The 133,546-nt window shown below is 34.7% G+C and overlaps 16 protein-coding genes, 1 non-coding gene and 1 pseudogene across 27 annotated transcripts; 11 read left to right on the top strand and 7 right to left on the bottom strand.

Moving 5' to 3' along the window:
- Nucleotides 1–12,257: 12,257 nt before the first annotated feature.
- LOC104886546 (hypothetical protein) lies at nt 12,258–13,507 on the bottom strand. Its single transcript, XM_010670996.4, has 2 exons — nt 13,027–13,507; nt 12,258–12,361 (listed from the first exon to the last, which is right to left on the bottom strand). The coding sequence occupies exon 1, from the start codon at nt 13,240–13,242 to the stop codon at nt 13,039–13,041; it is 204 nt and encodes a 67-aa protein (XP_010669298.1). The 5' UTR covers nt 13,243–13,507; the 3' UTR covers nt 12,258–12,361; nt 13,027–13,038.
- On the top strand, nt 12,774–12,847 carry TRNAV-AAC (transfer RNA valine (anticodon AAC)). Its single transcript has one exon. It is a non-coding gene; the product is annotated as a tRNA-Val (tRNA).
- A 90-nt stretch (nt 13,508–13,597) lies between the features above and the next one.
- On the top strand, nt 13,598–14,926 carry LOC125494990 (uncharacterized). The gene is made up of 2 exons (XM_048639076.2): nt 13,598–13,816; nt 14,437–14,926. The coding sequence occupies exons 1-2, from the start codon at nt 13,751–13,753 to the stop codon at nt 14,782–14,784; spliced, it is 414 nt and encodes a 137-aa protein (XP_048495033.1). The 5' UTR covers nt 13,598–13,750; the 3' UTR covers nt 14,785–14,926.
- A 531-nt stretch (nt 14,927–15,457) lies between these two features.
- LOC130589363 (protein FAR1-RELATED SEQUENCE 5-like) lies at nt 15,458–17,269 on the top strand. Its single transcript, XM_048639075.2, has 2 exons — nt 15,458–15,745; nt 16,998–17,269. The coding sequence occupies exons 1-2, from the start codon at nt 15,460–15,462 to the stop codon at nt 17,252–17,254; spliced, it is 543 nt and encodes a 180-aa protein (XP_048495032.2). The 5' UTR covers nt 15,458–15,459; the 3' UTR covers nt 17,255–17,269.
- Nucleotides 17,270–20,020: 2,751 nt separating this feature from the next.
- Nucleotides 20,021–20,681, bottom strand: LOC104886545 (uncharacterized). The gene is made up of 4 exons (XM_057392988.1): nt 20,627–20,681; nt 20,473–20,546; nt 20,345–20,404; nt 20,021–20,251 (listed from the first exon to the last, which is right to left on the bottom strand). The coding sequence occupies exons 1-4, from the start codon at nt 20,679–20,681 to the stop codon at nt 20,021–20,023; spliced, it is 420 nt and encodes a 139-aa protein (XP_057248971.1).
- A 10,942-nt stretch (nt 20,682–31,623) lies between these two features.
- On the top strand, nt 31,624–32,494 carry LOC125494989 (pathogenesis-related protein PRB1-2-like). Its single transcript, XM_048639069.2, has one exon. It carries the CDS (start codon nt 31,670–31,672, stop codon nt 32,195–32,197), a length of 528 nt encoding a protein of 175 aa, XP_048495026.1. The 5' UTR covers nt 31,624–31,669; the 3' UTR covers nt 32,198–32,494.
- Nucleotides 32,495–32,709: 215 nt separating this feature from the next.
- On the bottom strand, nt 32,710–36,430 carry LOC104886544 (uncharacterized). 2 transcript variants are annotated; one of them, XM_010670993.4, is made up of 2 exons: nt 36,292–36,430; nt 32,710–33,182 (listed from the first exon to the last, which is right to left on the bottom strand). In XM_010670993.4, the coding sequence occupies exon 2, from the start codon at nt 33,147–33,149 to the stop codon at nt 32,973–32,975; it is 177 nt and encodes a 58-aa protein (XP_010669295.1). In that variant the 5' UTR covers nt 33,150–33,182; nt 36,292–36,430; the 3' UTR covers nt 32,710–32,972. The 2 variants fall into 2 exon arrangements, with proteins under 2 accessions (XP_010669295.1, XP_010669297.1); XM_010670995.4 differs by having other exon boundaries at nt 36,300–36,430.
- On the top strand, nt 33,281–34,831 carry LOC104886644 (uncharacterized). Its single transcript, XM_010671114.1, has 2 exons — nt 33,281–33,311; nt 34,311–34,831. The coding sequence occupies exons 1-2, from the start codon at nt 33,281–33,283 to the stop codon at nt 34,829–34,831; spliced, it is 552 nt and encodes a 183-aa protein (XP_010669416.1).
- Nucleotides 36,431–37,562: 1,132 nt separating the features above from the next.
- Nucleotides 37,563–45,082, top strand: LOC130590379 (uncharacterized). 2 transcript variants are annotated; one of them, XM_057392621.1, is made up of 5 exons: nt 37,563–38,099; nt 40,095–40,202; nt 40,288–40,431; nt 43,093–43,981; nt 44,576–45,082. In XM_057392621.1, the coding sequence occupies exons 4-5, from the start codon at nt 43,154–43,156 to the stop codon at nt 44,945–44,947; spliced, it is 1,200 nt and encodes a 399-aa protein (XP_057248604.1). In that variant the 5' UTR covers nt 37,563–38,099; nt 40,095–40,202; nt 40,288–40,431; nt 43,093–43,153; the 3' UTR covers nt 44,948–45,082. The 2 variants fall into 2 exon arrangements, with proteins under 2 accessions (XP_057248604.1, XP_057248603.1); XM_057392620.1 differs by lacking the exons at nt 37,563–38,099; nt 40,095–40,202 and having other exon boundaries at nt 40,209–40,431.
- Nucleotides 45,083–45,191: 109 nt separating this feature from the next.
- On the top strand, nt 45,192–47,906 carry LOC130590513 (uncharacterized). The gene is made up of 5 exons (XM_057392987.1): nt 45,192–45,559; nt 45,844–45,984; nt 46,834–47,225; nt 47,581–47,723; nt 47,780–47,906. Exons 1-5 carry the CDS (start codon nt 45,280–45,282, stop codon nt 47,904–47,906), a joined length of 1,083 nt encoding a protein of 360 aa, XP_057248970.1. The 5' UTR covers nt 45,192–45,279.
- Nucleotides 47,907–48,982: 1,076 nt separating this feature from the next.
- LOC130590620 (uncharacterized) lies at nt 48,983–50,107 on the top strand. Its single transcript, XM_057393101.1, has 3 exons — nt 48,983–49,222; nt 49,436–49,582; nt 49,679–50,107. The coding sequence occupies exons 2-3, from the start codon at nt 49,529–49,531 to the stop codon at nt 49,970–49,972; spliced, it is 348 nt and encodes a 115-aa protein (XP_057249084.1). The 5' UTR covers nt 48,983–49,222; nt 49,436–49,528; the 3' UTR covers nt 49,973–50,107.
- Nucleotides 50,108–51,504: 1,397 nt separating this feature from the next.
- LOC130590378 (protein FAR1-RELATED SEQUENCE 5-like) lies at nt 51,505–56,443 on the bottom strand. 3 transcript variants are annotated; one of them, XM_057392618.1, is made up of 3 exons: nt 55,743–56,443; nt 52,353–53,153; nt 51,505–51,994 (listed from the first exon to the last, which is right to left on the bottom strand). In XM_057392618.1, the coding sequence occupies exons 2-3, from the start codon at nt 52,990–52,992 to the stop codon at nt 51,627–51,629; spliced, it is 1,008 nt and encodes a 335-aa protein (XP_057248601.1). In that variant the 5' UTR covers nt 52,993–53,153; nt 55,743–56,443; the 3' UTR covers nt 51,505–51,626. The 3 variants fall into 3 exon arrangements, with proteins under 3 accessions (XP_057248601.1, XP_057248600.1, XP_057248602.1); XM_057392617.1 differs by lacking the exon at nt 55,743–56,443 and adding an exon at nt 53,941–54,725; XM_057392619.1 differs by lacking the exon at nt 55,743–56,443 and adding an exon at nt 53,941–54,725 and having other exon boundaries at nt 51,511–51,991.
- A 1,146-nt stretch (nt 56,444–57,589) lies between these two features.
- On the top strand, nt 57,590–61,011 carry LOC104886543 (pentatricopeptide repeat-containing protein At1g01970). Its single transcript, XM_010670992.4, has 3 exons — nt 57,590–58,113; nt 59,602–60,473; nt 60,553–61,011. The coding sequence occupies exons 1-2, from the start codon at nt 57,670–57,672 to the stop codon at nt 60,391–60,393; spliced, it is 1,236 nt and encodes a 411-aa protein (XP_010669294.1). The 5' UTR covers nt 57,590–57,669; the 3' UTR covers nt 60,394–60,473; nt 60,553–61,011.
- Nucleotides 61,012–62,490: 1,479 nt separating this feature from the next.
- On the bottom strand, nt 62,491–64,092 carry LOC104886643 (uncharacterized; annotated as a pseudogene).
- A 476-nt stretch (nt 64,093–64,568) lies between these two features.
- LOC104886642 (uncharacterized) lies at nt 64,569–67,338 on the bottom strand. The gene is made up of 2 exons (XM_010671112.1): nt 67,254–67,338; nt 64,569–65,251 (listed from the first exon to the last, which is right to left on the bottom strand). Exons 1-2 carry the CDS (start codon nt 67,336–67,338, stop codon nt 64,569–64,571), a joined length of 768 nt encoding a protein of 255 aa, XP_010669414.1.
- Nucleotides 67,339–67,590: 252 nt separating this feature from the next.
- LOC104886542 (pentatricopeptide repeat-containing protein At5g10690) lies at nt 67,591–78,119 on the top strand. Of its 2 annotated transcripts, none has more exons than XM_010670991.4 (12): nt 67,591–67,954; nt 68,107–68,289; nt 68,980–69,112; nt 71,078–71,175; nt 71,405–71,566; nt 71,666–71,734; nt 71,937–72,072; nt 75,104–75,336; nt 75,473–75,550; nt 76,138–76,206; nt 76,691–76,867; nt 77,544–77,698. In XM_010670991.4, exons 1-12 carry the CDS (start codon nt 67,745–67,747, stop codon nt 77,547–77,549), a joined length of 1,554 nt encoding a protein of 517 aa, XP_010669293.1. In that variant the 5' UTR covers nt 67,591–67,744; the 3' UTR covers nt 77,550–77,698. The 2 variants fall into 2 exon arrangements, with proteins under 2 accessions (XP_010669293.1, XP_010669292.1); XM_010670990.4 differs by lacking the exon at nt 77,544–77,698 and adding an exon at nt 77,722–78,119 and having other exon boundaries at nt 67,595–67,954.
- A 5,426-nt stretch (nt 78,120–83,545) lies between these two features.
- On the bottom strand, nt 83,546–88,656 carry LOC104886540 (hypothetical protein). Its single transcript, XM_010670989.4, has 2 exons — nt 88,460–88,656; nt 83,546–85,131 (listed from the first exon to the last, which is right to left on the bottom strand). The coding sequence occupies exon 2, from the start codon at nt 85,093–85,095 to the stop codon at nt 83,824–83,826; it is 1,272 nt and encodes a 423-aa protein (XP_010669291.1). The 5' UTR covers nt 85,096–85,131; nt 88,460–88,656; the 3' UTR covers nt 83,546–83,823.
- A 14,272-nt stretch (nt 88,657–102,928) lies between these two features.
- Nucleotides 102,929–109,498, top strand: LOC104886539 (probable E3 ubiquitin-protein ligase RHG1A). Of its 6 annotated transcripts, XR_007271312.2 has the most exons (7): nt 103,244–103,696; nt 105,668–106,882; nt 106,971–107,021; nt 107,111–107,209; nt 107,413–107,559; nt 108,744–108,894; nt 109,070–109,210. XR_007271312.2 is itself a non-coding variant. In XM_010670988.4 (6 exons), exons 2-6 carry the CDS (start codon nt 105,692–105,694, stop codon nt 109,220–109,222), a joined length of 1,641 nt encoding a protein of 546 aa, XP_010669290.1. In that variant the 5' UTR covers nt 102,929–103,232; nt 105,668–105,691; the 3' UTR covers nt 109,223–109,498. The 6 variants fall into 6 exon arrangements, 5 of the variants coding, with proteins under 5 accessions (XP_010669290.1, XP_048495024.1, XP_048495025.1 ...); XM_010670988.4 differs by lacking the exons at nt 103,244–103,696; nt 108,744–108,894 and adding an exon at nt 102,929–103,232 and having other exon boundaries at nt 109,070–109,498; XM_048639067.1 differs by lacking the exon at nt 109,070–109,210 and having other exon boundaries at nt 108,744–108,895.
- Nucleotides 109,499–133,546: the final 24,048 nt, after the last annotated feature.

Here is a 133,546-nt window from a genome sequence, read left to right as displayed (position 1 = left end):
TTTGGAAAATTCCAAATGAGATATTTAAGTAATACTATAAAAGAACTATTAATGAATAAATGAGGAAAATTAATATAGAATATAAGAAAATTTGTGAGAAACAATATTTTAAATACATGTTTTGTGAGAGACAACCATTAAAAAGAAACTGACAAAAAAATATCTTCATCTTTTCTTTGCAAAAAATAACCTTGACCAAGTATTTTCGGTGAGTCATTAAAATGAAACATGTGCAAGAGACTTGACCTGCATTTCTTATGTTTTAACCTTATATTCCTCTATTTTAAGGCATTGACCAAACATTTTTCGATGTTGACTCCATCAGTTATGTTGGAATAACGGAGAGAAATGAGGCTAAAATATAAGAGATGCGGGTCATGTACCTTAAACATGTTTAGTTTCAATGTGTCAGCACCGAAAAATATTTGGTAAATGCCGAAAAATGGCTAAGGTCTTCTTTTGCCAGTCTTTTTTTAAAAGGTTGTTTATCGCAAAAACTTGTATTTTAAATGTTGTTTCTAACAAATTTTCCTAATATTTATCTATATCTATATATACCTTTTATAGAGACTTTTTACCCATCTTGATGGACAAATATCTTTTAAGTAGTAGAATTCAAGATGATAATCTTTCTATCTTTAAAACTTAATGTGAGAATTCCCAACTCTTAAATTAGGACAGTTAGGAACGAAACTAAATTCTTTGATAGAGCTTTTATTCATCTATCAAAATGCCTCAAATTGATCCCATATTTTCACACTTCTCAAAACCCTCCTCGACTTTCTCGTTAATTGTTCTCGATAAGTTCCTTTTATAGGGTAATGTTATATGTAGCCCTAAGGGCTACATATAAGCATTAAATACATGTCTTAAAATAGAAACAATTTATGAATTTATGACAAAATTTCACATCATTTGAAGTAATAAATGCTTGATTCAAATTTTTATTTCTATTTTAAGCTTCTTATACATAGCCCTAAGGGCTATATATATCATCTTCCTATCTCTAAGACTTAATGTAAGAATGTCCAATTTTTAGGACAATTAGCTAGGAACCAAACTCAACTCTTTATTCATCTATCAAAATGCCTCAAATTGATTCTATAATTTTCGCACTTCTCAAAAACCCTCCTCTACTTTCTCTTTAATTTTTCTCAATAAGTTAGTTCCTTTTATGAATATAATTTATTTATAAATTATAATTGTTAGAAATCAAACAAAAGCTCATGAAAACGTAACTATCTCATACTTTTCCCAAAAAAAGGACACGAAAGAAAAGAGAAAATAGATGGAATGAAGCATGATTGATGTGGTCCAACATACATTATTGATTATTGTTGATGAATGTTGATATGGTTATAAATTGGCGATGTGAACATAAAAATGGAGAAGCACCACCTGTCCCAAATACTGGGAACTCCTCAACTGTTGATCGCATATTCGACCTTTGATCCCGTGATTCTAAACCTCTTGCTTTTATAAGGTCACCCAATTTTGGACTTTTTTTTTGGTTGATAGAAAAAGTAAAAAAAGAGAGTCATCATCCAGTCATCCACCCTTCTTTTTGGGTTTTGTTCATTATTATCTTATCCCCAACGCTGTCACTTCAGCATCTAACTCGATCTGAACAGCTGAACTGATACGAAACTAGCGACTCTTAATTAAAAAACGAGTATTTTGGTATGGAAATTCTATATTGCACAAAGACGGATACAGGAACGGGTTTGGATTTGGGTACAGGGACGGAAAATGACAAGATTTTGAAATTTTAAGAATGGTTAAGCGTACCCATAGATGATACGTATCGTATCTGGGCACGAGTACATGTACGAGTACGTCACCTAAAAGAAGTACTCGTGCTACATAACGGGCAATACTTCGGTTCACTTTCAATTGTCAAACATATTATTATTCACAAATTTCATGCTCCTCTAAAAGGTGTAATTAAGGTCAACTTTGATGCGGTCTTTGGCGAGGATGGGTGGGTGGGCTTGGGTGTGGTTGCAAGGAACGAGGTGGGTCAAGTCTTATGGTTCGTGTGTAGGAGAGTTCGAACTTGGTGGCTAGTTGAAGTAGCGGAAGGGAAATCTTTGTGGCTTGCGGTGAAATTGGCACGAGCACATAACCATCCTATACTAGGTCATTTTTTAGATGGATTGCAAAAGTTGCTTGTTCCACACCTTATGAAAGGAGCCATCTATTTTTCCGATCTTGACTCAATCCTTGGAGATGTTCTATCTTTGTGTAGAGATCTTAATGTTATTAAATGGTCTCATATGTATGTGTAGGGATGGTAATAGTATGGCCCATCACCTCGCGAGACTAGTGCCTTTGGCATTGAGCAAATGGGAAAATCACGTTCCCTCTAAAATAGCTCTGTATATACTTATGGATAATTTGTCCCTTCCTTAATGCCTTTCTTGGCTCTTTACCCCTCAAAAAAAAAAATCACAGCTTTCATAATTGATTTTATTAGCTTTTCGTTATTTTTGTCTAGTAGAAATTGCAAAATGGACTAAAAAAACTTCCAAGGAATAATTCGGGATAAAAATTACAATTTCAATGGAATTGAGAGTAAGATAATGTTATTACCTTGATAAAAAAATGTTAGAGATCAAAAGGCTAGTTTATGTCTTGATAGTTACATATACTTATAAGACTTTAGTATTTTACTTAAAAACACTTTGAAATTGTATTCGATTGGTGGTTAAACTTTCACATTTCATTTCAAAGCTCATGTGTTCGATCTCAAGTAACTAGAAATTCAGTATGACTGACACATACATTGGAGATTGTCTTGTGGCATCGTTCCATTTATAGGAGCATCTTTTAATATATTTGTATATATAAAGCATCTGCGACATATTTCTCAGTCATTCAAAAGTCCTGTTGTATTCAACTTATTTTTGCTTATCTGAACTTATTATACGTTATTTTGTGATAGTATTGTATTTTATTTCAACTTATTTTTGCTTAACTGAATTTATGAGACCTCATTGGTCCTTATCAGACCTTATTTGAACTTATCTATTTTTTTTTGTATAAATGACTGAAAATAAGGTGAATAATATAGGCCCTAAGTCTTGTTATCAGTTCATGGGTATAAGCTATTAATCTATGGACATAAAACTATCAATTTCTAGATTTAAACTGATATATGTTTCGCTTAAACTGATAAATGTTATGGGTTAAATTGATAGAATTCTGGGTTAAGCTGATATAATATGGGTTTAAACTGATAGATGTATCACTTAAATTGATAGATTTTAGACTTAAAGTAATAAAAGTGTCAGTCAAGTCTAGATTGAGACTATATAAAAAAAACTTTTGACTAATTGATAATGATAATAATTAATAATATTAATGATAATGATAATAATAACGGTTTTTTCACCAGGTACCCTGTGGTTTTTCAAAATTCATGGGGTACCCCTAATTTTTTTTAATGCACCAGATACCCTTACTATTTCAATAAAATTCACGAAATGCCCTTAATGATTAATGGTGTAAAGTTTTCGTTAGTCATTAACGCTAATTAACCCTATAATCCTAATTAACTCTCTAACCTTAACCCTTAGCCCTAATCATAACACCTTAACACCTTCACACCTAACCCCAACCTTAACCAGCCAACCACCACCTTCCTCCACCCTTCCCCCACGCACGTCGAATTCCCTGCCCCCTCCCCACCCCCACCACCGTCGACTTCCCCCCTCCCCACCCCCACCCGTTGACTCCCCCCACCCACCCCACCCCCGTCAAATTCCCCTTCCCCACCCCCACCCCCACCCCCACCCCCATCGATGTTGTTCTTAATATCTTTCTCCTCCTTCGCCATTGATATCTTTGATTTCGAAAATGACAGGGGTTCGACGGCATAGTGATGGCGGTCTGATGCGGGGGGAGTGTGAGAGGAGGTGAGGCACAGTGGTGGCCGTCTGGTGCGGCGTGTGAGAGGAGGTGAAGTGGTGGACGAGTAGGGGTGAGGTTTTGAGGAGGGCTTCTGCTGGGGGTGGGGGTGGGTTGGGGAAATCAACAGGGGAGGAGGGCTGCAGGGGGTGAGGGAGGGAGGGGAGGTGGTGGTGGGTAAGTGGTGGTGATGGGGTTAGGGGTTTGAAGTTATGGGGTTAGGGTAGGGTTTGAAGTTATGGGGTTAGGGTAGGGTTAGAGGTTAGGGTTTAGTTAGTTAATTAGGTTTAATTAGGGTTAGAGGCAGGGGCGGATCTAGGATTCCAGACCATGGGTAGCGTAACTTTACATTACTAGAAACTCAAAAAAACTAACAAAGTTCACAAATTCCCAATTTCCTAATTTCCCAATTTCAACAACATATGATATATCACTCCCAAATTTCCGCAAATTCAACAATATGTAAAATATCACTCTCAAATTCCAAAAATTCAAATATTCAATAACAATCTTACTTATTCTTCCAACTCAACAAATTCAAATATCCAAATTCACAACTATAATAGAAATTTCACCCCAACTAAACAATAAAAAAATGACATCAATCAATCAAAACTTAACTAACAAACTAAAAATTTTAACCCAACTAACAATCATACTTCACAACAATCACAATTCACAACTAACAATGAAAATTCATCCCAAAATTCAAAATTCCAACAGTTGCAAATCTTCTATAGTTGGGCAATTAGGCAAATGAGTTACCTGAACAGTGTCGGCGAACGCTTACTTGAAGGCTGAAGCCACTGCCTGTCGGAGTATGTCGCTACTGTCTAACACTCGAATACTCGGCCGATTTACAGAAACTGACATTAGAGAGGAAAGAGAAAGAAAGTTAATCCTAAACCCTAAGAAAATTAAGGAATCACAAAATTTCAAAAACTCACCATTTTCTGATTTCTATGAGACTCCGACGTGGCAACGATCGACGACGGCGACGACTGAGAGGAGGCGACAAGGAGACGACTGAGAGGCGAGAGGAGGTGACGAGTGGCAACCGACGACTGATAGAAGGCGACGAGTCGACGATTGAGATGAGGCGAGTCAGGCGACGAGTGAGACTAGAGATCTGAGTTTGTTTGAGAGTTGAGAGAATGAAATTAACAATGAAACGACACCACTGGTTAGAGGGGTTAATTAACCCTAATGACTAACAGAAACTTGAAACCGTTAGTCATTAAGGGCATTTTGTACATTTTACCCCCAAAGTAAGGGTACCTGGTGCATTAAAAAAAAGTAAGGGTACCCCACGAATTTTAAAAAACTACAGGGGTACCTGGTGAAAAAACCCTAGTAATAATAATATTAATACTAATACTAATAATATGCATAATAATATTCTTATAAATTGAGTAATATTAATAATAACAAGTAGAATAATAATGATATGAAGTAATAATATTATTAATATAATTCCTCTAAAATTGCTATTCGCAATTCAATATATACAAACTCAATAGCATGTTCCACGCCTATTATTGTAGAATAGTAACGGTAGCATGCATGACTCCTAATTCTAAGCAACAGAGTATTGACTTGCCTAATTTACAAAATACAAAACTATATTTACATATATTTGGCAAACATCTTAATAATAAAAAATAATAATCATAATAATAAAAATATAAGTAAGAATAAAATAATAATAATAATAATAATAATAATAATAATAATAATAATAATAATAATAATAAAAATCAATAAGTTGTAGTCTGAACTGAACTGGATTGAAATGAATAAGTCTAAACTGAACTGATTTGAATTGAACTGAACTGAACTGATCTGTACTAAAATGAATTTCCATTTATTTAGTCCAAAAAAAACAGAGCCAAAGAGTTGTAATTTCGATCAAAATTTAATCCCTAAAAAGTATAAAAGTTGTTTTTTAGTTTTTTTAGTACGAGAAAGAGAAATTCTCATAAGAAAGTCGTACTTACTAGAAACTCTTGATAACTTATTGTTAGAGTATTTTAGAAGACCCCAACACCCGCATTTTGGTAATTTTAGAGGTTGGAGTTATCAACTTAAAGTCAAATTGATACAAATTTAGAGTAAAATTAGTATCAAATAAGGGTCTATTTACCAACTTATTGTTGGAAATGAGACGCCATACAAAACTCTACCTAGCTAGTGGTCGAGGGTTAGCTAGGTAAGTTAATTCTTTCACTTTGTGAGAAATATAGTTTGAAAGTGACATTTCTTGTATCTATGTCAACAAAGCAGCTCTACAAGCAATTTTTCAGTTTCTAAAAACGTACACTTTTCATGTATTTTTATATGATGAACTAAATAAACACTTACCTTTTAGAGTTTTATTATAACTCTAGAAGATAATATATGAGCCATTGATTTTTTATTCAATGGTTCATATATTAATTTTCCAAAGCTCTCCCTATTTTTTCTTATTAAAATCTATCCCATTTATTTCCTCCTACCAATTCAACAATATGAGCTTTAATTTTAAAATATATGGTTCAGATACAATTCTATTTTGTAAAATTTTATTAAAACTGGAGCATTTGAATTCAACCAAACTATATGTCATGGACAAAGTATTACTATGTCAAATATTACATGTATTAAGAAAAGATGGAAATGCTTCCAAAAAATGATGGAAATATTTTTCTTACCAGGTAATGCTTTTTAAGCAGGTAAATTAATTTGCATTTAGATAATTAGAAAATTATAATTCCCACTTCCATCAAAAAAAAAAAAGTCGCAAAACCTATAAATACTTGGAGTTAAGTACACAGGAGGGTACTGAACTTTGAGCAAAGTTTCAGTTAAGGTACTAAACTTTCAAAAGTTCCAGTTAGGGTACTCAAAATGGATGTCTGTTAACTTAAGGTACTGAACTTTGGTTTGTACCGTTAACATCCCCAAAAATAAAAGAAAAATGTGACATGGCATTCATTAAAAAGAAAAAGCTGACATGACATTAATTATACAAATTCCAAACTCTTTTCTCTCTCCTCTGATTCCTCACCCTCTTTTCTCTCTCCTCTAATTCCTCAACCTCTTTTTACTTTTTACTTTTTGCTACTCAAACTTTAGTTTTTACAAGATCTTGATGTCTATGGGTTCAATGTATACCATAAAAATCGCCTCATAAGGGTATGCTTACTGCTGTCAATTTTTTTTTAGTTTGTCTTTAAATTGATAGGGTATGCGGCTTTTTTTGCAGTCTTGTTACACATTATGGTTGTAAGCTTACATTGACCTTATTCCATCAGGCATTTGCACCTTAGCTTGCTTTTTATCTTAAATCATTGCTTCACTTAATAAATTTTTCATATTACATTTTTTGACATATTAGCTTAATATTACCCCTCTCTTCAAAACACTAATATAATATTATTAGCTACATTTCTTATTCCTTGAACATGTATGCATAACTGTTTATAATAATTATCTTGGAATGGAGGTAATAACGTATATAGTAAGATTCACGTCAAGGTTAAGCTTTTAAACTCTCTTGATGCATTCATAATTTCCTGCTCTCTACTGAAGTTTGTTGTTAGTACCTCTTATACTATATCTAAGCAAACCTTGTAGTCCTTTTGCAGACCTCAGTGTTTCTAATCCATTTTTTCTATATCTATGTATGACTTCCAAGAAGCTGTTCATCTTTATGTATACTATCTGATCCCAAAATTGGAGCTGCTTGTTCATGTCTATTTATGTAATAACTTGATGTAGAATGTATATGATTAACAAATATGCCCTTAGAGTTCAATTTTCACTTGGTTCTTTTTTTCGTGTTCTATTTTATGTATAAAGTCAACCACATACATATTACTAACTCATTGTTGTTTTCTTATTCTAATTGATCTATGGTTGCAGCCTTCCTGGAAGGTCTCACGTGATGGTAGTTCTGTGGGGAATGGAGTTGTTGGTATAAGACTTATTTCCTTGTTGCTGGACATGTGGACATGAGGAGATTGATGGTGAGAATTAAGGTTAAACTAAAGTTTGAGTAGCAAAAAGTAAAAAGTAAAAAGAGGTTGAGGAATTAGAGGAGAGAGAAAAGAGGGTGAAGAATCAGAGGAAAGAGGAAAGAGAAAAGAGTTTGGAATTTGTATAATTAATGTCATGTCAGCTTTTTCTTTTTAATGAATGCCATGTCACATTTTTCTTTTATTTTTGGGGATGTTAACGGTACAAACCAAAGTTCAGTACCTTAAGTTAACAGACATCCATTTTGAGTACCCTAACTGGAACTTTTGAAAGTTTAGTACCTTAACTGAAACTTTTCTCAAAGTTCAGTACCCTCCTGTGTACTTAACTCTAAATACTTGTCTACCAAATCATACGGCTCAAAAGGATAGGAGTTAGCTCAAGTGGGTAGAGCGCTCCTCCTTGGCCCTGAGGTTAAGGGTTCGATCCTTAACCAATATGTTGGTGTTTCCTACAGGCTAGTAGCCTTGTCGGGGTTAGGGCCTGTTCTCCCCAGCTTATTTCAGTTCAATTCAGTTCAGCTGTTTTATGTCGAAGAGAACAGGCCCTTAGTCCTTATAATGACTTAATTTCCTAATATAAAATATACGGCTCAATTACAATATCGGACTTGCTGTCCTAAATCCTAATCATGGACTTCTATCAGATTTCATCAATTTCGCGAAAAACTTTGTGTACTTATTATGAAATTTGATTATATATATTTCGTTCATTATTTCCAATTTTTCGATTTAGGGGTTTAACACTCAAATTCAACGATCGAATTGGAATTTCTAACATTGGTTTGAAATGTTAGTTAAACTAATTGCTAACTTATGAATGCAACAGAACTTAGATTTTGTACTTTTATAGGAGAGTGAAAAAATTCACTAGTGCAAATACTCTTTTTTTTTTTTTGGGGGGGGGGGGATTTTTCTTTGTTTGCGTGCAATTTTCTTTTATTTATTTAACGTGTTTTTAGGGGTTGTTGTTTTAGGGTTTAGATTTATTAAATGTGTACATTACAGTTCGATGATGATTGATGAGAAAGCCTTGGTAACCAACTGTTTGAGTCCAAAAAAGACTCAAACACTCAAAAAGTTACACATTGGTACCATTATAACCTGGTATTGGTATCACATTGTTATCAGGATTGGTACCAAGCAACCTTACTTTGGTATCAAAATTTTCGGACAATGGTACCAATTTAACCTAGCATTGGTACTAAACAACACGCGTGTGAAATTTCCAAGGCTTAAAATGACCAAAATGCCCCTGTTTGAGTCTCCTAAGAGACTCAAACGGTTGGTTGCCTAGACAATCTCTGATTGATGACAATGAGCTTCAAACTTCAAAGAAAGGCAAAAACGTAAGAAAAGGTTATTTTGAACTTTTTCTTCAGTGTGTTTTTTCTGCTTATTCTCGTCTTCTTTTTGTGTATTGTTGTCAAGGTACTAAATTCGCGGTTTTTTGTATATAAATTAAATATACAATCTTAGGATCCGTAAGATCAATCGTGGATCCAAGACAATAATAGAAAGTTTGGTGTAGTATTCAATTGAGTAGTTGTGAGCAGTGTTACCTAATTCGCTATCTAATTCGCTTTTTGAATTCGCCAATTCGCCCAAAATAAGCCAAAAATGAACCAAAACGATCATAATTCACTTTTTTCAATTCGCGATTTGCGGGGGAATTAGGTAACATTGGTTGTGAGGCAAGAGATAAATTGCTGAGGAAGGAGAAAGTGCTAGCAGAAATGAAATCGGAAGCTCCCGAATTCTTATGTAATGAACCCCGGCTTTGATTAGCTCTTAGTTTGACAATGCAATGTCATCTCTTTATAATGTAACATCTCATGAAAGACAATTTTTACGGCGTTTATTAATTATTATAGTTTTTCCTCTCAAATTTTGAGGATGTTTACTAATGTAACAATAATATTTTTATGTATTCAATGTACTATTGAAAGAAGTTGGTCGTTCAAAGCCCATAGATGTCGTATATAATAGTATCTGATTAGTGTTATTGTTCTCCCCAACTTATTTTCGATTCAGTTTAATTCAATTCAGTTTAGTTCAATCCAGTTCAGTTCAGTTTAGCTCTAATTATCATTTCTATTAGTTATAGTTTAATTCAGTTCGATTCAATTCAGTTCAGTTCATTTGTTTTATGCCGAAAAGAACAAGCCCTAGAAACTCCTTTTGGTGAGAAGAAAGACGCTCTCACCTATAATGGCAAAGCAGTATAACCCAAGCGTGGTAGAGAAATTGTGACTTGTTAACTTCTGGTGTAATCACTAGCTTCTCCTGCGGAGTGTGTACTAAAAAGTATTGCTCTCTTAGGTGGTATGCTTGGTTGGAGCAATTTGGACCTTTTGTGGCTAATAATATGTGTGACAAACTAGTGTTTGCTATTGTGAGTTATCTTTTCATCATTTTGAGCAGTGTAATCAATTTTGCACATGTGCCTCTTTTTCCATTTAGGATGTAATTTTTATGTGTTTGCTTCTTTTGTGTTATTTGCAGGTTTCACCACCTCCAATTATGAGTTCTCTTCATCTAGGGAATGCACTCGCCTACTCATTACAGGCTCAGATTGTAGTCCTTTCTTCCGAAATAATGAGGCAGTGAAGGAACCATTGATGACTTCGGTTAGAAAGATCGATTGCAATGATCTTTTGCAATATTAATATATGCCTTTTTTTTTTTGCAGGACATAATTGTTTGATGGCAGAGAATGTCTGGGAAAAATACTTTATGTGTCCTGGGAGGCTGGGCTGACCATGCAGGGATAGCAACACAGGTACATGGTGTTGAGTACCTCTAAAGTATGATGCACTAATATGTTGCCTTGCAATGTGTTTCTTTGGATTTAATTAGCATAGATGAACATGATGCGCATAAGTCATCCTGTGTCTTAACACAAAGCTGTCATTCAGGTTGTGGTAGAGAGAAATTATGAGACAAAAGGGGTTTGACTACTCAAATCTCCCCGAATCATGACTTTACTATAACAGTGGATGCCTCTTTTTGCACAGCTAACCTTCATGCAGGTATGGGAGCCATATTTAGAAGCAAATCAGGCGAATGGGTGGAAAGGTTATGTGGGAATTTGGTATACAATGATGCCAATCTTGTAGAGATCCTTGCCGTACATGAAACACTGTTGTGGATAAAAGCAAAACAATGGGCAAAGTACCTTATCCTTTCGGACTCACTGATAGTTGTGGACTGTATAGATGGAAGCACAAGGATCAAAGATCGTTATAATAATTATACTACCGTGAGCACGGAGTTGCTGCAGAGGGAGGGGCACATTCAGCTAGAAATAGTTTCCCATCCATCCTTTTTGTCATAGGCAGCTACCTATTACATGTGATCCCATGCTTGCTGGTGAGAATCTCTATCCAGAGTCGTATTTTATTATGCCAAGAAACCCTTAGAACTCTTCTACCTTCAAGTGTTGTAATGTCTAAATTGTTTTGCTCTTTCAAATCACTCCGGACCATGATTTTCATGATTTTGTGGAGGGGCAACATCATAAACTTGATTCTATCAACATCATGGCACTTGATGGAAAATTAAATAATGGAGGGGGCATGCAGTTTGCAGGAATAGCACGCTACAGAGCTCTTGTGACAGTAATAGAAGCTTTAAAAGAAAGGGTAAGATCACTGGTTTTTGTTGTCCTAGCAGCAGCCTTTCTGCATGAAAAAGGTGGAGTTTTTCATCTCGTGCTCATTTCTCATCTCGTGCTCATTCTTACTGTTACAGAAGGCAGCATGAGTATATAATCATGCTTGTCTAATAGGGTCAAATTTCATAACGAATATGAAAGTTTTTTGGTCTACTAGGGATGGTTTCTTTTAGTTGATTAAGTTATTCAGAGCCATATGCTTGTTCTATGAATGTGTTCATTTCAGCAAGAATTTTCCACAAGCTTTATGTTTCCCTGCAATTTAACTGTTTCGAGTGGTGTATGTAATTATGTCTTGGCAGTGTTGCCATGTCAATTGTATATGAATTCAAACACTTTAGAGCCTATAAGTTCTGTGATTTCTCCAGTTGGAATATGTAGCACACATTACAAAAAGCTGGTTAGAAATGAAGCAAATGTCTGTCTTGGCTTACGCTTGATGCATTAGTGTACAATTTTTACTGTAAGGTCATCAGGGGGAGCAATGTAAATTCTTTTAGCTGTTACATACTGGTTTCAAATGGTAAAAGAAGTCCTTCACTAACATAACATTTGATACTGTATATCATGTGACAGATAGGCATAAATTTCATGACAGTCGGATGATATGCACGACTGATGCATCTCAATGCAACTTTGGCGGGGACATAGCGTACCTGCTGGCTGCTGCACGGTATGTGACTATAGAGGGAGATAAAGCAGATCAGTTTGAATGTTTGATACATAATGACGATCGCTGCGACGCTGCCTCGCTGGCTGTCTGTTGGAGTAAAATTAAATGTAACTTTATACTATCAAGATAAGATTATAGATTATTTTCTATTATCAATAGAATATTTAATGTCAATTCTTATTACCTATGCAAATCTAACTAAAACTAATTAAATTCTTAATATGCGTAAAAGTGGTTTACATGCCTTATAATTTAAAATGGAGGGAGTAAATTTTTCTGGATAGTACATATTTTTCAAACAATTCACTTAAGTATGAGTCGAGCAAACGCTAGAAATATGATTGACAACTAACACCAGGTAGAAATTTAAGAACACAAAGCAGTACAGAATTTGATCAAATTTCGATAAAAAGTATGTCTGAGACCCAAATATGGGAGTTGAAAATGCCAACGCTGGCAAACATGTTATTTCTTAGATAAGGTTTTAAATAACAAGAAAGGTGTCGTGGTGTAGTTGGTTATCACGTCAGTCTAACACACTGAAGGTCTCCGGTTCGAACCCGGGCGACGCCATTTATTTTGCCTTTTTTTTATTTTTTGCTCGTCTACCTCGGGGAAAATGGATAGAGAAAAGGCACAATTTTCTCTTTCGAATCATGAAACCATAATCTGATAATAGTATAATAAAACAAGAAACTATGATATTTACATGTTTTTGTACAAACAAGACATGATTATTGATTAGCACTCACATGGAGAAAGATTCAATACTGAAGAACCAGAGGACGATTACAAAAGGAGCAAGAAAACTTGCGTTTGGTGCGAAAATAAAAAGGAACATAACATAAACGCCATGTTTTCTCAACATCCATAACCTGAACTTGAGCACCGCAGTAGGGGCATGCACCACCTGCCGTGTATCGGCCGATCACCTTCTCGTCTTCATCCACCACAAACACTAAACACATGACGGTAGTCGGTATATGATGATCGTTGAAGATAACAAGTATTTAGTTTTATGTGTTGACTTTGTTCTTTCGGGGTGATGGTAAAATATGATAGTATATATTGGTTGGGATTGTAGAGGAGAATATGTATATGTGTTTGTGTAAAGATGATGGACTTGGTGATGGGGTGAAAAGAATCTGGAAGGTTGGAAGACGAGTCTAGAAAGTTCACCGTTTACGTTGAATTGGAACTTTCTTGGTAAGGATGCTATTCTTTTTCGTGTTGTAATCGTGTAGGTATGAGGAAGCCTTACGACGAGAAAGTATCCTTGCATAACAGCTATGGGCAAACAGTTGCCCATAATCGGGGTAAATTCGATATTAGAGGGAAAAGTAAGGGTAAAACAGTAATAGGTGGGAAAACAGAAACTAACTAAAGAGAGAGGAAAGATATAAGGAGAGAGATAAAAGGAACTTGTCAGCGCCAAAACAGAGGGAAGAAAATAGGTGAAATATAGCCGTTTGGAAGATGGAAGAAGATGAAGCTGGAGCTGGAGCAAGTGTTGATGGAAAGATGATCTCCATTGAGCAAGAGGTATTGTGGCTTAAATTTTTGTAATTATGTGTTAATTAGTTTGTTTTACATGATTAAGAATGATGAATGAAATTGAATTTAGGTTATATTACAATTGTTCTGAAAATTTAGGAAAAAGTGTAAATTTATTATATGACTAGTAATGGGAGAATATCCGTTTGTTTTACATGTAATAGTAGAAGAATTTGCGTTAGTTGTATAAAATAATGAATGTTTGAAGATGAGATGAATGTTGTGAAGATGAGATGAGAAAAATAGAATTAATTTTATGAAATAAAGCAATTTGTTGTTTTTGATGTTGTTGTATGAAAAATGAAGGAAGTAGAATCTGGGTATTTGGTTTGAAATTGTGTATCATGAAATGGTGTATTATAATTGAAGGATGTAGAATTTGGTTATTTGTTATGACATTGTGTATCATGAAATGGTGTATTATAATTGAAGCATGTAGAATTTGGTTTTTTGGTATGAAATTGTGTAGCATGAATTGGTGTATTATAATTGAAGGTTCAAGAATCTGGTTAGTTGGTATGAGATTGTGTATCATGAATTGGTGTATTATAATTGAAGGATGGGTGGATGTAAGTTTGTCGTATTGTTTGTTTATGATTAACATGTAGGATGTTGATTTAGTTGAAATAAATGGAGACATGTATGTGGGAGATGTTCTTGTGGAAGGCATAGATGAAGTGCAAGGCAACGAGATTGTTGCTTTAACTCATACTGGGAAGGTGAGTGGGTGCAAAATAGGGGCAAATGAGGTTGTTCCTGCACCGTTTGTGGGCATGGTATTCCCTAACTTGGAAGCGGTGGATAGTTTTTATAAAAATATGGGAAGCAGGAAGGATTTGGGGTTGTGCGTTCGGGTGGGGCATATAGAAGAAAAGCAGGTTGTGAAGAAAGGAAGAGGCGTAATACAACATGGACTTGTGAATGTTATGGTAGGCCGGCTAGGAGGAAACGGGTAAACGGGCGTAGGGTGGTGACAGATTCTGTGATTGATGATGATTTAGATACGAAGAAGTCAAAGAAATGTGATTGTACTGCCATGATGTATGCTACTTGTAATGAGAAGGGGAGTGGGAAGTTAAGAAAGTTATAAATGAACATAAAAACCACGAGCCAACGCCGTCAAAGTCTCGATACATTAGTATGTATAGGAAAAGGAGTTGTATAATCATGTTAGAAGGAAACTTTTTAACGATTATAACTCGGGGTTGGAGATACCACAAATTCACGGATGCCTTGCTAGGGAGAGGAACGGGGTAGAGGATTGGGTAGTAACTGAACGTGATTTGCGCAATGAAGTGAGTAAGGTGAAACGGTTGAAACTTAAAGAAGGTGATGCGAATGCTATGCTAAAGTATTTCAACAAAATGAGTTCTGACAATCAAAATTTTTTTTAGTATGCATAGATTGGATGACGATATGACATTAAAGATATTCTATGGGTTGATGCTCGAAGTAGAGTAGCATATGAAGAGTTTGGAGATGTGGTTTGTTTTGATGCAACGTATTTGACTAACGAGTATGAGTTGCCATTTGCTAACTTTGTAGGGGTTAATCATCATGGCAGAGTATTTTACTAGGTTGTGCATTAATTTCTCACGAGAATACGGAGACTTATGATGGGTTTTCTCTACATGGCTAAGTTGCATGGTGGTAAAAGTCCAATGGGCATTCTTACAGATCAAGATGCGGCAATGCGGAAGGCATTGCTTACATCTATGCCCGAAGCTCGACATCGATGGTGTTTGTGGCACATAACTGAAAAGTTTTGCTCAAAGCTAGGCATGTTTGAGAAATATCAAGATATTAAGGATGATCTTCTTTATGCCATATATGATAGCTTAGATCCTTCTGAATTTGAGGAGAATTGGAACAATGTAATTGCAAAGTATGATCTTGTTGACAATGGTTGGCTTGGAGGTAAGATTTATGTAGTTATTAAATTGTTATTAAATTAGGTGTAGTGTTGAAATTAACGGTGTTTAAATACTATGATATACTATGATAAGGTGAGATTAATAGCACCAATTTCTTGCTGTCAAATAGACTTGCTGTGTTATATTAAACTTTGAATCTTGAACTGGACTTCATATATGTTATTTATAAATTATGAATACTATGTTGCAAACTTTGAATCTTGAACTGGACTTCATATATGTTATTTATACTTCCTCCGTTCCATAATAAGTGAAACATAGGGATTGGGCACAAGATTTAATAAACATCACTTTCAAAAGCCAAAAAGTCATAAAATACCCTTTTCTTTATCAAAAGGAGGAGAGAGAAAAGTAAACCACACAAGTTTGTGATGGGTATTCTTGTCATTTTATAACTTTCTTTTTTCCATTTAAGGTATGTTTCACTTATTTTGAAACATTCTAAAATAGTAAGTGTTTCACTTATTATGGAACGGAGGAAGTATATTATGAAAACTATGTTGCAAACTTTGAATCTTGAACTGGACTTCATATATGTTATTTATAAATTATGAATACTATGTTGCAAACTTTGAATCTTGAACTGGACTTCATATATGTTATTTATATATTATGAAAACTATGTTGCAAACTTTGAATCTTGAACTGGACCTCATATATGTTATTTTTATATTATGAAAACTATGTTGCAAACTTTCAATCTTGAACTGGACTTCATATATGTTATTTATATATTATGAATACTATGTTGCAATCTTTGAATCTTGAACTGGACTTCATATATGTTATTTATATATTATGAATACTATGTTGCAAACTTTCAATCTTGAACTGGACTTCATATATGTTTATTATTTAGAAAACTATGTTGCAATTTGAATCTTGAACTGACCTCATATATGTTATTTTTATATTATGAATACTATGTTGCAAACTTTCAATCTTGAACTGACTTCATATATGTTATTTATATATTATGAAAACTATGTTGCAATCTTTGAATCTTGAACTGGACCTCATATATGTTATTTTTATATTATGGAAACTATGTTGCAAACTTTCAATCTTGAACTGGACCTCATATACGTTATTTTTATATTATGAAAACTATGTTGCAAACTTTCAATCTTGAACTGGACCTCATATATGTTATTTATATATTATGAAAACTATGTTGCAAACTTTCAATCTTGAACTGGACCTCATATATGTTATTTTTATATTATATATTACAGGTTTATATCGGGAAAGAGAAATGTGGGTTCCTGCATACATGAGACACATGTTTTGGGCGGGAATGAAGACTACACAAAGAGTAGAGAGTATAAACAGCTTCTTTGACGGGTATGTGAACAAACACACTCGGTTGTATGAGTTTGCGGAGAGGTATTGTGAAGCAATGGAGGTTCGCGCAAATGACGACTTCTTCCCTGAAACCATCAAACCATCAAATACACATCAATGTTACTATAAATACCTGTGTACTACTTGATAAAATAGAGAAACTTACGCATTGGCGTCCGGTTTTTCATCATAAATAAACTTCATTAGCTTTGACTTGAAGTTTGGATACTCTCAAGGTATAAGTTGAACATTAAATTCCTTATCACGTATCCTTGCACTGGCTCTTGTAACCCGCTTCCTCCTACTCTTCTTCACTTTCGATGATCCTTTTGTTCGCGACAAGCTTCCTAAGCTTCCTGATATGGTTTCCAAGTTTCCCGCCGCAGAGCTTTCAGGACCTAAATTGTCTCCAACAACAGGGGGATCGAAGCAAATCCCCACTCATACCTCGATGTACTAGGTCCACCATCACAATCACCATCATCACTCAAAATTTTATCCGTTGACTCACCAACTTTATCACCCTACTTAAAGACGAACTTGCTGCTGCACTTCCTACACCACTGCCACCACTGCCTTCCCTTCCTCCTCCCATACCACCACTGCCTCCACTGCCATCTTGCCTTCCTCCACTGCCTTCACTTCCTCCACTGCCTTCACTTCCTCCTCCCATACCACCACTAACTCCCACACCACCAACACTGCCTTCCTCCCCTCCCAGACCACCATTTTCTCCCACACCACCACTGCCACCCACACCCACTGCCTCCCACACCTCCCACACCACCACTGCCACCCACACCACCACTGCCTCCCACACCTCCCATACCACCACTGCCTCCCACACCACCACTGCCTCCCACACCACCACTGCCTCCCACATCTCCCATACCACTGCCTCCCACACCTCCCATACCACTTTCACTTCCTCCACCACATTCATCTTCAACTTCAACACCTTCACATACAACATGATATAGTTGCTCAACATTTCATAAACACGCATAATAAACACGCATAACATATATGAGGTCCAGTTCAAGATTAAAAGTTTGCAACCTAGTATTCATAATATATAAATAACATATATTAGGTCCAGTTCAAGATTGAAAGTTTGCAACATAGTTTTCATAATATAAAAATAACATATATGAGGTCCAGTTCAAGATTGAAAGTTTGCAACATAGTTTTCATAATATAAAAATAACATATACGAGGTCCAGTTCAAGATTGAAAGTTTGCAACATAGTTTTCATAATATATAAATAACATATATGAGGTCCAGTTCAAGATTCAAAGATTGCAACATAGTTTTCATAATATATAAATAACATATATGAAGTCCAGTTCAAGATTGAAAGTTTGCAACATATATTCATAATATATAAATAACATATATGAAGTCCAGTTCAAGATTCAAAGATTGCAACAAGTTTTCATAATATATAATACATATAGAAGTCCAGTTCAGATTCAAATAAAAAGACATAGTATTCATAATTTATAAATAACATATATGAAGTCCAGTTCAAGATTCAAATAAAAAGACATAGTATTCATAATTTATAAATAACATATATGAAGTCCAGTTCAAGATTCAAATAAAAAGACATAGTATTCATAATTTATAAATAACATATATGAAGTCCAGTTCAAGATTCAAAGTTTGCAACCTAGTTTTCATAATATATAAATAACATATATGAAGTCAAGTTCAAGATTAAAATAAAAAATTATGTTATTGTTATTCATAAAACCTCGACATTCTTCAACACGTTTCTTCTGCATTTTGCGCTGATAAGGGTTAAGCTTGTCCCTTGGCCCTCTTCGGCGATTACGACTTGGGCCGTGATCAGAATCCGAATCCAAATTATCATCAAATGCATTACGATTACGGTGCAATGGATTAATTTCCAATCCCATTCCACTCAACACAAGAGCAGCAATCTGGTCATCATTATTGCAAACTTTTAATGTACAACTTACAAATTTAAAGTTTAAAATGCTCAACAGTAACAATAAGTTACTACCTCGTAAGACATGCATTGAGGTCTCATCGTGTCTCTCGCAACTAACAGATGTTTCTCACCGTACGCCAAGTCAATGCACTAATGACAAGATATAAGTTAGGATATTTTATACTAATATGTAACATACAACAAACCATAATTCATACCCCAATATTCCCATAATCTCCCTTCCCACTTTGTCGATCAGCTTCTTTCGCTTCAGTCACATCTTTCGCAGACCACGCTTTTAACCTCGGAAATAATCCCCAACACACAGGAGGACGATGCAATCGATCAGAGTACATAATCTATATCAATTTTGCAAGACAATAAAATATTCTATCATCATCTACAAACATACATATCCAAATATAACAAATACACAAATATAATAAATACACAATTATAATATATCACTAACCGCAAGAAAATACGTGCAACCTCCACAACCTTTCGCATACCCTTCCCTGTAAAACTTTTCTGCAAAGTGACGCGCATGTACTAATAACTTATCCAATACAAGCGACGCCCAATCATATTTGTGAGCATCCACGGCCAATGTTGATGCAACCACTAAGTCACTCTCTAACCTTCTACATGTTGTTGGGCACAAAAAATCACACAAAGCAAGCATCAAGAATGCAGTCTTGAATTCAACTTCATCCTCCGAATGACTTATCCCCTCAACCTTCTCAATTACCTTTACCATAGGAATACCAACTGAGGAACCATACTTCTGCTGTATTTCTAGTACTGCCCTCTTAACATTTTCATTTCGTGCTACAAGTGGAACTCTTTTCGGTCCATGAGGTATACCTAATACCCAATGCACCTGTCGCTTATCCATAGGGTACTCTATCCCCCCGGGAACATTATCACATTCCTACAAGTGTCTACCAATGTCATCAACCAATAGCAAAAATTCCGTGGTAATCTCTTCCCCTCAAATAAAGTAATCCCTCAAAACCCATGTCTCTAACCCATTGCCTTTTCATCTCACAAAAACCACCAATAATTTTACCTAAGGTCTCAACCCTACAGTTTACATTTGCTTGCGCCCCTTTACACTTAGCTAGTTGTGTTTTCAGCACTTCACCGCGCGACTTCACTTCACCGCCTACAGATTTTTCTATACCCTGCAAACCCAATTTATAACACTTTATATCACTTTTGCATCATATTAACAAGCTATGTTATACCAACAAAACATCGCAAATATTTTAACTCACTCTGAATATCTCTGGACTCAATACAAGTTTTTTATCTACCACTTTTTTACGCTTTCCACCCTGCATACATACATGTTTTTAATATCATTACAACCTTCATGATTTCTTCTATTCATATTTTTTATTACCTGCTTCCCAACTCCATCGTCCCTTAAGCTCTTACGCTTCTTCTTCGATTTATATTTCCTACACCTTCCTGCTGCTGTCAAATTTTCAGAGTTATGTCTCAAAATTTCACCAAAATCAACAAATCACCATTTATCAATTACATTACCTCCAAACATTCAGCTTCTGAAACATACTCCCTATCACTCGACCTTCCACCACTCTTCCTCATTATCCCACATTACAATTATACAATTATATCCTAAACATGATAACATTAAACGAAACCCTAAATTTCCTACAATTCACAACATTCACAACACAAACAATTGCAACCCAAAAACATATCAAATAATTGCAACACAAACCATTCAAGTATTTAAAGAAACGAAAAACAGATCAAAACATGATCAAAGTGCTGTCAAAAACACAAACGAAGGTTTCTGATGATTTTTGATGAATTTTCGAATACATCATCTACACACATTTGAATCATCTACATTTTTCGTACAAATAACAAAATATTTAAACAAATTTAAGCTGAAAAACAAACAAAAACATCACAGAAATTTCTACAACCAACTACCACTACCAATTTCTAATCATATCAACAATTTACCCTAAAATATTCAAATTACATATATATAAACCTTCAACGAAAACAGAAATTACCTCAATTGCAACTTTTCTTCTTCAACCTTGAATCAATGTAAGTCAATTCGCAATTTCGAAATTCCTCCACGTTTTTGACAGCACTTTCTACACCATCGCTTTGTTGATGATAGAAGATTTGAACACTTCACTTCTTATTTCATGATTTCGCATGTAAATTTTGGTTCTTTTTTGGTTTTTTTTTCTTTCGGACTTTCTTTCGCACTCTCAAACTCTTTTTTTCTCTGTTTTCCGTTTTTTTTTTTTGAAACCCACCCAAAAACTAATAAATTCAGGTTGTTCTTTTTAGGGGGGGACTGTAGCATGGGAAATTACTAAATTGCCCCGGTTATGGGCAACTGCTACCCAATAGCTGTTATGGGTATATCAGCTCTCGCCTTACGACGTACCAAAAAAACAGGTAGTAATATATTAATGTAGGTAGAGATTAGGGTTAACTTGAGTGGTGAATTTCTCATCTTTATTAGTAAAATTTAAGATTTAATTCTTACTTCGTGTAATTTGCTTGAAATATAAATGTAGGGGTATTGAGGGGTGTTAGACTTGTAATGGACGTTCGAATGGGGCCTTGTGTAGAGGTAACCCGAAGAATTCTTATTATCTATTTAAAAAGTACTAAAGTACAAGTACGTAATTAATTATGTAACGTATTGAAAAGTGTATAATTAGTGTTAATAGCATGTTTGGATCACTTTTATCCATGACATGTAGTATTATGAGAATAGATCATAAACCATGACTAGGAAAATTGGATCACACTCATTGACAAAAATTGTCATGCGAGTGGATGAGTGCAGGCTGCAGCATTTCATGACAAACCCTCAAATGGATCTTGGGATGACAAATGTATAACTAAGGTTTTGTTCTTTTGGATTTAGTTAATTTAGTTTAATTTCTCGTAGTTCAGTTCATTTCAGAGTTTAGACAGCAGTACAGTACAATTTCTCACACTTCAATTTCAGTTTCTCCAAGTCCCAAAGAACGGGGCCTCGGAAGTAATGAGAATGGTTTCCACTAGCAAACTTTTACTATATTATTGTATTTTGGAAAAAAAAAACTAATTTTTTTATATCTCTCGTCTCTAAGGCTCTGAATCGGTTCAGCAATGAAAAAGATAAGTATAGCAAATTATATCAAGTTCTAGAAAAACGAGTTGACGTTAAGCAAAGTTAATAAAAATATAAGTTAGGTTTAACAACAAAAAAATCAACAATTATCCAGTCTAGTTTATCAAAATATAACTTTTTTTTTTTAAGGAAACGACCAATATATTAGTCATGTGCTAAAACATACGAAAGTACATAAGGGGAAATCTCCAAATTCCCAGACCTGCTCTACTCCAAAAGGGACTAACTTGGCAAGATGGTGTTTGACAAGATTCCCACTTATCTTGACATGAGACCAGACTATGAAATTGAAATGACAACTAAAAGACAAAATATCCTCCAAAACATGATCAAAATCAGAATAAAAAACTACTTCTCTAGATAAACGGTTGACAAGCACTTGACTATAAGATTCGAGAATGATATTATCATAACCATGGGTATTGGCAAGTTTAATGATATGACAAGCAGGAGGGCTTTGCTTTCGGCAACTTTCGGAGGCCACCATGCCCGAATGCGCCGAGTTGCCGCAAAGAGAACATCTCCATGCACATCCCTTGCTACAGCACCCAAACCAATCCAATCTTCAGTTATCAAAGAAGCATCCAGATTAATTTTCACCAAACCCACAGGGGGTGCTTCCTAACTATTCGCACTCCTTGGATGACGAGGCACATGGAGCGCCCGGACTTGCGTTGTGTACGTATCATGCTCGTGGGCTAGACGTGTGACTCGAGTAAGAATCACCGCATTTAGCGATGATTTATCCTCGAAAACTTTGTAGTTTCGCTCCATCCATATACTCCAAGCAAGAATCGTTGCTCTTTGTCTTAGCTTCACATCACATTGCTTCCACGCCACCAGCAAATCGCACCAACTTTCCCCCACGTGTTCCACCAACCCCTTGTAACCACTCTACTCCTCGTTTCATCTGAAGCGCCACACCAAAGGCAAGTATCAGCATCAAGCATTGTAAGTGCAAGTGACACTCAAGAGGGGGGGTGAATTGAGTGTTTGTCCGAATGTTGTAAATTTTTCGATTATAGTAAGAACAGTAAAGGAACAGTTCTCTAGCAGCGGAAATAAAAGCAATGAATAAACAACACAAGGATTTAACGAGGTTCGACTTCTAATAAGTCTACGTCCTCCACTCACTCACTCTTTTATTAACCAACTCAGAATAACAAAAGAATTACACTCAATCACTTATGCACCTATGCACAAGATGATTCCCCAACTTCCACCTATGGAAGTCCGACCCAACCACCAACTATGATGGTTCAAATGAAGTTGATCCCCGATCATCTTCCCCAGCAAACTAAACTCACAATTTGCTCACTTACAACAAGTTTTCTCTCAAGAACAAACAGCCTTACACGCTTAGAATGAGAGTAGTTTAAGATCTATGTGGTATTAGGGTTTGTGCTAGATTTGAGAGCTTGAGAGAGAGAATGCTTTTGCTTAGAGTATACTGAAAATATGCGTGCAAAAGCTCCCCACTGTTTGTGTGCTAGCAGAACTCCTTAAATAAGTCTTTGGTAAGTAAATGTTACATGATATTATGAGAGTATATTTTCCTCGGAAGTATGGAAATTATTCCAAGGAAAATATACTCATTGATTTTATTTGATATCAAATAAAATCAGTATAATATCATATAACACACTTACCATACTTAAAAAATCTTGCTCACACAACAAACCATGCATCTGTGTATTTTGAAAATTAATTTTGCGCGGAAAGAAAACTTTCCTACAATACGAATGCATGAAATAAACCCTAGAGAACTGGTTCAGATATGTTCCCAGGCTGTTCCAATCAACCAAGTTTACTTGTAGCTGTGTATGACAAGTAACCGAGGTTTCTTGTCATCCACAACTAACTCATCTCTCTAGTTTCAAACCTTTATAGTGCATCATTCAACACCTTTATACCACTTACATTGCATCTAAGACCTAAATGCTACAACATGATCTTGGTCTTCATGCAATTCTTCAAGACTTGGCTTTACAAGCTTCGTCTTTCTATCCATTGAACTCGTACTTTGGCACCTACACATGTAAACAGAAACATGCATGCAATATAATAGTTCAATGTGGTTTGTCATCACTCAAAACTCAAAACAGGGATCTCAACAAGCATGTCACGATGTTTAAGGAGAGCTCGAGTAGGAAGTGTGTTCGAGCATAACCGCCACCAAAAGTGCTTAATCTTTGGAGAAGTTTCCATACCCCATATCTCCATCCACGCCATATAAACACATCAATATCTCCCCCCTAACCAAGCATATAGGCAGTTTTGGTGGAATAGAGGCCATCCTTATACTCTGCCCATGTAAGAGATTCATTGGGGCCTCTCAAACTTAAGGGAATATATAACTTATCATAATCTTTATCTTACTTTTTGGAATTTCTCTCTTACTTTTTGATACTTTTTTTTTTCAAATAGGCAACATTTCCTTTAGGAAAAACAGATTGAAACACCCTTATGGAAAAACCAGGAAGATTAGTTGCAATATGCGTGCCACTAATCTTTGTAATGTCATGGATTGACAAAACTAATAACTCATTCTCATTGGTTATTTTTGATGGGATAGGGTTATAGCCTTTACTTTTTGCAATTCAGTTAAGTTGTATGGTTGTGATGAAAGAAGTAATAAATGCTTTGATGTTTTTAATAAAAACCTTACATATGCCACAGTTTGCATTCATGCCAAATAATTTATACTGAAAATCAGTCATTAATTTTGTCCATATTCATGTTCCCTCCTTAATTCCCGTGAAAAAAGAAGTAAGCACTATATTATGGAACGACGGAAGAAGTATAATACAATCATGAATTTTTGAAGTGCCTTTTATGATAATTAATAAAAAGGCATATTATATAATAAAACTATCAAATAATTAGGAAGCAACAGATCAAATACAAACTTTTATTGATTAAGTTTTTTTTTGACATCGAGAAAAACATGCATTGATTAAATAACAAAGTACAACCTATTACTAATACAACCACACATAAAATAAAGGAAAACCTAAATGAGCTTTATGTAAAACCGATAAAGAGTCGCCTATTAAGCGAGCCACTGGTCGATGAATGTGATGTTGGAGTCAAAGCTCTGATGACTAAGGGATGTGGTAGGCAAAGCAAATGACGTTCACGATTCGGACAACGAACAACCAAAGGCAAGATTCGCGTCTCGCCGCATGAGCAATCCCAATGAAATCCTGACTGGTGGAATTCTTGGCTCATGATATATGGAAGAGTAGAGAGAGAGAGGGAGAGAGAGATAGAGAGAGAGAGATAGAGAGAGAGATAGAGAGAGAAAGAGAGATAGAGAGAGGGGAGGGAGAGGGAGGGAGAGAGAGAGGGAGGGAGAGGGAGAAAAAGAAAGGGAAAGAGAGAGAGGGAGAAGGAGAGAGAGTAGAGAGAGAGATAGAGTATTTCAAGTTTCTCCGAAAAGTAGGAGAGACAGAGTGTGCTGAAATCCACCAAATTAAATTGGGATGTCACCTGCAGATCTAAATTTTTCAAGGCAAAGACCATTAAGATTAGTACCTAATAAATCATTTTTATATATAATTTTTAGGCACATTTAGGTAGCATTACTAGAGCATATTAGTTAATATAGTTGCATTTTAGGTGTCATTAGCATAAATTTATATCCGTGCATGCTTCTCTTAGTTCTTATAATCATATTAAGTGAAGTAGCTTCCATGAGGATAATGGCATATCTTTCGAGAGTGAATTTGAGTTGAAAACGAAGAAATGCATTAGTTCCGAAGTGATAAAAACCGACACATGTTCACTATTTTGATCATAACTTGAGTTATACAGATCGGATTGTAGTGATTCAAGTTGAGTTTGAAACTAGACTTGAATATATTCGCAACTATAGGTCACACCCCTATAAAAGATTCATAGAACTCGAGATACGGCCTTCGAAAGTTGACCTTGCAAATCTTCCAGCAAACCAGCGCCCAACGGGTTGCTTCTTCTCTCGCGACTGCATTGCTGCCTAGCCCGCTGGTCTGCCAGCGCCCAATGGTCGAGCCACGACTCGCCTAAGTGCTGAACACGAGCTCGTGGTCGTCATCGTCGCTACTATCGTTCAATCATCGAACTTCTTTTCTTAGTTTATTTTCTTATTTTATTTTCTTTCACTATTTTTAGAGATTAGTTTAGAGGAAAATATAAAAAGGGAAGATTTATTTTATTTCTCTAATTTTCTCTCGTGCTTTTATTCCTAGAAAACTCTAGTATTCCGTTTACTCTTCATCTCTTTCCTTGTAACTCTAGTTTTTGCTTCTCTTCCATCAATTCAAGTTATGGAGATATTTTTCCATTGTTTTCTTATTTATTATTTGCTATTATCTTTCTCTTGCTTTGTTATTGTTTTCTTTATTTCTCAATCATGAATTCTAGGCTAATTATTAAATTTCTTTAATTATTTCAATTATGAGTGAGTAGTCTATTTTCTAGTGCAAAGTGAGGAAAGCCATATTAATATCATGATATTTATTCTTTCAAATTATTTGATTCATAAATTAGGATTTTGAGTAATTCCAATTGATAAGTTTAAATAATTTGATTCTTGTAATTGGCCAATATCAAGAGTTAATTAATTTGCTAATAGAAATTAGTTTTAAAAGATAATATTTTTAGAGGTTTTATTACAACAATTCTGAATATGTTAGCAATCGTACTTCATAGGTTGAATTGAAAGTGTTAATACCCAACCGAAGGATTAACCATTTCTTAATTACTCACCGTCTAGTTTATTTGTTATTGAATCACTTTGTATTCTTTGATTGGTATAAGCATGGTGGATCGAATATATGCCCTAGACTTTTAATTTATTGATTAGACCATAATCTTGTTATTATTAGTTTAATTCCTTCAATCCCAAATACGTGACTTTGTTTAATTTTTTCAAACTTGAAAGTTGAATTAAAATAACCATCTCCCTGGGGAATCGACTCTACTTATCCTAGGATATTGTTAGAATGTTTGCTAGGATTTATCTTTGACAGGCGTACAACAACCCATCAGTGCCAATCTAATTATAGAGCTAAACATGGTAAGCTCTCGAACATACCTCCGATTTACGAAACCAGAAAATACAAAATCCAACCATGAATAATGAACATCGCCTCGACCATACACACACTTCTTATCCATTTGATGCACCCATTCCTTCAACAAACATTTCAAAGAAACTACAAATTTTACTACTACAACCTTACACCACCACCCCCTCATCTAACTGGCAAACCTTTTTTAAAAGCCAGAACCAACAACGAACTACGTCCTTAACAACTCGGATGAACCAACTTACACCAATTATTGGATGACTAATCACACATATTGAGAAAAAAAAAACTACCAAACTTATAACTAACATAGCTAGGGGGGAAGGGAAAGGGGAAACGGAATCCCAATGAATGGGGGAATGGAAAGAGATACCCTGGAAACATAACCAACTAACAACAGGGGGATGGGGATTTGACCGAAGACTCGAACAGAGAGTGGGGATAGGATGCAACTGAACAAAACGAACATGGGAGGGGAAAGGGGAGGGGAAGCCCAACAAACTAACGAAACTAGGGGAAGGGGAGGGGAAGAATAAAAACAGGGGAGGAGAGGCCCGAAGAAAGAACAGGGAAGTGGAAAGGGGTACTTGACTGACACGACTGGGGAGGGGGGAGGTGGAAGACTCAAAAGTGCGATGACATGAGGCTTTGTAAGCGACGACTCACCGGAGACCTGCGAACAAAAAGACCATCTAAAACTACAACAATAAAAAAACCAGCGATATGGGCTAGGGACAGCGTGAGGAGCCCGAGGAGGCTCACGCGGCAGTCGAACCCTCTAGGGTAAGAGATTGCAGCAGGGTCTTGTTAGGGTTTGAGAGCAGAGGAAAGTATTAGAAAGAGAGAGAAAGTGAGTATCAGGTCTAATGATTAAGTTTTAACTCGTGTATTATACAACTTCGAAAACTAATTCATAAAATTAATGTAAAGTAATTATAAAAAAAAAATGGATACTTCCATCGTTCTCTTTTGTTCTTTTCATTTGGGATATTGATACGATTCACTAGAGATGACAATGGGTAGGATCTGGACAGGGTCCTCTAGGATCCAGATCCGTTTTTTAAGGCAAAGATCCATATCCTACCCGGATCCGCTGGGTAATAAGAATGAGAATCCAGATCCAGATCCAGATCCGTATGGATCCTACGGATCCGGGTCCTAAATGGATCCAAAACGGATCCTTGCTTATTGTCTTCAAACTATCCTAATTTTCACAATAATTAAAGATTTTAAACAATAAAGTCATCTAATATAAACCAAAAAATACATTTTATTTTTGAAAAATAACCATTGTAACTACCTACAACTATTCAATTATCAAAATGTAGATTAGTTATCAACCCAATTTTCGAACTTAACTATCCAGTGAATTCGCACATTAATTGGAACAAATCCAAAATTTAAGCGAAAATCCGTTTTACATGTAATAACTAATTTTATCAAAATATAATATTAAATTATAATAATATTATAAAAACGGGTAAACGGATCTGGATCTGGGTAATTATTTAGGACCCGGTCCAGATCCATATTTTTCAAGGAGGATCCAGATCCTACCCGGATCCATAGGGTCCAAAATTTGAGGATCCAGATCCGTCAAAAATGGATCTGGATCCACGGATCCGGGTAGGGTCCATTACCCACTGCTATTTCTACGATTCACAATCAAAGTCTTCTAAAATTTTCTCAATAGTCAAAACATAAGAAAGCATATAGTCATGTAGGATCTTGTTTATTCTATCTCAATTAGTACTTCATTAATATTAAATCGTTATATTTTCTACTAATATACTCCCTCCGTCCCATAATATAGTGCTTACTTCTCATTTTTCACGGGAATTAAGGAAAATGGAATGAGTGATAGGATTTCCAATAAAATATATTTAATAAAGTGCTTTTTTAATACTTTTGTATAATACTTTTGTATTGAAACTAGTTATTTATTTTCTTTTTCCTTTAAATAAAATCAAAAGGCAATAAATGTTCCTTAGAATGGTGTAAAGCAATAAATGGGGTCACATGTTTTGAGAGAAAAGTAGGGGTATTTTGGAAAGTTTGTGTAGAAATTAAGGATAATTTAGTCCAAATAAATTGACAAAAAAGACATTTTGGGACACCAAAAAAAGAAGTTCATTGACAAACGCGTAAATCAAAGTATAAGTTAGGCACAAAGGCTCTATAAACTGTATCAAATATCAAAGAGCAAACACCATGTTGAGGTTTAAAGAAATTTGATGCTCCATCATCTTACAGCCAAATAAGAGGCATTAACATTTTTTTATTGCTATAGCTATAGCTATGTTCTACTTGCTCTATTTCATACTACCTATACTCGTCGCAATTATACCACACTTTACAACAAAAATTTCTATAGAGTTTGTCTGTCCATTAGAATTTTGAACCACTGTCATTTGTCATCTCTGATTTTACAAGTGTATTTAGACCCAACTAACTCTTGCCATAGATCAGAAACAACACTACACAACTCATATAAATTGTCCGCTTGCTACCTCAAATTATAGTTACTACCTACTACTACATGATTACGCACAGGAATCTAGAGTTTTGTTCCTTTAAAAAAACAATTAAAATATACTTTTTTCATACTTAAGATAATTGTCCTATGTAGGAGTAGCATTCTGGACAATTTATAAATAATTGTCATCTTACCTTAAATGAAGATTTTACTTGGGGCCCCAATCTACCATGTGACGTGAGTCTCTCCCTTGATTATCTTTTTCTCACACTTTATCTTCAATGTGAATCTCTCTTTCAATTACTCCATCCGTTTCATTTTAATCTACGCACTTACACTTTTTACGTATGTCAATGCAAAACTTTGAAGATATATATCTTTAATTTTATATTTATAAAAATTATAAACAGTACATATTAATAAAATACATGTTATGATTAATCTCACAAGATCCCACATGATTATATTTTCATCTGCGTATAAATCACAAATAATGGTCAAAGTAAAATTTGTGAATAGTGTAAAATATCAAAATGTAACAATTAAAATCAAAGAGATGGAGTATATCTCTTTTTTTTCATCTTATTCACTATTTGTTTGAATAACATATACTTATACACATACTCTTAATATGCATGCCCAGATGTAATAGGAATATAAATTAAGAAATGAGAGAATAAGATTCAAATGTAATTCCTAATAAACTATATTGATAATTTGAATAAACCAAATGGAAAGGAAAATCACGCTAGAAACTTGATTCAAAAATAACATAGAGCTATATAGCTATACGAAACAAATATACATAAGTACCTAGTTCAATTATATGACTTCCTATCTTCCACATGGGAGATCAAGATTCAAATCTTGGTAGAAGTAAATTTCAATGTTAGGGGGAGGAGTTGGGACTTGTTGGACCTCTTGGTGAGTGATCCTGTGCGAGGGCAAACTAGAGGAAATTCTTCTAATCATGAAATTCCGAAAGAAAGCCCAAAACAAGAAGTACCTAGTTCAAATGAATATAAAGTTTGTTTGAGTTAAATCATCATCTCATAGAAGGTAAAAGCTCATAACCACCCAACTTATGTGGTTAAGACTTTAAAGAAGAGAGAGGAAATGGTATGGGTCACATATTAAGTAGATTTATGAAATTGTCTCCTACATGTTTATTGGTAAATTCTTCTCCTTTTAACCTCATTAAGCAAACCAATTACAATAACTCATTGTAAGATGTTAAAAGTACAAATTATAAGAAACCACACAGAAAAATTATCTCATCTTATGTAAATTGTTCTAATTTTGCAACATTTTGTCTAAAACAGTTTGAGCAGAGTAGTTGTAGTCATGTTAGTGAAACTTGTACCGACAGGCATTGCAGATTATGAGCCAAAGAGAAACTCCATGCACATGATCACATGCCTAAGAATTCAGTACTGACCTCATAATTCATAACCTCATAAATAACTTCACCAACAAATTAAGTCATGCCAAATAAAGACGATTTAAATGCTATGAAACAACAATTTCATCTACCAATTTGTCTACTTGTACTGACAAAGATGTCAAAAATCAGTTATGGAAGTTAAGAAGGAGCAACCTTTTTTCAAACATGTTACTTATTTCCCTTATTCTCCGCTCCCTAACATGGAAGAATGCCACATTCACTTTACTTCTTTACAAACCTTTACAACTTGCTTCACAATTATTTGAAACCTAAAAAAAAAAAGAACATTTTTTCTTTTCTTCAAATTTTTTTATAAAAAAAACACTATATAAACCAAAATCTGAAAGTCTTTTGCATTCATCAATATACACACACCAAACCACCAAAAAAAAAAGGGAGAAAAACACATTCTTTTCTCAATTCTCACAAATGGAGATTAAACCCATAATTACTTTCTTGTTCTTGGGAACAGTTGTTTTACTTACATTCCCTAGAACATGTCTAGCTTCAGATAACAGAAGATTTCTTTCAACTCCCAAGAATATAGTTAACAAATACTTGAAACCCCACAATAAAATTAGAGCAAAACTAGGCTTGCCACCACTCAAATGGAGTGAGCAGCTAGCTAACTACGCACGGTGGTGGGCACACCAACGGCAGGGTGACTGTGCAATGATACATTCGGGTTCTGATTACGGTGAGAACCTCTTCTGGGGAAGCACCGGGAGGCAGTGGGGCCCGGCAGACGCGGTGGCATTTTGGGTTAATGAAAAGAGTTTCTACAACTACTATACTAACTCTTGTGCTCAGGGAAGAGAATGCTTGCATTACACACAGATCATTTGGAAGCATAGCAAGAAAGTGGGATGTGCAAAAGTTACTTGCAGAAATGGGTATACGTTTATTGGTTGTAATTATGATCCTCATGGAAATATCCTTGGACAAAAGCCTTTCTGAAGTATCTACTGTAACCTGGCCTGTAGCAAAAATTACTGAACTTCTGAATCTGTACTGTGTAAGACCCCAAGATAGATGGTAATTTCAAGCAAAGATGTAAAGTTTTGGCTCAACTTTTGCAAGTTTTTAACAAAGAACAAGTATATAAGAGTAAGACCCTCTTTTGGGTTTGATAAAACCTCTAGGATAAAATGGTAATTATATATATTTATTTTAGTACATGTAAGAGTTCCCTTTTCGAAAATTTCAAAAGAGTGGCTATTTGGCTAAATTTTAGTTAGCGAAAATTTTCTCCAACGTTTTTACTTTTGGTGGGGATATCTTGGTAACTCTACTTCTTGTGCAATTTACACCACTCCTATCTCTAGTTTGAGCGAATTCAAATTTAGCCAAATAGTGTTTTCGTTTCAAAATGCATGTAAAAATACCCTTTATTGATTGTGAGTTCTCTCTTCTTATCAAATGAAATCTTTTATTATCCACTATCTATTCTCTCCAATCCTCACCACAAAGGCTCCTTAATATTTGTGTCTTTCCTCTTGTATAATCGTGTTATGTTTTCAGAAATCTAGAATTTATTTTTCAATTGAACTTACATACCCGATATTATATTGAAATGTGGTTCAATTACAACTACTACAAATAAAAACTAAATATCACCTGGGAACTCATAGTCCAAGCATCATTCTCTATGTTATTGGTGAAGCCAACCTACTAAGAAATTATGCGAAGCATCAACCTTGAGCAATGAAGCATGAAATAGCAGAATGCAAGCCTATTTCATCTTGGCCTCAGTAAATAGAACATGGCGATTAACTCGAGGGTCGAACTTACGGAACTCAAGCTTCTCTGTAATCTTTTTAGGGTTCTTCTTAGTAACATAGAAAAATCCAGTACCAGCAGAAGACACCAGTCTGATAAATATTGCACCACCCTTTTTCGCTCTTCCCATTCTTCAATTCAAAGACAAAATAGAGGAGCAGACCTGCAAATGAAAGGACTTTCAGAATGAACTTAATGGTAACAGATATCTGGTCCTAGCAACAAAGATAAAAGTTAAACCATAGGAACAAAGAGAAAACAATGGCACAAACCGGCGTTAAGCTCGAGCTAGGCAATTAATGCACATAAATATTAAGTTGAACATAGCAAAACAGCTATAGAAACACAATCACCTTCACAATCTCACTCTGTCCAGAATTGGTAATATACTATTCTAAAATGTAAGGAAAAAATCGTCACCTTTGCATAAAAAGTAATGTGATTGGATTTCTTTACATGCTCTTACTTAAAGAAAATTAATTGGATGGGTAACACAACTATTAGAGAAGGATATTATTGTAACATGTCATGTGTTTAATTACCAGAGGTTAGGACAATGCGACAATTGATTCTAGATGGAGGGAGTAAGTGTTATCATTAAGTCCCATGAACACTAAACAACATCCAAGTTGCATAAACAAACCTCATAGCATCTAGTTACTTGACAGATACAGAACATGAATCAACATTAGTAGACGTTTTTGCCAAGAATATTGGATTTCGACCCTTTTTTCGGGTTTAATGAGACCAAAAAAAATTCCATTGCTGATAGTAGCAAAAAACTACAAGGTAGCATAAACCCATCAAAACAAACCCCTTCAAGATGACAGTCCCCTCAGAAAAAAGACCACCAGTAACTTCCAACAATTGATATTCTCTCTCGAAACTTCTACCCCCATAGTTCGCCCCACCGAAAGTTGGGGCGTTTAGGTCGCCGGCGACTGATTCTCCCCTTTGGTCGCCAGTGAGCATTCAATTTCGGTGATCTCCAGCGTAAATTGGTGCGTATAGTGTTTGGTGGTGCGGTTTTTTGCATCAGCCACAGGGTGAGTGTTACACGCTCATCGGCGGCAATTGGTCGGTGTAAAGAGTCAGCTTAGGCGCCTATCTACTGAATTTGTTTTCCTTTTATCATAGTGCCGATCTCAGGTGTGTTCTTCCCAAATCTTTTTTTTAAAAAATAAAAAAAATTGTTGGGGGTGAAAGTCATCCTAATTATTGGTAGTGAAGAATAAGGATTGTAACTTAGGATCAGATGATAATGAGGTCCTGAATTATGTTTCTACATTAGATAGTCCCAAGACTTCATTGGATCTAGTTACGTCATGGAGGGAAGAAGGAAATTCGCTTTTCAGTCATGGGGATGTTGATGATGCTTTAGAGTATTATGGTTTTGTTGGTGTGATGCTTAGTCTAATTGTCTTGGAGGAGGAAGTTGCTACAAGTTTTTGCAAATTAGCTTTTTGCATCTTGCTGAATTTAGCTGCTTGGAGCCTGAAGAAAAATGAATTTGATCAAGTTGGACTTCTTTGCTATGTTGTTTTAAGCTTTGACCCGTGCAATGTGAAAGCTTTGTTTAGAAGAGCTAAAGCATCAATGGGAAAAGGAAGGTGTGATTTAGCTTATTGGGATTTGCCGCAAGCCTCTAAGATTGACTCATCAAACAAAGAAACTGCTAAGAAATTAAATGAAGTTCGGAGTTCATTTATTAAGCAGAAGGATCATCCAATTGGATTAGGGTTGGAACCATTGCCACCAAGGAAAAAGATGAAGGAACAATATCAGGAAGAAGGAGAACGTTCTCCTAAGTGAAAGAAGGAGATAATAATGAGATCCTAAACTTGTTGCACGAAAGCATGGATAAGGACCAAGTCGTATGTGAAGAGAAAGATGTTAAAATGGAATGTGTAAATGAGAGTGTGAGTGATTACAAAATCGAAAATCCAAATCAGGCGGATCCTAAATATCGGTATGTTAACCGAAGAAGGCCAAAGGCTCCTCATTACAATTGTCTAAAAACATTACTCAATTGCTAAGGGAAGGGAGATCATTGCAATTGTATAATCCAAAAGCAGGGTCATATATGGTAGTTCAAGTTTCTCAACTATCAAAAGAAGGCACTAATGGGAAAACCACAATGCAAGACGATCAATTGCAACAACATTTTTCTGGTTCGGTGAACGAGCATAGTCGCCCTAACAAAGGGGATGAAGTCGTTAATCCCACCTTAGTCCACCATGAAAGTGAAGATCTCTTGATGAGAAGTATGGAGCCCAAGTCCAACGGCGATATTGGAAAGGAGATAGCAGCTAGTGGGCCCCAAATAGCCCAGTCGAGCTCAGTTGTTTCGTTGAGTCTTCCAATTAATGGATGTATTGCATTAAACTCCAAGGAAACTAAAGGCCGGGAAAAGCGTAGCAAAGCCCCACACGAATAGGGAATTCCAGGAGAACCCTAAAGAACTATAGCAAGAAAAGTTCCTATTTTCTTCCTAAGTTTGATTTTATTGGCAAGTTACGTGCGGAAATGAGGAGGAAAGTTGATTTCAGTGCAGATCCCTCCCAAAGCTTGAGGAAAAAGTCTGCTTCAAGTTCTTGTGTTGCTAGCAATAAGTCAGATATCAGTAATGTGTCAAGTCCTAGTTTGCAATCAGATGTTAGTAGTAAGTCAGATGTTAGTAGTGTATCATGTTCTAGTCTGGAGTCGTTTGATCTTGTAAGTCTATGTACATTGAGTCCCAAAATAAATGAAATCCACAACCTAGCCCTATAAGGTAGGTAACGGGCTCACTTGTAATTTAATGTTTCTATCAATGCATAATCTTGTTGCCAAAAAAAACCCTTCAAATAAAAGATTGAAGACGTCATAAATCAAATGTTCAGCAAAAGATGAATAGAATATCAAGGAAAATTAAAACCCTAAAATCATATTCAGAAACAAACCCAATTGAAATGTCAATGAGACAGACTCAAATAAAAACTAATATAAGGTTTTCATTAACATTCTTCACTATGTATTCACATAAAAAAGCTAACCTTCACCCCAGACTATGAAAAGAGGAACTGTAATTAAATATAGCGTCAGTCACATCAAGAACAACTACAAAAGGGGAGTTTAGAGATAGAAGTAATAATAATCAACCAAAAAAAGATGAATTTGATGGAATTACATGGACAAATTGATCTAATGAGTGAATTAGGAAATGGGTTTGCAAATTGCAATGAGATTAAATTCAAAACGAAAGAAAAGTAGAGATGAGGAAAGAGAATTACCGTCTTACCGATAACTAAGGGAGACACGGGCAGTAAGTAGTCTTCACACTCGACTCGGGTTTTGCCGTTTGTGAGACCAGAGAAACAAAATCTCCTTGTATAGGACGCTAGGAGCTACAAGGGTATTGAGTTTTGACGAATAAACACAACGATTTCCTCCGATTAAAAATAGTTGCACCATTTCTAACTTTCACGTATATCGATGTATGATTTCAATAATTAATATCTAAGTGTAAGGTGTAAATAGTGCACAAAATAGAAATGGTGCAACTATATCTAAATGGAGGAAATAAAATATATACTATTTGACAGTTGATTGTTGGTTATTGGTCATTGCCTCATTAATTATTGGTCGTTGGTTGATTCGTCCAATGATTTATATAGAATATCTAGGTGAGTTGTTTGTTTTTGATGGTTTATCAATGGGTTCAGTAAAATCAACTTTTTACATTGTCCGTTTTATAAAAAAGAAAAACAAAACCGATATTAGAAGTTAATAAAACCATTTTTTTTTACTTTTAGCTGAAAAGCTGGTTTAAGATAGAAGATTTACCCCGTGATTTTTTTATGTCTTTTTGACCCATGAAAAAACGTCGATAGCCGATAAAAAACCACTCAAGAGCCATTCACCAAGCACTAGCTATCTACTTGTTATATATGATTTATCACATACTCCTTCTGTTCTAAACTATTATGTCTATTTTGAATTTTTTTTCTCTTTCGAGAAGACTCGAATTAATAACAAAGTGATTGGGAAAGAGTATTTTAACAAAGTAAGTCAAGATAAAAAGATTTCAATATGTTTTTCAATCCGACTTGCGTGGACCCGGTTTACACTAAAAATAGTGTGGACCAGGCCCAGGCACGTGACACTATATCACTTTAACATACACTATATCATTGTAACATACACTATATCATTTTAACACACACTAAATCACTTTAACATACACTATATCACTTCAACATACACTATATCATTGTAACACACACTATATCATTTTAACACACACTAAATCACTTTAACATACACTATATCACTTTAACATACACTATATCATTTTAACACACACTATATCATTTTAACACACACTATATCACTTTAACATACACTATATCACTTTAACATACACTATATCATTATAACATACACTATATCACTTTAACATACACTATATCACTTTAACATACACTATATCACTTTAACATACACTATATCATTTTAGTGAAAGTATTGGGTCAGACCGTCTGACCCAATAGCTTCCGTCGGACGGGCCTGGCCATCAAAAACGCGCGGGCTTTCTTTTTTTTTCATATTTGTTTTGTTGATCAGCAGTTTTGTTTATTTTTAGAAAAAACATATAACGGTTATTAGGTCATTATCTTTTTCGATTTTGAAACTGTTTTTTGGATTTCTACTTGATTCTCGCTAGTTTTAAAACTGATTCTTCTTCATTTCAAAGAAACCGATATATTATTTACTGATTATTTCTAGAATTTTTCTGCTCCTCTGCTTCTCTGCTTCTCTGCTTCTCTGCTGTTGAAACTTAGCGTGTTTTTTTGTTCGTAATTCATTACGTTTGCATCGCAAATATGGTGAAGAGGATTAGAAATGATGATTCTAGGTATAATTTCGTTTGTTTTTGCTGCAAATTTTTTTTTGTTTTCAAAATTTGAGCGTTTTTGTTGTTGTAATTGTAATGTAGCCCGAAGTCGAAGAAGGTGAAGAGTCTTGGATCTTCAGGAAAAATTTTGGCAGTGTCTACTGCTGGGAAGAAGAAAGAGAAAGATGGTGATTATGATCCAAGGTAGATTTCAAGTTCTTAGAGTAGTTTAGATATTTTTTTTTCTATTTTTGAATGTTTTCAGTTTATCAGAGTATTTATTTCATGTTTTTAGGGTTTGTGTTTCAGTTTTTGTTGTTTTATACACATGTTTTCAGTTGTTTTGTTTTTTCAGTTGATATTTATATATTCTTTCAGTTGATTATAATATTCTTTCAGTTGCTACTTGTATTCTTTTAGTTGATGTCGTTTTCAGTTGATATTTATATTCCTTCAGTTGATTCTTGTATTGTTTCAGTTGATTCTAGTATTGTTTTAGTTGCTTCTTATATTCTTTCAGTTGATTTTGTTTAGTTTCATTTAGACATTTCTACCTTTCTTTTGTTGTTTTTTAATTTGTTTTTGTTTACTTTTTTTAAAAAAATAAAGATGTAACTGAGAAATGAAGTAGTGTAACTGAAAAATGAAGTAGTGTAACTGAAAAATGAAGTAGTGTAACTGAAAAATGAAGTAGTGTAACTGAAACAATGTAAATTTTAACTGAATATTTTTAGTCTAATTGGAAAACAATGAAATAAAGAGTCATTATACTAAATGAAGTAGTAAGAAGACCAACTGAAAAGAAAATAAGTCTAGCTGAAAACTAAATAAGTCTAACTGAATCTGTCTAACTGAAGAGCAAATAAGTCTAACTGAAGAGCAAATAAGTCTAAGTGAAGAGTTAATAAGTCTAACTGAAAACTAAATAAGTTTAACTGAAAACTAAATAAGTCTAACTGAATCAGTCTAACTGAAGAGTAAATAAGTCTAACTGAAGAGAAAATAAGTCTAACTGAAGTGTAAATAAGTCTATCTGAAGAGTTAATAAGTCTAACTGAAAACTAAATTACTCTAACTGAACACTTAATAAGTCTAACTGAATCAGTCTAACTGAAGAGTAAATAAGTCTAACGGAAGAGTAAATAAGTCTAACTGAAGCGTAAATTAGTCTAACTGAAGAGTTAATAAGTCCAACTGAAAACTAAATTACTCTAACTGAACACTTAATAAGTCTAACTGAAAACTAAATAAGTCTAACTAAAATCTAAATAAGTCTAACTGAAAACTAAATAAGCCTAACTGAAAACTAAATAAGTCTATCTGAATCACTATATAGACTAGCTGACAAAGGAAGAAGTCTATCTGAAAAACAAACAAGTCTATCTGAAGCACTTTATATACTAGCTGAAAAACGAACAAGTCTATCTGAAGCACTTTATATACTAGCTGAAAAACGAACAAGTCTATCTGAAGCACTATATTGACTAACTGATAAAAGAAACAAGTCTAACTGAAGTAATGTAAATTTGCAATGAAAATTTTAAGTGTAATTGGAATAGAATGAAATGAAAGAATAATTATACTAAATGAAATAATAAGGACTAGCTGATAAAGCAACAAGTTTAAGTGAAGCACAATAATGAAGTTACTTTGAATGACTGTAGAGACTAGCTGAGAAACAAACAGTCTAACTGAAGCACTATATAGACTATCTGAAAAACAAACAAGTCTAACTGAAGCACTATATAGACTAGCTGAAAAATAAACAAGTCTAACTGAAGCACTATATAGACTATCTGAAAAACAAACAAGTCTAACTTAAGCACTATGTAGACTAGCTGAAAAATAAACAAGGCTACTTGAAGCACAACAAATACTAGCTGAAAAATAAAGAAGTTACTTTGAAGGACTGTAAAGACTAACTGAAAAATAAACTAGTCTAACTGAAGCACAATCTATATAAGCTGAAATGCAAACAAGTCTAACTGAAGCACTATATAGACTATCTGAAACACAAAGAAGTCTAACTGAAGCACTATATAGACTACCTTAAAAATAATCTAGGCTATTGTTTCAGTTGATGGTGGTCTGCTTTTAGTTGATGTTGGTATTCTTTCAGTTGATCTTTGTATTTTTTCAGTTGATGCTGTTTTTTTTTCCAGTTAGTTTTATTGTTTGATTAAACTTTCTTTCTTTCAGATGTGATAAATCCTTGTCTAAGAAGAAAGGCAAATCTGATTTATCACCAATCAAGTTTTCATTTTCAAGATCTAATCCCGATCAACAGAAAGACACATTTGATAGATCGTATGTTTTTTTCATTATTCTCCTTTTATATTATATGATTGTGTTTTTTTTATGTTTTAAAGTTATTTTTGTTCACTTTTGTTAGGAATTTCACTGAGCAAGAAATAAAGTCAATTAATCTACAAGTATTGTCAGACTATTCCCATTTAAATGAAGTGGTTAGTAATTTGAGTGATGAGCAAAAAAGAGACATTAGGGATATTGGGTTTGGGAGTCTCTTAGATATTAGGTGTAACACCCCGATAATTCTCTCTTTCTAGAAAATACTTATAATATAAAACTTAGAGAATTACCCAGGCATTATCGCCCGTGTGATAACGTTTCGGCTTACTCAGAATTTTGCAGCGGAAAACTTACTAAAACAAAACCAACTTTATTAAACTTATGAAATAAGAGTCAAACAATGTTTGAACTGAAACACACCAACTTAAAGCTAAAGTCTGAAAATATAAATTCCTAGAAACAACTTAAATACTATTAATGTCACAAAAGCCTCTCCATTCCAGATTCCCCAATGGTTTGCATCTTCGAACCTGTAATGTCAATGCTTTCTTGACTCTGCTCCCCCGAAGGATCACCACAGGATCAATAGGCAAAGCCATGATCACAAACACAGACAAGCACGTAATCAGCAAAGCTGAGTACTACATATCAGACAACAATAATCCTAAACATGATACTACAACACAACTTGTAGAATAAAATAATAATAACATAACAACTGCAGATAACTCTTACTGAACTAGACTCTAACTTTTATTTCTTCTTTAAATGGAATAGTTATTGGGACGAGTTGACTATACTGAAATAGGAATACGGTCATGACTCCGTAAACCAGAATGACCTACGATATCGAGGAACCTTTGAACTAAAGAGGAATGGTGATCAATCCAACCTCGAAGATACATATCACGGCGGACTATGTACCCCAACCCTTAGTGTCCAACTCTAGACGTGCACCAGTCTAAAGTCTATAACCTATTCTCGTTTCACTTTACGTTGCATTCATTTTATACTTGTGTTGACACCACCAAGCACATAATACTCACAACTACTAATCACATAACATCACAAAATTCCTTTTTAATCTTAGAATTAATAAGTGTTCACAACTTAGCATCCAAGACTCTTTTAACTTCTTTTATTCTTTACTAACTTGCCTGTTGAACCTAGCCAACAGTAAACTGTACCTTTATATAGGTATAACTCAAAATTACCAAATAAGATCCTCGGTTCTTATAAGATAAATAGATAATCTCAAAGAATCCATGATTCCAATTTACTTCCATTAATTCACTTACGAATTAATACCAAACTAAACTTAGTTGCTTGCATCAAACTTCCATACAAACAATCTTACTAAAACATATTCTCAGTTTACATGTAGCATACGAGCAAATAACATGTAAAGCCATCTCAGTAAATCATATATATGAACTACAAGGTCCTATACATGATACTACAAATTAAAAACATCCCTAGAGCATGTTTCTAACCATTTAGCACGTAGACTATGTACGTACCTCGTATAAACGTAACGGTAGGCCACTTTTAAGCACTAAAAGTCCCCTACAGTGAATTCTCCGCCTAAAACAACCAAGAAATTGAGTAAATACTTGTACTAAAAAAATTACAGCAACTTTAAAACGTCCCAAACCCTTCTAAACTTCTTTAAAAATCGTTTTTATAATTTAAACTCTCATTATTTTTAATCCCTAGTATAGATAAACTATCCTAGTGATTAAAAACCATTAAAAACCTTAAAATATTAACTTTCTGAATTTCCAGCAACTATAAAATTTTCTAAACCTTCTGAAAATATTTTAAATGAATATAAAAATCGTATTCCAATCAAAATTCATATTCATACTCTAAATATACGATTTCTAGTGATTTAAAACCCTAAAAATCACATCTTTCATGATTAAAACTAAAAATAATAAATCTGAAAATTTTCTTTTATACATATGATCCGAAAAATATATATTTCATAATAAAAATAATAACTCAAATCGTAATCATGCAAATAATAATAAAATAACAATAAAAATTAGAACTTTAATGGAATCTTAAAGGAGAAGTAAAGAAAACAACCAAAATAAGAGGAGGAAAGAGGGCGCCGGACTGAGGACAGCAGCAAGGACCGGCGGAAGTCACTTTTTTCGGCTTCAAGAAAAGGTTTGTGACGTTTCTTGTTCGACAAGAAACGTTACTTAGCGAAGAAGAACGATTTTTGAGAGAAAAGATGGAAGTCACGCTCAAGAGGAAGAGGAGAGAGAAAATGTCGAGTGAGAGAGAGAGACTCGAAATCACGTGCAAGTGAGGAGAGAGAAAATAAAGTGTAGGGCAAAAATATTTGGGTTTTAGGATATTTAAATAGGCTAATCCTATTAGGCTTAGGAAAAAGGAATTCAATAATTAAAACAATAGGCTAATCCTATTGGGCTTAGGAAAAGGAATTCAATAATTAAAACAATAGGCTAATCCTATTGGGCTTAGGAAAAGGAATTCAATAATTAAAACAATAGGCTAATCCTATTGGGCTTAGGAAAAGGAATTCAATAATTAAAACTTTGATGACTAACAAGATGGGCTTGTTAGGACTTTAGTCATCAAATTATCCTTTCCCTTTTTATTTCTTTTGGGCTTTCGATTCCATTAAGTTTCTTTTCAAATATACTTTCAATAATTAAACTCTTATTTAAAACACGCTTAATTAAAATATTACAAACTTTATTAAGCTTAGAAAAATATTTTTAGTTGACTTTTAAAATAGTCAACCCTTTTTAAAAGTCAAATCATTTTCCAAACTCATTTGGATTTAATATAATTACATAAATAACTTAATATATTTATGAAAATCCTTTAAAAATGTGGGGGATTACATTAGGATAAAGAAGTTTTGTCCTAATCTGAATTTGGAGGTGTTGTTAAATTACAATGCATCTGGAATGATGTTTTCAACAAAGAATGGTAAACTGATTTTTAATAAGTTTACCATTAGTGATGTTTTGGGGTTACCTGTGTCAGATAGAGCAGTAGAGGTTATAGATGATGACGCCTTTAGGAGGAAAGGTAGTCAGATAGAGGCTGGAAGTGCCAGGAAGGATTGGCATAGGTTTCTTGGTATTTCTGATCCCAAGAAGGTATATATTGGTAGAAAAAATTGGGATGATTTGTTTAAGAAATATGAATCCGGGGATGATTTCAAGAAGTTATTTGTTATCTTTTCGTTGTCCAAGCTTCTATGTCCTATAGCTGATTTAGGGCCTGTGCTGAAATGTGCCAAGAGTTTAGAAGATGCATCTGCACTTTCAAGTTATGACTGGTGTGGATATATATTGAGAAGTCTTTGTGCTGCTGTTTTGGACTGTCATCAGTCTATTATGATTAAGAAGATTGAGCTTGGACAGAAGAAAGTATCATTCAAGCTTCGGGGATGCGTCAGCGCTTTGACTCTTGTTGTTATTCACAACTTCAAGTGTCGTAATCTGGATTATTCAAATGTCAGTAAGCCATTTATCAGTTATTGGCAGGATGAGAAGGATTTGACTGATGTTGTGAAGCAGTTTGAGATCAACATGGATTTTATTCTGCCGGTGAAGCGTGAAAAACAGAAGGTTGAGTTTAAAACTCCCAGTGTTAGTGTTGCTAGTAGGAAGTCTGGTTCTCCTATAATTAAGGTGGTTGAGGGTCCATCACCTTCAACTAGGCAGCTTATCATGGATCTTCCTCATAGTTTGATGACTGATGAGGAAATAGATGCTCTTGATGTTCCTGTGAGTTTCATTTATCTTATGTTTTTATTTTTTTTACTCTTGAACTCTAAGTGAAGACTGTTGACCTCTAACTGAAATAATGTCAGTTCTAGCTGAAGAGCAAATAAGTCTAACTTAAAAGTAAAGAAGTGTAACATAGAAATAAAGAAGTCTAACTGAAACTATGTAACTGAAGAGTTAATAAGTCTAACTGAAAATTATATTAGTCTAACTGAAAACTTAATAAGTCTAACTTAGAAGTAAATAAGTCTAGCTGAGAAGTAAATACGTCTAACTGAAAATTAAAGAAGTCTAACTGAAGAGTACATAAGTCTAACTGAAAACTAAAAAAGTCTAACTGAAGAGTACATAAGTCAAACTGAAGAGTACATAAGTCTAACTGAAAAGTAAATAAGTCTAACTGAAAACTAAATTAGTCTATCTGGAAACTAAATTAGTGTAACTGAAAACTAAATAAGTTTATTTATATTTCATTTAAGTTTTCATTTGATAGTTTGATTCTTTCAGATGGTCCTTATATTTTTGTTTATGTTGTTTCTGTGTCATCATCATATTGATTTGTTTGTTTATTCTATTTTGCTCTTTTAATTGAAGGAATATGTGAAGAACATGCACAAGTTGAAGAGGAATGCGCTTGCATTCTGTCAAGTGAATTTGGAGATTGCCCAGAATATTCGGGAGGAAGGCGAGAAGTTGTCTCAAGACAGTATTTCTCTGGATGATAGTGAAGTATTTAACCCAGATTTTCTGAGTCAAATTGACGACATATGCAAGCGTCATTTGGAAGCGAAAGACAGTGCAAACAAAGTTGATCCTACAATTTCACTATTGGTGAAGCGGCCTGTTGAATTGGAGTTTGGAAGAATTGAAAATGTTCCTGATTTGGATTCTGGTGTTCATGGAGTTGATTTGAAAGAAGGAAGTAAGTTCCTTTCATTATATTATTTTCATGTTGTAGTTTTGTAATTTGGTTGGAATAAAAATTTTAGACTCTAAGTGAAAGAAATGTTTAACTGAAGAAGTGAAATAGCTAACTTTGAGACTCTAACTGAAAGAATAAAACGACCAACTGAAAACTTTGACAGTCTAACTGAAATAATATGAACACCAGCTGAAAATGAGATGAATACTAAATGAATTTTTTCAATTTACTTAAGTTTTCATTTGATTGCTGGATTTTTTCAGTTTATTTTTTTTTTCATCTGTTGGAAACATTGTTTCAGTTTATGTGTATTTAGTTGTTTTTTTATGTTTTGAATGATGATGATGAAAAAGAAGGAGAGGAGGATGAGAAGAAGATGAATGCTGATGATGATCAGCATAAAGAAGATGATGATGATGATGATGATGGTGATGATAAGGATCACCAGAATTATAATGAGACAAAGGATGATGATGCTGATGATAATGGTGATCCTGGTCTTCAAGGAGATGAAGACAAAGGAGGAGATAAGGATGCTGGTCTTCATGGAGATGAAGACAAAGGAGGAGATAATGGTGATCCTGGTCTTCAAGGAGATGAAGACAAAGTAGGAGATAAGGATGCTGGTCTTCATGGAGATGGAGAGGAAGGTGGAAGTAAGTTCTTCTTATTGTATTGTTTTAGTTTGCTTAAATGAAAAAGTTAAATAGCTAACTGAAAGAATAAAAAGACCAACTGAAAAGTCTGATATTCTAACTGAAATAATATTAATACTAGCTGAATATCATATAAATACCAAATGAAACTTTTGGTATTTGTTTTTATTTAATCTGGTGGAAAAATAGTTTTAGTTTGTCAATGAATTTATTCATTTCTGATTTTGTGTTTTTCAGTTATTGGTATTTATTTATTTTTTTATTGTTTTTGTTTTTGAATGAAGATAATGAGAAAGAACCGAAGGAAGATGATAATAAGAAGACTGGCAATGCTGATGATGATTGTGGTCTTCAAGGAGATAAAGAGGAAGGAGGAAATAAGGAGTTGGATGCTGGGGTTCATGCAGAAGGAGAGAAAGGAGGAAGTAGTTTCTTTCATGTTATTCCTAATTGAAAGAATTCAAAGACCAACTGAAAAATGTGATGCTCTAAAGGAAATAATATCTTATAAATAGCAACTGAAATACTGTTTTAGTTTGTAACAATATGAAAACGAACTGAAAAATAAATAGGAAGTAAGCACCTATAAGATTACTTGAACAATAATTGATGAAGTATTATAAAGTGTAGCTGAAAATGATTGTAATAGTATCAAATAAAAGAATAATTATACTAAATGAAATAAATTAAGGACCAACTGAAAAGAAAATAAGTCTAACTGAAAACTAAATAAGTCTAACTGAAAAGTATATCAACTGAAAACTAAATTAGTCTAACTGAATCAGTCTAACTTAAGAGCAAATACGTCTAACTGAAGAGGTAATAAGTCTAACTGAAAACTAAATAAGTCTAACTGAAAACTAAGTTAGTCTAACTGAAGAGTAAATAAGTCTAACTGAAGAGAAAATAAGTCTAACTGAAGTGTAAATAAGCCTAACTGAAGAGTTAATAAGTCTAACTGAAAACTAAATTACTCTAACTGAACACTTAATAAGTCTAACTTAATCAGTGTAACTGAAGAGTAAATAAGTCTAACGGAAGAGTAAATAAGTCTAACTGAAGTATTATAAAGACTAGCTGAAAAAATAAACAAGTCTAACTGAAGGACTATAAAGATACCTGAACAATAAACAAGTCAAACTGAAAGAATATTCAGACCAACTGAAAATTTTGATACTCTAACTGAAATAGTCTTAATACCAACTGAATATCATATAAATATCAAATGGAACTTTTTATATTTTTTTTTATTTTATTTTTGTTTTTGAATTAAGATGTTGAGAAAGAACAACCAAAGGAAGCTGATAGGAAGAGGAGGAATGCTGATGATGATCAAGTCAAAGGGGCTAAGGATAAGGATAAGTGTAAAATTTCTACACACGTCCCTACTCGCACCGCTGCTGGTATTGATATTGTTGATCTTCGTACTCCAACTCCTCCTCCTCCTCCTCCTGTTGTTGAAGCTGTTGAGAATGTATATAGCAGAAAGTCTTGGAGAGTTGATTCTTCTGCTAAAAGGAAAAACATTGCTGATTTCGATGCCCCTTCATTCCAACTATTAACTCCTAGTCCTGTTGTTGAGGATCTTCCATACAGTGCAGAGAGTGGTGAGGGTGTTGGAAGTTCAATTCCAATCATCACTCCAGTAAATGTAAAATATCCTCGAGTAAGTATATTTTAGTTTCTGTTTTAATTTGTTTATTTTTCTGTTTCAGTTAGTGTATGTTTCTTGTCATTTAGTATATCTTTTATTTCAGTTAGTGTATGTTTGTTTGTTGTCAGTTAGTATCAGTTTATGTTTGAGTTAGTGTAAGTTTCATGTCAGTTAGTGTTTGTTTTTTGTCAGTTAGTATTATGTTATGTTTCAGTTAGTGTATCTTTCTTGTCAGTTAGTAATTGTTTAATTTTCATTTGGTTTATGTTTCTTGTCATTTAGTATCTGTTTCTATTTTCAGTTAGTGTATGTTTATCTTTCAGTTAGTATATCTGTCATCCTTTTTTAATATTTTAATTGAATGCAGGGTGATGGCTCTTATTCTGATCAATCATCATACAAATCCTACAAACCTCAGAAACAATCAAAGTCAGAAATCCCTTCAACACCTGAATTATTGAAGGGGTGGGACTATGACCCTACTTCAGAGAAAGTTGGGAAAGTTGTAGGGTTAAGGAACGCGGTGATGATTATGACGATGAAGGTTTGGAGGACCTCATTGATAGGATTGCTGATCAAGGAGTTGGTTCATCTTCTGACAAGGGTAAAAAAGAAGAGGATGAGAAGGAAGCTGGTGATTGTTTCATCTTCTACCCTGGATTGCATGTGTTCCTGTCAACAACCATGGCATAATATTGTGTCGAAGTTTGCAACATTATAATAGATATTTGAGTGATCTGTCTCCTGACCAGAGGTTGCTGGTTGATTATCTATTTTACAATGAGTATGAAGATGTTGCATATATGTCATTGGATACAGATTCTGAGGAAGTGAAGATGAAAAATGACATTATGCAAAGTGAACTAACAAGTGATCTCATTGTGGATTTTGATAATCCTCATAGCAACTATGCGGTTCAGTTGTACAAGTTCGACTTAATTAGCATGCCTCGTCAAGGTTGGCTGACAAGTGGAGTTATTGACGGATGCGCCTTCATGTTCAATAGGCAAGAAGAGGAATCACCTTCTGCAACAAGGAGATTCTGGTTTATATTAATGCCTTTTGTAAGTGTTGTTATTGCTTAGTTTTATATGTTTGTTTTCATTTGGTCATATTATTTTGTCAGTTGGTCATCTTCTGTTTTTCAGTTTGTCATGTTATGTTTTTCAGTTGGTCATATTATGTTTTCAGTCTAATAAAAAGTAAATAAGTGTAACTGACAACTAAATAAGTGTAACTGAAAACTTAATAAGTCTAGCTGAATAATAAATAAGTGTAACTGAAAAATAAAGAAGTCTAACTGAAAACTAAATGAGTCTAACTGAAAAGTAAATTACTCTAACTGAGAAGTAAATAAGTCTAACTGAAAATTAATGAGTCTAACTGAAAACTTAATGAGTCTAACTGAAAACTTAATGAGTCTAATGAACTGACTGAAAACTTAATGAGTCTAACTAAAAACTTAATAAGTCTAACTGAAAACTAAATGAGTCTAACTGAAAAGTAAATTTGTCTAACTGAGAAGTAAATAAGTCTCACTGAAAACTTAATGAGTCTCACTGAGAACTTAATGAGTCTCACTGAGAACTTAATGAGTCTAACTGAAAACTTAATGAGTCTAACTGAAAACTTAATGAGTCTAACTGAAAACTAAATAAGTCTAACTGAAAAGTAAATAAATCTAACTGACATTTTAAAAAGTCTAACTGAAAACTAAACTTAATGTTTCAGTTTGTCATTATATCTATTTTCTTTTGTTGTAGAACTATATCAATTGGTTGTGTGCTGAGAAGGTAAAAAAGGTTCAGTTTGAGAGTGAGATTGCTGAAAATGAGATTATTTTGAAGAACCTGGAGGGCACTAGTCAGTATGATCAGAAGTTTAAGGAATGCGAAGAAAACAAGAAAAAGCTTATTACAAAAGATGATTTATTCTACAAGAAATGTAAGGAAGCTATTTCTTCATGGGTGAAATCATTTCCACGGAATGATATTCGAGAAGCTGAACTGGTTAGTTGTATTATTGTTAACCATTTTTTTTATTTGTTCAGTTAGTGTAATTTTTCTCTTTCAGTTAGTGTATGTTACTTGTCAGTTAGTCCTAGTTTATGTTTTCAGTTAGTGTATGTTTTTATGTTCAGCTAGTGTTTTTAGTATTTCATTTTGTTTTTTGTTCTCTGTCAGGTAGACTTATTGCTTTTGCATCTTATGTTTATTTTCCAGATTTTTGTTCCTGTTCACAAGGATGATCATTATACTGTCTTGGTGCTGAACAAGAAAGCAAAAAGGATTGAAAATATTGACAATCGTACAGACATGAAGGACATTGATAGATATAAGCATGAGGAATTTAACGGTCTTACATACTTTGTACGTACCTTTTTATGAGCATTTGTATTTTTTTTTTGTTCCATTTTATTACTTGTTTTTTAATTGTTGTTTTTTTTTTTTGATCTTCAAATGCAGTGTCGTGCTTTTGATTCTTTTATGAAAGAGACTATGAGATGTCGTGATTTTGATCGTCTCCACCATTGGCAAACATCAACTCTTTACTTCCCTTGGAGAAGCAAGGACAACAATTTTGATTGTGGTGTCTATGCAATCAAAACCATGGAGCTGTATGACGGTCAAAATACTAACCATGCTGCACTTGTTGACCTAAAAGGGTATGATTACTTTATTGTTTTTAGGGAGTATTTTGCTTGTTACATTTCTGTTTTTGAAAGTTTTTTAATAGAAAAAGGTATGATAGCCAGTTAGTGAAGGACTTGAAAGACTAGCTGAAAAACAAAGATGTCTAACTGAAGCACTATAAAGACTAGCTGAGAAATAATGAAGTCTAACTGAAGCACTGTAAAGACTAGCTTAGAAATAAACAAGTCTAACTGAAACATAATAAATACTAGTGAAAAACAATCAAGTCTAACTGAAACACAATCATTACTAGCTGAAAGCATTATAAGGACTACCTGAAAAACAATGAGGACTATAAAGACTAGTTGATGTTGTTGTTTATTTTCAGTTAGTTTTATTTTGTAATTGTTACATTTTTGAACCTTTTTTAATAGTTTTGATTTTTTTATTTTTTAGGCAGCCACCAAAAACCTTGAGCGGTGTAGGCTTGCTCTTCGTCTTGTGGACCATCCTTTAAACAAACTGAGAGAGAAAGTGAAGCATGACTGTTATGTTTGGTCTGCAAAGAAACCTGAACTGATGGCAAGACAGAAGATAAGGAAGGATAAAGAGGCTGTTCTAGATAAATTAGCATTTAATCGATCAAAGAAGACGAATAGAAAAGAAGCACACATTTTACGGCGAAGGAGGGATCATGAGGCGAAAGTAGAAGATGTGTTGAATAATAATTTTGGAGACAAAGTGAAAATAGAGCAACTGTTGAAATTTCATTATTCTTAGGTGCCAAACTTTTTTTTATTATTATTATAATGTACAGTAGAAATAGAAACCATTGAATTTTGCAATGTACAGTACAAATAGCACAAACTCATTTTACATTTTATATCTGTGTTCTTTAATGAATTGTACATTTACACTTACTTTGAATGGAATACATTTGTGTAAAAATGAAGTTGTTTGAAAATTAATTGGAAAAATACAAATACCAACTGAAAAATGAAAAATCTAACTCATAATAATAAGTGTATGACATATATTTGTAAATATAAATTTTAAGTCTAACTTATACACTGTAAATAGTAGCTGAAAAACAAACAAGTCTAACTGAAGAGTTTTTAAGTCTAACTGAAAAATAAACAAGTCTAACTGAAGCTCTATAAAACACTAGCTGAAAAATAAAGAAGTCTAGCTGAAGCACAATTAATACTAGCTGAAAAATAAATAGTCTGACTGAAGGAAATTTAACACTAGCTGAAAACTACACAAGTCTAACTGAAGCGTAATTAATAGAGCTGAAAATCAAATAAGTCTAACTAAGCAGAAATATACACAAGTCTAATTGAAGTACAATTAATACAAGCTGAAAATAAATAGTCTAATGAGCATCATAAGACTAGCTGAAAAAGACACAAGTCTAACTGAAGCATTAAAATAAGCTGAAAATAAATAAGTCTAACTGAAGCATCATTAAGACTAGCTGAAAAAGACACAAGTCTAACTGAAGCAGTATAAAGATAAGCTGAGAAATAAATTAGTCTAACTGAAGCAAATTAACACTAGCTGAAAAATAACAAGTCTAACTGAAACTGAATTAATATAAGCTTAAAAGTAAACACGTCTAAGTGAAGCACTAGAAACACTAGCTGAAAAATAAACAAGTCTAACTGAAGGACAATAAATACTAATATTACTGAATTTCGAGTAGCTTAGGAATAAACAAGTGTAAATTTCAATACAATTACTGAGTGGAATACAATTGAAAACTAATATTATTTGAACACTATTCAACTTGAGGTACATTTGGGGTTTTTGTTCCATATTCGTTCGGATGCCTTGTCTTCATTTTACGCTTCTCAAAATGTCCTTTTACTCTCTTGTTTCCCTTTGGTGGTCTTCCTTTTGTCTTTATCACCTCAGGATTTTCAACTGTTTGTCTTCGTAGTTCTTCATCTTCGATTTCTTGTTGTTTTTGTTGATCAGTCTTGAAAACTTCTTTCACTGATTTGTATAATTCCTTCAACGACTTGTCACATAATGTTCTTGCATCCTCATTTGATTGACATATTGACACTAGGTTGTAGAAATTCTTGGTTATTGCATGTCTCCATGGTGTCCACAACTGTGCATTTTGGCTTTGGTCCTTGTCTGCTTTAATAAATGTTTCTTAGTCAATTAGTTCATTTGACTAACTAAATTTTTCAGATAGCTTATAAATTCTTTCAGGTGGTGTGTTAATTGTTTCAGTTAGTTAAGTGTTAAACCCCACACCCCCCAAAACCCCCACCACTAATATCCCCCCTCCCACACACAAAAAAACCCCAATTAATGTTCTGGTAGTAACATTAATTTATCAGTTAGTTATAGTAATGTTTCAGCTGGAGCCTTTTTTTTTCAGTTCACTAATTAAATCTTTCAGGTGATCAGTTAATTGTTTCAGTTGGAGTCTTCAGTTTTTCAGTTAGTTGCTTTCATTTGTCAGTTAGTCATATTGATTTATTTCACTAACCTTGAACATTCTCCCATACTGCTGACTTTGCAAGTCTTGTCCATCTCTTAAGGATATATTGTTGTGGTATTTGAAATATGCTGAACATGTGCATGACCCTTATTATGTGAAAGCAAAGCATCCCCGTCTCTGTGAAGCATTGACATGAGCACACTAATTCTGTTGTCGCCTCATCGTATGCTACTGTATGTGAATTGCTGAAATCTTCTTCTGGTGAGACTTCAAACAACTTCAGCTGTGAGTTTTCTGTTGCAAATGCTCGTAAAAATGATGCCATTGCCCACTCATACTCTGTTTCAAAGTCATTATACAGTGCTAGTGTGTATACATCAGCTGCATGTTTCAGAAGCTTTGATTTGGATTTGACGGCTTTGGGACGTTCAGTTCTGTTCCGGAAGTTGTCACTAGTTTCATTGCTTCTCCATCTTTTCACTGTTTGCTCAAATATATGATAGAATTCAAACAGGTTTGTTGTTGCTTTTGCATTGAATGATATTGCCTTATTTGTGACTTCACTTCTTTGTGATGATAAGATTCCAGCTGAAAACATATCCCTGTTTAATGCGGTGCACCACTTGTGTCTCTGATCATATACTTGCTCGAACCATTCCTTTTTCTCGTGTCCATACAATTCCATCATTTTCGCCCACAATTCTTCAAAGCCTGATTCATTTTGACACCCATCAAACAGTTCTTGAACATGTTCTTGAAGTCTTCATTGGTCTTGAGGGATCCGAAGTGGCTTACAAAGTTCTTCTCTATATGCCAAAGGCAAAGCCTATGTCTTGTATTTGGGAAAACCTGTTTTAAGATAGTACATATTATGCTAGAAATCACTTTCATTTGAATGCTTGTGAATCTAATTTAAAAGGTAAAGAAATAATATGAAGACCAACTGAAAAATTAAGAAGTCTAACTGAAAACAGTGTAAATGCTAACTGAAAATTTCATTAGACAAAAAGAAGTAATATGAAGCCCAAATGAAAACTAAATGAGTCTAACTGAAAACTAAATAAGTCTAACTGAAAAGTAAATTTGTCTAACTGAAAAGTAAATAAGTGTAACTGACAACTAAATAAGTCTAACTGAAAATTAACTAAGTCTACCTGAATAATCAATACGTCTAACTGAAAAAGAAAGAAGTCTAACTGAAATAGTGGAAATAAATGAGTCTAACTGAAAACTCAATGAGTCTAACTGACAACTAAATGAGTCTAACTGAAACTAAAAAGTCTAACTGAAAACTCAATGAGTCTAACTGACAACTAAATTAGTCTAACTGAAAACTAAATAAGTCTAACTGAAAACTCAATAAGTCTAACTGACAACTAAACGAGTCTAACTGAAAACTAAATACGTCTAACTGAAAACTCAATGAGTCTAACTGAAAAGTAAATTAGTCTAACTGAGAAGTAAATTAGTCTAACTAAAAAGTAAATAAGGCTATCTGAAAAATTAATGAGTCTAAATGAAAACTAAATAGGTCTAACTGAATTATAAATAAGTCTAACTGAATTATAAATAATTAACTCAAACTGAAGACTAAATAATTCTAACTGAAAACTAAATAATTCTAACTGAAAAATACCTTTTCAATTGCATTGCCCATTGCCTTATCTTGATCAGTGAAAATTGTCTTTGGCTCTTGTTGGCACATTGCTCTCTTGAATGTTTCTAGTAGCCATTCAAAGCTCTCTTCCTTTTCATTAGTTATGAAAGCACATGCAAACATTGTTGTTTTCCAATGGCAATTTATGCCAACAAATGGTGCACATATCAGTCCATATTTGTTTGTCCTATATGTTGTGTCAAATATCATAACATCTCCATATGCTTTGAAGTCCTCCAACATCATTGAATCTCGCCAAAAGTAGCTGACAATGTTGTTATGTTCCCCAAATTTCAGCCTGTAGAAGAATGCAGGATCATCATCCGCTCTTTGCTGAAGTAAGTCCAACACACTCTGCATATCCTTTCCTTCAACCAATCTTGTTCTGTACTGTGTGATATAGTTTAGATGGTCCCTTTTTGTGTGGCCCACTACTTCTTCTGATCCAGCCTCATGACACAAAAAGTTGTATGCATGCATTGGCTTTATGCCAGATTCAACCATTGTTTGTATTAGTTGTCCTTTTTGTTCAGTTATCTTCCTTTCTGATTTCAGATGATGTATTTCTTGTTGTATTACCAACTCATGGTTGTGCTGCAACTCATGAGCTACTACAACAAAGTCTTCACCAGGTTTTTCTTGCTTAAATCTGACCATGGCTTTGCATGCTGTTCTTGTTTCATTGACTACTCTTTCCTTTCTTTTGTTGGTTGGCTGCTCAACATCTGGTATCTGAACAGGTTTTTCTTGTTGTGTGTCTTTTTCTTTTGTTCTGTTATTTTGTTTGTTGATTTTGAGCCTCCTTCCTTTGAGCAAACCAAGTAGAATTCGTATATTGAATTATCAATTCTCCTCCTCCTTAGAGTTTGTTTCCTAATACTAAATCCTAATGCTCTTGAGTGTGCTTGATACAAGTTGTAACCATCTTTGTGATCTGTAACATGTCTCCCTATTAAACTGCTACTGATATTTTCGTCATTGATGTACTTGAGATATTCATGTTCAGCTGTTGAGTTCATGTCAAAAAATTAGGACACTAACTTAAAGAACAAAAGCATAACTGAAAACTAAACAAGTGTAGCTGAGAATGATTGTAATAGTATCAATGAAAAATAATAATACTAATAAATAAATTAAGGACCAACTGAAAAGAAAATTAGTCTAACTGAAAACTAAATAAGTCTAACTTAAACTGAATCAGTCTAACTGAAAACTAAATTAGTCTAATGAATCGTCTAACTGAAGAGAAATAAGTCTAACTGAAATAAATAAGTCTAACTGAAGAGTTAATAAGTCTAACTGAAAACTAAATTAGTCTAACTGAACAGTCTAACTGAAATAAATAAGTCTAACTAGAAAAGTTAACTAAGTGTAAATAAGTCTAACTGAAGAGTTAATAAGTCTAACTGAAAACTAAATTACTCTAACTGAACACTTAATAAGTCTATCTGAATCAGTCTAACTGAAGAGTAAATAAGTCTAACGGAAGAGTAAATAAGTCTAACTGAAGCGTAAATAAGTTTAACTGAAGAGGTAATAAGTCCAACTGAAAACTAATTAAGTCTAACTGAAAACTATATTAACTGAAAACTAAAGAACTCTAACTGAACATTAATAAGTCTAACTGAAAACTAAATAAGTCTAACTGAAAAAGAAAGTTAATGAGTGAAAAATAGACTTTTGTTGCAATGTAAAAGGTAATTTTATGCATACTAACTGATACAATCAAAATTATAACTGAAAATGAGTAAATGCAATTGAAAATTAATTTAGACATACACCTGTTACTTTGTCTTGTATTCCAGCTGATTCTTCATGTAATTTCTTTCTTTTTTTTTCTGATGTGATATCTGTGTTACGGTTTTCATTGTTTAGTTCAATTTGTAATGTGAGATCTCTGTGAGTATTCTCATTGCTCAGATCAATTTGTAACGAACTTGCGATTTGTGAATTCGAATCTTCGGTTGACATTCTTGTTCAATTTGTAACGAACTAGATTTCAGTAGTGGAACTAGATTTGTAGTGAGAAAGTGGATGTGTTGGATATGTTTTTGTTCTTGAACAATGGCGGATGAAGCGGATGAAGGGGATGAAAGTGTTTTTTTTGTTTTTTTTTTTGTTTTTTCGGTCTTTAATAAGTCGCGCGCGTTGCTCGTCCGATGAGAGTGTTGTGTCGGACGAGTCCGACACAATACGTTCTCATCATTTTAACATACACTATATCATTTTAACACACACTATCATAAACTCACGTGATATGGATCGGGTGCACACTAATTAGTGTGCACCGGGTTCATATTAGTTTTTTTCACATTTGGAATAAGATTATCCTATCGATAACAATGAGTAATTTTGTTATCTAATACGAATCTCAATGAAGTTTTATCATTAGTATGCGGAATGTATAAGATATTTGGATGATATCTAAAAACAATAGTAGTTGGAGCCAATGTGGACTATGGTGACTCACATAATACAATTAACCATGTTTTGGTACTACCAGAATCATTATTAGCATCTATTAGTATCAATTAATTAACTTCTCTCTAGTAACAAGTTTGGTTTATATGTACATCGGCATTATTGAATGTATTTGGTACTATGAAACTTATATTGTCACATATTTTATTAATGCTATAAAGCCTTGGATTGCTATTTTGAGACCTTTGTATTGGTTAAAGTTATACACGAGTCAACTTTTGTCAGGCTAGTGTGTCTCATGTCATATCAAGTTGAGCCTGCAACATAACAAGGAAAAGTCGTGTCGTGTCGGGCTTACATCAGATCTATGAAAAAGGGGACATTAGCCTAATCAACTCACATGTCGTGTCATGGTGCTAGACAAGACCATCCTTAAAAATCTTATCTTCTTCTTTTTTCCAAAATGAGTAGGTCAACAACGAGGCAATGTGATGTACTATCATATTTATGTCTCCCGTGCTAAGCCAAACTCAAGTCGCTCTCTTTTCCCATATGGCAACTCTAGTATTGATGCTCAAACGTTCTTGCACTTACTTGTTAACACTTAAAATTAACATTATTTAAGATCTTGTCCATTTTTTTTTATCCAATTCCTAATCTAATTCTAACAAAATCTAAAACCGTTTTTTCACCAAATATCTCTGACAAATCACGAAATTCACCATATACCCTCAATGTTTTAGATATTCATCATATACTCGTTAGTTTTCAAAACTATGCACCATATACCATTTTTCTAACGAACATTAAGTCGTGATGGAGGGGAGAGGATGGGGGCTGGTGGAGGGGGATGAGAGGGGGAGTGTGTGTATGAGGTTTAGGTTTAGGGTTATAAATTAGATTTTAGGTTTAGGGTTTAGCTTTTTTTTTGAAAGAAGGCTTAGGGTTTAGCTTAGATTTTAGGAATTACGGTCTAGATTTTAGAATTGAGGGTTAATAATGGCAAACTCGTAAATAATGGCAATGATGAGTTATGAACGTTAGGAAAATGACATATAATGTACAATTTTGAAAACCTAAAAGTATACGGTGAATATTTCAAACATTGAAGGTATATGGTGAAATTTGTGATTTGTCGGAGTTTTTGTTGAAAAAATCGAATCTAAAACTTAGTTAAAAATACTCATTAACTCATTGAAAGTTGTATGCCTTTATCCAAACATCGAGAATTCGAGATGATGTCTCACTAGTCCTTAGAATAGTCTCTCTCCAAGTCTTCCTTCATCTATGGCTTGTTCTTCTTCCCACTTGCTCTCATACTCTTTCACTTCTCTCAAAGATAAACTCTTAGTACATCCCAGCAGATTTCCAGAAACACCCACAAATTTTACGACACTTAAAAATACACCCACATGGAATTTAGCAGTTTCCACTGCACATATCACAGAAAATGCAGAAACTCAGGAACTCAAAGAGCCTCGTAAATTCAGATGGTTGGAGATAAACCCAGGTAACATTACAGAATCACAAAAACTTGCAATTTCTCGATTACCCAAAATGATGGAGAGAAGATGTAAAGCATTAATGAGGCAAATTATCTGTTTTTCACCTGAAAAGGGTAGTTTGTGTGAATTATTGGCTGCTTGGGTTAAAATTATGAAGCCCAAAAGAGCTGATTGGCTTGCTGTTCTTAAGGAATTAAGTTTTGTTGATCATCCCTCGTTTATTGAGGTATTAATTTTTATTATTTTGTTTTTGGAATTTGAATGAGTTTGGTTTTGTTTGATTTTATTTGGTATATGGATGAATTTTGTTTATGTTGGTTGGAAGTTATGTTGATTTTATTTTCAAATGCTTGAATTCTTGCTTTGTTTTGGGATGTTTATCAGTTTATGTGGGTTACTAAAACTCAGCTTGTTTTTTTTTTTATCCATATGAGCCACCAAGGCAGTACCAAGGCAGTACAAAGAAGGGGGGATTTGAACCTGTGACATATCGTTCATAGCACCTATATCTTAGCCACTAGGCCAAGACATCCTTGGTCACTAAAATTCAGCTTGTAAGTTGCAATAATTTTGGATAAATTCTACTAGCTGAAATAAGGGCAACCCCAAGTTGGATTGTTCACTTTGAATAGGTACATATAGGTTCCAATAAGGCTCCGTTTGATTGGACGGAAGACGATTATAGTGGAAGTTTGAAATGGAAGGGAGAGGATAGATAGGAGGAAGGAATAGAGAAAATTTGGAAACTATTTTTTACCCTTTAGAAACCAAAGAAAGGAAAATGTGAAAACCACTTTTTTTGGCAATTATTTCTGCGCAACCAAACACTCCCTATGTTGGGAAAAGTTCTTTTTAGGTGGAAATAATGAAGCATAATATTAGCTTATTAGGATCTTAATATTGATGTAGTTTTCCTAATAGTCTTAAGAACTTGGGATTTTCTAAGTGGCAAAGTCTTTATTATAGCAGATTTAGAAAAAGAAAGGTGGAAAATTTGAAACAGGGTTTGTACCCAAACATCCTAAACATGACATATAAAAAGAGGAAGGGAAAAAGCTTAAGCCTTTTGTTCGCCCTCTCAATAGTATGCATAGTTTCTTACAACTTCCTAACTTATTTGACCATCCCCTAATAAAGTAAATAAGTTTCACCATTCAGCATAGCAAAATTCACGAGTTCAAGAAAGGGGTACTGTCGTATTGATGTTTCATATCTATGAGAACCAGATTCCAAGGGTAGATGTTCTGTGTTTGCGACTTGAACGTCTTGCAACTGGTAATCTTGCCTAATATGCATTTCTTATATCTTTTGTGTAGTTAGTCATTGTAGCAAACACTATAACCTGTTTCCATCTGATACTAATACTTGGTTATTGGCCTTTGGGTGATAATGCATATCTCAGTGCTTATGGCAAAATATATTTGTGCTTTAGCAAACTCTGTATTGAAATAACCTTCATGATATTCGGAGTGAAAGGAAAAACAAAAAGAAAACAAAAGGAAACTTTCATCCTTGATGCCTCAAACAATTTAGACTTTAGAATCCTCACATCGACCCTACGAGTTTATAAATAGTTAAAAGTAAATTTACCCCGGGCAAAATAGGAAGGTGGCTAAATCTTCCCAAAGCTAACTCTTTTCTTAAGAGGTTGTTTTTAAGCATCAGTTAGTGTAGACATGCTTTCAGGACTAAAATCTGAATTTCTCGCCCCTAGATTTTCGAACTTGCGCTTTTGGATGAGTCATTTGAAGCCAATGTTCGTGACTATACCAAGATGATTCATCTGTATGCCAAGCATGAGCGGCTTCAAGATGCAGAAAATATGCTCCTTGCAATGAGTAAAAGAGGCCTGGCTTGTGATCAAGTTACATTGACGACAATGGTTCACATGTACAGCAAAGCGGGCCACTTTAAGCTAGCCGAAGAAACATTTGAGGAAATGAAGCTTCTCAGTCAACAATTAGATAAAAGATCATATGGCTCAATGATCATGGCTTACATCAGGGCTGGAATGCCAGACAAAGGAGAAGATTTAATTAAAGAAATGGAACAACAAGAGGTTTATGCAGGGACAGAAGTTTACAAGGCATTGCTAAGGACCTACTCCATGAAAGGTGATGCTGAAGGTGCACAGAGGATTTTTGACGCAATCCAAGTTGCTGGAATTTACCCTGACATTAAGCTGTGTGGGCTCCTCATAAATGCATACGTTGAGGCTGGTCAAAGTCAAAACGCTCGTGTTGCATTTGAGAATATGAGAAGGGCTGATATAGAACCTAATGATAAATGTGTGGCTCTTTTGTTGAAGGCTTATGAAAAGGAGAACAAGGTTAACACAGCCATGGAGTTCCTAGTACATTTAGAAAAAGAAGGCATTGTAACTGGTAAAGAAGCTTCTCAAGTATTAGTTGATTGGTTCCGGAAGCTAGGAGTAGTGGAGGAGGTGGCTGATGTCCTTAGAGAGTATACTGCCAATGATGCTGCTTTTCTCAAATCGACTATGTAGTGCAGGTGTTTGTGGTTGTTCAGAAGTACCCATATCTTACCGAGTCCTGATAAACTATTAGATTGTAAGAGCAGAATGCGGTATGGTAATTTGGCTTTCTACAGAAGATGATCTTTGGTTGTCAAATTACTTTGTCTAATTATGTGTATTTTTACGCAGTTGCTTGTTACGGAGTAACACCAGATGATGAGTGCTGAACCTCTCAAGAGCTCTATGTAGATACGATGTTGGAATTCTACTTGCTTACAAAGCTTGATTTCCTGCTGATTGTTATTCAGAAAGGACAAGGAGGATCCACAACTTTCATGGTTTGGTTTCAATCAGTGGGACTGATGCATGGAGCATATATGTTGAACATCCTCTGTACAAAGTGTATTGCTAGATTTTGTCAAAAGAAGCAAAACCCCATGTTTACAACCCTAAGCCTTTAATTTTTTTCGACGTAGCCAATTATTTTTAATTGTAATTTTTATTTCATTATTTACGGTTGATCCTATTAGGAGAAAATATATGAGGTTAAGTTATATGCTAGCCTGAGGCTGAGGGTCAATAACCCTAACATTGTGATCTGTAAAAGTTATTACTTTGTTTAATTGTTTTGTCCCCTTGCTTCCTTAATCTGATTTCTATAAGGTACAAGAGCCGTTTCTCTTTACAACTCTTTACCACCTACCATTTTCAATAAGCACCATCTATGCAACATCTTACACCCATCACAAGTATAAATCCTTACATCCATACCTAATCACAACCTGGAAATCATACCCAACTAGCCGCCAATCACCCAATTGAATACCAATCACGAATCTATACCCACTCATCACTTGCCAAATTACAACTTAGATTACCCAAATGCCACATATTATATTATGCAAGAGGGCGAGATCGTCAGATGTAATGTGCGACACACTAAGGCTCCGTTTGGTAGGGTGTAAAACGTTTTCAGTGTAAAATGATTTTCATGGAAAACAATTTACAATGGAAAACACAATTCCAAAATTAGTTTTCCGTTGTTTGGTTCGATGTAAAAAAAATGATGAAAATGAAAGGAAAATGAAAGGGAAAGTAAGGAGGTAGTGAGAGGAGTGTACAAGAGAGATAAGGAAAATAGTTTTCCCTTCATTTTGAAAGGAAAATGGTTTTCCATCATTGGGAGAGTAATTTTACCCCAAGGGAAAATGGTTTTACACTCTTTTGCCAACCAAACAATGTAAAACTGAAAATAGAGGAAAACAGTTTTCCGGGAAAACATTTTACGCCCTACCAAACGGAGCCTAAGTGGGCAAATACGGGAAAACTCACCTCTAATTCATGTCCATGATAAGTAGGTATGCCTTTTAATTTTTATAACCGTCCATCAGAGTTTGGACCACTGCCCATGACAGTAACAGCTCAAAGGTGGCCAATAAAAAAAAAGCATGTGATCTGTTCTCGTTTACATAGGGATTGACTTTAAGTATAAGGAATTATAAGACAATATGCACCCAAATAGGATAATATATCGCGGAATTTACCTTCACCTCACACCTCTCATAGGAAAGCCATGGTCAATAGCATAAGTAATACTTCGCTTTTGGACTCGTAGTTGTTAGTGGTACTAAAAAACATCTACATATATGAATACAAGGTCTAAAACATCAATTATGACTTAAAACTTCATAACACCAATACAAGTTCCATAGTACATTTCAGGGTTCCACAATACCAAAAATTTGAATTTCATAGTAGCATAAATGTGCACTAAGGAACCATATTGGTATTACGAAGCGTTTAGCTAGTAGTTAGTACTAAACACAAGAATTTATTCCTAAAACCAAAATGACTTCCTTTTGTTAGTGTTTTAGTAAGTGTCCCACCTTCACACTCATAACTTCCATTCAAATCCTCATATTGGCATATGCAAATTCATCCAAGTTGTTGTAAAAATATATCACAACCTACTTTACAACATTGGTAAATATAGCTAAGCATGAGAAAAATATAAGCTTCTTAGAGCATCCACAATGGCAAGCTACAAGTAGTTGTAGATTTGTATGCCACATCATATTTTCAAACTACAACATTCCCAAACTACAAGTTCTCCCATTGGAAAACTACAACCACTTGTAGGTTTTGTAGGTCCCACATGTCATCACCATATCTACAATTTTCAATATACATTTACAATCATAATTTTTTATTAACTTGTAAAGATAATAAATTGTAGAAATAAATGACTTTTATTCCAAATTTTAAATAACTAATTTAAAAAAACACAAAACAAAAAGTAATTAAGATACAACATAATTAATACATAAAAACGAAAAGCGAGATTACATTAACAAAAAGTACTACATATTGTCTTGATTTCCAAAATGCGTCCAAATATGCTCCACTAGATCCGCCTTGAGTTGATGATGCTTTTCTCTATCTCGAATTGTTACATCTCTTGCCAGATATGATTCAAAATCCTCAGTATGTCCTTGACGGGTATTATCACGATCAATTGGTTGTGAAAAATCGGCAGCGGGAAAGTTTCTTGAATATGTGTGCCGCTCATCTTCAACAATCATATTATGCAATATGATGCAAGCTTCCATAATATTATGAAGCTTGCTTTTATGCCAAGTTCGTGCTGGACCACAAACTATTGCAAAACGAGCTTGGAGTACTCCAAATGCTCTCTCGACGTCTTTTCTTGCACTCTCATGTTTTTTTTTTTTTGAAACAAAGTCCTTTAGGATCTTGAGGATGTGAGAAGCTCTTAACAAATGCAGCCCATTCAGGATATATACCATCTGTAAGGTAGTAACCCATGGTGTATGTAGTACCATTAACATTAAAATAAACTTCTGGAGCTCTACATTGTAATTCATCTTGAAATAAGTTTGATCTACTCAATAGTCAATACATTAAGGTCGTTGTTAGACCCAGCCACACCAAAATATGCATGCCATATCCAGAGATACACCGACGCAACTGCTTCAAGCATGATTGTGGGATGACCATGATCACCTCGTGTATATTGGCCTTTCCATGCTACTGGACAATTTTTCCAGGCCGAATGCATGCAATCAAGGTTTCCAAGCATGCCAGGAAAGCCATGACAATCTTCGTGCATTTGAAGCAATCGTTGAACATCATCAGCATTAGGCCTTCTCATGTACACCTTGCCAAATACATCGATAATAGTTTTACAAAATTTATTTAAACATTCAATTGTAGTACTTTCGCCGATTTGTATATATTCATCAAGTATATCAGCTGGGGATCCATATGCAAGCATGCGAATAGCTGCTGTGCATTTCTGCAATGGCGACAATCCAGGTCGTTGTGCAGCATCTTTCCTCTATTTGAAATAGTTACAGCGTTGTTGAACTGCATTTACTATCTTGACAAACAAATCTCTCCACATCCTAAATCGCCTTCGGAAAATTTGTTCCGGATATACCGGATTGGGAGAAAAATAGTCATTGAAAAGACGATCTGCACCACCTTCATGATCCTGTGGAATCATTTTCCTGGGCGGGTTTGAAATATTTTCAATTATTTGGAGCGCCATTTGCTCGTCTGTTTCATCCCAAAAATCATCATCCATATCCTTCATCCAATCTGTGATATTGGTTGAAGAACCAGGATTGTGAGACATATTGAAATTGCAGATATGTATGGAAGGATGATTTATGTTTGGAAGGATGATTATTTGACTTAGATGGGAAAGAGAATATGAATAAGTGTTGTGAGGTTATACCAAAGATGATATATTTATAGGGAAACATGATTCCCTTTGTCAGATTTGTAACGGCTACATTCCAACGGCTATAATGTTGTTAAATAAATTCCAAGTTGCTACATTCCAAAAAAGTAGTTTCCAACGGCTATATTCCAACAGCTCACATTTGTTACTACATCCCAAAAACTAAACCCCAACAACTATTGTCCAACAGCTAGAATTCATATTTTTTAATTGAAATACATAGAGGAAATAATTGAAATACATAGATTTAATAATTAAAATACATAAATAAAATAACTTAAACATATTCGCTAAAATAACTAAAACAAGATAGCTAAAATATTTGAAATACATAGCTAGAATAAGTGACATACATAGCTAAAATAACTTAAATTAAACGTTAAAATAACCGAAATGCATAGGTTATTTTTTCAACTACATTGCTAAAATGACTTGAAAATTACTGTATATTGTACTTAGCCTTGATGATCGAGCAAACTTGATTATGAGTGTTTCGAGTGTTTTCGTCCATTTGTGAAGTATCCTTGAAAAGAATTTCAAAATCTGCAACACGAATACGCTCCTGGTACATGGCCATTTTTTTCTCTTGTAACTCTTCAAACTTATTCCATGTTTGAGTAGCATCCTCAGTAACCTTCTTGCTCGTCGACTTCCCCTTACCCTTTGCTGCTGCTTTAGCTGCCTTTTGACCCGGAGGACGCTCATCCATCATTGTTACGCTGTTAGTGTCACTTGCATCCGCGTTTGAACTTGATGAAGTGTAAGCGCCTGAGATAATATTTTTTGTTATCTTTGACTTACTACCTTCTTTAGTAACAAACTCTTTCCATTTTTGTTGATCTCGAAGAATTTTCCAACTATGTAGGTAAGGAAAATTTCTATCAGTTGGGTTGCGACTCTTCCAAAGTTTGATGGCCATCTCGATTACTTGATCTTCAACATGGCCACTAGGATGTGTATCCTTAACTTGAGTGTAGCACCCAATGAACTTTGAAACCTCGGCACTCATTTTGTACCAATGATTTGAGGCTTTTTCAACATCAACCTCGGGACTTTCTGTCCTCCACTGGTTGTAGTATTGAACAATTTTCTCCCATAAATCCCCGTACGACTGATCAGTTTCTACAACAGAATCATTTGAAATTGTCAACCAGCTTTTACATAAATATTGATCTTGTTCGTGGTTCCACTTGAATTTCGTTCCTCCAACCCCTCTTCCTCTGTTTCTCCCTCTACCTCTACCATTATTGCCTTCCTCCGCCACTAGTGTTATTCTGAACTTCTACAACCTCTTCTTGTTCATCAATATCGATAGTCACTCCTTAAATTGGAGAGTCTTGGTGCATGGTAGAAGCTCCAATACTCTCTCTTCTTGAACTTTCATGAACCACATATGATTCATGAGGGAAAGGAGGACGAGAGTAGTACATAGCGTAGTCGGACGATTACTCGGCCTAGGCTGGTAATAATAGGATGGATGGTAATACATTTGAGCGTCGGCGGGAATCGCTTGATTTGGATCATAATAGGATCGGGAAATTGGGCGAATCGGTATGTTTTGGGCATTTTGATTATTTTGGGTTGGATTTTGGGATGTTTGATTTTCTAAATTTTGAAAATTTTCTAAATAAGGATAATATTGACTATATGGATCTTGAGAATAATCATCCATATGTGGGGTTTTTTTTTTGACGGAAATAATATATGAGAGAAAGAGATTATAGAAATTTTGTGGGTATATAAGTGAAAGTATTGGGTCAGACCGTCTGACGTATTGTTTACTGTCAGACGGGCTGAGCCCAATACATCTTCTCTCTGCTTCACTTTTTAGGTCACATTCTCTCTCCTCTTTCTTCTTCTTCTTCTTCTCTGGATTTTCATATAATCCACCCAGTTTCGATTCTTGAGCTGCAATAATTTCATAATCTCCTTTTATAATCCCAATTTGTCGTTTCTTTCTTCTTCTTTTTTTCTCCTTCTTCAACTTCTACAGCCTTTTTTTTCTCTGTATTTGTGGAATTTATTTTGTTTCATTTTTTCAAATAGTACAACCATCCTTCAATGGCAGAAATCATAATAGCTATTTATTACCCTTTTTAGAAACTTCAAATAGTACTACTTACTTGAGAAACTTGTTCTTCCCTGTGATGAGTATATTCGGCTCATCATCTTCATGAAATTCTTAATGAAGATAAGACTTGGAAGATTTTCATGAAATTCTTAAGTTCTTTCATAAATCCTATTTTTCATGAAATTCTTAATCTCAGTCTCCATTCTTTATTGATCTAACAAAGAAGAAAAAAATCAGCTAAGAGGAATGAAGAAGAAGGAGAAAGTGAGAGAAAGCAGAGGTTAGTGTTTTGTTTTTCAGTTGGACTTTGTTTTGTTTCAGTTGGACTTTGTTTTCTTTCAGTTGGACTTTGTTTCGTAATATGTATACCAACTGAAACAAATAATGGACCAACTGAAAGAAAATTAAGACTACCTGAAAAAAATTAAGACTACCTGAAAAAAAATTAAGACTACCTGAAAAAAAATTAAGAATAACTGAAAAAAATTGGAACCACCTGAAAATAATGGACTTTGTTTTCTTTCAGTTGGACTTTGTTTTCTTTCAGTTGGACTTTGTTTTGTTTCAGTTGGACTTTGTTTCGTAATATGTATACCAACTGAAACAAATAATGGACCAACTGAAACAAAAAATGGACCAATTGAAAGAAATAATGGGCCAACTGAAAGAAATAATGGACTAACTGAAAAAAAATGAAGACTACCTGAAAAAAATGAAGACTACCTGAAAAAAAATTAAGGCTAACTAAAAAAAAAATCGAACCACCTGAAAGTCATCCGACCAAATATTATGGTCGGACGAGTCCGACACAATACGTTCTCTATTTTTTTTACAACATTGTTACTCCTATTTATAGACTAATATTTGAAAAAAAAAAATATGTTGCATTACTGTAGCACAATATATACCGTTGCAAATAAATTTACAGCTCCACAAATCAGTAATAGCTCAACATTATCGTTGGAAAGTGAAATGAAACATTTAAAGTTGAGTGTGAATAGTTAAGTGGAGCCCACAAGTACTTGAGCAAAGCAAGTAGCTTTGTGAAGCTACCTTGCTTGCCAAAGCAACAAGTGCAATTCTCCTCCAACAATACAGCTACTTGCTCCAAGTATTGAAAAATTGCAAGTTGGGACATTCTTCCAACCGCTACAGCTGCTCTTATAAGCTAAGAACAAATTCAAAACGACATAACTTATCGTAGCGATTTATAAAGATTGACTTTCTTTACGTGCTCTTACAAGTGCCATGTGGTCCATATAACCCAATTATCTAACATCTTAACCTCAAATTAGTGATTAACATTCTCATGATCCTGATTATCTATTTTCCCCTGAAAAAAATGATTTTTCTGGTCGTTATTGTTACTCCAATACAAGTACAACCACCCTCCAGTAAACTGCAATCTTGGACCCCACTTTTCCCCGCCAATTTGATCAGCATTATCCCCTTCCTAGATTCTCTTAAATCTCTTTTATGTTTTTCTCTCTCCTAAACTTGTTGAGATATGGATTTTGGGTGATGGGTAGCTTCAATCTCAGAAAATGCATCTTCAATTTCGCAACTTTTCAATCCAATTTCTCATTCCAACCTCAAACCCTAATTCCCATTTACTCTCTTCCCACCATGATTATGTTCATGCTCATAATTCTCCAATTTTCAACAATCTTTCTTTCAGAAAAACCCGGAAATCTAACCTTAAACGCCTCACTACTCGCATTGTTCAGCTCACTCGACGCAAACAACTTAATCAGGTTCGAATTTTGTGAATTACCCACTAATTTTTTGGGTTGAATTTGTGTGTTTTTCTTGTTTGGTTTAGTATATGTTAAGTTTGAGTCTTATTTTGATGTGGGTTTTTTTTGAAATCTTTTTTTTTTTTTGTGTTTTGGGTTGATTTGTAAAGGTGTTTGAAGAAATTGAGGTAGCTAAAAGAAGATATGGAGGTCTTAATACAATTGTGATGAATGCTGTCTTAGAGGCTTGCATTCGTTGTGGTGATATTGATTCTGCCCTTAAGCTGTTTGATGAAATGTCGAATTCGAGGAGCTGCCGTGTTGATAGTGTCTCTTATGGCACTTTGTTGAAGGTATTGGATCCTACTTATATTTTAGTAGAGTGTTTCAGTGACTGTCATCAAAGTTAATGGTACTTTTGTCCACTTTATCTGGTCTCTTTCCCTAAGTTGATGGTGTTTAAGTAATTGGTTCATAAAGTCTTTTCGTTGCAAAAGAGTTGCTCTATGGTCATGGGATGATATTGTACAGTAACTTTATGATCAACCGTTTTTCGCTCTGTAGCAATCGAATAGGCAGCATGATACATGATACTAAATTTGGGCAATCATTGAAGTTCACTTGTGAATGTTTTCTAGCCTTGAACATTAAGTGGAAATTTCTTAAGTGTATGTGATTTGCGAATTGCATATGTTCTTCACCGATATAGACAGTTGGAAAGAAAATAAAAAGGGTACAAAATTCACTTTCGCAAAACCTTGTGTCATAAGTTTTATTATCTGAATGTCCCTCATCTGGATTTGTGCTTATAGATTATAATATAGTTTTAAGTAATAGAATTGTGATCATCGAGTTTGGGTCTTTGAAAAGTCTTTCAATGAAGAATGATTCTGGGATGTAATGTGAAAATCAACCTAATGACCTAAAATTGCAGATTTTACGATCCAAAGTATGATTCTGGGATTGCTTAACTCAGTATAATGTATATAATTAATCAAGTGATGATTCCTTGAATAATCCCTGAATTTCTGATGTAACTGAAGGGTTTGGGTATGGCTCGGAGAATTGATGAAGCATTCCAACTCCTGGAAGCTGTGGAACGAGGTGATGCCGTTGGAAACCCGGAATTATCAGCACCACTTCTTCATGGTTTGCTTAATGCTCTTATTGATGCAGGTAGTATTTCATATACTAAGAAAAAATAACAGTTCTTTTGCTAGTTTTTCCTTAAAATTCTAGCTTTTTTCTATAGTTCATCTAGCGATGGATTATCTAATGGTAATGTCTTGCTTCTAGTTTGTGTTTGAATTTTCTGAACTCTCTCCATGGACTTAGCATTATATATCATGCTATAGGTAGGAAGAGCATCATGAAGTTTTACTTTATGAGCAAATTACAGGTTCTTTTCAGCATGAAGCCTTAAAACATTTTTTGGGTGTCATGAAGCCTTAAGACATTAAGTTATATTGTCAAGCCATTTAGTCTAATACCCTAATCATCTAATATTCTGTGACGTTACTGTTCAGTAGTCTGTGCTCTGTAATTAGAAATATTTAGTATGATAGATAATTATTTTACTATTTACAACAAACTAGATCAAGAAAGCATTATGTCCAATCAAAGATGAAGTTTTAGGGGAGGCTTAAGACAGGCAATGGAGATAGGCGATAAAAGGAAACATCTGAAAATTAGAATACCAGAAAGAGTGCTCTTTATTGTAATTTGTAAAGGAACTTTGGCTTTTCCATAACTGACACAAGTGTCCCAATTATCTAGTCCTACTATGCTATAGCTGTGAAGTTTCTGTTATGTGCCGTAGGAGGGATAAAAAAAAATACTTTTTCCATTTGAAAATAAGTGAAACACTTCTCTCTTTTATGTGGACTTTTTGAGAGAAGTGTTCCACTTATTTCAGAATGGAGGAAGTATATCTTTTGGGAATTATGCCCAAATTCTTCGACCTGTTCATCAGTCACTTGATTCTTTTAATTATGACGGTGAAAGTTCAAGTATTTGGAGTAACTAATAATTTTAGGATGAGGTACTGATTGAACACGGAGGCTTAAAGTAAAAAGGTTCTCTTTGTTGTGCATTGAGTAATATTGTTACTGGAGATGACATAATCCTGGAATGTGAAGTGACCAAGGTGATGTAAGTGTAAGACCTATGTGAATAGGATTATGAATTAAGTTCCAGCCAGGTGGCTAGATATGAATATATGTCGAAAGTTATATTACTTGGTAAAATGTTGTAGGTTTCAGAGGATTTAGAAACAAGTACTGGAGTTAGAATTTCAATAAATCAATATGAACCTGCCTGAAATTGTACGTTTTTCTGTCATGTGTCTTCATTGGTTCCAAGTATATTCTGTATTACCCTATGCTTTGCTTGATTCAGAGCCAAGTAGTTGCATTTGGGGTATATTATCTAAGCGACATGAGCAAACACCAATAATCAAGTGCAGGGTACACAAATTATTTACTCCCTCCGTCTTTTTTTATTTGCTACAAGCACTTTTTCACAAAGACCAAGGAGGGAGTGGGGACCATTGACATAAATGGAATTAACAAAAAAGCAAATAGGTAAATTGTAGGACCTATGTATTATATATGGAAACATTTACAAAATCAAGAAGGGAGTGATGGCAAATTTGTAAATAAAGTGTGGGACCTATGTACTATATATGGAAATATTTGCAAATGTAGCAAATAAATTGAAACACCCCTAAATGGCAAAATGTAGCAAATAAAAAAAGACGGAGGGAGTATAATTTAACCTGAGAACAAAGACAGCGTACATTATGTGGTGTTACCTTGAGCGTTTCAACCAATATGAACATCTTCTTCTTTAGAATTTGGAATGCCCTCTAATATGTAGGGAATGAATGTGAAACAAATGACAGCAGATTTTATTCTTACTCTGGATTTTTTTCTTTACAATTGGTTTTATATGTATATATATGGCTGAGTCAGCTCTTCCTCTTCCCGCTTGGGGAGAGTATTTTTCTTGCTTTATTCTCGAGAAAATGGCATCAATATCGATAACCATTGAACTTGTAAATGATTGTGGATAGTGGCAAATAAAGTTTTGCACTGACAGATTCCTGGACAAGATTTTCATATTCGCAATAGTTTACTGCAGGAGACTTACGCCGTGCCAATGGTCTTCTTGCTCGCTATGGATTTGTGTTCCATAAAAGTGGCAGCCCATCAAACCTGATTTACAACTTGTTAATGAAGGTGTGATGCTGAAATAGTACTCTTGATGCAGTAGGAAAGTTTAATTTTGCTTCCCGTTCTTCATCCCTTGTGTCTTATATTGCTGTCTTACGTTTTTAAGGTTACCTATTTGGCTAACCTATTTGTGTTTCTCTGATATACATGTAGTCATGTACATGTCATAAACTCCCGGTTTTCTCTTTTTCAAATAATTGTCTATACTGGCAATAACCATCTTCTCTTATTCCAGGGATACATAACCACAGGGTGTCCTGAAGCTACATTCACCGTACACCAAGATATGTTACGCCAAGGCTTAAGACCGGATAAACTCACTTATAATACGCTCATCCTTGGTGCAGTAAAGACAGGAAAATTAGATTCTGCAATGCAGTTTTTGGAGGAAATGAAGGTCTCAAGGAAGTATTGAAAGGCCAGTTTAGAGCCTCAAAATCATGCTGAGCCTGAGAACATGCAATTTGTTATTTATATCTCCCCTTTTTTATCACAGGATGATGCATGCAAGTACAATTGCGATGATCTTCATCCAGATAATGTAACATATACTACTTTATTGAAGGTTAGTAACCTCACCTTGTTCTACCTTTAACGGGAGTTCGTTTATGATGTTGTATGGTTGCTGCATGGCTTGTTAGTTAACAAGAATAATTTTGTTTCTTATGATCGCCACAAATTATTTGCAAGTTCTCCTCCTAACTGATATCACTCCTAACTATTACCTATTTTTTGAAGACCTAAGCTGGAGATTTTTTTTTCTACAGGGTGCTGCGCTTGCTAAAGATAATCATTTGGTTCAGAAGATAATGATGGAAATGCATACATCTGAAACATTATCTGTTGATCGAATTGCCTATACTGCACTTGTCAATGCTCTGCTAAGCTGTGGCTCAACCAATGGTATGGCCTAAAGATTTTCAGGATCTAATCACAAACAGTACCACCTCCTGACTCCTGAACTTTTTAAACAGTTTTAAGGTCTAAAGAGTGAAGAATGACGTTACATTGCCATTTCTTCCTTGGTTGCTTTAGCTTTTCAAGCTCTAATGTACTTCGTATTGATCTGACTTGCCTCTTTTCCCTACCACTCTGAGACCAGTGCTGTTCTGCTATATGAACTTATTATTTCAAACGTATCTTTTTTCCTTTTGATAACAAGTCCACATCCCTCAGAACAAGCCCAGTTGCTGATTAGTTGCTAAACATAGTTGCACTTAGAGAAAATAGAATCACTGGGATTATTGTTGCTGAATACATTTATATCCTCTCAAATTGGGTTATATTTGTTGGTTGACCTGACTCCAGAATATTGCTTTGATTGTTATTGTATGCTACGTTGCTCGGACTCTTTATTTCACCTCAATTACCCGTGTTGGATCCTCGATATTCGGATGGGCGGGACACTTGGACACTTCGTGTTGGGCCAAAAAATTGAAAAAGTTCCAAAAAGTAGCCGAGTTTGACACTTGAAGACGTACCCATGTCGGACATGGGTACCCTACTCCGAGCAACATAGACTGTATGTAATATTGCTTTGATCCTCGATACTCGGACATGGGCAGGACACTTGGACACTTCGTGTTGGGCCAAAAAATTGAAAAAGTTCCAAAAAGTAGCCGAGTTTGACACTTGAAGACGTGCCCATGTCGGACATGGGTACCCTACTCCGAGCAACATAGACTGTATGTAATATTGTTGATCAAGTAGAAAGACCTGGCTCTTAGTTACTTTTCAATAACTGGTTTCAGTCATCTATCAACCTATGCCCAAGGTATTTTTCACCAGAATTTCTTTTGTTGGCTGTCTTAAGTATAACCATGTATCCTGCATGAAGATGGCAAATAATGGAATAATTAAGGCACAAAAGGATACTCCAGACATATAGTAGTCTCAGGATATCTCTTTTATTCACTGTGGTCATTGATTGATTGTATCTTTTATCCTCCCAAGATAGTGTTGTCAGCAGGATCTGCACTGGGATGTCAGTGGCATTGCCTGTAAAATGTATACCAGGAATTTGCTGGCATTTTGACAGTGTGTTTGCATAATGAGTAAGAAATGCAGGATATAGGATGGGTTTTAATTGGGGAGTGAACATGGCTGTGGGGAGCCAAATATAAATTGAATATAGCACCTTGCATACAAGGAATAGAGGCTTAGAATGTTATATCTAAGCCACCATCGAGTTTCTCTTCATGGGGATTTTTCTAGGTTTTATTTCATTTTGTTGTACTTTGATCGTTTTACTTTTTTTTAAAACTATACTACAGGAGAAAAGGACAGTAATATCTTCCAAGTTTCATTCATCTAAATTTAGGCAGAGTTTTGTTCATGTTGCCTGACTTGCGCTAGTCCTTCAGCTGTGAGTTGGTAGATACAAGGAAGTGTCTACAGGCATAGTAAGACACCTTTGACATAGAGTTTGGTTTGTTATCGCTAAGCTAACCATTTAAAGGCTTTCCGGGGAGCCCCTATGAAAATCATACTTCCTGTGTTCTCTAAAGGTTGCAACACTTTCCTTTTATGGAAGTCTAATAAAGTTGCAATATCAGCTTTTTTGGCTTTTCTCTTTCTCTCTCATCACTCTCTCATCAAATGGGTCAAACTGATGCACATCTAAGTAACAAATACATTGATTTCAACAAGAGTCCTAGTGCAGTTTTGGATCAACATCTAAGATTTGACTCATTGCAACTTTCACCTCCTGTAGATTATCTCTACCTAGTGTAGAGATTGCCACCCTAGGATTGTGTGATGCACCAAACTACCACTCCACTACTCACCTATCAGAGGCGTAAGAAAAAGGGGTAAATCAGGAATAGTTTACAAATTCTGTTGAAAGGAATATATTGTAATTATGATGTCAGAGGTTGTTAGCAAAAAGGCAGCAGAGTAACAATAAAAATGGGAAGGGAGGAGAGAAGAAGGCATTGAGATTTTTGGTAAGGAACTTGGCCCTTGGGAGAGTTGGGAGCCTCTCGAAAGCTCACCATTATCTTGTGATTATTTTCCTTCCTGGTTATATACAAGAACCTTCCTGTCTATTTCTTTTTCTCTCTAATCTTACTTTTTACTCTGTTTTCTGGTTGCAATTGTTTGAGGTTGCTTGTTGTGCTTGAGTAGAGTCGTGAAGTGGTGAAATCCTTCTGAATTCATCACAAGTGGTATCAGAGCTACTGTTCTGGAGACCATGGCCCCACCTACAACCACCCAGCGACTGGAAATTTTAGAGGCTCAGATGACGGAACTTCATACCTCTATTGCCGAGCGAATCACTACCTCTGTAGGAATCGCCATGGAAGCTGCGAAGGCCACAATTGCTGAGCAAATCTCGGCGAGTATGGATGAGGCGTTGAGGAAAAGTAAAGAGGAGCAGGAGCTTCTGAATTCATCACAGATTGTTTCTACTTAAAGGCTTACATCAATTCCAAAGCTGATTCTTCTTTTCTGCTAACACATAAAACAGCAACTTCAGCCTTGTCCCTCACTTCTGCTTCTGGTATAAGAATGGGTGGAGAAAAAGGAGGAGAAAAATAAAAATCCTTTAGTTTTGAATAATATGCTCACAGATTAAGGTGTTCCAAGGTCGTGAACTCTCAAATCTTAATTATTTTAAAGCAGAGGGCTTGACGGATCTTGTTCGTGGATCCTATCTTTGGAAAATGCTTTGCTTTCTTTGAAGATAAAAAACATCTTCATTCTTAACCAGGTTTTCTTTTCTTATTGTGAATTTGGCTGCATGGCTCGAGGGCAGGGGAAGAGCATGCTGGTCTATTCATTTGAAATTGAAGTGGAAAGTTTTGTGTCAATTAGTGAAACTGCAAATGTTGTTCCTGGCTTTTGGCTTCTTCAATGTGGATATATAGACATATAGTCATTTGTTCTAACCTAATATTACTTTCTGACAAGTAAATATTAATGGCTTTCTCAGGTGCTTTATGTGTGTTCGGGAAGATTTTAAAGATGGCAGGAGAAAAGTCAGATCTACGTCCAAAGCCTCATCTTTATCTTTCCTTGATGCGTGCTTTGGCTTGTACAGGTGATTTTTGGTTGGTGAAGAATTTACGCCATCGCATGTGGCTTGATTCTTCAGGAACTATCAAACCTGCAGTTCAGGAAGCAGCTGATCACCTTCTAATGGAAGCAGCTTTGAATGCTGGCCAGGTTCCTTTGCCCTGCAACTATTCTAGTGCATTTATTCTGCACTTAGCCGCTTACTAAACAGAATGTTTCAAATGTAGAGTTTCTACCCCTTTCTACCATCTTAGTAATTTGCTGCTGGTTTTCTTTGATATGTCAGGTTGAAGTCGGTATACAAATTCTTTCAGATGTTAACACTAGATGGAAAGGACTATCTTGGACAAGTCCAGGTGGCCAGGTATGCATTTCTAACAGTTTGAATCATATGCAACATTCCGCTCCCATAGTCCCATAACTAGGACCTAGAAAAGAGTTTTTTTTTTTGGGAGGGGGGGGGTGGTTATCAGATTGGTTAAGTTTGAATAATTAGGCCAACATCTCCTGAATAATAAGTGTTTTTAATCCTTAACTATTATCTCTTTTGTTCTGGACTATTATAGTAAACATCATTAACATTTCATTTGTTACTATTACTCTGAATGTGTTGATATATTGTCATAGACTGGCCAAGGGGAAGGGGCACTTTTGGTAATGCACATTAGTTTGTTATGATTAGCTTGGGGAGGAAGGAAGCTAAGCTTGATAGAGGAGAGAGTAGGAACATCTATATAAATAGAGTATAGTAAAGAGAGAAAAATTATGTTAAAAATTGTTGAGAGTTTAGTTTGGTATTGGGAGAGTGCAAGCTTCTCGATAGCTTGTAGTTATCACTTTATTTTACTGTTTTTTCCAGAATTTACAATCAAAATCATCTTATTTCGTGGATCTGTTTCTTTAATTCACTCCAAGCTATGTCAGTTCATAACATTTATCTATATAATCCAGGCTGCTGTACGCCTAGAGGCATTGTTGGGCTTTGACCGATCCGTATTTTATCCTTATATTTTGCCACAGGTATGTTTGACCTCTCTCCCTCACATGATCTTAAAATTTCTGCCATTTAGCGTTGGTACTAATAGAATTGGGTATCTGACCCGGCATAGCGAATTGCTAGCTTTTTATGAAAGTGATAAGATTATGATTGTTTGGAGTTACCCGTTATGCATCACATTGCTGACCATTGGTATTTTATACAAGCAGCTAGAGACTCAAGAACTTTTCTAAGATTAATTGCCTTTTATAATATTATGAAAATTAATACATATGGCATATGAAGAGACGAAGTACATTCATGCAGATCATCTATTTATATGATTAAATGTCATTTTAACAAGAACTTGTAAATCATTGCTGACTTGAGATCTCCTTGGTTAAAGAAGGGGCTTGGTGAATCGCTATAGATGATAGTGATAGTTAATGGTTTCCTGATTTCTCAAACATCAGGGCAACTAGATGACTCACCTGTGATTTACATCTTGTGCACTTTTTCCCCTATCAGGTATCAATAGATGATTCAGTGGAGAGCATCATGATTCCATTTGAAGAGGCTCGACCTGTACAAGCTACCTTAATGCTAAAGGAAGTGGCTATGCGTTTCCTGAAGGATTCAGTTGTGCCCGTCATAGATGACTGGGGCAACTGTGTGGGACTACTGCATCGGGAAGATTGTACTGATGTATGCTATTCTGTCTGAAAAACTTTCATCAATATGTCTTTAGATGTTTAACTCATTTCTGCTAATCTTTAACATAAGCTTGATTTTATCCTGGAGTGCTATATTAGTTTAGTCTTGAATCACTTACTAGAGACTGTAGGGAATCCATTGAAATGTCTGCCTATGTATTCCCTCCATTTTCAGAAAAATGGTTACACTGTGTATTTTGGGACTATTCATCTACACCACTTAGACCATCATTTTTCCTTTATATGTAACCAAAAATATAGTCATGTGGGATCTTGTTTGATTTGTCTCAATCTGTATTTTTGAAAATCAAACTTTTGTAATTTTTATAAATACATAATTAGAGATATTGATGCTCAAAGTTTTACATCGGCAAGTATGAAAGTACAAGTGAGTAAATTTTTGTAAAAGGAAGTAGTACGACACGGCTGGGGTTTCAGAAACAGAAAAACCTAAAGTCCCAATCATTCTGGGCTTCATTAGTACAGAGACAGCTAAGGGTTTCAGGAACATAAATGTAGCCATTGCCGTTGCTGTATAGATGTGTACTGGGCTGTCAGTAAGCAAATTCACAGATGAAAACAGCCATACTTTTAGCCTCCCCCGGACCTTAGGGATCCTTGAGAAGCCTTTGTTAGTGATTTTTAATTAGACACCTGTTTAAATGCAGCTATAATCAATTGGTCAAATGCATGAAGTAGTTGTGGATTATTTAGAAGCTGAGGATATGTCCCCTTTGGCCCACTATTGCATAATCATCTGTCAGCAGCTCTGTTATCTCATGTGTGGAAGCACAAGGTCGAGTATTGACTTAACAGAATTCATATGTGCTTGACATGATGCTGCAGCTAAATTTACCAGTCTCAGCAATGATGAAGAGCCCTCCTCCATATGTGGCAGCCGCAACATCAGCTGGCCGTGTGATTGATCAAATCTTGGAGAAGCGCTACAAAATGATGATTGTCGTAAAATATAGCAACATGTACAGCTCTTTCGGCGCTAGGCCTGTTGGAGTTTTTACTTATGAGCAATTACACAAGCTTATTAAGCCTACCACAAAGGTGCCAGGGCAAAATACTTCTTTACGGTTTGTAAGACCTTCATAAACTCAACTTTTAGTTTTCTTTTCCTGTAGAATTTGCTATCTACATATTAGGTGATAGGGATATGAATTTTAGGAATCATTGGCACTAAAAAAAAAGGTTTATCCTTAATGACCAACTTCAATCATCATATCTTAAGCAAACTCAATATATGTCCCCGGTGTTACCCTTTTCTAAATATAATAACAAATGGTAAATAACTCTTCTTAACATGGTTTTACCAAGGCTAAGAGTATCTAGTGAACAATTATCCACCAAACATGAGGAGGGTGCATTTTGTATGTGGAGGGGACAAGTTCACTATTTAGCCTTAATCTTTACCTATGTAGTTCTCGTGAACGAAAGATTGGTGTGATCATCGAGACATCGACTTTTGCTTTCTCTTTCTTCCACTTACGAGACTTCGCCATGTGGTGAGTATTATGCCTATCTTTTTTGTTTGAGATTCATCCCAAGCCGGACCATCTCATTGCTTGAATGTTGAATTGGGTTTGGTTCATATGCTCTCAAGCTTTGCTTTTGCATTTTACAAACAGGTAAAGATGAGGAGGTTTTTTTTAGGAGGTTTGATGACTGGAGTATTTACAAATATTTACAACAAAAAGAGAAAAAAAAAAAGCATAAGCCAAATGTATATAACTTCGTCTTCTTGGTATATAAAATTTTTGGTAGTTAGCCGTTAGGGTTGAACTAAGTTTTAGTCGAGAACATCAGCATGATAATCTGTACTTCTGTCAATGTGTATTAAACACATGAGCAGATGATGTTATAGGGTCCAGTTCTTTTTTACGCCCCCAAAAACCATCCATTGTTTATATCTTGTTTCATTTAGCTCACCATTAATTGATTTTTTATGCCATCACTTCTTAATTACTCATTTACTCCCATTGTTTTGTCAAATTGTATTAATTCCTAGAAATTTTTAGGTGTTAATTGTGTATACCTAGATTTAGGTATAAGTCTACCCAAAGCTATTGAATTTGTTTATCATACTTGCTCATTTGGATAGCTTCAAATACGCAAACAAAGATACTCCAAATGAGCAAATTGATAGCATTGGTTACAACGTACACCTACCTACAGTTAAGTGCACCTGGGAACATGATAGACTTGTACTGCTAGAAGGGATATGACATAATTAACTCATTAAGTAAAGAAACTTCATACAAGTAAATCCTCCAATAAACTTCCTATTGGATTTGGAAACGGATTTTAATAATTCTTAGGAGGAGAGAGTATGCTTTTGTAGATAGTGCAAAAGTGGGAATAAATTGGATCGAGAGATGGTGTTCCTGAAAGGACTTACCTCACATGGTAGGGGTGTTTATGGGTAGTTAACCGTACCGAAATAAAATGTTTGGGACGGTAACCGGAAGTATCGATTCGCCATAGTGAATCGTAACTGTTACCGTTCAAACCGGTTACTGCATAAATAGTTAACTAGTTTCGGTACGGTTTTACAGTCAACCATTAACCGTTATTCAAGTTTTATCAAATTATTTCACTAATTTTATATGTTAGATTTCAAATTTTTCTCAACATATATAATATACCATTAATACCAAGATTCTCTATAAAAGACAATCATCTCTAAAAACATTCCACAACATACAATACAATGAATACATATTTCAAAGTTCTAAGAAAAAACAAGCACAAAATTCTAAACTATTACAAGTTGGTAGTTCATAGTGAGTAGTTCACAATCATCTCTAAACTATAGCAGAGAGTAGTTCATCCTTATCGTCATCTTCGAAAAAAATCATGAGAGAAAGAGAGAGAGCGAGAGTGATGAGAGTCGAAAATGGAAATCCTAGTTCTGCTAACTCGAAGAGGAAAGTTAGGGCTTAGAGAGTTAGAGCTGAATCTTATCACTGATGAAGTGATGAGTGTCAATTACTCTATCTTGGACTTTTGGGCTTTCTCATATTTTTTGACTTTTGGTTTTGGGTTTACTTACTGATGTATGTTTTCTCACATAAATGAGCCCATAAACTCTACACTCTACACTACTTTACTTACTAAAATACTGCATTTAATAAAAAAAATAATTAATTAATATATTTATTATAAAAAATTAAATAATAATAAAATAAAATAAATTAATCCGGTTTTTCGGTTTACCAACTGTAACCATACCGTTTAACCGTATTTTTTAACGCTTCGGTTACCGAACCGTTTAATCACAAAATGTCCGGGTTGGTAACCGCCCATTTTTGGCCGGTTTTCCGATTTTTTACTACGACATTTTGGTTTCGGTTTTTGTGAGCACCCCTACACATGGGTGTATGGAACTAATTAAATAAAGATTATGAGAGAGAGCATGGGTATGTTTTAGGGCATGTTCTCCCCAGCTTATTTCCAATCCAGTTCAGTTCAGTTGCAATCAATTCGGTTCAGTTCGATTCCAATTATCATTTATATTATTTATAATTTAATTCAGTACAGTTGAGTTGGAATCAGTTCACTTTAGTTGGAATCAGTTCAGTTTAGTTGTTTTATGCCGAAAAGAACAAGCCTTTGAGCCTGTTCTCTTCGGCATAAAACAGCTGGACTAAACTGATGTGAACTGAACTGAATTGAACTGAACTGAACTGAATTGAATTGAACTGAAATGAATAGTGATATGTGAGAGTAAAAATATTGTCAAGAGCTGAACTGAACTGAACTGATCTGAACTGAAAATAAATTGGGGAGAACAGATCCTTAATAAGGAGACCATAATAAATAGAGTGGGTGACTAGAGATTTTCATTAAAGGTAATACCATAAATTTTTATTGGTAGACTATCTAAAGAACAAATATAAAAATATATTGGATGATGGGGTGAGTATACATTATCATTATTTTAACCACCAAAATGTCTTTTTGAAACCTTTTGCCCTTGGCTCATATTTATATTTGTATTTTTAGGGAAAGCTCATTTTTATATTTTAGTCCGTCCTAAAACTATAGTAGACTACTTTTTGAATTTACTAAGATGTTAATGATACCCTTCACAAAGAATACAATAATATGAGTAAATAATATATGAGGTATTTCAACTCCATATTTAAAAGTAACATCAAATGAATATAAAGCTAGTTTTTTTGCCTAGGCGATGCCTCGGATTAATTACAATAAACAAATATGTTATTATTTTTTTATTTTATAATTTGTTTTGCTACTTTTTGTATTTTTTGTCCATTAAGAAATTGAAAAATTCACGTCACGACGTGATAAGTACAAAAAAATTGAAAGCTTTGAGTTTGAAAACAATATCTTAAAAGTAATTGTGGTAAGAGAATATGACATCAATATTCTCTTGCAAGTTACGTAATAAGAGCGTCAAAGATGTACTCCCTCCGTTTTTTTTAATTGCTACATTTTAATGGTTGTTTCTTTTTAATTGCTACATTTTTCTTAAATGATTTTTTTTTTAATTGCTACATTTTTCTTATTTGGGGTACTTGACCCATCATAAATTGATACTTTTATATTTGTTCTTCTCTTTTTCCACCAAAAAATACTACTTTTTCACTTTTTCTCATTATTTTACATTAAATGGATCAAAAAATACCTTCCAAAAAGCTTGAAAGTGATATTGCATAAATGGTTGTGCATACAACAATGTAGCAATAAAAAAACGGAGGGAGTATGTACTTGTTAAGTCTTTTTAGTAAACTACAATTATTACAAGATTTTATTATATTTTATTTAAAACATTACAACAAAGTCATAGTGTATAGATGGTTAAGCTCTTATTTTTCATTTCAAAGGTCACGTGTTCGATACCTTACATTTGCACTTTTTTTAAAAAGTGAGGAGTATATATGAATATAAAGTGTTTGCATTAAAAAAGAAATTTGAGGAGAGTGTCACGTGTCACATAGATTTTCTTTCACATATCTTTTAATATATTTGTATAGATGTCCCTTAAAAGGGACGTCGAACTTTTATGATCAAGATCACAAATAGAGTAGTTTCACTGAACCATCTAACAGTAAAAATTCTGATAGATATCAAGAAAAGGAGAGATTTTAGCAGTGAAATTAAAGTTGAAACTTACAAGGCTCTCAAAAAGGTGGCAAACCAAACCTTTGTTTCTTAACGTTCACTTTAATCAGTTTCATGTAAATCCCCCTTCAATCTAAGTTCATGTTTATTATCTTTCACAAGTCATTAATCAATTTTCAACACGCTTCCCTCATTTAAACCGAGTAACTTTCTTCACAATTTTCTCTCAATTACTTAACACTATATATATCCTACCACTTCTTAACTTGTACACAAATAACTCCCATACTTATTTCAAAGCAACAAAAATGAATCCTCATGAATATGCTGCCAACAAATATTCACTGCTAAACAAACTTAGAAAAGCTGTTAAGAAGCTTAATTTTCTATTAATCACATCAACTTATAAGCGCAGACAATGGAGCTTAGCTTCGATATCGTCGACCCTTCGGACTCCACCAACTATGCGACGTTACACCCGTCATTTGAGCTTCAACAATGTCCTGGGAAGTGGAATATACCATGGATGTTCAGAAGATGATGCATCAGAACTACTTAATGAAGATTGTACTAATGATCATAATAATAATAAACGTTTGAGTTCGATAAGAAGTTTTACAAGGATGAAAAACAATGGTATGAGCAATGATAGTAATGCCACTACTGAAGATATTGATTTGAGAGCAGATATGTTTATTCAGAATTTTCATCGTCAACTTCGGATGGAAAGACAGATTTCTTTGGAGCTTAGATATTGCAATAATGATAATAATAATAATAATAATAATAATAATAATAATAATAATAATAATAATAATAATAGTGTAAATTAATATTAGAAATAGTTTGAAGAATATAGAGAATATTGGAATGCTTAACTGAATTTGTCATGCTAGAACATGTTTTATGTTTTCATCTTATAAACTTTCTGGCATTTTGTTTTGTATTTGTCATCCTTTATTTTGTTTTCCCTTGTTTCTTCTGGAATATAATCTTGCTCCTATAGTTTAATTAGTTGTAATCCTTCCTTCGTTTCTTTCAACTGTTGCACTTTAACTTTTGCGCTATTTATATAGTACGTTTTAACCATATTTCTTTTACAAATATATAAAAATAAATATTATCATGTATTGTTATTAGATTTATCTCAACTCTTAATGTACATATACAATATATCAACTTACCAAGGACCCTTGGGTTCAATGGTATGCCTTCCTATCTCCCACCGGCCACATGGGAGACCAAGGTTCAAATCTTGGTGTAAGCAAAATTTCAATATTGTTAGGGAGGGGGTGTGGGCAGCCCGGAGGAAATTCATCTTAACACGAATTCCCGAAATGGGGTCCAAAAAAAAAATACAAAGTATCAACTTATTATTAAAGATGTTAATAGTTAAATTTGTGTGTTGGCAAGCATGAAAGTCAATGTGGAACAATTAAGAAAATTTGAGCAAGTGTATAATCCCTTTTCTCCATTGGGGAGAAGAGGTTTGATTTAGAAAAAACAGATGCACACATCTGGGTTGCAGAATCCCAATTCACAAATTATAAAAAGGAAAAGAAAAGAACAAAAGAAGAGTTCAATCAGCTTTAGTATAATTTGTACGACATTGCATCCATGAATCAACAGAAGCAAAAGCAAACTGTTACCCAGTTTTCCAACCTCAAAAAACAGCCGATCTAATACAGAAAAAGAAAAACAATTAATTAAAAGGGAAAAATAATAGACAGATTAATCAATGAATAAAACTTTTTTTATCCTCTCTTCCTCTCAATCCAAAATCATCTCCAAGAATGTGCATGTGTATGTATATTTGTATGTATATGTATGACGGTCGATGATTGATGATGATCAGCTCTTGTTAGTGTCTTGCAAAGAAATGACGGTTTCAAAAGCTCCAGCTAATGCCAAAACCTTGTTCTTCTTTCCCCTAAGCTTGGTTGCAGTTTCTTCAATCACATCATTATAAACTTGCTTATCTTTCTTCCCTGCTGAAGCTGCCTGTGTTTTCACAGGCGCAGTCGCAGCATCTGCAGGTGGACTGCTAACAGTTTGATTCTCATCTTTTGCTTCTTTATCGACCTCTTCCTTTTCAGCCTCTACTACATCCACTGCTGCTGCTGCTGCTGCTTCTTCTTCCTTCTTTTCATCTACTACCGGCTCAACAGGCTCCGCCATTTCAGTTACCTTTTTGTCAGCCTCATCTTGCTGATGAAGTTCCTCTGCATTGTCTACAAGAGTCTGTTCTCCCGCGGCCTCAACCTCTGGCTGATGATCAGCTGATTCTTCCACAGTCTGATCAACAACAAACGTTGACTTATCCTCGTCTTGCTGATGATCTTCTTCAAGACTGGCTTCCTTTGGAGCCTCTGGAGTATGCTGAACTGCTTCCTCCATTTCTATATTAGTAGGGTCAGCTAGTTCCTTGTTGCTTTCAGGCATCTCTGACATTTCAGGAAGAGACTCAACTTCATGATCATCAATATTGACAAAGTCATCCTCGATAGCCAAATGATCAACTGATGCACGATTCTCATACTCGACACTTGACTCCGAGTTTACACTCTTAGGAGCCTTCTTAGTGGAAGAAGATGAAGATGTTGGTTCTTTCTTTGTACTTGTTGATGATGACAATCCACTCCTTTTGGTACTCCTAGACCTAGACAATTGTGGGTCCACCTTCCCATCCTTCAAACTTGAGGTCCTAGCAAACAGCTTCTCCGAGGTTGGCCTTGAGGAGGAGGCAGAAGAAGCGGTTGATTTGTTTGAAAAGGAAGTTGATCTTAGAGGCTTAACATCGCGGGTCCCACTAGGGAGACCTCGAACAGCCCTCTGAACCTGGGATGAGGGTGGAGGGCGTTCGAAGGATCTCCTCCTATTGAGAGTTGGTTTCGAGGAGGTGTCTGTGATCGGTTTCCTAGGGACCCTAGAGTGATCGTGGCTCGAGCTTATGGTAGGTTTGAGATAGTTAGGGACAGGTTTGTTAGACTCTGCAGGAGGATTGGATTGTTCATCACTTGGGGAAGAAGTGGAAGGTTTAGGAGATCTCTTCATGATAGAACTTGAAGGAGATGTTCCCCTCTTTTCCTTACTACCTGCATTTCCCCTTAATGATGTTGCCATTTGTTTTCCCTTTTAATTATGAAATTTAAACTCAACCTGCATTTTTTTCAAGGTGTAAAGGAAGAAAAAAGAAGCATTAGTAAAATGAAGCAGATTCAATATGACTCAACTTAGGTGCAAAAAATAAGAAACCAATGTTAAATAAAGTTGACATGATGAACATACAAATTCACGTTATTGATTTTCGTATAAAGTAAATAGAATTGAAAAAAATGAAAGAAGATAGGAGTATACATATACATGCTTACCATCAGTATGTTGAACTTTTATACATCGCCACACAATTACTTAAAATCGCCCCAAAAAAACTAAAAAATTACATTTATAACCTTTCTCTTTTTTATTCTTAAATGACCACCACCACCACCACTCACCTCCTGCTGGCTGCCACCACCACCACTCACCTCCTGCTGGCTGCCACCACCACCACTCACCTCCTGCTGGTTGCCACCATCACCCACCCACCTCAATCCACCACCCTCACCTCCATTGAAATTACCCCTCTCTCTCCTTCTTCAACACCATATGCGTACCACCACCTACCCACCTCACTCCACCACCCTCACCTCCATTTCGTCGCACACAACCACCACCTTTCCCGTAACCATCGCCACCTCCACGCAAAAAGCTCGAATTTTTTTTACATTGCGAACGTTCGGCCAGGACGTTCGCCCCATGGTACGAACGTCCGGCCAGGACGTTCACGTTCGCCCCATGGCATGAACGTCCTGGCCGGACGTTCGCAATGTAAAAAAATTTTGAGCCTTTTGCGTGGTGGCTGTGGTGGTTACGGAAGGGTGAGATAGGTGATGGCGGTGGAGGATGATGTCGCGGGAGGTAGGTGATGGCGGTGGAGGATGATGTCGCAGGTGGTGGTGGTTGGGGTAATGGCAGTGTGTGGAAAAAGGAGAGGGTGAAATGGGAGTGGGAACTGGGAAAGTAGGTGGTGGTGGGGGTGGTGGGGTAAAGAGGAGAGGGTTAAACGGCAGGAGAGGTAGGTGGTGGTGGTGGGGGTGGTAGGTGGTGGAAAAGAGGAAAGGGTAAAATTGTTTATAAAAATGAATTTGAGGCGATTTTAAGTAATTTCAAGACGATGTTTAAGAATCACCGTAGTATTACTTTTTTTATATAAATACCAATGAGTAACATATATAATAAGATATTTCCATGAAATTATAAATATATATGGGTTCTAGCCTATGCTTAATGTACATACATCATACATTAATTTATTATTTCGAAAAACAATGGTCAAAATTGATAAAGTTTTTATTAAGAGTTAAATTATTATTTTTTGGATGAAAAGAGTATTTTTGGGGGATAATTTATGGAAAAGAAAGAATCAGTTTTTGTTTTTTGCTAAGGAAAAAAGGAATTTAGTTATTAATGTAGTATGATTTTGCTAAGGAAAAAAGGAATTTAGTTATTAATGTAGTATGATATTGGGAGGGAGAGGTGGTACCTCAGTGGAGTACCACTCAAATTTTAAGGCATGGTTAAAGGTCTGAATTCTTATTCCAACAATATGTTCGGCATTTACTTATGGCCTCCGAACTGACCTGCCCTACAGGTTAGTAGTCTAACAGGGATTGATTTCCACACCAATTATCTTTGCTAATAAAAAAATGATAGTATGACATTGCTAAATATGGGCATAGAAATATGCCAGGCTTTTTCGTGTGCCAGATTGCTTTTGTTATATGTGAGCTTTGCTAAAGGCTTTGGGTGGACCCCAAACGTGTGCATCTAAATTTACTCTTTTCATTATTATTTTTTTTTATAAAAAAAATAAGAAGAAGAATTCTTCTGGGCTGCCCTCGCATAAGGTTCCTACCTAAAAGCTCATTACAAGTCAGGTATTCCCAACCTCCCTCCTCTCTTAAATCCCAAGCAAATACTTGATACAAAGTTATAAAAAAGTGATTTTTCCTGTATAAGTATTCAGTAATCTATAAACTATAGTAAAAAAGAACAAGAAAAACTATAAATACCGTGCGCCATCATCATCTTTACCCATTGCTAAGTAAAATTGATGATGGGGCATGTATATCTACTAGTTGGACTTGTAGGGTAAAGGGTGTTTTTCATGTACTAGTTTATGTCGTGCCCTAATAATTAAAGGTGAGGGGCTCATAAACTTTCATTTGACTATGTATATAGTAATATACATATTTAGAAATTTCCAAGGAAAGACAAAAGAGGAAAGCTTTAAGAATATTTTGTCAAACAAGAAATGATTTCATTATACAATTTGGTCCATTAACATCTAAAAACTTCAAGTCAATGTCACACCATTTTTTTTTTTCCTTTTTTCGATCGCAAAAGAATCAATTATCACAGTTCTTATATTACACTACCTCTTTTCTTTTGATGCATCATTTGATTATTTTATTCACTCATCAAAAACAAAAATGTTATTGATAAAGAAGTAATAATCAAATTAAGGTACACACCTTAAGTGTTATAAAAATAATAAACCTATTACAGTTTTATGTATTTGATTTGTATGAAATAATTCTTATTGACATAATAAGGTCCTACATAATTTGACTGTATGCAAGATTGTTGAAGCTACGTCAAAATATTAAAAGCGGTGAAATCTTTTTGATATATCCATAATCCAAAGCAAGCTAGTAATTTGGGAAAAAAATTGTATGTAACTTAAAAAAAATATTTCTCAATATAAATTTTTACACCTTTTTTCAAGAGACCTAATAGTTTTACACATTTTACATACAAATTTAATTTAGATGTTACAATACTTAAGATGTTGCTTATTGGATGATCATATTGATGGCCACCTTCTATCAATGTAGTTCAAACAAGTGATTAATTTGTCAACTTCACATAGTTGGAGGCATGTCATCTTCATAAAATATTGACATTGTCCTTTTCATCACCAATGAAAAGTCAAGAAGGAGGAACAAGTCATGCTAAAGGCTATGATCATCCTAAAACATATGCAATATTATTATCATTACCTAGAAAAATGATTAACGAAATTTAGCCCCAAACCATTGGATAATATCACATATTAACATAATTTCAACCATTTGAGTTGTATTATGAATGATATTTAACCAAATTGTATTACAAACTAAAATGGTAATTAAAGATAATTCTACCAATTGATTAAATGAAAAAAAGTTAGAATATTTAATCAACCCTCAAAGGCTTAAACCTAAACACATAACTTTTGAAATAACATGAACAAATAAGTTTTTCTTTTTAAAATATATTGAAAAAAGGGGAAATTAATTATCATCAACATACAAAAGTTTTAAGGCATCACAAAAGAATTATGGTGATTAATTAAGTGCAAAAAAAAATGATAATAATAAAGAGTGTTGAGAAATAGAATTACCTCTTTTTATTTCTTTTTTTCTTTGGGCTATAACTCCATTGATGAAAAATGAAGATGAAGAAAAATAAGAAAAGAAGAAGAGGTTGAGGAAATGAGAGGTATATGAAGAAGGAGGCCAAACAAGAAAAAGAAAGAGAGGATCAGAGAGAGAATATTTGCTGTCTTTGATTAATTAATACCTTAAACGTTGTAGTAAATTGAAAAAAGAAAATTAAAGGAAAATTGCTAAATAAATTAAAAAGCAGAGGAAAATTGGAAATAAGTAGGGCGCATATTACGCACAAGAGTATCAACCAATAATATCATGCCAATTCGGATATGAGGAAGGGTTGACTTTTTCAAGTTTTCTTTAGACCACTCTTGTTGTTGGCGCGTATGATTACCTTGGATAGGAGGATTAAGTTTCAAACCTAGTTGAGTTAGAAGCCCAAACTAGTTGATAAACCTACATCTATTAAGTTTCAAATCTAGTTGGTTGGTTATCATTTTATCGATGTCATTTCCAACATTTGGAAGAACTATTAATTTTTTAGTCCCCGTTCGATATTATTGAGTCATATAATATATGTTCTATAATAAATAAAAAAAATTAGTCAAATTTAATGAGAACATGATGATTTTGAAAACTGACAACTGAAAAGTGAAAACCGCTTTTTCTGGTTTCCAGTTTTTGGTTTTTAATTTTCAAAAAAAAAAAAAAATTGAAAACTAAAATGAGAAAAAGTATAAAATGTGTAGAAAACATTAAATGAGCAAAAATGTAAAATAAAAATTAAAATGAGAAAAACGTAAAAATGAGCATAGAAAATGTAATTGAGAAAGAACGTAAAAATGAGCAAAAACTTTGTTAAATGAGCATAAAAATGTCAAATGAGCAAAAATACAAAACAAACAAAACATAAAATGAAGAAAAACGATAGATCAAAATCTTCATAAAATCTTAATATTGTACTCCTATAAATATTACATGCAAAAAAGTCAAATTATATTGCGGTAACATTGAAGCACGACTTGTATTTTGGAGTTAGATGAAGACATCAAGTTTGCTAAAATGACTACATTAGTATCAAGATTGATACGGCTAACAATTCGAACACACATTCGATGAGGCCACGTCGTACAAAAACGAAAAGATATCAATTAATGATGTAAAATCATGTGTACGCGTGAAGTACGAAATGCAATATTTGCGCGTGGCTGAGTACGTGATGACCGGCTAAAATCTTTGTTTCGTGGGCTTCATGTTAGATATCCAACATTATTTCTTACATGGATTTTGTCAAGTTTGGAACTGTGACATCCTATATGCCACGTAGAAATTTACTTTTTTTTTTTTTAATATGAAACTCGAAAACCATTTTACTAAATTAAATCAAATTTCAAGAAAGATATACTATCTCTGCTTTTATTTAGTTGTTACTCCATCTGTCTTAAAAATGTTGTTATATTTGTTTTTCACATAGATCAAGGAAAGAGTGGGGCCCACTATATAGAACAACAATTAAGCAAAAATCAAATGGGTTTAAACTCCTTGATTAAAGTTATAAGCTCAACATCTTCATCAGACATGTAAATGTAGAACAATTTAACCAAAATCTGCAAAATGAACACATAATTGCTAGAAATTAGTTACAGTACAAATTAGAGCAAAAAATGCGAAAAATAACACTAGTTCACTAACCAAAATGTGGAAATCATTCAAAAATCAGGAAAAATTCGGAACAAAAAATCAAGAAAATTCTTGAAATTCGATTTTCGAAAATGAACAATGTATACCAAAACCTACTTTTCAAATCCAAAATTTTGAAAGTATAAAATCAAACTCAACATGAACAAAACAAAAACAGAGAAAAAGAGGGCTTTTGTTTGTAACATACAAAAAAAAATTTCTCAAACGACATAAAAATAAAAGAATTTGGTCTCAAAAGAAACACAAGAACGTCTAGATTATTGTTTTGGTATTTTTTTTATGTAATTTGAACTTGAATTAACAAGATCTGAATTTTTGGAAGGCGGGAAGAGAGAGAAAAGAAGTTGCAAAAGAAATGGAAGTAGGAGAGAGAGAAAAGAAACACGACAAGTTAGACCCAAAGGTCGTTAAATGCTACCAATTTTTTAGGTACCAATTTTCCACAAAGTTACTTCTCAGAACCAAACCCAATAATATAACTGGGTATAACTTGTCACGTTTCTCAGATTGAACATACGCAACATAACCAAATAATTTCATAAAAGAAAGATTTACCTCATTCCCACTCCAAACCTACTCTAGTAGCTTGAACTTCAATGGAACCGATGGTCCCTTGTTGATCAAGTAAGTTGATATACTAATTGAATCTGTCCAGAATGTTTTAGGTAGCCCTGCATGCAACCTCATACTTCTAGCCCCTCTCAGTTAGTGTCATGATCATCCTCTCTGCGACTCCATTTAGTCGAGGTTTACCTGGAACAATCCTCTTCATAATGATGTAATTCTCCTCACAGAGCTTTGTATACTCTGCCAATTTATACTCACCTCCATTATCAGACTTAATGCACTTAATCTGCTTTTCAGTTTGATTATCTACCTCAGCTTTCCACTTCTTGAAAGTCTCATGAAGCTCAGATTTCCTCTTCATGAAGTAGACCCATACCTTCTTGTTGTAGTCATCAATGAAAGTAACAAAGTAATGTGAGCCTTCAAGCATTGTTTTTTTATACCGTTGCAGTAGGATCATCAATTGCAATGACCCATTTCAATTTAGGTTCATAAATTAAGTTATTGCAACGACTTTATAATAACCGTTGCATTAGGTATATCCGTTGCAACGACTTGCTTATTGTCGTTGCATTAGATGGGATTATACATCAAGACAATTAAGGGTGGTCGTCGCATTAGACATTATTTATGGCAACAACTAATGATCTTTCCCTCTATTTTTTTAATGAAAGTTCAAAACCTTTACAAAAAAGACTTCTAACTTAATACCCTTACATTTTCGTAAAACAAGAAAAAAAAACCCATTCACAATGTAACTAATCGAGTATTAAGAAACCCTAAGAATATCTGCTTGAAAAAATTTTCAATCTCCGAAATCTTTCAACTGCTTAATGTATGAGAATTGTGATTATCAACTAAGAGGAAGAGGAATTCACGAGATTCTTAATTCATGAATTCCTGAATTCACGAGTATCTGCAAAACAAAGGAAGAGGAAGAATTCAAGATTTCACGAATATCTACGAAATTCAAGTCTTCAACGCAGAAAGTAGGTGAAATTATTCAATAAAACTCAAGCAAAGAGTCGCAATTTAGATTACCAGTCGAGCATCAAATGTATGTTCTTCAATTTCAATTGCTATGAGAATTTTAGGGTCGGTGACTTCTTCAAGTTATATGCCTTAATATCTCTGAACCACGGCTTCTCACTATTATAACAAATAGTCCTTCAGTTTGAATGGCTTTCAAATCTATCTAGTTTAATATGAAATAATGAATATAATAAACTCTGGTGTAGAATATGTAAGCTTGAGGATGAGAAATTATTTGACCTGATTTACACCACTCAACTGCAAAAAATTGATAGTTGCTAAGTATCAATTAAGTTCTAAGTGATCAATTTTGAAGTCTCTACTATGAGACAACAAGGTTTGCTTAACTGTTCCTTTTTGTTTTTGATGTTTTTTTTTTTTTGTTTATGGGTTGAAGAATTCTTATGGTTTTTGGACACAAAAGTTGTAATTAAGCTGAAAAACCAGGTACAATTTAAGAAGTTGTTGTGTTTTCTCCATGAATTTGTGTATTCTTGAGTGTCAGATTGTCAATTATGAGATCTACTCTAAATTCGGATAAGTTATTTGCTCAAAAAGGAGTTATCTTTTGGTGGGTATCTGATCAAAGCCATATTTTGGACTCTAATTTTGTACATTCTGCAATCATTTTTCATTCAAGTGATTATCCATCTTTTGTAATTGCAAAAGAATTTTTCTGGTATTTGTAATTGGGAGCATAATTGGTGTGTCATTGCTTGTGGTTGCATCTGATCTGGAACTGATATTAGTGGGAGAAGTAATCATGCATAGTCTTCGATTTTTTTGGGTTGCATTGTCCATCTCGAGTTTCCTAAATCAACTTTAGTTGTTCCTGATACTTTGAAGCTTATCTTTTCATTCATGCTTTCTGATATTTCATTTTGTAATCATGCGTTTGCTAGAATGCTTTGCTTGAACGTTGTAATAATTTGTTGTAGAATATGGACTCCTGCCAAAACCAGAAGAAATAGTTCTCAGAGAAACCCTCTCCTTCTCTTATAATCACCCACTAAAAAATCATTAAATTAATTTCCCATCATCAACCGAGACTTAACAACCTAGCTTAGCCTCAATCCTCTACTTTCTACTAAAAAGCTTGTTGTTGCTCCATATGCACCTCCAAATATACAGCACAAAAGTTGCAACTCTCGTCATACACTCATTGGCCTCGTCTTCCTCTCTCTTGTCCTTATCCTGCAAAGAATAAATAAGAATTAAGTTAAAATACCCTGTAACGAAAAAGAAAAAAGAAAGCTAAGCAAAAAAACATAATTTGACTAGCGAGGAGTCAAACCCCGCACTATGATTCATTCATGCTTTACACTTCTTCTACTAACCACTGGAGCAAATTCCATTCCATGCTTTTATACGAGCGGGAATTTATTTTATCGTACTGTATGCTTGACAAAACGAGAACAAAAATTATTTTATATTTTTTGGCGGGGCCGTGGCCACCCAGGTGCCTTCATAGTCCCGACCCTGGCTACGATCATTATCTCCCTCACTTCACCTTTCCCCATCTTACTAGCCCGCCAAGCTAAGCTTCGTCGCCACTGAACCAGCAAGAGCCTCGGCTACCATAGTGGTGTGCCTACTGCTCTCTTCAAAGAGAACATGGTTTATTGATTCCACTTCCACCCCACAACATGAAAACAACTTATTATGGGCTATATATCTCCTAAATAAGATCTATGTGACAGCCATACTTTCCCTGCATACAAGCCACACAAAGTGAACTAACTTAGGAGTTAGGAGGTCCATCCAAACCCCACACCGATCGCGACAAATTCGAATTGTGGTTTCATTTTGATTTTTACCTTTGTTGACGGACGACTTTGACCATTAACATCTTTAATTATCAATCATTAAATATTGATAATATATTTAGATATTTCAAAAATGTACATCTAAATAAATCGAACAACATTGTCTAATATATTTACTTTTACATATTAACAAAAAAATAGTTAAAATATAGTATGTTATTTAAATAAAATAAAAGTCGAATAGAAACAACCATCAGAAAACTGAGTATTAGATAATTAGCTATAGGTCTTTTTTACTCTTCAAAATTCAAATCAGTACTTATTAAGTTATTAGTTATTACTCTAACTGCTAAGCCCTTCTCTCACGAACTCACGAAACAAAGGCGGGTAAGGTCATGTACAGGGTGAGCAACTGCACAGAGCCCCCAAAATATAAGGGGTCCCAATTCTATTAGTTGTCCTTCTAAAGGGGAAAAAAACCTCACTCTAATTACTATTCCTTTTTAATTTTATAGAGTGTAATGTTGGATGCAAACTTAAAGAAATTTTTATTTGGTGTTTATTCTCCTCCTATTCTCCAAAAAAGACCATTAATGACTCTCCCACCTCTTTTTATTCACCAAAAATATTTAATTTAACACAGGTTCCTTAATTTTATGAGACGCCATGTCACAAAATGTAATCTTAGCATTAGTTGATTAGTTGATTAGTTGATTAGTTGATATCCATATCCTTCTTCCACTTTTTAATAAGTATTTTTTTTAATTACAACTATTTTAGTGGACTTGTAGCAATAAAATGACATAATATAATTCAATCAATTATAGCATCTGACATCATTTCCCTGATCAAAGACATCGTTCAAGTTTGATGTTGACCATCTTCTCTTGGCAAGTTTATCTGTTCTCACTACAAATGATAATAGAGACTATATATAATAATATTACAGTCAAGAATAAGTTTTTTTTTTATCCATATGAGCCACGAAGGCGGTACAAAGTACAAAGAAGGGGTGGGGGATTCGAACCTGTGACCTATCGTTCACAGCACCTCAATCTTAAGCACTAGACCAAGACATCTTTGATCGTCAAGAACAAGTTTTTGACAGCGATCTAGAGTAATACTCCTACCACATGATTATGACACCCATCTTTAGATTTTGGTTTCCTGACAATCTCCCATTATCTATGGTCTTTTTAAAAACTCTACTTTGATGAATCTTAGAACACAAACTCTGATGCTGCTGGTTTTCTTTTGAAAAGATCAGATGATGCATTCATAATTTCATAGTTAGTTGAGCTTATTATGTGGGCATTAATCACTACATTTCGAGCAAAAATTATTGGTCTATGAAATGGTTTGTTTGTTTAATTGTTTTACAACGAGTAGAGTAGAAGGCAAAAATATTATTATCGTAAATATCATTAGCAAAGTATATGCTACACCCTAGTAGTCATCATAGAATATCATATCGTTGAAAAAATCCTTCAAAATTGTGCACAAGTTTAAAAGTCGTTCATTACACCATGTCTTCGGTGAGGTCGACCAAGCAGCAAATTATATTGTAAATGTTTGGGTCCATTTCTTGGACCAGCCCACTTATAACAAAGTTATTAAAAATATCTTTAGACATTGTTTGGTTGACAAAACAAATCATGGGAAGTGCGAATTCCTAGGAAATAGAAATATATGAAGTTGTTTGGTTGGCAAAATCATGGGAATTTGCACTTCCTAGGAAGTTCTACTTCCTCCAAAATGGAGGAAGTTACTTACCTAGGTCCCCTAAGTAAGTAGAACTTCCCATACTTCCCATTATCAACCAAACACAATTTTACACTTCCTAGGAATTTCAAATACATGGAAAAAATAACTTCCTAGGAAGTCTCCTATATACAACCAAACAACGCCTTATAGTTAGGGAAGACAATTCCCCATCAGCTGGAATTGACTAAAATACCCTTATTTATTGGAGGTCTCATTCTCTATAAATAGCGGTATCTCATATATCAAAGAGGAGCGATCTCGGGACCACCCTTGGGGTAGGCTAACCTTGTTTGCAGGATTCCGACGTACGGATAACGGAACTCTGACGTATCTTCTACGGGTCCACATCAAGTCTCTCAACATATCACAATCTCTTAATTTCTTGACAGAAACAGTAAATATAAGGAATTTCCTATTCAGCATTCTCCCACCCAGAAAGAATTATCCATGATGATAAAGTATCTATGATGTATTGTTTTGACGAGAAAGATTGCTCTCTTTCTGGCGTAGAGAAAGAAAAATTGTTTTCTAACCATCTTATCAAAGATAAAAAATAATAAATATTAACCCGAAAATCATAACAAATAATAAGCAACTCACAACTATTTATTATCCATTCAAGACCATATTTTATCTCGAAAATCATAACTAACAATATGAAACTATTAACTCATAACATGTAAATAATTACTAACAACTAAAAACATTATTATTATTAAAACCTTAAAAATATAACCATTTACCGAGAACCACAACTATAACCAATAACATGAAGACTATAACTAATAACGTGTAAACATTTACTAATAACTAAAACCATAACTATTAACTTGACAAATATAAATATTTGCACAGAACCATAACTATTTACTTGGAAACGATAACTAATTATCAGAAAAACATAAATTGAGGGGAAATGTGATAGTTTTAGTAGCATAATTAATAGGTCCAAGCGCTTAACTAATTCCACTATTAGCATGACATTAGTTGGTCTCACATTAGCTCTAATGTGAGACCGTCTTTTTCAAGAAGTTGTGCTTATCAAATACTTCATCTGTTTCATTTTTCGTGCAACACTTTGACTTTTGCACTATTCATATAACTCACTTCTGACTGCATTTTTTTTATTAATATATAAAAATAAAATTGATCATATACAATATTGTTGGATTTGTTTCGATGAATATTTTATAATATCAACTTTTTATAACTTTTACAAATACATAATTAGATATATTAATGATTAAAATTACACGTTGACAAACGTGAAAGTTTAAATCAATGTTCTCATTGAAAAACGGAGGTTAGTATAGCCGTGAGGTGGCTATGTCAATTATACACACCTCCATGTACATTTTTGAGAAGTTCTGGGAGTTATTTAACAAATCAAGTTGCATCCTGCTAGAGTGCTAGTTGTTTGTAAAAGTAACATTCACTTGAATTCTTCTAATAGTTCTTAGTAAGTTTGTAATCTGATCTTGTTCCTGACTAAAAGCAAAGTGTCCATTTTACAACCTTCTTTTACAGACAAGCTATATTGGATAACACACAATAAAGCAAAGTTCTCGGTTTTGAAGCTTCTCAAGATTCAACGTATGAGACGAACCCGAAATATAAAATCAATATCATGCTTTATTTTCCAATTATTTTTTAAATATTTTAAAGAAAATGAAGGCAAAACATGAACTATATATGTGCCATAGTACTCATATGTTTCATCATTTCATGTTGTGTGCATTTGTTGAAGGACTACTTTCACAAAAGTTAGTTAATTAGGTCTATTCTGTTCAACTTATTTTAACTTATTTAAAAGCTTATAATATAAGATAAGATCAGATAAGTTTTGATAAAATAAAATAAGATAAAACAAGACAAAATGAGTTAAATCAAACAGACCTTTAGTCGTCAATTATACTACTGATAAAGCTATTAATGAATGTATACATATAATTAATCATATCATCATTCTTTATTGTCATAATAGTGATACATAGTCTATGTCAAAAATAAATTTGTAAATAGTATTAATTCAAAGTGTAATCATATAAAAAAAACAGAGGAAGTATGTAATAAAAGATGGTTAAGGTCAAAAAAGTACATTGATAAACATGCACAATCAAAACTATTATTATTACTATTATTGTTATTATATATTATTGTTATTATTGTTCTTGTTATTTTTATTGTTATTGTTATTGTTGTTGTTATTATTGTTATTATTATTATTATTTATTATTACTACTACTGTTGTTGTTGTTGTTGTTGTTGTTGTTGTTGTTGTTGTTGTTGTTGTTGTTGTTGTTGTTGTTGTTGTTGTTGTTGTTGTTGTTGTTGTTGTTGTTGTTGTTGTTGTTGTTATTTTTATTGTTATTGTTATTGTTGTTGTTATTATTGTTATTATTATTATTATTTATTATTACTACTACTGTTGTTGTTGTTGTTGTTGTTGTTGTTGTTGTTGTTGTTGTTGTTGTTCTTGTTATTGTTATTATTGTTATTATTTTACTCATTATACTATAATGCAAGAAGCTAAAAGAAAAATTGATGCATCTAGAACAACATAGGCCCTATTTGACAATAATAGCGGTATTTATTTTAAGTTGATTGTATTAATTGATTGTATTATATATTCCCTCATTGTATTAGCTGATTGCATTAGCTTTTTACTATTTACCAAACAAGGCCACAATAAAAGGTGAAGGTGATAGGATTTTGTTTTTGGTATCCTATGAATAAATTAAGAGAGATTTTATTAGAATTGCAATTGAAATTTGTACTTTGTATTCAGTTTTAATATAATTAATTCGATATAAAATTTGTATTAATTGTATATTACTTGCCTCTTAAACATACAGTCGCTCAACATTTCAATTCTACTGGTTCAATAATCCTTTTTTTTTATATATATAAATTGAACAGAATTACTCCCTAGGAATTCATTGAATTCATTTCGATCTTCAACTTAACAAAAAAAGTAATCCTATTCAGTAGACATCATTTTTATTTTGTAAAAGTAACTTAATTTTACAAATATAATACTACCTTCGTTTCCTAAAGATCTTCCTTGTTACTATTCCTACAGATACCAAGGAGGATCCATTTATGTGGGGTATGTGGTGGGTAAAATAGGAGAAAGAAAGGGGTTAAGATAAATAAACAAATAAAAGGGGTTAAAGTAGGAGAGAGAAAGTGAGTAAAATTGAATTAATAATGTAATAGTTGACCATATGATAGGGACATGAGAGGGTAAAAAGGGAAAAAAAATTCCAAATAAGGAATAAAGTAAAAGAAAAAAGATTTTTGGATACGCACTTAAATAGAAAAGAGGGAAGATCTTTAGAAAACGAAGGGAGTATAACACACTAAATAATAGAATTATTTTTATCAGTCAAAATCAATTTTAATCGATCACGTAAAATTATTTTAGTTGAATTTAGGTGAAAACAAACATGGGACATATATTGTGTTAGTTGATTTGGTCACTTATACCCACTAATACAAGTCCATGTAACACCTCCACCAACTTTTATATTGTATCACCCCCAACAAGGTGTCAAGGCCTAACTACAACTACTGACTGATGCTATAATTAACACCAAAATCACAAAATGAGTGAAGAACACAACCCCACTATTATACTCATTTTATACCAAACTTGTCAAGTTAAAGTACTATAAGATGTCCATACTTTAAATGCCATTTGGCCTAAAAAAAACCCTCAATTTCAGAGAGAATCTTTCCCCAAACTGTTAGTTTTAACTTCAAAGTGCACTTCACACAATATTATCATATTATGTGATGTCAATGTCATAATCCAAGAATCCTAATCCGTCTTAAATTCAGCCATTCATCTAAATTATCTTTTTTAAGGACTTGTTCTATATTAAATTATTAATTACTTGATTAAAGGTATGAACCTCAAGAAAAAGTCGAAGAAGTATGAATGACAATGAACATTAGATCAGCTGGCAATGTGGGGTTGGTCCAAATTTTTTTAATTATCACATAGCTTTTCAATATTGAACTTATTTATTTAATATTAGTAGTCTTAATCAAGGTCCATATCAACTAAACTTGGTAAATAATGTTCATTTCAACAAAAACTTGGTAAATAAAAATAATGACAGTATTCAAAATTTGAAATTAAATTTCCTTTATATCATTACCAATTATATTATAATCCTAATATATAACGTAAACTTCTACTAATATTGATTAAAAGTATCAATATTGATATATATTCGCATAAACGAGTAACAATAAGCTCTCAATATATTGTCCAAAAATCATCTTTCATCAACTTAACAATTTATGACAAAATTACAAGTCAATTTATAATCTTATCATTTTAAAACTTTTTATATGCATATCTCAAATCTGCATGTATTCTATTCAATTTATTTTGTCTTATCTTATCTTATAAGATCTTATAAAATCTTATTTGATCTTATCTTATTCTTTTTTTCCTAAAACGAGTGAAGATAAGTTAACAGACAATCTTATCTTATTTATTCTTATATGAACTTATAAACTATCAGTCCGTTTTTTGTACAACATGCCACACGGAACAAAACGGTGTGGCCACGCTTCATTTTCCTTCCTCACTCCTCCCTATAACTCCTGCATCTTCCGTAGCTTCATTGTCTTCCATTTTCACCCTATATTTTCATTTGTCTTCCATTCTCACTGATGAAGAACCAACTACTACTTCCCCATTTCTATCAACCAACCTCCATTGAACTCACTTCTGCATTTCTCTCTCTTCCTTCATCTTCTATGCTCCATTTTCAGGAGATTTATTTGACCCGATTTCAGACGTTTTCATTTTTAATTTGCCCTCTTTCCTAATCAGAAAAATAACAAAACGCTCTTAAATATCCTCTTCAATCGGATTTATTTAGTTGTCATAGGCTCTTTCAGACTTGTTTATGATCCAGATGTAAATCCTTCGTTTTGGTGTGTTTTTCTTATTGTTGGTGTGTCATTTCAATCTTCCAAGAATATTTCTACAGTGTTCTTGAATTTTGACAGGTGTGCCCAATAGTATGACTCTTTGAATTTTATTAGGCATGAATCATAAGTTTATAATCAAAATATATCTCATTTTATTTTCATTTTTTCCCTCTAAGGTGCCCTTCACAGACCTTATATTAAAAGTGTTCCCTTAATATAAGCACCTCCATTGTTACCCATGATAGCGAGGTTTCGATTATTTTCTTGCTCTTATTAAATTTTGCATTCTTTTTGTTTCTTAAGCACTTACTCTCTTTTTTTTGATATTTTATGTTTCCTCTGGATGTAATGGAAGAAGATTTCTGATCTGGATCGAATCGATTGTCCTCTGTTATCAAATTGATTTTGCAATAATTGTAAGAGTTGAGTTGATTAGGTCTTAATTTAATGGTGATATCCAAAGACATCGCCTAATTTTAGATAAAGGAACCCCTAATTTCAATAAAAATAACCCCTATTTTAGAAAAACTAACTCATAGTATCAAAAGAAGTAAATTCTAGTTTCAGTAGAAGTAACCCATTATAATTACAAAAAGTAACTTCCAATTCAGTAAAAGTAACCTTTTATACTGACAAAAGGCAACTCTTAGTTTCAGTAAAAGTAACCTCTTATAATTACAAAAAGTAACCCCTATTCATTGTAGAAATAACCTTTTATAATTACAAAAGTAACCCCTTATAATTACAAAAAGTAGAAGTAACCCCTTGTAATTACAAAAAGTAACCTCCAATTCAGTAAAAGTAACCTTTTATAATGACAAAAGGCAACCCTTAGTTTCAGTAAAAGTAACCTCTTATAATTACAAAAAGTAACCCTTATTCATTGTAGAAGTAACCTTTTATAATTACAAAAGTAACCCCTTATAATTACAAAAAGTAACCTCTATTTACTATAGAAGTAACCCCTTACAATTAAAAAGTAACCCCTAATTTCAGTAAAAGTAACCCTTTATAATTACAAAAGTAACACCTACTTTTAGTAGAAGTAACCCCTTAACATTACAAAAAGTAACCCCTAGTCATAGTAAAAGTAACCACTAGTTATAGTAAAAGTAATCCCCTTATAGTTACAAAAAATAACCCCTAATTATAGTAAAAGTAATCCCTAGTTATAGTAAAAGTAATCCCCTTACAGTCACAAAAAGTAATTTATACTTTCAGTAAAAGTAACCCCTAGTTATCGTAAAAGTAACCCCCTTACAGTTACAAAAACTAACCTATACTTTCAGTAAAAGTAACCCCTTAACATTATAAAAAGTAATTCCTAGTGTCAGTAAAATAACTCATTAGCATTCGATAAAGTAATCTATAATTCACTAAAAGTAACACCTTAGCATTGAAAAGCAACGCGTTTTACTTTTTATAAATAAATGAGATTATTTTAAATATATAATGGAGATATTTTTTATGAACTAATTAATGGGTTACTTGTACCTTTCTTATGATTACTTTCTATAAACATTTCAAGGTATGATATGATAATTAGAGTTACTTTTGTGAACATATGAGGTTACTCGAACAAATAAATAAGGTTACTCATACATTTAATTAGGGTTATTTTTATTAACTAATGAGGTTAATATTATAATATAATGGCTCATTTGAAAAAATATATGAGGGTTACTTGTCGTAATAAATAGATTACTTTAATAAATAGGGGATTACTTGTGTGAACAATTGGGGTTACTCGTATGATTAAACGAGGTTACTCGTAAGATTAAACGAGGTTACTCATAGTATTAAACGAGGTTACTCATATAATATTCTTAATATTACAGAAAAATTGAAAATTCATTAATTAGTTTGAACAATCCTTTGCTTGATCTAGATTTTAGTTATTTTTAGTGAACAAAATACAAGGTTAACATACACCACATCATTTTATTAATATAAGTAATCCCATTTTATTCAGATTTTTTTAAAGCAAACATGTTTTTTTGTTTTTTTTACCCAACGACGATATGTTTAGATTAGCTTAGCTCATAAAATGAGAAGGATGATAAATTGTCAATGTACAGATACCACAAGTTTCATGAACAAAAGTACAAAACTTAAAGCAGAGGTACTACTATTTTAAAATGTTGAAATTTGTCTTTTTGTAAAAAAAAAAAAAATTGAAAGTAAAGAAAATTTGTGACTCACCGCCAAACTGGAGCATTTACAAAAGCAAATCTGAAAAGTTAGTCACGTGGATTGTCTAGTAGTATGGACTGCCTTACAATTAATAATTTTGAAATTTTCGCGCGCTTGTTTAGAGAGTTGGAATGGGCTTTCCTCCGTTCCGCGTGTCCGAAGTTGTTATATGGGCAGGCCACACAGAAGGTTATAAATGTGGCCAGCCTCATATAAAAGTTTGTGATAAACTATAAATCATACTCTTATATTAATAGTTTACACGCAACATCGTCCGGACCCAATATCTAATTTCTCCTTAAAAACACGATATACTTCTATCTTATTAATATCATATTATCAATTATCATGATAATTAATAATATTTCCATCCACATATAATATATAAAAGCATATGGCTATGGCGTAAAACCAGAAGTATTATCCATCTTTCGGTTCTTAAAAATGACGTAATAAGCATTCAAAAGCCGTTGATAATTGACTTCAATCAACATCTGACGGCTGTAATTTCACCAAACCCCATATTCTTTTGGTATTTGAAAGAAACCCAATTTCTTCCTTTTCTTGGTTTAGCCTTGGATCTTACATCACACGTCTCACTCTTTCTCTCTCTTCTTTCTTTGTGCGTCTCTCTATATTACACGCAATTTTTGCTATCCACCTTCTTCTACTAAACAAAATTAATACTAACTACAACACAAAATATTTCAATCATCCAAAAAAAATACCCAGAAATTCATCTCAATCATTATAAATAAAATTCTTTCATATTCTCTTTTCTTGTATAATCCAGCTAGTTTTTCTGGAGGTGGGTCCTTTTTATTTCCCTGTAATTTCATTTTCTCCACCTTTTTTAATATGGGCAGTGAAAAAATCCGGACTTTTTTTATCATTTTGTGAAAAAAATCCGGACTTTTTTAACACCTTGAGCTGTAAAAATTACTTCTTTAATGAAATTTTAGAATTTAGTGAAATGGGTGTTGTTTGATTTTTTATTTTTTCCTATTTTTTTGTGGTTTTGATGTATTTTTGTTTGTAATTTGGAGAATTTTTTTAAGGTTGTGGAGTTTTGTAAGCCCCTTAAGTTGCGGATAAAAGTAGTGTTGGTCATATATGGAATTCATACTTTATAAATAAATATTCATGATAAAAGAAAAAAAAAAGTTTCTGAGAATTGTTCAAAGAAAGGTTCTTTACCTGTCCTTCAATAAAGGTGAGAGTTAGAGAGAGAAAGTGAAGGAAGGCCGCCTCTTTTTTGGGTCGCTGACTATTGTGGGTTTTTTTCCCTCTTATGTTCTATTCTTAGTTTGGTTAATTTTTAAGATTAAGATGATCAGATATGATCAAAAGAATTTGAGATAATTTTTGTTTTTGTCAAGAGTTAATTGTGTTATTTGTTTGTTGTTTATAATCACTGATGAGAATTTAGAGGTGCTTAATTAATGATTTACTGTTTGTTTATCCTTTTATTCCTTTGAGGTATATTTTGATTGGAATTTGTAATACATATTTATGGAGTTTGATTGTGTTTATTGATATGGGTGCTTTTTGTGTTTGTTGCATGTCAGAAAATCTTTTGGTGGGAGGTTTCTATAATTGCGTAGTGTAACTTTATGATGTGAATAGTAGTATTTGATTTGGCGTGTTGTCTGTTTTTAGAAATTTAAGTACCAAAAGATTTTCATCTGTGTAGGAATTTTTTCTGGTGTGAGTTAAGATTATTTATCATGTGATTTCCTATTGATTATACTTCTACAAAATTAGTGTTACTTTACAAGCTTTTGAAGGTTTTTATGGATATTAGAAATAGCCTGTTGAGTTGAGGTTGCACAAATTCGACATGATTTGGTGGAAACCTTGTGCTCTTGGTGTTTGTTGTTGCTGTTGTTGTTGTTGGAAGTAAGAGTTAGGGGCACAAGTCGGTGCTCTGGGTGTTTGTTGCTGTTGCTATTGGAAGTAAGAGTTAGGGAAACAAGTCGATGCATTGATTTTCCATAAACAATCGCGTTCTATCTTTAGGGCCTTTCTGTTATTATAGAAATAAGGTTATCTACATCTTAGCATTGGGGTAATTTTGAGTTTTGATGTTGTTGCTGTTGATACCCTTTACCTTTCACCTGTTCGAGTACCGAGCATATGAGAGGAGAGATTGGAGAAATGTGTTTTTGAATGAACTATTTGTGGCTTTATCTTTCTAAGTGGTCATGAATTGGATATGTTAAGAAAATAGTTGTTCTTTGATCTTATTTCTTACCACCTATGTGAAAGACTATTAGATTATTTTTGTATTCATAAACTAGATAACGCCTTTTATGATTATTGAGTCATTTGGGATAGTTTTGACTGGAGTGTGAGCTGGGTTGAAAAGGAGGACTTCTTTCATTCAATTGCTACTAATGAATTTTATGTTAATATGTGTTGTTTCTTGTTAAGGCTTGTTGTACCTGAGACGTCTTGTTTCATAACCAAAGTAGAATCGAGTTCTGTATGATGGAACAGGCTTGATAAATTGAGAAATGATAAAAAGTGGAGTTGCTTGCTTGGTAGTTGGTTCCTTTTCATTTTATGGGTTCTGGTGAGACCTGTAATCTGAGATCGGCTGGTTTGTGGTGGCTATCTGACTTTTCCTAAAATTCTTTTGGGGGTACCTTTTGTCTGATATCATCAACCATCGTTTTGGATTGATAGATTACCCTGACGTCGCTGATGAATTTGTAACCATGGGGTTTCAATTAGAATATTCCTATACTATGACTTAATTCTTTTTTCTTTTTTGTGGTGCTATGATTTCAATTCTGGTACAGTGTAATTGGATATATTCTTGTATTTGTATCAAAAGCTACATGTTCTATGCGTTAGACTTGAGAGTAGGATCTTATAGTTGACAAGGGAATTTGGGGCACCCCATGTTTAGCATCTGCCACAAGGCTATATGTATGTGCTTCATGAGAAAATATATTTTCACTTTTTCCGGCTTGCAGAGGCACGAGTTTTGATGTTTGGTAATTGCAACTAATTGTAAACATAGTTTACATATGTGACATGTGTGAACTTTCCTGAATGTGTCAGATTCTGATGTTTTGCTATATACCTGTGCTTTAAAACTTAGAAGTACCTTGTGTTTTTTCTGTGGGTTTGAATCCCTATTATGCATCTTTTCTGTTAGCTAAAATTTACATTTACCTTGTATCATCATAGTCAATAAAGTAGAATACCTAAAATAATTTCCATATTATTCTGCAGAACTGAAACTTTGTAAATCTACTCATGGATGAATATTCCAATAGAAAATCTTCTGGTCTTGCTATCTCCAGGAGAGGGCCTAGCCTTGTTTTAAGGGACTCAGCGGAGAACAACAAAGATCGGAATGTTCAGGTTTGCAGCCGAGTTGGATGTGGCAGCAAATTGAATTCAGTGAAGGATGCTAAAGTTAGCTCTCCGAGTAAAGTCAAATCTCCAAAAACTCCTTTCCGTTCATCTGCTCAAGGAAAAGAAACCATTGGAAGTTCATCCAGAACTCTGTCTTCTCCTAGTCCTTTTAAAAAATCTCTTTCAGACCGGAAGAAGAAACTGCCTTCTAATCTTGACACTGATTCAGAAATGTGCAGTCTTCAAGATGAATCCGAGGAAGTCTCTGGAAAGACCCGGATAAGGGTTCAGCCCGAGCCAGAAGATCATGATTCCGTTGAAGCTTCATCATCTGAAGCTGGGAGTTCCAGTTCGGGACCCTCTAACAGATTGGCAAACAGAAATACTCAGAGGTTTGGGTTGGGGCGCCAAGATTCTGCTGCAAGTTCTGCTTCATTTTCTTTAAATAAAACCAACCAAGGGCAAAGAAATGGTGGTGGTGGTGGTGCTAGTGCTAGCAGGTATAATCTGCGACAATTAAAATGTAACTCAATCTCTGACGTTGTTCCATCAGGTTCTCCGCAGTCTGCTGAATCAAGTCTCAGTAAGAAGAGGGACACAGGTTGTAGGAAGAGAAATGGTGAAGCTGAGAGTAGTTTACCTGTGCGAGGTAAGAAAATTAATGGGGCTACCCAAGATGATAGGAGGAATGACTATCCAAATCGTGGAATATCAATATCTGATACAAGGCGTACCAGAAGCTCGAGTCCTGGGAATAACGATGTCACGTCTGTTAGGAGTCGGAGATCTGTTGCTAGAACAAGGCTTTCAAATCAGGATACCCGGGATAGATTACCATTGGTTGAGTCACCCCTGAGGAACCCATCTTCACCTCTACCCGAGTCATCAACTGGAGGAACTGATTTTAGTTTGGAAAATCAGTTCTCTGGCCGAACTCCAGCTGGTTCTTTAAGTTCTTATAATAGACCAGGTGGCGGTAGTGAACATATGCGGCCTAGTAGGTCTATTGATCCCTATGAAGCTGGCATTGCTCGCTCTTTTATGAACCGTGATACCTTAAGACAGTACAACTTAGATGGGATTGCAGAGGTAATGTATAGACACTATTCTCATGTTGCCACGTTTTGTGTTATTTTGAAATTGATTGTTTTAGATATTGATATTTGGGATCACGCAGATGTTATTAGCGCTAGAGAGAATTGAACAAGAAGAAGATCCAACCTACGAGGTAATTTATGGTTGAATCTGTTTATCGGAAACTATATTGTAAGCATCTTCAGAGCTTCCTTTTCTCACTACTTTCACCCTTTTTTGCAGCAATTGCTTGTTCTGGAGACTAATCTTTTCCTAGGAGGACTTTCTTTTCATGATCAGCACAGGGACATGAGGCTGGATATTGATAATATGTCATATGAGGTATGAGTGCCAGATTACACTGTAGGATTTATGTATAAACCTAATAATATATTCTATTTCTTTGGCATCTTTGCGTTACTAAAAATTCAAAGAAGCCTTCAATAGAGAAACCTGAATATATTGGCAGCTGTCGATCATTAATAATTAAAAATATTGTTGTTTGTGATTTTGTGATGAGAACCATGTGTTTTCTATCTGAACAGGAACTATTAGCTTTAGAAGAGAGCATGGGAACTGTAAGTACAGCCGTGCCAGAAGATGATTTGGCCAAGTGTCTTAAAAGGAACATCTACCAGGGTGTTGCAGATTGTAGAGAGGATGAGCATGATATCAAATGCAGCATATGCCAGGTTTCCCACCAACAACCTTTTTATACATTTCCCTTCCCATTTATTCGTTGAAGTGTGATCATCTAATTTATTGGGAGGCAATATTACAGAAATCTAGTTATTAGAAAAACTACATGTTTCTTGAACTTGTGTGAGTAGTTTGCAAAAGACTAAATGATTAGGTGCCTTTTAGGTCCCTTCAAAAAAAAAAAAAAGATGTCTTGTAGTTGTAGGTAGTTTTAGTGTGATCAAGGCCTGTTCCCTTCACCTGATTTTGAATGAACTGACATTATTTTTAACAAACCCAAACTTAGTTTTACAAATTTAAACTTGATTTCTTTTTTCTAATTCTTATTTCTATGTACTTTACTGATTTCACTGAATTGAGCTGATTCTTACTGATTGAAATTGATTCTTAGTGTTTTCTTCTCCTACATGCAGTTTACTGATTTTTACTGAGCAGAAATTGATTCTTATTGATTGAAACTATTTTTGATACTTCACCTATGGCATTTTGTTTCCGAGTGGGGGATGGAGGCCTATTCAATTCTTCAAAGACAGTTGAGGGTCTATTATGTCTTTTCTTATGGCCTTATTTCAGATGTCTATAACTTCTTTCAACTTTTTTGACATCGGACACTTGCATTTTGGATCTAGTGTTAACAATTTGCTTGCAGTAGCAAGCCTGAGTGAGAAGAGCCACTTACAGTTTTGTGGGTAAGGCTGGACTCATCATCTAAAGCCTCCTCACACTTACCTTTCCCTAGGCGGTGGTTAGAGTCGCTACAAAGCACTGAAACGGCTTGGAACCTGAGATATCTTGTTTCTGGAACAAATCTGTTTCTGGAACCCCAATTGTTCCCATGATACATGGGTTAAAGGTATTATATGATGAGGATTAAGTGTGGCCTATTCATTTATTTGCTTTTTTCTTTTAAATAGGCTGGAGGCTATTTGATTCTTCAAAGACACTTGAGGGTCTATTATGTCTGTTCTTATGGCCTAATTTCAGATGTCTCAATAAACTGTTTTCAACTTCTTTGACATCAAACACTAGTATTTTGGATCGAGTGTTAACAATTTGCTTGCAGTAGTAAGCCTGAGTGAGAAGGGCCACTTACAGTTCTGTGGGTAAGGCTGCACTTACAGTTCTGTGGGTAAGGCTGCACTCATCATCTAAAGCCTCCTCATTTACATTGCCCTAGGCAGTGGTTAGAGTCGCTACAAAGCACTGAAGTGGCTTGGAACCTGAGATTTCCCATGAAGCCCGGTAACAGCCGGGACCTGAGGTTTTCTCGTTTTCGGAACAAATCAGTTTCTGAAACTTTAACCGTTCCCATGATACATGGGTAAAAGGTATTATATAGTGAGGATTAAGTCTGGCCTGTTCTTTTCTTTGTTATATTATGTTCTGTGATTGAAAATACGTGCATAAAATAAGTAATTGCATAATGAAACTTCTTTCCTCATCATATTTTCTAAAAAACTGAATTAACTGATGACTGTAATTTGAATAAAATGCTCAATGCAGGAAGAATATGGTGGCGGGGAAGAAGTAGGAAGATTGAGTTGTGATCACAGCTACCACATTGAATGTATAAATCAATGGTTGAGGCTCAAGAACTGGTGCCCTATCTGCAAGGCTTCTGCATCACCTTCAACTTCAGCAACTCCGCCTCCCTGAACTTCGCTGTTATATTCTTCCCTTTTTTTTCCAGTTTGTACAGACCGCAATCTGTCGATTTTTATTTCTTCATCAGAAATTTGATGTTTCTATAGATAGTCATTTGGTTACTTTTTTCTTTTTCCTTATTTGTACATATAATTTCTCTTCTATGTGCCAACTAATAATGCTCGAGCTGTTAGAGGCTCCATTATGGGAACAGGTTCACTTCACTTATTTTACATAAACAGATTCTCAAGTATATATAAATCCCTCTCCTCAAAATTTCTTCTCTTATTTGTTGTCACTACTGTTTGCGTTTTTCAACTTCTTGTTGATTACCTTCTGCTTGTGAAAAATTTCAGACAACTTTCAATTGGCAGCTTTATCAGTTTTAGTTAACTCATTACCCTCAACACCTTATCAATTTCAGTTGCCTACCTTATCAGTTTTACGTACGTCTTATGTTATTTCTTCGCTAGTATTGTCAAACATAGCCCAAGCAACTTCTTCGGAAAGTTGGAAGTTGCTGTTAAGAGTTTAGTTTAAAATTTGATGCATAATTCAGCGTTTAGGGTGTCATAAAACCAATGTGACAGACATGCGAAGTTGGGAAATGCTTTTGAAACATGTCATTTGAAGGTGGAAAATTCCTCTAAAATCTTAGAATGCATCAGTTCTTTGGTATGCACTTGATTCGTAGTTTTTTTCTTGTTCATTTAGAATATTTTTGTCAAAATTAGAAAATTTTGATCATGTTCAGTTACTTTTGTACTATAACATAATACCATATTCTTGTGTCCTTTTGGAATATTAATTTTTTGTATTTTTATTAATAATTAATTAAAGATATGGTCTAAGATATGTATTGATGTGTAAAATTAAACAAACGAGATAAAAAAAAAAGGAATTGGTCTAATTGGTTGGAGTCCTCATTCCAACCTTATAATAAAGGTTCGGTTAATGATCTTCATCTTACCTGTAAAAAATAAAATAAAAACAGAACTATAAAGGGAGATGAGTAACAAATACACACAATAACCAGAAGAATTGTAAAGTATGAATAATTAACAAAAATAACACACAATAATTTTACATGAAAAACCACTCTTAAATTAGGGGAATAACCATGTTCCCGATCTCTAAGGACGAAACTTCACTATATTAGTCTTTGGAGTACAAAGGTTTCCACCGCAACTACTATATTACTCCTAGATGCTATGTATTTAGGACAAAAGTGTTACGGACAACAGTTCACAATAGTATTTCTACTAATTAATCATAAACATCCTCACACTTAAATATTATTGTGTTTGCCTCACATTAAGGAGTATTATATTCGTTTCTTTTTAATCTACACATTTTTCTTTTTGATATATTTATTTTTTAACCCATACATTGTTGCCTTTTCTATTATTGGTAACATGTCCCGTCTACTTTCTCCTCTTTTTTACCCATATTGTTCACCTTTTAATATTTTAACCCAAATTTTAATTTCTCTCTAACTTTCTAGGGTTGTTTTAGACTTTCTCCTTAGTACTCCCTCAAAGTTGAGTGAACTAGAACGTAGTTCACAATCATACACTTACACACTGTAAACATAAATTTTTAGATGTCTACAAAATAGAATCAAAAGATGTGAACAAAGAAAATATAAAAATTTGAGTACAATCTCTAATATATATCCACTGATTCGATCTCCAAGAATGATTTGATTTTCTTGAATGAGAGCCTCCGGACTTGATCTTCTTCTAGTATGGTTACAGAACGACTTTGATGCTTGTTGTTCTTCTTCTAGGTTGAATGATTTGGTTTGGATGTGTAGACGGAAGAGTTTCTGAACTTTGGAGCAGCTTTCTCTTTCTCTCTCTTTCTAGTCTTCTGTTTTTCTCCCCTGACAAGTAAATGAAGAGGAGCTCTCTATTTACAGAGTTCGGAGATCCCTATGGTTTCTATTTATCCTGCCTCCGAGCCTCATGGATATAACCCACTTAAGAGTCCAATTTTCATTTAATGAGTCAATGACCCAACAATAAATAAATTAATTAAAATAGGTCATGTTTAATAGTAAGCCGGAATTAATTAATTTAGATGACTACCCATTTATAAAAGTCAACATTTGACTTTAAAAATCTAATGGGTCAATTAAATGTATAACGTGGCATATAATAAAATATTTATGCCTACAAATTTTCCCCTCAAAACTATATCACATACACGATTTTGAATGTTTTGATCGTGATTAAGTCTCGAATTTTCTTTAACATACTTTAGCCCATGACCATAATGTCTTGATACAACCACATGACTTTTATCATGGCAAAGCCCACCAAATACTCTCCCGTTTTGTTACTGTGCCTCATGCTACGTACTGTAGTAGTATTACTACAAATCCACAACTAATGAAAGCCCACGAGTTTTTTCTAGCCGACTTTCCTTTTAGCTCGGCGCTTCATGCCACTAGCCCACTATACTATAGTAGTATTACTGACTTTCCTTTTAGTTTATCAAAATCAGGATATAATTTGATCTTTCACACAAGATAGAAATTATGTACATGCTCGTCTTCCATGTTTGGCCGGTTTTTATGGAAGTTGATAGTCATAGAGATAATATTACTTCAAATCTTAATCCAAATCTTTTGTGGTTTAGGATAAATAAGTTTTAAGAATTTTTATCCAACTCAGACACTTCTTCCCACACTATATATATATATTTCATAATCGGATGTAAAACATTTATTCCATCATTGCCTCTTCTGCCCAAGGAGACGGAGAACTCGAAATCGACGTCGAGCACAAGTCATTGAAGCCATACGCACTACCACCACTGCACTGCCCCCAGGCCCTAGCGTTTAAAGCCGTGATCTTGCCGCCGATTGAGACCGCACTAGCACTACCACAACCACATTGCACTGCCCCGAGGCCCTGTGTTCCCGAAGCCGTGGTGGTCTTAACAAAACTCCTTCTCGCCTGCTATATAAGCACTGCAACGAGAAGTTGCTGTACGATCAAGAGGTAAATCTTTTTCTTCTCGGTTATCAGTTATCGGAGAGCTTCGTTCCTGTTTGTTTGCTTGTTGATTCACTAAGATCAATGCGTTATTTATATTTTTTTGCTTATGTATAGACTCGAATTAAAAAATACTTACCCGTATTCCTTTTAATGGTGTCCCTTATTAGTTTACTCCTTTTTTTTTTTTTGCTATTTTTGGAATTGAACCACAAACTTTTCATCACACATACATTCAACTTTAATATAAAATAATAGTTTCTCTTTCTTTCTATGACCCACAACATTATTTCTCCTAAAACTCTGTGCAAAAGAAAGGGGGTAAACTAATAGAGGACGAAGGGAGTAGTTTTTTGCATCTTATGATATTTTATGGGAATCTTTATTAAAAATACCTTTTGGATCAAACTACAACAAATCCTTTGGAAATTGAGTTTATAAGAAATTTTCTATTTTCTTGAATTAGTAGAAGTAAAAGAAAGAAAGAAAAAAAAAAGATGAAGAATAAGAAAATAAAATCAATTATCATATATTATATGTAGAAAGCTAATTTATTTTTTAGTTCTTTATTACTCGTATAGTAGTATGACTTTCAGGCTTGCATTTGCACCGATACAATACTCATACCCAAGTATAGATATGTAGTATGTCTTATGTAACTTAATGAAAGTTTTGTATTATCATTTATGCAAAGCATGATGTCACTTTTGTCAACAACATTATACATAAAACTTGTATTTCATTTCTTGCGTGGCATGTTTTGGATCTTTTTCATCATCCTCTTTTTTTTTTTTTTTTGAAGCTTAGTTTTCCTTCTCTTTCATGGTATATGTGATACTGTAGCATAGGTTAAAAAAATAAAAACTTTGTGATGTTTGGATGAAAGAGAAAGTGGGAAGCAGGATGAATATTTTGTAACTAAGACTTGGATGTAGTAGAACTCGTTCTTGAATCAAACGCTGGAAGAAAGATTGATGACCCATGTTCATGCTGCTCCATCATTGTATTTGTATTGTATGAATTATGATCATCATCGATCGACATCATCCGTCAAATAAGTGATTATTGTAGTGCAAAGCTAGGATGATATATTTTGTCTACAGCTTTTTATTTTCCTCTTGTTGTCACGAATCTCAACACCCAATATTTGCAGCGCCACCCAGCAAGCAGTTCACAAAGCCAACACCATTTTTGCTAGATAGCTCATACCAATACCAGCCCTACCTTTTGTTTGGGAGTGCAATGTCTTGTTTATAGAGTGACGAACCAGCCTTGTTGTTGATGATGATTTTTTTTTGGGTATGGTTTTAGTTGTTTCCTTTGTTGTAGTTTGAGGGTGTTTGAGGGGATAGAAAATGGCGGGATTCCTTTGTACAACGCAAGTATTTTCTCTAGTTGCCTAACATTTGTTTTCCACTTCCACAGCTCACGCTCATCTTGCCACAATGATTGGCATTGTACGACAATTGATTTTTGACTTCATCCTTTTTTTTTTAACATACATAAACATATATATGTATTTTTGACTTCATCCTCTTTATTTTCAAGAACAATATGGTGTGATTTGAATCCGTCAAGTCATTCACTGGAGGTCCTATGGATATCGTTGATGATGCAAATGATGAACCCAAAACACAATTTCGCTCATTTAACCCCATGATCGGACCTTTTGCGAAGGATTGGGTAGTATCACATTACCCTCCCAACTTGAAGTGTTGGTGGCAGGACATTTGCAAAGGCAACTCATCTGCACAAAGACCATCCAAACCAATTCTTCTCACCTCCCATCACCAAACATGCACTGAGATCAAACCACTACCTACACTTCATGCACGCATTTCACAAAAAGAGGCTAAGTGGAGTTCTAATATGCATATTAGAGTTGAGTTTAGGCATATCCCTTGCTATTGGGAGTGGTTAGCAGGCGTCTTACGCCATTTCAGATAGGTTCTTTCTCGCATCCACCTACTCGATGTTGTGTATGCTTCCATGTTCATTTACAAGTGTGACTGTTCAGTTATGCAAAGCTTCAGCTAACTCATTAGCAGGAGCGTTATACATTGAGGACTTACGTTGGTCATCTCCTGCTAATGAGTTAGCTGAAGCTTTGCATAACTGAATTGTCGCACTTGTAAATGAACATGGAAGCATACACAACATCGAGTAGGTGGATGCGAGAAAGAGCATTTCTGAAATGGTGTAAGACGTCCTCTAACCACTCCCAATAGCAAGGGATATGCCTGAACTCAACTCCAATATGCATATTAGAACTCCACCTAGCCTCTTTTTGTGAAATGCGTGCATGAAGTGTAGGCAGTGGTTTGATCTCAGTGCATGCTTGGTGATGGGAGGCGAGAAGAATTGGTTTGGAGGGTCTTTGTGCAGATGAGTTGCCTTCGCAAATGTGCTTCCACCAACACTTCAAGCCGGAAGGGTAATGTGATACTACCAAATCCTTCGCAAAAGTTCCGATCATGGGGCTAAATGAACGAAATTATGTTTTGGATTTATCATTTGCATCATCAAAAATCTCCATGTGACCTCCAGTGGATGGCTTGACGGATTCAAATCGCATCATATTGTTCCTGAAAATAAAGAGGATGAAGTCAAATATACATATATACGTTTATGTATGTTGAAAAAAAAAGATGAAGTCAAAAATCAATTGTCGTACAATGCCAATCATTATGGCCAGATGAGCGTGAGTTGTGGAAGTGGAAAACAAATGTTAGGCAACTGGAGAAAAAAATTTGCGAGTCAGGATGAAATCTGTCTTTGACAGGATCAATCCTGCTTCAATTCAACCACAATCTTCGGTGTTTGACAGGCTAGAAGGACGAGAAAATTTTCCCTCATTAAGTCCGGTCTTTCAACGGTCATCTAGAAGGCACAAAGATGCAACACCATGTTCATCTAAAAGAAGCGTCTTCAACAGACTTCAAAAAGGCACGCTGTGCAAGAAATCTGTCTTCAGTCGGATTGGAAAAAGCAAAGTTAATCCCAAACAACAATGGTAACGGAAGGATGTAGTAAAGATGGAAGATGAATTCAAATTGGAGAAGAAATTAGACAATAGAGCCATCAAAGACAAAGGCTAAAAGCTCAACCTAAACCTGTCAAATAATCTCTTTGCTAGTCAAGTAACATCAAATTATCTCCTCGAAGAAGGAAACAAGATCAACCTTGGACGAGATCAAGCGTGAATGCCCTCATTCAAGAAGATCATATTTGTTCGTGAGCAACAACAAGTCAAAATCAAATCATTTTCGCAAAAGAAGAACAACAAGCATTCAACATGCCATTCTACCCTATAAGTTTCTAACTTGGACGAGATCAAGCCTCCACGGCCCTCATTCAAGAAACTCAAGTCAATAGTTCTTGAACTCACCAAATTAGTTCATGAATTAATTAAATTCAAGTGGAGATTGAACCAGAGGAGAAAACATTCGAGATTGTAACGCAAATACAAAAATTCAATAAAATAGTATTTTGTTCATATCTTTTAACTCTCTATTTTGCAGATTTAAAATGTGTGTTTACAAATTTGGCACGCTTGGTAGGACTTTCTTTACCACTCATTTCTTTTTCCAAACAAAATTCAAATCTTTTCCAAGCAATGGCACCAAATAAAAACATCTTTCATCTTGATGTGGAGAACATTGATCAATTCCAGCGGAGATCCATGACTCTAGATGATTTTATTGACGATGTCACCCTTGGCTTCCATACTAAGGGGACGAAGAAGGCTGCTATCAGGAGTGCTACTTCCAACTTGTGAGCGGCATCTATACCTACCAAATTGCGCACTAAACCATGTGTCTCATCCACTTCACAATCATCCATGGCGCCACTTTTCTTTGGAGCGCGTGAAGTTGTTGTACTCAATTCAAACCCTTTCACACATGGGAAGTCAATCGAATCCCCTCTTTCAACCATTGAACGCGGCCAATGATGATGATATAGTAACAGTGGCTCCTCCTCTTCACCATATCCATCAATCATGCATTTGTTCAAAGCGATTCAAGAACCAGATGTTGCTACTGTCATGGTACATGAAGCCAAAACACTTGAAGAACAATTGGTCAAAATGAAGAATCTCATCCAAAGGATGATGAAGGATGGAGAAGAAAAAGATATCCAGATTGCTGCCTTGCAAAAGAAGATTGAAAAACGCCATAGTGAAATTGATTCGGACGCCGACAGCAATCGAAGTCACGGATCAACATAGCTCAAAGGGTGAAAAGCCAGAAGGTGATTCATTAACTGTTCAAAGAATCCAGGACATGATAGCCAGTGCGCTCAAAATGCAATTGGTTTAAGATTCTCATGGCAACCATCGTTATATAAAGCAATATACCAAGAGGATTGACAAGATGAAAATGCCAAGTAGCTATCAACCTCCAAATTTTTAACAATTTGATGGCAAGGGGAACCCTAAGCAGCATATAGCACATTTTGTGTAGACTTGAAACAATGTTGGGACCAAGGGAGATTGGTACTTTAAGCAATTTGTTTACTCCCTTAAGGGAATCGCCTTCGATTGATACACAGATCTTTCACCAGAATCCATAAGTAATTGGGACAAGATGGAGGAAGAATTCATGAACAGCTTTTATAGTATACGTCGCATCGTAAGCATGACGGAGTTAACCAAGACACAACAATGGAAGGACGAGCCAGTTGTTGATTACATCAACCGTTGGCGTGCTCTGAGTCTGGAGTGCAAGGATCGCTTGTCAAAAACTTCCGGTGTGGAGATGTGCATTCATGGTATGAAATGGAATCTCTTGTACATTCTGCAGGGTATAAAACCAAAATCTTTTCAGTAGTTGGCAACGCGGGCCCATGATATGGAGATTACTATCACCAACCATGATGGAAGTCCTTCATAGTACAAGAAGGAGAAGAAGGACTTCAAGAAGACTGATAAGCCTTTCAAGAGTTCTGCAAAGGAGTCTTTTGCAGTCACCACTACATCTGCTCCTGTGAAGATATCTGCAAAACCGAAGAATGAACAAAAGAAAGGGTCATTCACCAAGAATGGTAAGAAAGATAGACTCACGTTAAAAGAACTGCAAGCTAAGAAGTATCCCTTCCTAGATTCTGACTTAGCAGGAATGTTGGAGGACTTGCTCGAGAAGAGGATTATAGAATTGTCCGAATCCAAGCTACCAGAAGAGGCAGGGAGAATATCTGATCCAAACTTTTGTCGTTATCACCGTTTAGTAAGCCATCCTATTGAGAAGTGCACTACGCTGAAGGAGAAGATCATGGCACTTGCCAATGATGGGAAGATTGTTCTAGATCTTGATGATATGGTAGAATCAAATCATGCTTAAGTCACTTTGGAAGCCTTCCCATCCAGCGACCAAAAGAAGCAAATAAGACTCATTCAGTTCGGAAGCCTGGAGCCAGTCGTGGTGGAAGTGGTGGATTTATCATGCACATCACATCACAAGTATTCAGATTGGTTCCCATGGTTCATGAAGAAGAAGAAGAGGAAGGCTGGAATTTAGTCATAAGAAGAAAGCAGAAAAGAAGGTGATGCCAAAATCACAACCTCTTCGACAAAGAAAAAGACAACAAAAAAAGAAACATCCCAAACGCTCTAAGGCAAAGAAGGAGACAAAACTAATTAGTAAATAGAATGTCTTAGCTATTAATCTCCTTGAACAGGAAGCACGAATACCCATCACCTTAGATGAATTATTTCCTCAAGAATACTTCGACGAAGTTTCAGTCAATATGGTGACCTGTGACGTGCTGGAAGGAGAAAAGGAGCGAGGTGGACAAAGTCATCTTGTCACAACTCATTTTCTTCTTCCACCACGTCACAGGTCACCATATTGACTGAAATTTCGTGTGAAGTATTCTTGAGGAAAGAATTCGTCTAAGGTGATGGGGATTATTGCTTCCTGTTCAAGGAGATCAATAGGTAAGACATTATACTTACTAATTGGTTTTATCTCCTTCTTCGCCTTAGAGCGTCTGGGATGTTTCTTTTTTGTTGTCTTTTTCTTTGTCGAAGAGGTTGTGATTCTGGCATCACCTTCTTTTTCTGCTTTCTTCTTGTGACTAAAGTCCAGCCTTCCTCTTCTTCATCATGAGGCATGGGAACCAAATCTGAATACTCGTGATGTGATGTGCAGGACAAATCCACCACTTCCACCATGACTAGCTCCAGGCTTCCGAACTGAATGAGTCTTATTTGCTTCTTTTGGTCGTTGGATGGGAAGGCTTTTAAAGTGACTGAAGCATGATTTGATTCTACCATATCATTAAGATCTAGAACAATCTTTCCATCATTGGCAAGTTGCATGATCTTCTCCTTCAATGTAATGCACTTCTCGATATGATGGCTTATTAAGGGGTGATAACGACAATAGTTCGGATCAGATGTTCTCCCTACTTCTTCTGGTCGCTTGGACTCGGGAAATTCTATAATCCTGTTCTCGAGTAAGTCCTCCAATATTCTTGCTAAGTCAGAATATGGAAAGGGATACTTCTTAGCCTGCAGTTCTTTTAACGCGAGTCTATCTTTCTTACCATTCTTGGTGAATGACCCTTTCTTTTGTTCATTCTTCGGTTTTGAAGATATCTTCACAAGAGCAGACGTAGTGGTGACTGCAAAAGACTCCTTTACAGAACTCTTGAAAGGCTTATCAATCTTCTTGAAGTCCTTCTTCTCCTTCTTGTACTCTGAAGAACTTCCATCACGGTTGGCAATAGTAAGCTCCATATCATGGGCCAGCGTTGCCAATTCCTGAAAAGATTTTGGTTTTATACCCTACAGAATGTACAAGAGATCCCATTTCATACCTTAAATGCACATCTTCACAACGGAAGTTTCTGACAAGCGATCCTTGCACTCCAGACTCAGAGCACGCCAACAGTTGTTGTAATCAACAACAGGCTCGTCCTTCCATTGTTGTGTCTTGGTTAACTCTTTCATGCTTACGATGTGACGTATACTGTAAAACATGTTCATGAATTCTTCCTCCATCTGGTCCCAACTACTAATGAATTTCGGTGAAAGATATGTATACCAATCGAAGGCTATTCCCTTAAGGGGAACGAATAAATGGCTTAACCAACAAATCTCCCGTGGTCCCAGCATTATTGCAAGTCTCCACAAAATCTACTATATGCTGCTTAGGCTTTCCCTTGCCATCAAATTGTTGAAATTTTGAAGGTGCATAGCTACTTGGCATTTTCATCTTATCAATCCTCTTGGCATATGGCTTTATATAACGATGATTGCAATGAGAATCTCCAACCAATTGCATTTTGAGCGCACCTGCTATTATATCCTCGATTCTTTGAACAGTTAATGAATCATCTTCTAGCTTTTCACCCTTTGAGCTATGTTTGGATCCGCGGCTTCGATTGTTGTTGGCGTTCGAATCACTTTCACTAGGGCGTTTTTCAAGCTTCTTTTGCAAGGCAGCAATCTGGACATCTTTCTCTTCTCTATCTGTCATCATCATTTGGATGAGATTCTTCAAGTGTTTTGGCTTCATGTACCATGATAGTACGATCGTCGTGTTCTTGAATCGCTTTGAACAAATGCAGGATTGACGAATGTGATGTAGAGGAGGAACCACTATTCCTATCATCATCGTTGGCCACATTCAATGGTTGAATGAGGGGATTCGAGGAGAATCTTTCAAACATAGCGTCGCCTGAACTCTCATGTGTGAAAAGGTTTGAATTGAGTACAGCAACTTCACGCACTCCAAAGAAAAGTGGCGCCATGGATGATCGTGAAGTGGATAAGACACCTAGTTTAGTGCGCAATTTGGTAGGTATAGATATTGCTCGCAAGTTGGAAGCAGCACTCCTGATAGCAGCCTTCTTCGTCCCTTTAGTATGGAAATCAAAGGTTACACCATCAATAAAATCACCAAGAATCATGGATCTCCGCTGGAATTGATCAATGTTCTCCACATCAGAATGAGAGATGTTTTTCTTTGGTGCTATTGCTTGGAAAATATTTGAACTTTGTTTGGAGAAATAGATGAGTGGTAGAGAAAGTCCCACCGGGCGTGCCAAAAATTTGTAAACACAAATTTTAGATGTCTGCTACAAAATAGAATTAAAAGATGTGAACAAAGGATAATTTCATTAATATAAAATTTGAGTACAATCTCTAATATATATCCACTGATTCGATCTCCAAGAATGATTTGATTTTCTTGAATGAGGACCTCCGGGCTTGATCTCCTTCAAGTATGGCTTCTAGAACATAAAAGCTTTGATGCTTGTTGTTCTTCTTCTAGGTTGAATGATTTGGTTTGGATGTGTAGACTGGGAGAGTTTCTGAACTCTGGAGCAGCTTTCTCTCTCTCTCTTTCTAGTCTTCTATTTTTCTCCCCTGGCAAATGAAGAGGAGCTCTTTATTTATAGAGTTAGAAGAACCCTAGGGTTTTGACTTATCCTGCCTCCTGGGCCTCATGGACATAAGCCACTTAAGAGTCCAATTTTGCATTTAATGAGTCAATGACCCAACAATAAATAAATTAATTAAAATAGGCCATGTTTAATAGTAAGCCCAAAGAAGAAATTCCGCACAGTCGAGCGCATAAGCAGTTTTGGCTTTTTTCTGATGAAAATTTCTTTTCGCCCGGTCGACCGGGCGGGAAAACTGCGATTTTGCTATAGCTTGCGAATGTTGTATCTCTCAAACCACGAATTGGATCGGGGCATTTGACCTATAATTGGAAAGCACTTGAAATCTAGTTTCCAACCCAACTTGAACTTCTTAATGATCAATTTTGTATCAAAGTTATGATGAAAATATTGAGCAGGTGTCAGTTTTGGCACTTCTTTCACTAACTCTTTGCTTCATTCTAACTCGAAATTGTCCTAAACGGATGCATTGTGATCGTCGTATACAAGCTATCTTCATATTCAATGATTAATAGGCTTGATCTTTGATAATTATAATCAATTTGCATCAAAAGAACATGAAAATCATCGAAACACGCAAACGGAGAGTAGTAGAGCACAACTTACGTAATTCATGCCATTATGCACCTAAATGCTCTAAAACGAGTTCTCAATGAAATTAAAGTGCATCTAAAAAATATATATAAATGTGACATATCATTCATCAAACAATTTGCTTCAACAATACCATTAGCATCATCCTCACCATTAAAATTTGCTATCTTTATATGATTCTATGTGTAAATTACTCATTTGTCTTCTTTAACTTCTTTTATATCCAATTTTTTGTTTGATGAACAAGGCAAACGAAAATTACTTAAACATTAAGGTACAAACAAAAAGAGGAAGGGATCAAATTTATTACCATATTGAATAGAAATTATATATTTCTGTTTAAGAATCAAAAGGAGTAGTGAAATGATTGAAATCTATTGGGATAATTAGTGTAGACTGCCTAGGACTGTTTGTGGATCAGTTTGGTGCGCTTTGGAATACAACCTAAACCAAAACGTAAAAGTTGATTTGACATTTTCCAAACCAAACCAAACCGCATTTTTGCCAAACCGTCCCAAATTGCAGCACATGAAAAAAATTTGGTGGAGTGCGGTTAAACTATTTATTCATCCTCGATGTGAGTTATGTGCCATGCGGTTTAATTAATCATTTTTTCATCTTTGTCGACTATGATAAACTTTTATAAAATTATTGCCGGAAAATAGTTACTTAGCTACAAATTATTGGAAAAGTAACTCATAAATGACTAAAATATGTGGTACAAAGTTGTCGAAACCTAATGCATAGTTATCATAAAACCAGATAATCGAATACAAGAGTCCAAATAACCACTGTAAAATAAATATAGGTTCGTCTAAATAGTTTTGCGGTTTATGGTGCGGCTTTGTTTAATAAAAGTTCATACTCAACACAAACCGCAAAGCGGTTTGTTTGAAATCACAAACCAACCCACAAAAATTCATACTAAACACAAATCGCAAAGCGGTTTTGTTATAATCAACCTGACCCGAATTAGATGGAGCATGCAAATGCTTTTCAGCAGAAACCTCCACACAACCCATATTCTAACACATTAAACCCAGGTTGGAGGGATCACCCCAACTTTTCCTACAAAAGCAACAATGTTTAGAATCCTCAACCTCTACCACAAACTTCCTACCAACTACCTCATCAACCCACCATAACATGCTGCTAGACAACAATATTACCAAGGGGCTTCTCGGAACCCCCCACCTGGTTTCAATTGGCCTTCACACCAAGGCTATCAGTAGTAAGTTTCTCACAATGCCAGCTTTCAATAGCCTATCATGTCTAATCTGATGATGGTGATGGTTTCTATGCAAAAGAGTCATGAAGAGAGCGTCAAGGATTTGAAGAACACTACCAAACACTTGGAGAATCAACCTGCTCATGTGGCCGAAAATAATGCAAAGAGGCAACCAGGTCATCTGCCGGAGCAACCCATCCCCAAGGAGACTGTTAATGCTTTTACACTTTGTTTGAAGCGGGGAAGAGTTTGATGTCTAAGGTCGAACTAGCTAAGGAAGATCAGACAAGAAAGTCGAAGGAAAAGGTTTCTGAAATGCCTATTTCACCAAGGCTACCTTTTCCCCATAGGATGTAGAAGTCAAAGGTCGATTAGCAACTTGGTAAGTTCCTAGTTACGGTCAAGAACCTTGAGGTAACAATTCCTTTTAATGAACTTTTTCTCAAGTGCCTGTTTATGTTATGTTTTTGAAAGACATGATTACTAAAAAGAAAGACTTTGGTGGGGTAGATCGAGTCGCTCTAAATGAAGAGTGTACTGTTGTTTTACAAAATAGAACCCCACCTAAGTTGAAGGATCCTGGTAGTTTTCCATCCCTTTCCATGTACGTGCATTATTTATAGATAAGGCATTGTGTGTGATTTAGGTGCATCTGTGTCTGTCATGCCTTTGTCTGTTTCTAAGAAACTGAATATGGGAGCACTTAAGTGCACTCAAATTACTTTGCAAATGGTCAATCATTCTATAAAATACCCTCTAGGTGTTTTAGAAGACGTACCTGTTAGGGTGGAAAAGTTTTATATTCCTGTTTATTTTGTTGTACTTGATATGGAGGAGGATGCCCAACTTCCTATTATTCTTGGTAGGCCATTTTTGTGTACTGTTGGTTCTGTTATAGATGTCAAGTCTGGGTCGTTGACTTTGAGTGTTGGTGATGATCATGTCACTTTTAAACTTAAGTCTCCTATGCTTGAGCAAACTTGCTGTAGGATGGACATTCTTGAGGAGATTGTTCCATCTGCACTCCCGCGAATGCTTTGTGCTGACCCTCTAGAAGTTGCACTTACTATGGATGTTTCCCCAAGCATCGATGCTGAAGTCGATGCCTTCATTATCGATAATTTGGAAGGACCTCAGGTTGAAAAGGGAAAAAGATCGGTGGTTATGAAAAATGTGCATTCTACCTATGCACCTGAGGTAACGTGCCCGACTGCAAGCCATAGTGCCAGTCTTATAAGGAGGAAATGTTTGATGAGGGGGGGCACTCATTGCCAAACCCCTCCGATTTGAGATTGAGGAGGTAATATTATCGTGGGGACCTCTATAAACCAGCGATGTGTGGGAGGCAACCCGTAGTTTTTTTTCTTATCTCTTTTTTCATTATTTTTTCATTTTTCCCTTTTAGAGAGTGAGAGAACGGGAGAATACTAACGTTAATTTATCCTCTGAGCATCGTCCTATAGTTCATCTTGCGGCACTAATAAGGACATTGCCACGCTCAGCTTGGGGGAGGATTTTTGTATGTATTTTCTCTCTCTTTTACTCCCTTTTAGTGTAGATTTTTTTTTGCTTTCTAAGGCTAGATTTATTTGCTTTCGAAAAAAAAAGTTGCTGAAAAAAATACAAAAATACAATGTTCATGACTCGTTTGATTGCCTCCCTGTGCCCCATGCTATATTTTGATTGAAAAATGATTTGACTTTGTTTTCTGGATAGCTGGGAATTTGTAATTGTGAGGCTATGATGTGATGTTTGATTACTATGACTCTAAGCAGATTATGATTAATATACATTGCATTTGACTGCATGCCTGAAATGGTTAGACTGCGATGCTTGTCTCTTTCCTATTGGATTCATGTCATTATCCAGTCTGTTTCTTGTGTGTTAGTTCCTCATTAGCTGATTGATCTTGACTTTGACAATGTACTTACTGATATCTGATGACTTGTGGCAATTGTTATGATAGAGGCTTTCTTTTGTCTAATTCTCGAGCCTCTGAGTGATTTTTTTATATACTATTATCCTCCTTAGCCCCGTTGAGCCTAATGAATATTTCATGTTACTAAACCTCATTACCCGCCCATGGCCCTTACTATGATATTATTCCTAAGCCTATCTTGGTGAGCATTTGTATAAGTTAGTTTCTGAGATGGTTTTTATGAGTTACTTTGGATGGAGATGATTGTGTTTTGTATGGTTCGAAGTTTAAGAAAAAGAAAAGAATAAGCAAAGTGAGATATAAATGTGAATATTGGATCGAAAAAATGCAAAGAAAAAGAAAAGAAATATTGAAAAAAGTTCAAAATTCCTTCTTTCACATTGTTTGCAAAGAAAAATCCATTATATTGCTTCAAGGATGGGTTTGTTGAAGATTTTATTGATTCATAGAGTTTGGACATTGTTATTGGATTTGTGTTTTGGGTGATGCATAAGACTCACTTGGCCTTGTTTTTAGTGACTTTTGCTCCCTCATTCTTGGTTTTTCCACCACATTTCCTATACATATTCCTTACCCTTACCTAAGCCCCATTACAACCCTAAAAAGTCCTCTTGAGATTGTATTTACATTGTTTATTGGATAGATGTAGAGTCAGTTTGTCAAAGTTAAAGAGTATGTCTGCTAATCGAGTCGACTTGATTAGAATGAGTGGCATTATACCTTATTAAATACATGAGAGAGTGAGTGGGAAGGGATATCTATGGGTCGGGTCGGTGAGTGTTCGGGCACATTCTTTGCCTGCCACAAGATTGAGAAGAGTAACACCTTGGTGAGCACCCTTTCAGGATGTGCATGTCATGTAACTCAATTGAGTTTAACAATTTGCTTGGGTGATTGGTAGTTAGATTAATCTGAACAGCTAAACTTGAATTTTTTCTTCTTGAACGTTTCTTAGTCATGAAAATATTTTTGAACTGTGATTTTCCTATCTGAGGGGTGAGGCAATTAATGCATGTAATTGTGCAATATCATGAGTTATGTTTAGCTAATAGGAGTTAAAATCGAAAGATCATATTAATTAGAGGCTTGTTACAATATGTAGGTTTGATTATGTTGAGCGACCGTACTGGCATATGTTAATCTAAGAGTTGTTAATGCCCTACTGTAGGATTAACGAAATACTCTAATTATTCGAACCTCAATGCAAGTATTTTTGAACTATATTGTAGTGATTAAGTTGGTATAAGCATGGTAGACTGATCGATTACCCTAAGTTTTTAATAATTTGATAAACTCACATCCTTTTGTGTTCTAGTTTATTCCAATTTAGTTATTAATTCTTCAATCAAATTCCTCTCTTGAAGTAGTTAAATAATTGAGCATAAATCTATAGAACTCCTTTTCATGTGGATCGACCTGTATTTGTCAGTTTATGCTAAACAGACACGTGCACCAGTATATATTTTAAAACCCATCACCGAACAACAACTCCAATATTTTGCCAACAAATCCAACTCTTCCCGAACACCTCATACTAGATCAAATTCTGTCAAGACTCCAGGTAAAAACTCTAATTTGTTTCAAATCTTTTTCAAAATTTTGGCATTCTCTTATTTGTTTTCCTAAATTTGCATACACCTACTTCAATTTCTCTTCTTCATCTCCCGATCAATTTATCATATACACTATTATCGATACATCAAAATTCATGTTATTACCTTATGATGAGCACAACAACAATTTCAAAGACCTTGTACAACTAGATTTTAGTCTTAAATTGGGTTGTGAACCACACCAAAATCCCATAGTACGATATTTAGGTTCTTTTAATGGCCTCGTTTGCTTGTATAATTACTTTCATGTATATGATATGGATGGTTTAGAAGAATTACCACAAAATGAATACCCATTCTTCTCTATATGCAATCCTGCTACACAAGACTACTGTAAAATTGAAAACCCTAATTCTTCTAATCACTTAGCCATAATTAGTTGGTTTGGTTGTACATCATCCGTAGTAGATGACTTCAAGATTGTTGCTCCTTTTATACCAAATGGTTTAATGGCCTCTTACATAATCTATATATGTTGCATACGTCCGTATGGTGAGGAAGGTGTGTAAATATGCATGGTTAACAAGCCAAAATGTACATGAATAACAAGTCAAATGAACACATGTACATGGCTAACAAGCCAACTGAACATATGTACAAATCTGTTAGTATATGTTCATTGGTAATTGGTCTTTGTGTTCATAACTTGGTGTTTGATGTTCATCTTGCGCACCTTCCCCCACCATATGAACGTGTGCACCTACTAATTTGTACCTCTCACGGTATTGATGAAGATTCTATCCTTTACAATGTGTATTCTTTGAGAACTAAGAAATGGAAGAGAATTTGCGATCTTAATAGGATTTGTTACTATGGTGAACATTTGAGCTATAATGCAATGGTATTTAACGATATTTTGTATCGGTTTCCCCCAAAAACATGGTTGGGAGGAGAGGTGGCCCAAGCACAAATTGGGGTTTGATTTAGTCAATGAACAATTGAAAGAACTTCCGTTCATGGATTGGCTTATTAAGTACTATCATACAAACTTCTTTGTAAATAATGGTTGCCTGGTAATACATTGCCAACTGTATCAATCAATTAAGTCTGATGTTTGGACCCTGAAATGACATGATGACTTGAGTTCTTGGGAGAAAACGAGTTATGTTCATCATGGAGACTTACATTGTCTTTGTGTCTTTCCCACCGAAAAGCTTTTTCTATATGATGGAGTAAGTGCACCATGCTTTGCAGAGCACTTCAAGATTATTGACCTAAATACTCAAATACAATCTCAAGGAGAAGCATATTTTAGTGATGTTCAAGTAGACGGTCTAGGACGTTATTATGAGACTTTCATTTCGCCTTTTGGATCAATCAAGTCCACAAAATAGGAGGATTATGAGGTTTGATTATGTATGCTCATGGATTTTTTGTTTCAAATCTTCCTAGGGTTATAGTTGTGTTGTTCCTCGTGGAGAAACTATAAGCAAGAAGTTTTTGATGATTCAGTCTCACATGATCAATAGATAAACATCCATCTTGTTAGTAGGGGTGAGCACAACCGGGTACCCGGTAGAATTTTATAGACCCGGACCCAGACCCAGACCCGGACCCACTGGGTATTCAAAATCTGGAATTGGAATTGGTCCAACCGGGTCCTAAATTTTTGGACCCAGACCCGGAACCGGTGGGTACCAGGTCCAGAACTGGGTACCCAGTTGTAAGTTTAACAACATACTAAGATGGGCCAATTGAGCTATAAATTTTTTTAAAAAAATAAATCGGCCTAAAGGCCTACTAAATACTAATTTTTTACTTAACAACTATTATCCTATTACCAATTCTATATGAGTATATGAAAAAAAACCAATTCTAAGTACTGGGTACCCGGACTTATACCCGCTCCAACCGGATACCCAGAGCCGGGACCGGTCAAACCGGGTACCCACCAGGTACTGGGTCCAAAAAAATACTACCCATAATTGGAACCAGATGCAACTGGGTCCATTTTTTTGGACCCAGACCCGGACCCAATTGGACCGGGTCCGGATCCGGACCCGGCGGGTCCATGCCGGGTCCGAGACTGGGTCTGGGTACCCGAAATTTCTGCTCACCCCTACTTGTTAGGGTGTTTCAAAGTTGACTTTTGAGTAAATGATTATCTTAAGACTTCATTTTCTCATGTAATTCAGTAAAAATTATTAGTTATGTATATCTTCAATTTTACTCTATAAAATTGACAGACTGATATTTGACAAATGTTTGTTTCAATCATTTTGTTAATTTTGGCCTTCTTTTTGGAATTAATTGGTTTGATAATGTAATTCATTAATGTTTATCGATTAATTAGGAAATGTCAAGTGATTCACATTCACCTAATTCAAACAAGTCCAAATCTAAGGATAATATATCGAAGGATGCATTTGTAATTTTCATTTCTCTCTTAATGAGATGATATAGTAGTAAATTAATGATTTCTAATTATGTTAGCCTTAATTCCTAATATAGTTGTTGCTTTGTCCTTGGACACCTAGGCCATGAGCTGTAATTATAGCTATTAATTTCTTTTGTCCTTTTCCTAGCTCACTACTATTTAAGGATGTTGTACTGCTCACAATATTTCGGAAAATGAAATATATGTGTTGATATTCCCTCATTTCTATTACTCTCTCTTCCTTTTATTCTCTCTGCCATGTGCTAAAAGATCCTAAAAATTTCAGTCTTCATGGTGTCAGAGCCATACATGTGGCTCAGCGGATAACAACCCTAATCCTCCCCTTTTTCCTAAATTTGTGCACAACAGCTTTCTCTTTCCTTCCTAAATCCTTACCCTACTCAAAAATTGAGCCTCTGATATTTTCTGCTTCGAAAACCTCTTTTCTTCACTTTTTCTGTTCTGCTTATTCTTGTAAAATTGTCTAGAATATCACTTGAAGAAATGATGAACCATTTATTATACATCCTTCTGATGGAGGAACTTCTATACAAGTTGACAAACTACATGGTTCAACTGATTATATAACCTGATGTAGAGCAATGGAGATTCAACTTGCTTCAAAAAGGTAAATAGGATTTGTTGAAGGCATTGTGACCAAACCTACTGATGATGAGATAAAAGCAGCAATGTGGGAAACCTGCAATCACACGATAATTGCTTAGATCACTCACAATCTGTCTCCTACTGTTAAAAAATTTGTCATGTTTATGAAATCTACGAAAGATATTTGGACGATCTGGAAAATAGATTTTCTCTCACTAATGGGTCTTGAAAATATAATCTAAGCAAAGAATTGTATGACACCAAACAACAATCTTGAATGTGGATGAATATTACACTGCAATGAGGTCTTTGTTGAAAGAGTTAGACTCTTTAAATATGTTCACTGTTATGATTAACCTAACTGCTAAAGCGTAAAGATTGCTTGACACTATTGGTTTGCAAAGAGAATAATCCAAGTTGTTTCAATTTTTGAATGGGTTAAATGATGTTTATAACCCTCAAAGAAGTCAGCTGCTACTATTATCACTATTACCATATGTAGAAATTGCATGTGTGCACTGTAGCAAGAAGAAGCTCAAAGAGAGCTCTTGCAACCTCCTAAAATGGAGATTGAAGTGTCTTTTATGTATAGCAAGACATATCCTGAGAGATTCACCTCTTGTGGAGCTTGTGGAAAGAGAGGATACAATAAAGACAAATGTTGGTTGGTTGTAGGCTTTCCAAAGGGGCATCCTAAACACACAAACTACGAACCAAACAACAATTTCAAACCCAAACCACCTTATCCTCATACCAGGTCCTTTGATAACCCACCCACCTGGAATCCTAGCTCCTCTAATAATCCTAGAATTGCAGCTAATGCAGCACATGGAACCTAGCAAACCACTGGCCTCCTTCTTACACCCCAACAACTTGAACAACTAGCCAAATTGTTGCCTCAAATGGCCTCTATGAAGGGCACTGAAACAGATGAAGAACTAGACCAGCAGTCCTCTAGAATGACACACTCTAGTCACAATGCTACCTTACCCAACCAAGAGTGGGTTGATTCAAACGCTTCGAATCGCATGACACCTTCCCTTCATAACCTCAACTCCACCAATTCCACTCAGAACTCTCTTACAATTAACCTGCCCACTGGTGATACTATAACCATCTCTCACTTTGAAAATGTCCAGCTTGCCAATGGAATATATATATGTAACTAATCTTGTAAAAATTTTCTATGATCGTTTTTACATTTAAAAAATTATTAGGAGGATGAGCATGGAGAAAAAATGAGTTTATTAACTCTTTGGAAAAAAGCTCATATTGGAAAGGATGGAAGCTTTCTACCAGACACACTCACAGAAGAATTTATGGTATAAGTACAGATTAAAATAAAATAATAAGCGTGCTTCCGTTTATTGTAAAGTAATACTTCTTATATTTTATATCTTAATATTTGTGTAGGATGATGCATATGCCAAGTTTGAATCATTGAAGCAAGCAAACCCTTCCAAGTCTGATAGAACGTGAAGATGAAGCCTTTGAGCACACCATGTATGGTGGAGGGATTCCCGAAAGTCACGTAGGTTATGGACTTGGAGTTCGAAAGGGAGACATTGACGGGGTGCATGGTGTCCTGAAGAAGCAAGGGTGTGGAAGAGTTCGAAAGACGACCGTGTTCATGGAGAATGATAAAGAAGAATTGTCCACTATAAAGAAGGAAAATAGATTGTTGAACACCCAAGTCCAAGAGAACAAAGAAGAAGTGTCTGTTCTCAAGAAGGAAAATAGCTTGTTGAAAGCCAAAGTTCAAGAGAACAACTCTCTGCTCAAAACTCTTGTTGGACAATTTTCTCAACTAGTAGGTAAAGTTCGTAAAGGAGAGGCTTCAATGCACCTTTTAGATTGTGCCCAAGCAGTCTTGGAAGTGACAAACCAAAAGGTACCTTCCTATTTTCAAACTTTACCTAAATTCCCCTTCCTTATGAATGAACTACTGCTTACTTGGGTTGATAATAATAGTGACAAAAGGGGGAAAGATGAGAAGGAAAAGGATATTGAGACAATGGGGAGATATGAGCTCCTGCATATTGCGGTTGATTTTTTGAGTGGCAAATATTCATGAAAAAGAGAACAGGCAGAAAGAAGAATACTATCTGATATCTGATAAATAATTGGTTGTATTTATCTTAATTGTACAGTACATAGAATTGTATATGCCAAAAATAAAGGGTGGATTCAAGGGTATTTTAGTAGGGTATATATAAGTGTCTGTCAAAGGTAGTAATGTTATAAAATGTATTGAACAACTTTCAGTAAATGAGAAAAAAGGAGGTATAGCAATAGTCCTAAGCAGCCGTTTGACTCCATTCTCCTCTCCTTTTAGTTGAAGTCCATGTCTTGACTCTTGATTGATTCTAGTATCTGTGAACATTGGGAAGGGAATAAGTGAACATTAGGTGCAGTCTTGAATTGAAGTGTTGTACTTCATGGAGTCGTTTTAGGCTTGTTTCTATTTCATGATCACTTGTGAAATGTGGATGATACATGGTACATCATGTATATGACACAGATATCATGTTGTTGTTGTCAACAATGTTATCAATACTTGGATTACAATGAAATGCGTCTTGTTACCTCAAAGGTATAGAAGAGAATTAGACTTCAGTTGACTTGAGGGTGGCATTTCCCCTACGAATTGGGTTGCTTATGTCAGACTATCACAAATCCAAGTCTCAGGTGTAATTATGCTGACATGATATGGTTCTCTCTTTTTGTGACTTGGTAGTTTATTGGAAAAAGTCAGATATTATCCCTTCTAAAAGGTGTCCATGCAACCAATTTAGGTTCATATTCTGAATAACCATTTGCAATTTCATGTTAATCACACTGAGTAGTTTTGTTTGATTAGAGGATTTATTGTCTGAAGCCTATATTTTTTTGATCTTTTTTTGTCTTTTGGCAATGGTGTGGGAAGTCGTGGCGTGACATTTCTGGTGCACCTTGCATTCTTTAAATGCTAGTTGTTTCATAGTTTTTGTATCTGGTCATCTATTATGTATTATGTTTCCATGTGGAATTCTTCTTAAGTTCGACCCTTTGGTTCATCTTCAATATGTTACTCCTTTGTCCGAGTTATTGCCATGTTAAAAGTTTAAACTGATGATATGACAATGTGATCCAATCAGGGGTAGTGTGCAGATTATTTTCATATATTAAACGAACTCCAAACTTTTATATTATCATTACTGATTATTATTTTTTTTTGGTATTTTTTTTCTCCTTTTAAAGGTACTCGAAAATAATGAAGGTATAACAGATCAAGAACGGATGGATTCAAAGTAGCTACCATCGTATCGTCATCTATTTTGCTAGTGCGCTAGATCTTATTAGTTAGCTTATTTTCAAGGTTTCACTTTGGATATTTTTATTAGACTTAACTTCGACATACAATTTGCAATTATGTTTATAGAAAAATATTGGTTAGGATTTTGGTGAATAAGCAATATTTGTAGATTTTAATTATATTAGTATACATTTATAATATATTGATCAAAGTATTTTTTTTTTCTTATCTTATATATCTTCAAGTTTCAATGTTTGTTTTATTCTAGAGTAAATGTGTATGTGTTTATATATATATATATATATATATATATATATATATATATATATATATATATATATAATATATATATATATAATATATATATATATATATAATATATATATAATTTGGAAAAATAGCAAAAGGAACTACAAAAATCGAAATACATTTTATAGCCATGAAATTTTGCCAAACAAATATCAAAATTTGAAGTCAACTTCTCTTTTCACAACGCCAAAAAGCGTCTAGATTTAGATGCGGCAAGGTGCTGCAAGTCATCGCGAATGAAGACGCTTTTACGCGACGAGACAATTGGGGACTCTGTTAGGCGTCGAGAATGGCAACGCTTTTAGACGTCGTAATTTACCTACTCAATTGGCGCGATGCTTTTTGACAGCGTCCCGAGCAAATTTCGCGACGCTTTTTGACAGCGTCCCGAGCAAATTTCGCGACGCTTTTTGGCGTCGCCAAATGGGTCAAAAAGCGTCGCAAAAACACGCTTTTAAGGATTTTGTAGATCCTAAAACTGGTGCTTCCTTAACCAATCCCTCCCATAGTACTAACCTAACTCACACCACCATTCAACCTTAGTTTTAGTGCTTCCTAGCGCACATTACCACCACTCATGAACCAACATCCTTTAATGATGCAATCACTCACCCTCATTGGACTCAAGCAACAAATACTGAAATAAGTGCACTTAGAAGCCAATAATACTTGGGTAGTCACAACTCTTCCCCCGGCAAAAAGCAATAGGTTGCAAATGGATGTTCAAAGTGAAGTTCAATGTCGAAAGCACCATTGAAAGATACAAGTCAAGACTTATCATCTTAGGGTACAGCCAGACTTATGGAGAGGATTATTATGAAACATTTGCCCCAGCGGCAAAGATGACAATAGTGAGAACCCTTCTAGCTATAGCTTCAATGCATGACTGGCATGGTGATGACCTCCTAGAAGATGTTTATATGTCCCTTCCATAAGGATATACCCACCATGGTTGGAGAATCTT

Source organism: Beta vulgaris, chromosome 2 (assembly GCF_026745355.1).
Source record: "Beta vulgaris subsp. vulgaris cultivar EL10 chromosome 2, EL10.2, whole genome shotgun sequence".
Classification (NCBI taxonomy): domain Eukaryota; kingdom Viridiplantae; phylum Streptophyta; class Magnoliopsida; order Caryophyllales; family Amaranthaceae; genus Beta; species Beta vulgaris.
This window is presented reverse-complemented; position numbering and strand designations above follow the sequence as displayed.

What these genes read in the sequence shown, in the direction of transcription:
- LOC104886546 (XM_010670996.4), bottom strand. Translation starts at nt 13,242, where the DNA reads ATGTGTTTAGTGTTTGTGGTGGATGAAGACGAGAAGGTGATCGGCCGA.
- LOC125494990 (XM_048639076.2), top strand. Translation starts at nt 13,751, where the DNA reads ATGGAAGAAGATGAAGCTGGAGCTGGAGCAAGTGTTGATGGAAAGATG. An exon ending in TGATCTCCATTGAGCAAGAG is followed by an intron (nt 13,817 to 14,436) that starts GTATTGTGGCTT and finishes ATTAACATGTAG; the next exon opens with GATGTTGATTTAGTTGAAAT.
- LOC130589363 (XM_048639075.2), top strand. Translation starts at nt 15,460, where the DNA reads ATGGCTAAGTTGCATGGTGGTAAAAGTCCAATGGGCATTCTTACAGAT. An exon ending in TGACAATGGTTGGCTTGGAG is followed by an intron (nt 15,746 to 16,997) that starts GTAAGATTTATG and finishes TATATATTACAG; the next exon opens with GTTTATATCGGGAAAGAGAA.
- LOC104886545 (XM_057392988.1), bottom strand. Translation starts at nt 20,681, where the DNA reads ATGAGGAAGAGTGGTGGAAGGTCGAGTGATAGGGAGTATGTTTCAGAA. An exon ending in GTATGTTTCAGAAGCTGAAT is followed by an intron (nt 20,547 to 20,626) that starts GTTTGGAGGTAA and finishes AAAATTTGACAG; the next exon opens with CAGCAGGAAGGTGTAGGAAA. An exon ending in ACGATGGAGTTGGGAAGCAG is followed by an intron (nt 20,405 to 20,472) that starts GTAATAAAAAAT and finishes GTATGTATGCAG; the next exon opens with GGTGGAAAGCGTAAAAAAGT.
- LOC125494989 (XM_048639069.2), top strand. Translation starts at nt 31,670, where the DNA reads ATGGAGATTAAACCCATAATTACTTTCTTGTTCTTGGGAACAGTTGTT.
- LOC104886544 (XM_010670993.4), bottom strand. Translation starts at nt 33,149, where the DNA reads ATGGGAAGAGCGAAAAAGGGTGGTGCAATATTTATCAGACTGGTGTCT.
- LOC104886644 (XM_010671114.1), top strand. Translation starts at nt 33,281, where the DNA reads ATGGCACAAACCGGCGTTAAGCTCGAGCTAG. An exon ending in CGGCGTTAAGCTCGAGCTAG is followed by an intron (nt 33,312 to 34,310) that starts GCAATTAATGCA and finishes TTTCTACATTAG; the next exon opens with ATAGTCCCAAGACTTCATTG.
- LOC130590379 (XM_057392621.1), top strand. Translation starts at nt 43,154, where the DNA reads ATGATGTTTTCAACAAAGAATGGTAAACTGATTTTTAATAAGTTTACC. An exon ending in TAGATGCTCTTGATGTTCCT is followed by an intron (nt 43,982 to 44,575) that starts GTGAGTTTCATT and finishes TTTTAATTGAAG; the next exon opens with GAATATGTGAAGAACATGCA.
- LOC130590513 (XM_057392987.1), top strand. Translation starts at nt 45,280, where the DNA reads ATGAATGCTGATGATGATCAGCATAAAGAAGATGATGATGATGATGAT. An exon ending in AGATGGAGAGGAAGGTGGAA is followed by an intron (nt 45,560 to 45,843) that starts GTAAGTTCTTCT and finishes TTTTGAATGAAG; the next exon opens with ATAATGAGAAAGAACCGAAG. An exon ending in AAAGTTGGGAAAGTTGTAGG is followed by an intron (nt 47,724 to 47,779) that starts GTTAAGGAACGC and finishes CCTCATTGATAG; the next exon opens with GATTGCTGATCAAGGAGTTG.
- LOC130590620 (XM_057393101.1), top strand. Translation starts at nt 49,529, where the DNA reads ATGAAGGACATTGATAGATATAAGCATGAGGAATTTAACGGTCTTACA. An exon ending in TTAACGGTCTTACATACTTT is followed by an intron (nt 49,583 to 49,678) that starts GTACGTACCTTT and finishes CTTCAAATGCAG; the next exon opens with TGTCGTGCTTTTGATTCTTT.
- LOC130590378 (XM_057392618.1), bottom strand. Translation starts at nt 52,992, where the DNA reads ATGATGGAATTGTATGGACACGAGAAAAAGGAATGGTTCGAGCAAGTA. An exon ending in AGTATGGGAGAATGTTCAAG is followed by an intron (nt 51,995 to 52,352) that starts GTTAGTGAAATA and finishes CATTTATTAAAG; the next exon opens with CAGACAAGGACCAAAGCCAA.
- LOC104886543 (XM_010670992.4), top strand. Translation starts at nt 57,670, where the DNA reads ATGGCTTGTTCTTCTTCCCACTTGCTCTCATACTCTTTCACTTCTCTC. An exon ending in ATCATCCCTCGTTTATTGAG is followed by an intron (nt 58,114 to 59,601) that starts GTATTAATTTTT and finishes TCTCGCCCCTAG; the next exon opens with ATTTTCGAACTTGCGCTTTT.
- LOC104886642 (XM_010671112.1), bottom strand. Translation starts at nt 67,338, where the DNA reads ATGTCCCAACTTGCAATTTTTCAATACTTGGAGCAAGTAGCTGTATTG. An exon ending in TTGTTGCTTTGGCAAGCAAG is followed by an intron (nt 65,252 to 67,253) that starts GTAGCTTCACAA and finishes ATTCTGTTGTAG; the next exon opens with AAACTGATCAGTCGTACGGG.
- LOC104886542 (XM_010670990.4), top strand. Translation starts at nt 67,745, where the DNA reads ATGCATCTTCAATTTCGCAACTTTTCAATCCAATTTCTCATTCCAACC. An exon ending in TAATGCTCTTATTGATGCAG is followed by an intron (nt 69,113 to 71,077) that starts GTAGTATTTCAT and finishes AGTTTACTGCAG; the next exon opens with GAGACTTACGCCGTGCCAAT. An exon ending in CAGCTTTGAATGCTGGCCAG is followed by an intron (nt 75,337 to 75,472) that starts GTTCCTTTGCCC and finishes TTGATATGTCAG; the next exon opens with GTTGAAGTCGGTATACAAAT.
- LOC104886540 (XM_010670989.4), bottom strand. Translation starts at nt 85,095, where the DNA reads ATGGCAACATCATTAAGGGGAAATGCAGGTAGTAAGGAAAAGAGGGGA.
- LOC104886539 (XM_010670988.4), top strand. Translation starts at nt 105,692, where the DNA reads ATGGATGAATATTCCAATAGAAAATCTTCTGGTCTTGCTATCTCCAGG. An exon ending in ACTTAGATGGGATTGCAGAG is followed by an intron (nt 106,883 to 106,970) that starts GTAATGTATAGA and finishes GGGATCACGCAG; the next exon opens with ATGTTATTAGCGCTAGAGAG. An exon ending in TCAAATGCAGCATATGCCAG is followed by an intron (nt 107,560 to 109,069) that starts GTTTCCCACCAA and finishes TGCTCAATGCAG; the next exon opens with GAAGAATATGGTGGCGGGGA.